The sequence below is a fragment of the Strix uralensis genome, chromosome 2 (genome assembly GCF_047716275.1).
Source record: "Strix uralensis isolate ZFMK-TIS-50842 chromosome 2, bStrUra1, whole genome shotgun sequence".
Classification (NCBI taxonomy): domain Eukaryota; kingdom Metazoa; phylum Chordata; class Aves; order Strigiformes; family Strigidae; genus Strix; species Strix uralensis.
In genome coordinates this window covers 45,964,314-46,070,358 of record NC_133973.1, presented here as the reverse complement: position 1 = coordinate 46,070,358, position 106,045 = coordinate 45,964,314, and the positions used below count along the sequence as shown (strand labels likewise).

General features: G+C 39.4%; 1 protein-coding gene across 6 annotated transcripts; it reads right to left on the bottom strand.

Annotated features, from left to right (window-relative positions):
• Window positions 1-24,149: 24,149 nt before the first annotated feature.
• TAB3 (TGF-beta activated kinase 1 (MAP3K7) binding protein 3) lies at window positions 24,150-71,609 on the bottom strand. Of its 6 annotated transcripts, none has more exons than XM_074858582.1 (8): window positions 71,381-71,605; window positions 43,645-43,833; window positions 40,120-41,254; window positions 39,802-39,975; window positions 36,422-36,582; window positions 33,140-33,233; window positions 31,502-31,585; window positions 24,150-28,763 (listed from the first exon to the last, which is right to left on the bottom strand). In XM_074858582.1, exons 2-8 carry the CDS (start codon window positions 43,744-43,746, stop codon window positions 28,615-28,617), a joined length of 1,899 nt encoding a protein of 632 aa, XP_074714683.1. In that variant the 5' UTR covers window positions 43,747-43,833; window positions 71,381-71,605; the 3' UTR covers window positions 24,150-28,614. The 6 variants fall into 6 exon arrangements, 5 of the variants coding, with proteins under 5 accessions (XP_074714683.1, XP_074714685.1, XP_074714684.1 ...); XM_074858584.1 differs by having other exon boundaries at window positions 39,802-39,879; XM_074858583.1 differs by having other exon boundaries at window positions 39,802-39,939; window positions 71,381-71,604.
• Between the last annotated feature and the right edge of the window lie 34,436 nt (window positions 71,610-106,045).

Here is a 106,045-nt window from a genome sequence, read left to right as displayed (position 1 = left end):
AAACGATCCGTGCATAGGCAGCAGACGAAGTCTTACTCTCTTACCCTCATGCACCACTGTCCTGGTTTCATCTGGGATAGAGTTAATTTTCTTCCTAGCAGTTGGTACAGTGCTGTGTTTTGGATTTAGGATGAGAATAATGTTGATAACACACTGATGTTTTAGTTGTTGCTGAGCAGTGCTTACACTAAGTCAAGGACTTTTCAGCCTCTCATGCTGCCCTGCCAGCGAGGAGGCTGGGGGTGCACAAGGAGCTGGGAGGGGGCACAGCCAGGACAGCTGACCCCAGCTGGCCCAGGGGATATCCCAAACCGTATGACATCATGCTGAACAACAAAACGGGGGAGTTGGCTGGAGGGTGGCAGCCCGCTGCTCGGGGAGTTGCTGGGCATCTGTCAGCAGGTGGTGAGCAACTGCATTGTGCATCACTTGTTTTGTATATTCTTTTATCATTATGATTATTTTCCTTTTTCTGTCCTATTAAACTGTCTTTATCTCAACCCACAAGTTTTACCTTTCTGCTGATTCTCTCCCACATCCCACTGAGGAGGAGAGTGAGCGAGTGGCTGTGTGATGTTTAGCTGCCTGCTGGGTTAAACCCCAACAGTCCTTTTTGGCGCCTAAGGTAGGGCACGAAGGATTGAGATAATGACAGATCTGACCAGAACGTGTTAAAACACATTTGTTATAAGCATTTATTATATTAGTTTAATGGTCTCTGGTCACAATGTTGACTTACTGGCTGTCAGAGTTGTGCTTGCAGAGTTGCGCTCTGTAACACCTTACTTGCTGTGTGTGTTCCCTGTTGTGCTGTTTATCACCTCTGGGGGCTGGGTTTAGGTTATCATTTTGCTCTACTGTGTAACACTGGCTTATGATATGATAAAATTGCTGGTTGTGAGATTAATCTGTACTCAGCATTGCCATCATCTCCATACTTTGGGAATAATCTCTTGGAAACTATTAGTAATTACAGTCTTTACCTTTTCTCCTCAGAGAGCCAATCTGTGGGGAACACAAGGGGGAACGCTTTCCCCTGCTCCTTCACCCACTCTTTAGCTGCCTGCCAGGTTAAACCACAACAATCACATACACATGTCACCCATTAAACCTGGACCATCTCTTTGGGCATTAGGACGTCCACTGAGATTACACTTTGTCCTTGTGTAGCTACTTGTCTACCAGACACTGAAAGAGTTTCTAACCCCATTGTCAGTAGGTGGGCAAACAATCACCAAGGACACTGGTCTTCTGTCAGTAACCTGTGGCTGAATCAGTCGGATAACAACCTGGCATTCTGGATCCCATTCAAACATTTTTTTTCCTTTATTTTTCTTCTCATTATTCACTGGCTGTTTTGTTGTGGGCACCCCCTATATGTTTAAATGACTCAAAGTAAGATTTGAATCCAACTAACCATTTCTTAACACTTGTGCTAGATGATTGCAGTATGACAAACATCACTCAATTATTCATTATCCTGCTGTATTTCAGTTTTAAAAATACCATGTTGGGTATCCTAATAGAGACAAAAAAGGGCAGGGTCTCTTAATCCTGGTTAATTATGGTTGTAATCATCCTATTTGTGATGTTTACAGTTGTACAGAAATTTAAGCCTAGCTCTTAACCCAGTCTTAACTCAAAACCAGTAAGCCTCCTGGGCTTCATTCCATCACCCCTGTGTGTGTGTGTACCTGGAAGTCCCCTGGGAGCACAGAGTCAGGCCTGGGAGGCAAAATCCTGCTTCCCCCCATGCGGTAGCACGGCCAGCCCCACATGCCAGCCCCACTAACTCCCTCCAACCGTGGGGCAGTAAAAAGATTGTCACCTCAGTTATTTATTACACCTAATGGTGTGGTGTTCTCCTTGCTTCCCCTGAAAACCAAGCACGCGAGCTGAAGCCGCACAGTTTCAGTGTCCCGGCAGAGATGACCGGCTATGAGTGCCCCTTGCTCATTGCATCGGCTGAAATCTGACCTTGCGAGAACGGCGGGAAGAGGCAGATGTCATGGGAAGGAGCTGGCAGGCAGGGTATGAACTGCCCCCACCGTCTCCTCGCCCGCAGGGGCTGCCTTCCCCACCCCTTTGTGTTTGGGCATCACAGTAATGAGACCATCAGCTTGCTCTAAACTCATGCCCAGCATGCAGCACAAGGTGGTATTTTGGGGGGACTTCAGAGACTTTGAGGATTGATTCTGGACCTTCAAAGACAGTGAGGCACCATGCTCCCAACAGGATTAAAAGTAATTCACCTGGCATCACACCAGGAGTCTGGGATACTTTTGCTCAGGGCTGTCACTCTCAAAAACAGGACCTAGACAGATCCATGTAGTTTGGTCGAACACAAAGTCTTTAACCAGATGGCAGTCAAGGGCAGCTACCACTCAGCCATGCACTTCATGTCATCTTTGCCCAGGTGACGTTTAGAAACCTGCTAGCATTGTTGACAAAAATAAAACAAATTAAAAAATCCAGAGTACTGTAATTGCATGTTTATCAAATTTATCAAGTAAATTGCGTAAAGGATGTTAACTTAAAACACTACAAAATTTTGAATTAAAATTTATTTCAGTATGCAAAAGGAGTCCACCAGGTTTTATAATTAAATCTTGGCAAAAGGATTTTAATGGAAAATACCAGTATGTAAATTGCATTAATTTGTGTAACACTACTCAACATGACTTTCTCTGCTGTTTTAGTGATGGAGTAGGAAGAAGAATAAAAATACCATGCCAAAACCTCTCTGCACAAGAGTGGATATTAGTCACTTCAAACTCTTTCCTGTTTAATAGAAAACATTACCTTAACTTTCAGAGGGGGGAAAGTAATATTCCCAGTGGTGAAAAACAGCTGGATATCATTAACAGCTTGAAAGTGGAGATGGTGCTTTCATCACTTCCACTCTCCCTTCCCTCCTTCCTCCCTTCTGCATCCTTCAGAGCCATAACTTCATTTTCCCTGTTCTCACTTAACAGGCTCAAAATTACAGCTTTGTGGCAAAATGGATTTTCTGAGGTTTTCTTCTGTATTTTGTCAAGCAAGGTGCTGGTGGGTAACATTCAACAAATTTTCTTTTCCTTTGGATTATGTTTCTTTCTGTTGTCTGAAACACCCGTGCAAAAACAAGATAGTGAGAGAAGACCTCCTACATCATGTGTGCTCAAACCCCCTTTCTCCTGGCTTTTCCACAAGTGGAGCTGTAACTTTTATATCAAAAGGACTTATATCTTCTATGAAGTTCCCTCCTTTTTCCATACACAGTACACGGCTCTGCAGCCCTCCGTGCATTGAGCTCCAGAGAGCCCCAAACTCCCCGTGATCTGCCCCAAAAGCCACAGCTGCAGAAAAGGGCAGACTGTGTGCTGGCCTGGCTCTGTGACATCGAGGCTATTAAAGCTGCATGATTTGCAAAATAATCTGACTTTTAAGGTAAACTATAAGAGACTGGTGGTGGCCAAGCACACTAACATTTCACAAAAGACTTGTTTTTCCACAAGTGCTCTGACTTTGACTCAGACTAAGTACCAATGATAACTCATTGCAGGTTTAGTCATCGGTCACATCCCTTTGCATAACGTGACAGAGGTTGTCTGTCACTGCTCTGGGAAGCTGCCACCTAGCCAAGGAGTTGCCATACATATTTATTAGGCTTAAAACCTTGCTGGTCTGTCACTAATGGGGCAAGCCAAAGGTGGCGAGCAGAGGTGATGGTGTCCTGGGCATTGCGCGCCCTAGTGACAGCTCCTCTCATGCTCACAGGGTCGCAGCTATAGTGTTGCACCTGGTTTCTTCACATACATCATTTATTTCTAGGCAAAGAGCCTAACTTAATGCAGGTAGCTCTGTGCTACCATCCATCCCATCTGTCCCCTGGAGGTGTGGGGGGAGAGGGAAGCTGCCCCCACCCAGCTGCAGCAGGGATTGTGGGGATGGCCAAGCTCCGGGGCTCCAGGCTACCTAGGGACACCGTGAGCTGCCCTCCAGCCCAGACCCTGCTCTTCTTTGCAGGCAGCTTTTTCATCCAATCCTAAGAATGTTCCAGAAAACTCCAGCAAATCCAAGGGGATGTTTTCCACCTCTTATCCCAAATCTGTTTGTCTTCCCTCCTGTGCTCTGTTGGTAGGAGGAAGGACAAATAGAAATGGTTTTCATGTGGTCTAGCATTTCTCCCTACTGTTTTTCTATGTTTGTCTTTGCAGATAAAGAAAGTTTGATGGTTTCTGAGAAATAAGAAAAAAAAAAAAAGTGCTCTGCCTTTTGCAGCAGCTGCTGTTTGTTGCTCTCCCCAGGAAAGAGATGTTGTCAGGCAAAGAGGGATTTATTTTGGGTAGTTTGGGTAGAAGATCAGATTTTGCAGGATTAGCTCCAGTTGGAGATAAAGTGCCATTACTGAAGATACATCTGGAAAAGGTCACAAAACTCACGCGAACAGAGGCGTTATCAGCCTGCTTCTTTTTTTTGCTCACATAGTCAGGATCCAGTATTATCTGGATATTACTGTATCCAGTATTATAGTAAAGATGAACTTTGCTGTTCTGCCATACTCCTTCACCCAAGGTACATGCTTTTTCCCTGATTCCTGCTCATCCATTTGGCAACATGAGACTCAGCTCTTTATTCATGAATTACAAAAAGCCCTGGTAGCGCTCCTAGATGGTCAATAAATGAGTTACAGCCCGTGGCATTTAATTATTTACAGCTATATCCAAAATGGATTTCAAAGATACAGCTGTGATTCTGGGGAGGAAGGTAAAGCTCTTAATTAGGAAATTACTCATCCCAGCAGGGTGGGGTGGAGTGGAGTGGAGTGGGTGTTTTTCACTACTACTAGCCTCTCTGTTGCTATTAGCCTTTTAACTGGCAAAGAAGGTCATGATATCTCATTGCTGCCCCAGGGACAGTATATTTACCAAATGGAGGTAGGCATATACTCTGAGGGGCATGGATGATATACTGGATTTATTCCCTTTCTCCAGGGGACTACAGCTGGTTTTCTGGTTATTGGTTCTTTGCTTTTCCACCTTCTCTCTCCCTAGGGATCACTTTTCCACCTAATGGGATTTCCATTGTTAACTTCAATTATTTTAACATAAGTTTCACAGTACTTAAGAGTTCTGGATTAAAATTATATTTGCAGGTATGGTTATATGTATACATATTTTAAAGCTTCTATTTTTACCTTTCCTCAAGCTCAAAGAGAAGATAAAAATATATTTTTCAAATCATGTAGCATTTGGGTTGTTGGAACTGGCAGCATATTTCTGTCTTCTGATTGGATTTTGGAAAACAGCTCTTGGATAGAAGGTCTGTTGCATCTACTAGAGCTTATCTTCTCTTTATTTCTATCTACCTTCAATTTTTCCTGTGATGCAATGTGAGTTCATCAGGATTATTCTACTTGAAGTTAATTATTTTTCTGTTACCTCCCTTTGTGAAGTGTTAAAAAGAAACTTGCGCTATAGTGCTTCGCACAGTCGTAATATGTCAAATACCTGATTTTTATTTTCCTGACTCCCTGTTTTTAATTAAATGGTATTTTCTGCTTTTTAGGACTTAATCTGTAACATGATGAATAATTTTCTTAATTGTAGTTTGATTTGTTTTTTTTTTTTTTCTGGTGGGAGCGCAGAACAATGAGTAAATTGGTTCATTATTAGACTGTAAGAAGATCACAGACTATTCTAAAATCAAAATGTGAGTAGGTGGATGAATATGTAAAATCCTTGTAACTGTTGTGCTTTCCAGACTGCATGGTGGGACTTGTATTATTTATATTGTATCACAGATCTATGAAATATTAACTGTGATGATCCATCAGCTCAAGATTCAGTTTTGAGACAGAGCTCTTGTTTCCTTGTGTGATCATTTTAGTTTCTAAGTAACCTTCATTCTGTTTCTGCTGTTCCTGATCAGGCTGATGAGCAGTGCTTGTGTAAAATACCCCAAAGGCAGTTAAAAGCCCAGAATTTAATTGCTGGTAAGAAACAATTTTTGATGAAAACATTGTTATTCCAAGCCATTAGTAATTTAAAATCAGCTAAGTGATGTTTACGTAGTTCCTCCAGGATAAATATTATGTAGCGGGCTGTTGACTGGGTCCCTAAATGTCTCTGGGGTCTGATCAGGTCTTGTCTGCACATTAATAACATTTTCAAACACTTAAACTTCATCAGAGAGAGCAGGAATAAGTGAAGAAGGTTTAGGGATGTGGGTGCATGCCTACATGTTGACTGGACCATGACTACAGCTAAAGAGTGGGTTTACTCCGGCGGTTACCAAGACTATGAATTGGGATCAAGAGAAGACAGGATGCTTTCTCATTTTCATCAGTAGAAGGAGCAGTTTGGCAGCACCCAAGGACATCTTTTTACCCTTTCCATAATTAAATAATAGACAATTAAATGCAAATAGTGGGAATAAAAGTGACTTGACTGTCCACCAGGGTTTTTAGTAGCTCAAAGGAAGCTGTTGCCAGAAAATGCTGTGCAGTGGCCCCTGGCACAAGACTTGCTGTGTGGCTTACCCAGCACAGGGGTCACGCCTGGGTGGGCGGGGACCTGGGGAGCTGCTGACCACGGCTGACACTGGCAGCACTTCCCTCCACCCGGCAACATCTTCCCAGCCATCCTACAGACTTCATTAAGCTGAGGGGAGCAGGTTGTGGGGGTGTCACTGGTGCGTGCCTGCCCTGTTCCACTATTTGCTTTACAAGTGTTGGTGGAGCAGAGTTGAGAACTGCTGGTGAGAGGATGATGACAATTTGATGACTATGAAATGAAGAAGCAGCAGTCAGTCCGTTGCTCTAGTCACCCTTTCTGCCTGACAAAGACCCCTCCTAACAGCAGTGCATGCATGATTCACCCTGTTCTTCCCCAAGCACAAGAGGCAAACAATTGCTACAAATTCTGCTCACATAGGTCAATACTTTTGATCTTATATTAATTGCACAGGGAAAATTTTTGACCCATCATAGAGCAGCATTTATTTCAGTGCTTGCTATGTACTTAGTAAATGCAATGAGGAAGGATTTGTACTTTGATTTTAAGAAAAGGAAAGCTATTGCCTTTAAATTCTGTAAGTTATGTCAATGCTTTCCGGACAATTTGTAAGCCCCTTTCACCCAGCACTGAAACTGTGTCTTTTCTGTGGAATGAAGCTGGAGTTTAAAGCAAATGAATCAATTTGCCACCACATCTCAATTTGAAATCGCATGGAGCGTATGGGAAATGCAGTACCTCTCATTTGAAATTGGATGGATCTTTGATACTATTTCATATAAACCTAAAAATGAATATGCGAAGTGGAAAAGACAGCCTATGCTCTGAGTGTGTTTTTTGTCTACTTAAGCTGATTTTTATATAAGTATTTAGAGGTGAAGTATAAAAATTAGAGCAGTTATCATAAGTCTTTATGAGTTGTGAACACATGGCACCTTGATTTTGCAACTAAACTATTGATGCGTGTTGCCATTTAATAGCTTAAGAGCCTCATAAAAAAATCAATAAAGGAATATTTTATTACTATTTATAATTAAAACATAATTTAGGATTAATAAATCATGTAAATCAAAGATATTTATTCATTATTTTTGTTGTATTTCCTCTTGTTCTCCCATCTTTTAGTTGAAGGACAAGAAGGGATTTTAGTTTCCACTGACAGTGCATTTCTTCTTTGTCTTTTCACAATAAGAAAATGCAAAAAAAAAAAAAAACAACAAAAAAACCCAACAAACCAAACCACAAACCACCCAGGACAAACTGCTGGATATAATAGCTCTGATCCAGAGAAATGTCTCCATTCAGAAAAGGTGTTTAACTGTATTTTAATGTTAACATCAGCTTCAAATAGAAAGAAGTAGGTGAGTGTTTCCAGAAAAGAAGTTAACTTTTTTTTTAACAGAAAAGAAACTTAACAATTTATATGCAGGGGTAGGAGGTCTGGGTTCCTTGATGAATGAGAACGATGAATATGCAGATCTAGTACAGCAGTCTTTTAAATTATTGTCCTTTTAGGAGACCCAGTAAAATAGAACAAATTTAAGTAGGGAAAATCTTGGTGTGTATCTTGCATTCCAGACTCACTGAAATATAGAGTGCCTGAAGCAAAGTGAAATCAGTAAATGTAAGGACAGGATAACAAAACTAGAGTAAGAATTTTTCAGGGAAAAAAAAAAGTTTGAAAAAGTAATAAATGATTCATTGCGTTAAATTCTAAAAAGACTTTAATCAATAACGGGAAATGTACCAAAAATTTCTGTAACTTGGTATTGATTTTTATGTTATATTTATCCTTTGAAAGGCAGTAGCAGGTCATTACTGAATTAGAAGAACCCTGAAAAGTTAAGGACTTTTACCACCCTCAAAAGCTACATATTTGTTACTCAAGGTCACAGCAACTGTTTATTTTTGGAAAACAATTAGTTCCACATAGTATGTAAGGAAGAACAGTTCTAGCTGCCAGACAACAACCATGAAGTTTCTATCACTGTCTGGGAGGGCTTATGGATAGTCCGTTATGTTTGAAAAGAAACGTGTGGGGTTTTTCTACCCTAACACCACCATTTATTAAGTTTTATTTTTTCAGCTTTTCAGTTACTCATTACCCAGCATTGCACTATTAGCTGATTTATGACCCTTATTATTACAATTTTATGTTAAACCCATGGCATTTACATGTTGGACTCCCCTATAAAGAAATTCTGGACTAACCAGAGATGCTGTAAAAGCTCATGTTCACTTCAGTGCTAGTTTTTGATTTCCCTCTCTGTTTCATAACTACACTTTTTCTTATACTCTTTTAATTATTATTCTATTGCTTCATGGGGAAGTAGGTATCTTGTTTGAATATTGAAGATACAGTAAGACATAAAGAACAAGGAAATCCCCAAATTAAACCTTGTATCTTGTTCTGCTTTACAACTTCATTTCAGTTTTTCCTTTAATAGCCTACCAACTCATGATAAACTGCTCCAGATAACCCTTCTTCCTCAAGAGAGATTAAATGCTTGTGTTGGGGGACAAAAAGAATTGTTTAGGGAATTTTAAATGTAAGCCTTTACATTTCATATTAAATTTACTAGAGTGAGATTAAGAGGAATGTGCTAGGAAGGGCTGCGCAGCATTGCAATGGGCCAAACCCCAAATACTGCTTGGGTGTCCCTGATAAGGTACCAGTAAATAGCTCCACCTGGATCCCATGAACAAGCAAGACTAAATTGGCTAAAGTAATTCTGTGTTATTTTGGGGAATTGTGAAGATTAGACCTAAAAAAACAAACCTGCCATCAGTGGTTTACTCCTTATTGGTTCTTCTTTTTTACCAGGTAAAAGATGATCTGAATGTTAAAAATAGCATGCTATCTATAATTTATTGAGTTGTTTTTATTTCAGGTTTTGGTGCCTCAGTTAATAGAAATTAAATATGCTCTAGAGGCTTTATTTGATGAAAAATAATTTCAGACTTCCCCTGCAGATAGGGAATTATGAAAAGGGCTTTCTGCTGAGTGTCTGCTTTAATAATTCTATAAACTGCAGTAAAAGAGAGTTACAGTGAACCTGAAACACAACCACAGCATCTTTTATACTCTTCCGGTGTCCGTATTTTACATAGAATCTACTTTCTCTCTGGGGAAAAAAAATATGCTGCATCTGCTCTTTTAATCAGGGGATTGTTTGCTGTATCTTACATGATTGACAGTTTTTGCTAGAAAAAATTGGGAAAATTTAATTTGTACAGTTTCATTTCTTATCAGCTTTGAAGGATGTGGTTATTTCTGTTGTTCTTTTCTAGAGATGATAGGTCTTCAGGTAGGGATCTTTAAACAGTAATTATTTCTGATAGATAGAAAGGAAAAATAAATGGACTGCTAAGTATCTGATATTTACCTTGATTATATTCAGCCTTGTTCTAAATGCTATGAGATAAAGTAACCTCAGTGTTTCGGCACCAAATTTTGCTGTTCATTCTCTGATTTGCCTAGACCTGTATCTACAGTACCTTTCTCAACATATACAGTCCTAACTGTCAAAACAAGTAGCAAATAGATTGAAAAGGATGCACTGAAATCTGTGAAAGACAACAGAATCACAGAATGGTTTGTGTTGAAGGGGACCTTAAAGATCATCTAGTTCCAACCTCCCTGCTGTGGGCAGGGACACCTTTCATTAGACCAGGTGTGGACAAAAAAAAATAAATGTTTTTTCTTCCTGAAAGGAGAATTGAGCACATGAACACCAAAGAGACTTTATCCATCAATACTCTTCACTGAGTTTCCTTTATTGCAAAGGTGTTTTAGTGTAGGAAATAAGAAATTGCACTAGTGTTAGAGCTGATTTATTCCATACTTTCCTGTGAAATAAAATTGGCTTCTATAAATAGGTAAAACTGTATATTCCAGTCTAATACCTTTTTATAGTATGTTGTAATATCTTTAAGTACTATAATTCAGATGTTTCAAGAATGCACATTGAATGCTGGACACCGTAGTTATTGCATTCTCATAATACTCCTGTAAAGTATGTTAAGAATTGTCATACATCCACATCGGTACTAGGTAGTTCTCCGTAAATGTTTTACTTGCATTATGTGTATCTATATTGTTTTAGGCAGGATTACAGGGATATGATAAATTCAGATATCTTCGGATGACTTATAAAAACAGTGAGAAAAGAGCGTTGAAAAATGAAGGATGTCTAAACCAGCCTGGTTTCCCTGCTAAGAGCTGCTGCCCAGTATTGGTTTTATTAGTGGGTCATCCTATATGAGCCAGCCCAGCTCTGCGAGGTGCTGAGTTTCCCAGCTGCCACCACAGTTGGCTGAGAAGATGAAAGATGACTGCACCTTACAGGATCAAACTCACAGATAAAAAGGAATAGTAGTGTTTGCTCTGAGGGTTATGATGGAATGATTATGTTCTGTGAACTATAGAAGTTTCAGTTAAACCGTAGCCAGGTTTCCCCCGTATTAATTCAGGGGAGTCTTCTCAAATACATTAGGCAACTCAAGCTCAATTCCTTCCTGCTGTGCCCAGGCACAGTTGTCAGAGCCCCGGCCAGCTGCAGGGCTATGTCTACATGAGCTGCAGGTGTAACTTCTCTTGTAGTGGCCGTGACCTTACAGGCAGAGGCTTCGGTATGTTGCTGAATTGAGGCTGGTAGCTCCTCACCCTGGGTCCTGGCACCAGGAATAGTCCAAGTACAAGGAGGTGCCCTGGAACTGCCTTCTCTTGGTGGCACCTTGAGCACAGGCCTTAGTTTTAGGTCGGGGGTTGGTATTTTTTTTCAATACAGGTCTTATTGCAGATCTTGTTTTCTCTTTAAATGGTTGTAGGGAAACATAGGCTATAACATTTGAGGCCCATTTTCATTATGAATTCATGATCTAGACTGCATAGTTTCATAAGCAGATGAGAGTGCTGTTTATTTTCCCAGATGATCTAATTCAGGGCAGTAACACAGAGGGCATGCCTGTGACAAACTGGATTTGGTAGACGTTTTGGAGGAAGGGAGCTCTTTTTTCCTTTGTATCTGGGTTTTGAAACCTTCTCTTTGTACCTTATCCTAAGAATTTTTACTGAGATCAATTTTGGCAAGAGGCTTTTTTTCAGTGTGAAAAATGCCATCGCAGGTTTGATACTTAAGTCACGATTTTTTTTGTGAGCATAAAACTCATGCACCGAACTGTAATAAAATAATAGTTCTGTTGCACCTGCTTTACACCGCTCAGTCCAAGCCGTGTCAGTTATTTTTAGCTAAGTTTTTGCGTATCCAATGGGGGGGAGATAACTCTAGTTGAATGGACTGAAGGCAAACATCTTTTACATTGATCTTCTGTATTTTTTAAGACTTTCCATTTTAATTTCATTAAAACTGATAAGGACCAGCTAATGCATATCGTATCTGTCCACAGGGAGGGTTTTATTTTCTTTTACCTTGGTACAACACTAATAATGCTATGTTTTGTTTGTTTCTAATTTTGATGTAGCAAAGGATGTTTTCCTTAATTTCCAAGGCTTTTGTTACCTATATTGAACCTTTTCTTTAATAAGTTAACACATGTAAATCATTAAGTAGTTAATTCATATTATACTGGCTTTCAGTAAAGTATTGCTTTACCAGGTGGGTGGTCAAACACTGGAACAGGCTTTCTACAGATGTGGTTGATGCCCCAAGCCTGTCAGTATTTAAGAGGCATTTGGACAATGTCCTTAACAATGTGCTTTAACTTTTGGTCAGCCCTGAAGTGGTCAGGCAGTTGGACTAGAAGATCCTTGTAGGTCACTTCCAGCTATTCTAGTCTATATTCTATAATCGGGAAAAGGAAGTGGCACCAGCTGTTCAGCACAGTGAGGGAGCCCCGGGCTGTGCTTCTGCACCCAGAGTGTAGGAAAAGGGCTCAGCTCAAACCCAGACAGCCTGCCTTTGCTCAAAAGGAGACTTTCCTGGGGACCTTGTTCACTCATGAGGCTCTAAATCTCGTGTTTACACAAATATTAAAATATACAAGTCAAGCTGTGGATTCTGCCTGGTAGCTTAGTATGTTACTGATGTCATCTTCCACCTTGTCTCCCCAGCAATACGTGAATAAGCCTAAATGCCTGTTGTCTGATCAGAAGGAAAGGAGAGGGGGTGGAAAAAAAAGCAAACCTGACCCTGATTCTCTTTGTTTCCTATTTGAAGTGAGCAGCGAGAGGGCTGAAAGGAAAGAGAAGCCCTAGGGAGACCTCGTGGTCAGGGTGATCAGGGAGAGGGAGGGTGCCTGGGTGAGCCAGGATGGGGTGACGGTGGCACGTCCCCACAGGGAACCGGCAGCAGCTCAGGAAGAAAGTGAAGCTTTCTGGGACTGACAAAATTGTGAGTCACAAACTAGTGATAACTGTGGTTTTAGGAATGTTGTTCTCAAGCCTAGGCTGACAGCTTTGTGGATGGTCTTAGGGTATGAATGCAGGAGAGAATACAGGACGTCACCTCCAGATCCATAAGGTTAGGAAAAACGGGGTTTTACTGAGTAGCAAAAGAGACTGTTACAGAGGAGATGTAGTGCTTGTTTCTGATTTTATGTTGGAATCTCTTCCACTGCTCAGGCAGTAGGGTAGAGTCTTACTATTGACTTTTTTTAATATTTTTCCAGCCATTTGAAACTGCACCATGTGATTTTTTTTTTCTTTTTTTTTTTTTTTCTCAAAGCTAGCCAAGTATAAACACACTGTGGCATGTAACAGCATAATTCCAGAATTTCACAGGGCAATATATCTGCTATTTTCATGAATCTCTTATGTCAGTTTTCACCTTTGTTTTAGGAGCAGAGCATCGCCTCCAAAAAGCCCATTTTGTCCTTGCTGGCTGGTGCAGCTGGAGACATGGGCTGGAGCTGCCCACTGCCTGCAGCGGCTCTTGCCAACAGAACTCCCATTTTTGGCTTTCTCCTTCCATGCTCCGAAGGGACGAGCTGAGCAGGTTTTGCTGGGCAGTGACAGCTCGGACCGCCGGGCTGGCGCCAGGGACAAGGAAGGGGCCAGAGCTGCAGATGCTGCTGCCGCACTGCTGCCCTTGGACCTGTTTAAAGCTTCACATGAAGGACAACGTGGCTCTGACGGGAGGCTGATGGCCTTGCCAGGAGTGCTGGGTTTGGGCGCCTGGGAGGGGGCTGAATGACTGCAGCAGTGAAAGGAAAATGAAAGCAACCGCTGTTACGGTGGAATAGGGATTTTTTGCTTTTAAACCAAAATACAGCTGTTGTATACAAACAATAAAAGAGGGGAACCTTCTTAACATCAGCTTGTCTAAAATAAGCCTTCCCACTACAAGCTCTGCTGTGATGTTTGTATGATGATGTGCTAACACCTGGATATTTTGCAACTAACATCTAAGTGTTGTGCACACTAATTATCTTTCTGAAATATAAATTTTTAAAATTGATTTATTTAGCAGGCATTATCTTCAGGACATTTTTGGTTCAGTAAAATAACACGTCCACAGAAATTTAATTTGGTGTGTTTCACTTCTCTTTATGCCTGCCTCATGTTGGTTCAACAGCTTTCTTCTGTTGTCTCTCCTATTTAGATTTAGTTTGGAGGGTTTTAAGAGATTAATCACAATGCAGTAAGTTATGTAGCTTTAAAATTTACCATACCAGCAACCTTAAAAAACAAACCAAATACAAATAATTATTAAGCATATTTATTATTTGTTTCATTCAAAAATAGAGAAATACATACAGATTAGTATATTGTCAGACGTACTAAGCTAGACCAAGGATTATCTGGCTATAATGCCATTTTTTACTATACCTGTTGGTACATTTCCTATTGTTTCCACACCATAATGTATTTCGTATTGTTTTAACACATTATTTCAATAGATGTAGGTGTACAGCTCCACTGGGACCAGTTACAAGCTATCAGTAAACTGGATTATCTGTTATATTTGTGTACACCCACATGTCTACATTACCAAGCAGCCTGCTTACAGGGAGGTAAACACCAGGTAAAATTATCCATATTTTCCTATCAGATGAAAATAAAACCAAACCAGATATGAGTACCCATCTTGTGGTTCATATGATACCTACCCTTTGTAGGTAGTTTTTCTTTGCTAAATTCAGTGATTTAACTGCAGTTGAACAGCTACACAGCAATTGCAGAACTCCATAAATTGGAAAGTGAGAAACAATAGCAAAACATTATGTGTGAGAAGTCTGTGCATCACACCAATATAATTTGAGACTAATTTGTATTGTTGCTTCCAAAGTCTGCCAGTGATAAAACTGATGGATGTGTAGCAGGTTGTAACTGCTCCCCTGTCCACAGAACTTGGGCTCTTGGCTCCTTCTCCTTCCCTTTCTCCTCCTCCTCCTGGAAGACACAGGCCACTGTTTCAGTGCTCAACTAATACAGTTGTTCTTTGTAGGGAAGGGCTGAAATCCTTGAAAAGGGTTTTGGGATTAACCTGTTAGAAATTCTGTACTACTGCAATATGAGAATAAATGTAACCTGACAACTAAGAGATATATTTTAAAGGAATATCTGGGGTTTTACCAGCCTGTTATCCCATGAAAACTGAAGGGTAAAACTAAGTGTTTTAGATTTAGTGCTACTAGTGCACCTTTCTGCAGTGTTCAGAATTAGTGCAGTGCATCAGGCCACCTTACCTTTTTTAAAACAATGAATCAAAAAAGGAGAAAAAAAAAGTAATGGGGTTTTAAGTGATGGTGTGACATTCAGGGCCTTAATCTAGATTATATCTCTTCCTACAGCATATGAAGAGTCTTAATCTGCTGCAGACTTTTAATTTCTGATTTTTCAAATGGTGGCAAACCAAAGATAATATACTACAATATATTAGACCAGGAAAGCACAGCCCTTCTCTTCCCACTGTGAGCTGAGTTTGTGTCCCGTGTCCAGTCTTAGCCATAAAATGTCTAAAATGCTTACAACTCAAAAACATTTCTCCTGCTTGAAGGTGATGGTTCAGTGTGTGTTTATTCTGTTGAGTGACATTTCACTGGGCCTTGTGTAGCTGGGACATTTCAGTGCATTATCTACTGACACTGTAATACTAGTCAAACTTCTTTTTATGTTTACAAAGTCTGAGTTTACTAAGTTAGAATAATTAGTTTGCACTACATGGCCTTTACATTTTTTTTTTTAAATCAGGTGGGTTTTTTAATTCCATTTCCCTAAACCCTGGCCAAAGTCACCAGAGGACATGGCTGCACTGCTGCTGATGCTGTTGGGCAGGAGCTTGGTGCCACAGCTGTGCAGCCAGCAGCAGCTGTGAGCAGAGCGCCAATTCCCTGACAAATGCAAGCAGCTCAGGAAGAAGATGAAGTCAGGTGTATTTCTGACAGGGACTTTTTTTGTGTCCTCAATGTACAATGTGTCTGCAGCAAAACAGAAGAGATAATGAAAAAAAATGGTCTTTATGCAACATTTATTTTAAATGGGAGGCAGTCAGACAACCAGGATGTAGACACTGGGTTTTTTTCCCTTGAACAGATAAAACCATGGAAGACACATCCCATACTGGTCTGACTGGCTCAGGGAGACCTTTGTGCTTTTCTGATTAACACAGGCAAGGCCCTTTACACAACCCATTGGCCCACTCAACTGATAGAACCATTTATCTACAACAAAGGCTGCCCTCTAGTCCCCTTGGCCTTGAGATAAGTTCATCTTCCTTTACAACAGCTGTGGTTACTCCCTATATTCTTCCCTGAGCTTCAAGAGCAGATTGTCCTTGCCCATCTCCTCTGAGCCTTCTTCCACTGTAGGGGTGTGTTGGCCAGTCACACAAACCTGGGAGAGTGGAGAGAAATGTTTCAGGAGCAGAGAGTCTTCATTCAACAGATAACAAGATTAGGAAATCATCAGATAATAATACTCTTTATCTGTCAAGCTGAAGTTAGCACTGAACTTGGTCTACAGTACAGACGCTTGGAACAGCCACACAACTGTACCAGACATGAAACAGGAGAAAATAAGGAATAAAGAAGCAAGTGGGGAAAAGAAAAAAAAAAAGGAAAATTAAACTTCAAGACAAGTGTAATACCAAGAACAAAAAGCAAGCCAAATATTTCTAGAAACTAATAACATTTCCTTAGTAGTAAATGCTATAATGCCAATTGAATGCTTTCATTTTTAAGGAGCAATGAGTGTCAATGAAAACAGCTTCCAGTCATGTCCCTATTGACTGCAGTTCATCTTTAATAGTGTAGCAGCACACTAGTATGAAGTGATTTTTTTTTAAACACACTGCTCTTTTCTACAATAGGATACATTCATAACTTTGTTCTTTTTATCAAGATGTATTTAACTAACAAACAGAAGGTAGAGGGGCGAAAAAAAAAAAGGAAAGAAAGAAACCTGAGAGACTGCTGAATAGCACATTAGCACAAAATATGGTTGCTATTTCTATCTTTGATGTTTATTCACACTCCCCCCACCACCACCTCCACGCTCTTGCTGTGAGGGTTTGTGGGAGAACATCAAATGAAAGCAAACATGATTTTGCAGCAGTCCTTGTGCTTTTGCATTAGGGGAGCCCCCTTGACAGCTGGGGTCTAGGAAACACACAGGGTAAGAGGCCAAAGCACACCTCTGACAGCCAGTGAGGGCAGCCCTGGCACATGCTGACTCTTTTGCTTCTCTTTCGCTCCCTCCTTGGTCTCCCAGAAGCAATGCAGTTCTCTCTTCTGAGACAGGTATTTCTTGGCTGGTAGAACTAGAGGACCAGCTTATCTATATTCTATCTGACCCATTTTCATTGACTTTGGGAAGAGCTAAAGGGCACTGGTGTCACTGTGACAATAAAGGACAACCACCAGTCACAAAACTTACCGTGGTAATAAGGAAAGCCCAGCTTTAGCTAGATCTCTGTATACTTCCTAAGATGCATGTTTTTCAATATAACTACTGAAAGATATGCTAATGTTCAATAATTTTGAAGTTTGCCAATACAAAAGTAATACAAGAAGAAAACAAATTAGTATACCTGGAGAAAACTAGAAAGCTCAAAACTGAATGGGGTTTAATGGGTTAAATCTTGTTTAGGCCTTCCAGATAAGCAGGTAAGAATCTGTTTGTAACTGCGGTCTCATGTAACTGTTGTGCATGATCAATATTACATATCTATACTGCTTTCAGGTTGAGAGTTCCTTCTCTCAAATTTCCCCATTCTCTTCTTTTGAGGTGTGTTTTCAACCATGAAGGATAACCTCTACCAATAAAAAGTTAATCACAGTGCCTTGAATACAGTGTTTCATTTAAATTACATAAAGGAAATAACATCCTTGCCATCATCTAACTCTTCTCACACCTGAATACTGAATATCATGACTAAAAATAGCAACTGAGTGTAGTTTCTCTCACATTCTGTTACTAAAAATCTTTATCTGTCAAAATATGCACGCTAAACCAGAGCCTCTCTTCTTCAGCAGGACCCACGCACACAGTGGTACAACTGAGCTCCAAAATACTCTCTTCTGGCCAGGCACGGAAAAAAGGCAAAAGTCAGCTATAAGGCATTGCACAGGCACTGTCAGATGTTCAGCTGTCGTTAACGATAACACACTGCCCTTGGGTCAGCATGGTTTCAAAACACGTAGTTTTGACTGGTTGCCTCAAAATCAGAAACAGAGAAGCAGAGGCTCTGAGAAGTGACCAAGATCATGAGAGGAACTGGTGTCTGAAGTGGTGTTGGGATTTCTGAATCCTAATGGAACAGCATGAGTAGTGTCTTCTTCCCATAAGAAATTGGCATGACATATTTAATAAACCTATTTAGATTACACACATGCTTATCTGTCACAGCAGGTCTTCTGCATCAGACCAGTGACCTGCAGGGTGCCAGCAAGGCCTTAACTTGCAACTGGCAAAGTCAGGTGTAAAAATGTTGCAGCTGAAGAATGGCATGACTTCATAAAGATCTGCATATCTGCAGAAGTGAGAAAAACCCAGACAAGGCAAAATTCTCTGGGGGAGAGTAAGTTATTCCTCTGGATAAGGAACAGGTCCCTCATTTGACAGGGCAGAGAATTTTTTTCAAAGCTGTTTCTCTTATAGAACAAATTTGATGTCAGCAGAATTTGTGAGCTGGAAAAAGAGCAAAGTGGTTATCTTTCACTTCGTTTTAAGGAACAGCTTTGAAAACTACTGAGAAACATTTACACACTCTGCATTTATTGCTGTAATAAACTTGCTTTCATTTTCAAAGCCAGGCATCACTGTGTGGGAATTTCACACACTTGGTGATTTTTATAGCTCATGAAAACATCTGTATTTCCCTCCTTGGTGGATAGATGACTCGTGTTGCAACCAGAATACACTTAAATAGCTTAGCCATATTTAGCATAAGATCCTGTTATTACTCTGTTGTCACTGGTATGATTATGGCTCTTTTCTGGGCTGTATGTGCTACAACTGCACCTTCTGAAGTGCATTGCTAGGGCTACATACTGCCAGCAGTGCGGAGCTGCCAAAGCCTGTAGCCTGCTGAAGGCAAGGCTGCAGCTGCCCCATGCCCCCAGGCGAAGGTGTGTTCCCCACAGGCACACGTACACCCACGGGTGCAATACACAAGTACAGGTACGTATTGCTGGGCACACGGATCCACACAGACAGACAGGCTCAGCATTTCATAGAATCAGAGAATCACAGAATCATTCAGGTTGGAAAAGACCCTTGGGATCATCGAGTCCAACCATCAGCCCTACTCTACAAAGTTCTCCCCTACACCATATCCCCCAACATCTCATCTAAACGACCCTTAAACACATCCAAGGATGGTGACTCCACCACCTCCCTGGGCAGCCTATTCCACTGTCTGACCATGAACACTGTCTAAACGTGAATACAAACAGCACCAGCGGTCTCACCTCACTCCCCTCTCCAGCGGATCAGGATAGAGGTCTGTCAGTGGCAGTACACACGTACGTGTCCAACGTAGATCCCCAGGGTCTCTCAAGAGGCTGCCCCAGCCCCTCGCCCTCCCCAGCCGCTGGCACCTGGCACATGAGAGCCGTTGGGCACACTTGTGTTTTCCTCCAAAGGCTGCTCAGTCTCCTTGCCCGAAATAGCGTATCCACATACCCCCATCTACAAGGACTGAAGGTGTACCACTTGAATCCTATTTTCCATAACCCCAGTAGTGTGGGCACCCTGACAATACAGTAAGCCAATTCCATGTGACTCTCAGTGAGGGAGAGTGTGTTTGAAGAGGGCACCAGGACATGGCAGCACTCTGAAATTAGTGACCTGGGTGACTGCAGGGAGTCTCAGCATTGCCATTGATCCAGATAGATCAGAAAGACAAGGAGAAGGAAAAATGGCTATTGCTTCTCAGTTCTATAGGTATCTACATATCTAGATAACACATAGTTGGGATTTGAAATAGTGAGCCTCTCACAAGAATAGAATTCCTACTAAGGATTTATTAGAAAAAATAGACACTATAAAGAATCACAAATGGTAGGGCTTTGCACCTAGTCCACTAAAGGAACCTAGGGGAAAAAGAGCCAGTCAAAAAATCACATTGATACATCTGATCTACTCTCTGCTTTTCTAAAAGATTAGACTGGGAGGGGGCAATCACTTGAAATTCTATATGAACAGTGGCTCTTGCACTGGGATACAAATTGCATCAGCCACTATTCCAGATGAAAACACACCTCAAAACCACGAAAATTATTTTTCATGACAGAATCTACATGTGCACAGCTGTTCAACTCTCAGAGTTGTCTTTAAAAGTTCATAGTTAATGCAGTTGGATTTTCTCACTTCTAAGAGTCTGCTTCATTTATAGAAGCGTTGCTGGAGAGAAGGTGATGCTCACAAGGTGAACATTTGCACCAAGAACTGTTACAGACCTGAAAGTAATTTGGAAAATATTTGCTATCTATCACATAACTTCAGTTAAGGAACCATCAAATACCTGGGGGACCTCCTTGGTCAAAGCAGGATATATTTAATCTTGGACTAGAACTGGATGGCAGTCAACCAGGAAAACATGATAGAACATTTAAAGGGCCTATGGTATCATGTTCAGTAAGTTTAATATTGCTGCAGTTGAAAATAAAAGGGATCTTGTTATCATGCTCTTGAAAAAATCTGTTTGATGGTACTCAGTTTTAATATCGTAATACAGGGACTACTAACTGAGAATGTTTTGCATGCAAATCACTTAGCTTTTTATTTAATCAATCATGTGATAAGGTCAACATACATATTTAAAAAATAAACTTATTTCAAATATCTCACTTCAGTTGTACAAAACAAGATATGCAAATTTTGTCTGGCACTTGCTGTTTTACCAGAGATTACAATTCTTACTAGCAGCATTGGCTTAAGTTTCTTAAAAGGGCTACAGGATCAAGTCATCCAGTCTGCTTCTCAGTTTTATTAAACTGTAATACTAAAGCCTGAAGTAAGTTTGAAAATGACTTTTTTTTTTTTTTTTAAGGTTTGCTTTATAAAGTATTTATCTAGTTCTTTCTATGTAGTACAACACTGACTTGAGGTATCAGTGTTGTGAAGAGTATGAATGCACATAAAGCTCGTTACCTACTCATTGTAGCTTTGAATTTTTCAGAGTTTGAAAAGATAATGATTAGCCACAGATTCATGGTCATATATCGCTATCAGTCAAAACAAGGAAAAAAAAAAAAAAAAAGAGAGAAGAATGTCCATTTGGCTTATGAACAATTGTTTGATGCAGGGGAAAAAAAAGTTAAAACCAGTTACCTGGAACAGCAACCAAGCCAATCCATTAGGCTTCAGTATCTGCGGTGATGAAAGATGACCAAGGCTTTTCACCACCACAGCTGCTGATCACGAAGAAATGCATATACAGAAATCTAATTACGGTAAATTATTCACAAATCATCATAGACACAAGTCATTCTCTGAAAAGTTTTCTCAGACCCTGCTTACTCTAAACCCACGTACCTGTCTGGAAAGCGTATCTATTATTCTCCCCCTCCTTGGGGAATGGGTCAGAGGGGTACTACATGTGGATCTAGACCTCGGGCAGAGTCACACTAGGCACTCGTCAGCGCACAGGGTACTCTGCAGAGACCCAGTTACATTGCCAACAGCAACTTCAGCTTTGCCAAGTCATTAGAGTTCATTGATAGGCTCAAAATTAGCAAAGAAAATTTCAGGTGAAATATAATGCTCAATGTCAGGAACTTGCAAGGCTGGTTCAGGATACTTGAGAACAAACCAGCAGGGAGCCCTTGAGAGCTTGTGATGAATATTCACTGAGCTTAGATATCACATCTTAGATTTGGGGCAGGGAAGCCCCAGCTTCGGCTGACCCAAATCCACCGCTCCCAGACAGCTCCTGAACTGCCTCTTCCATAAGGGCGGGGAGTATTTGGTCCTGGTTTCTTACTCTTTCCTAAGAGGCCAACCATCTTTCCTGCCGTGGGAACATCGACACGTCAGGTGACTGAGCTGAAGGCAGGCCCTGTGCATCGCCAGCAGGCGAGGGTACCACAGGGCACGCCGGACAGAGAGCTGGCTCGTCCCATGGCACGAGGGGACTACAACCAACTTGTTGCAACCCATGATGTCTCGCCGTCACACACCGGCTGCATGTCCCAGCACAGCACAGGGCCATAACGTACGGCTGTTAAATGCTTCCGAAAGACGCCACACTGCCCGTCTTTGTAACCAATGCCACAATTTGGTACCGACTGTTATACAACATATTGACTAGCTGTACCAGCTGGGAATCAGAATGTCACTTTCAAACCTACAATAACCTTCCTCACCTAGCAGATTTTTTCCTGAAATATTCCGTATTTTTCCTAAAAAGCAAAAAACACTCTCACATGCCTAGACATTTTCCTTTCCAAAAAAATGAAGCTTTTAATCAAAAAACCATTAGCACCCGTGCTGCCTTTCATTCAGAGATGTTTTGGTTTTGTTTCTAAAGCAATAACAGAACTGTATTTACCTTTTTTTTTTTTTTTTTACCCAAACCTATCAAGGAAGACTTACTTCAACAAGATCACTATGGTTTGGAAATAAAGGACAATTAGTCAAAATCTTCAAAACAGAACTTGTAAAATCAGCAAATATGTGCAAGGTTTTAAGTCTTACCTAACCAGAAAGAAATTATCTCCAGAGTGGAGTTTTTATGAATGTATTTTAATTATTTTTATTTTTTTAAAATCAATATGTTTACTAGAAATTGAATATTTTGTAAAATAAAGTGTGACTCCTGCAAGAGGCTTTTTATGGGTCTTTTACTGTCCGGTTTTTACTGTCAAACTAGAACATGTCACAATCACAGACCCTCTAGCTAAAAATTAACATAGCCCCTTCTCTTAACGATTTTACAAGGTTAACACAAAACATCAGGTAACCCATTTAATATATAATCATCTGAGTCCAGCTGTTGGGTGAAATTAGTTACCGAAGCCATCTCCTTCCAAAAAGTGTATTTAGAGAGGGTGCAATTACAGAATATACAGCACTTACCCAGCACTATGAATCATCTTGACTGATTAGAAGCATCAGCATTTAATTCCCGGAATACTTACCAGCTCACAAGACAAATCATCAGTCTAAGGTTTAAGACATGGTGTGGTACTGTCAAAACCAAGCAATTCTTCTGAATAAATCAACTAGTTTTAGGCAATTATTTCAGGCAGATCCTCCTCCTCCTGACTTCACAGGAAAAACAACAATAATAGTGGCCACTGCCAGCTGTCAGATCTAGTGTCTTTTGGCTTTGTGTGTTCGCCATTAGCATAATGTATTTTACAAGTACCTTACTTACCATTGTGAAACTTTTTAAAACTTTGAAACTTTTTTAAAAAAAAAAAAATCAAAAAAGTTTCAACTGCAATGATTTCTAAAGTGAAAGAATCAAATGCTTGATTAAAATATAAACCTATCCTGAAATTTATAAAAATTCAATTTAGCAAAAGGAATGCAAACTCTTACACGTTTGTTGACAAAAGTTCAAAACCAAAGTTGTGGTAGATTTGTTAGACCAGAATTTGTTCAATAACTGAAACTGTACATGAACAAAACACAGCTGTAGCACAGCTACAGAGCTTTCAAGTTTTAGATGATGGTGATCTGATACAATCAAGATAATTGAGAAGATATACTAATAAATTGCCTGTGTACTGATTTACTCATTTCAAATTCTCCCCCCTCTCCCAGAGCAGCACCTTTTTGTAAGGGGTTATAGCAGAAGATGGACTTTTGCAATTCAGATACTCAATACTATCGAGGATGAGCAGGAATGCCTGCAATCAAGGCAAACAAAAGGTGATCATCTGCTATAGTAGGGAAAGCTACTCCAACAACTTTCCATTCAAAAATAAAAGCGATGAGCTCAACTACACACTCTGAACATTCCATGTCCTGTTTCTACACCAGAAGCTGCACAGAATATCCATCACCTATATGGCACTCATGCTTATACAAGCTGTCCACATTCACAGGAACAGGATTTGGACCCCAGTTCAACATTCAGCAATTGCCTAATGAGAATCACCAGAAAGAAAACCCCAAAAGCCCGTGAATCAAATTTGCTATAGCTATGGGGTCAAGTGGAAGACCAGAAACAATCATGAAAGCAAAAAGGCTGTATTTTTTAAATGTTTCCTACTACATACAAGAACAAATGCAGGATGTGATGTTTGCTTAGTTTTATTAATTTATTCTTGCAGGAATCTGCAACTTGGAGTATGCACTTTCTGGAGGTACCATGCATGCATAGCCTCTGAATGCTTTTATACAATTTCATCTCTTAGTAATAAGGTCATTCACAGCATACACAAATCTAGAATGTAGACACCATATATACAGGATTAAACAAGATCGTGTCTTTTTTTTTAATGAAAAAAATTTAACAGGGTTTCACACAGCAGGAAATATGGATTAGATACACTGGTGCCACCATAAATAAATAAGTTTCAAGAACACAGTTTTTTAAAATCGGTTTCGAAGGTACTGAAAATCCAGGATTATAATATTGCATTAACTCCATTGATTTCTGATTATTCAAAACCAAGAAAAATATTTGCATTAATATTTATGGACAAAAAGAGCAATGAAAGCCCCAAACTGAAGAAATCTGGCAAAATTCAGTCATGTCTAGCTTCATATAATATTGACATTTTGAAACAAAACAAATGCAGCAGCACATAGAGACAGTACTGACTATGAGATGTGATATCTGTTCATGTCATCTTTATGGGATTTAGAACCACTGTAGTACAGAGCATGTAAATTCTGTGGTATGAAACAAGCTGATGAATTGTTTATTTCCAACTGTTCACTTCTTGTCAGGATAGTAATTTTCACATTCTAGGGTATACCACTGAATTTTAAAACAAAAACTATCACCCTGATGACAAGCTTGTTTTTAATACATGTAATATTCTCACATTCTTTTTTAAAACATTCTTTATTGTTTTAATTTTGTTTTGTCCCCATTTCAACTCAGGTATTTTTATTTCAGTTTCAAGGGGTTTTACAATCATTAAATGTAAAAGTATTGAGAGATTGAAATGAGAGATGTATAACTGGGATAGATAAAGTAACTGAAAGAAAAGGTTTGTTTTTTAAAAAAAGTGATTTAGTAGCATATCATAATCAGAAAGTACTGAGACCAGCTCTTTTAAGAATTATTACACCTTTTTACCACACCTCCCATTTTTCAAGGGAAACACACACATACCACAGACACACAGATACACAATTCAATCTGATCTAAGACTACATTTTACAAAGTACTTCCTTTTGCTTGACTTCCCACCCCTTTCCTCTTCACCCAAACAAGACTAATAATTACATCAAATTAGAAGTAGATCCAAAGTTCAGGATTTCTTTTGGTTTACTATATTCTGAATCATTTTCCACAAGCCCCACTCTAAATAAACTTTGAAAGAACTACAGTAGTATTCTATAATTAAAGGGAATTCATCTTAATAGCACAGTAAATATAAAATAAGCTTTATAAAATTTCAATGAACAGTGAAATAATTTTGAATATCTGAATGTCCAAGTCAGTTACAAACTCTACCAATCTAGTAGCGTGGTTGAGGGAAAGCTCAGTCATTAAGGAAAAAAAGAAAACACAAGTAGTGCATTAACTCAACACAATGGCATCAGCATCCCACCATTCACACACACACACACACACACACACTTTTTATACAATACAGTGCATTTTGTATGCCAGCTGACATTAGGGTTTTATGTGCATTCAATAAATATTACATAAACCAATCTTTTTGGCATAATCTACAATTCAGTTGGGGTGTGAATGGCATCACCTGCTTTCAGAAGGAAAATGGATCTTCCAATATTCAAAATACAATTTACATTCTAACAAACTAGAAATATTCAAGCACCATGTAAAGTCTTTGCTATTAATGTCCGAGTATGGGCATTTACAAGTAAAAGAATACAATAGAAGGTTTGGGGTTTTTTTTGTAGAAGCAACAAATAAGAGTAATTAAAAAACTGGAGTAAAATTATTGGTATGAAGGAATTTAACGGCAATTTAATGGCACTCACTCAGTCTTCCAAAAAGTATCTTGCTGTCATGGCAGCCTTCCTTCTCTTTCTCTGGTGAGGCTATGACTAAGATTAGCAAGTCTCCATTTATGGTTATTACAGTTCAGGGAATTATTGGACTGCATGCATTTCCCCCCCCTTCAAAGGCAGCATCTATTCTGTCTGAAAACGGCACAACTCTATTGATGCATGACACACCTACTTGCATTTGCTGACTGGCATTTCAGTTGCTATCATTTTGTAATTCCAGCAAAAACAAATGCTTCTAGAACTTCAACAGAAGTACAAATGAACAGAAAATTGAAATAATACAGAGGCAAAGGCATCATGATAGAAAAGTCATGAAGTTACTGGTATTGTTTTGAGGAGTTCATTATACAGGTGATAACAGCAACGGTACTGCTTATCCTAGGTATTATGCTCTGCTCATGTTTTCTGTTTATCTCAGTTTTGTCAAGACTGTCCACTTACATGAACAAAATTATTACCTGCCTTCTAACTTCATTTGACAGTAACTTTTTTTGCCTCTGCACATGTGATGAGCTCCCCACATAGTAAATGGGAAGGGAGGGAAGGGAGGGAAGGGAGGGAAGGGAGGGAAGGGAGGGAAGGGAGGGAAGGGAGGGAAACTAGCTCTGATGCTTTTGACTTTAATTTGCTCATCAGTGGTATACAATTGATTGCTGGAATTTCTTAGCTTATTTAAAATTATGCTGAAGATTTAATTAGTGCAAGAACATATTGAAAAATGCCAGATAAAATATTGGTTTCTCATCTAAGATCACAGTTTGGTTTTTACTGTTATCTTTATAAACTGCAGGGAGAGAAGACACCAGATTGAGCAATGCAGTCAAGATGAGTTTTTCTCCACCCACCCCTTACAAACGATGCTTGATTTTAAATAAGGATTCAGACACATGATTGTTCTACCACAGCTTAACATGTTATCACACATCAAGTGAATTGTGGTAATTGACCATATGGATGTGGCTGCCATCAGCTAAGAACAATGTAAAATGAAGTCGTTTAAATCTCTTCTGGTAAGGTTTAGCTAGCACATTTTGCCTCACCAAAGCCAATTACCATAACTCAGCTGATGTGCTTTGTTGCATCTCAATCTTGACAAAGTTATACCATAAAAACTCAAATGCACTGTACCAGCTTCTGACCAGTACACAAGAACATCCTACTCAGTCGCACAGTTGTGTAACATAATCATTCAGCTGCCCAAACCCAAGTTTGATTTCACAAGTATTGAGTGCTTTATTACAGCAACCTGAAGCATTCAAACAAATTGAACATCACCTTTATAATACAGTATATCATATGCATAAAAGTACCAGTATGATTTTCAGTTGCAAGTCTTGTGTTCTTCAACCTACGGCAAATATTTCCTGAACAAAATAAAAAGAACGCAGTGTGTAATTTTTCAAGATCTGGCATCTGCTATCTTATACAGGCTGGTTTATTAACAATGTGCAAATAAACCTTTACTGAAGAGCTGATTCATTATTTTTCAGCTAACTTTGAACTGGGGCACAAAGTACCTTCTGTGCTGTAAACATCATGAATTCTTCACAAATTGGAAGCTGAAAAGGCCTAAGGAACTGGGTACAAACTCTTCTCATACACAACCATGGCTGAGCTCTAGTTTTCAAACCAAATTTGGAGTAGTCCGTGTTTGGCATATGTCACTGTGCTGCCACACAGCACAGGCTTAGAAGATTGTTGTATATAAAAGCATACTTTTAGCTTTGAAACACGACGGCCTAATGAAAGCATGCAGCAGTATTTTCATCCGTAGTATGGTAGAATTCATTCTTAGTTTATTACCAGTGTTGACACAGCCAGGTGAGCACTGTACAAGCAAAAGGGATTGTAAAAAATTACCTCTGATTAAACTCTCTGTAACACTCATACGGCATCTCATTTAGTCACCTTAGGTTACTATTTCAAACAGCAATTTTTTGTAGACATAAGTTACCCTGAAAAAAAGCAGCAGTTACAAATACCCTTCTCCTTGTTTTTTATACATTGCAAAAATTTAGCATTGCATTTACCTGTCTTCTTTTTCAGTAGCTTACAATCTAGAAGCACAGGGATCCTTTGTTTTCCAGCTAGCTGTGGCCAGGTTAAGTCAGCTCTGGCTCTTCAGTTTTTCTGGTTAAGTGTAACATTTCACACCATTACTAAGAGTCCTACAATTTCTTTAAAAAAAACAGTTTGTTGGGGTTTTTTTTGAGCCACTAAGCAGTAAATATAACCACAGGACTAAATACCAGTAGTTATTTGCTTTCCTGTATACATTCTTCCCAAAATTAATCCTTTTACATTTTCAGGTTTCATTTTCTGCTTTGCTCAATGCAATGGGATAAGAAAGAATTTTACCCTTAATTTATTTATAGTGTAGCACAAGCAGAAACATCTGAACACATTACTCCCACCCCTTGCAATATGAAGATTGTTGACTGGCAAAGGCCGGGCAGATGGACTGAAAGGTTCCCCATGTTTCCTTCTCCTACAGCTGTTGGCTTGAGAGCCTGTTTTCAACCCAATGCAGCCCCTTCCTGATTTTCAGGTGTATCGTGGCATTTCACACTGCTCACAGCGATTTAGTGCTGGGTGATTTAGAAAGGTGCAGCTATCACAATTCCATGGAGCCCCTTCAAAGTCTTCATCTCTTGGCTGAGTCCGTGGAGTCTGTTTGGAGCTGTTTTGATGCTCTAAAAAAAGCAAAAGGAAAACATTTTTTCTTATTTTGGAAGAGAAGGATGATAGGCAAGATCATGCTACTGGTTTGTCACCTCATTTAACATTCTATCTAAAAATGAATGTGGAAACCTTCCCACTTCAGTAACATTAAAGGTCTTTTGTTAAAGCACTTCTAATTCAGCTTATGAAATCTGAGTATTTAAAGTATTTCACTTCACTGTAAAGAATCACTTACCATACTACATTAAAAACAAAAAGAGCAGTCACCACTGTTAGGTCACTGAATCGCTAAAGGTTTAATAGCTTAAAATGTACTGAAAAGTTTGTTACCGGCACTGCAACACCATCCTGTTAAGGAATGACTTCATAGGTTTATGTACAGCAGTCCATTACCAAATTCTAAATTCCAATAACCCTACTTTACCTGAAGTGAAAGACTACTTCTAACTTAGTTCCTTCAAACAGTCTGACAGATGATACATTTTCTGCATCTTCTTCTAGCATTTATCCAGGCTGAAGAAAATACAATACAAAAATAAAGTGGTAGGCCTGTTTCAAAACAAGATGATTGTTTTTCTTCCTCAGGGCTTTGCAGCAGGGGTGTGTGCATGTGAAACAGCACTGAAGTCTGTTTTCATTCACAAAATCAGCATGTATGCAAATCATACATTAGGTATTAACCCATGGAAAGAGTAGGTTTTCCTATGTCTCCTACCACCACCTCAACACTTCAGGTTATCTACTAAAAGTGACAATGTGGAAACACAGCATTTTACAAAATGTTAATATTTGAAGCATTAGCACACGTACCTAGAAGGTAAGGTTAAGATACCCATCTGCTAAACAAACATCTGCAGAACAGCTTAATTAAAAGAGAACTTACATTGTAAAAAAGGACTTCAATTTGTAATTCAAAGCGTACATGCTGATGTCATCTGTTAACAAATCTAGCAGATCATGGCTGATGACAAAACTTAGTGCAAACAGTCCTTAGGTTTGTCTTCAGAGACATACTTGAAGAAAATAAAAGTGATCTCCTTGCTTAGATGTAAACCCTCTCCAGTCCAGAAGTTGCACAGTCACATTAACAGTGCTTGGCCTCAACAAATTCCTTCTAAGCAAGCAAGTAGTGTGGGCACTAGACTGCATTCCTGTTTTCTAGCCAGGTGGCAGCACAGAGCAGATCCTTGTCTGCCCATACCTGTGTCCGTCTGCCCACACCTTCAACAGCTAAGAATTAAGGAAATTTTTAAAGAAAAAGGTATTTTGACGACTCCACGTTAAAAGTTAAGCTCAGAATACAGTACATCAGCCTTAAAACTGACCACTAATAAGTTGACAGACAAAACTGGGAAGCTGGTCATAAAAGTTGTACAAATCCTTACAAGACACTATCTTTTCAATTGCCAAATAAAATCACTTATTTCATGCAAGTTTTGCACATTTGTCATTTTGCTTTGAAATAATAAATCAAATAGGCTAGTGTAATTAAGAGAATCTCTTCAAGCATCATGAAGTAGCAGTGCCTTAAATCAACCACATGACCACTGCAATTTAACATGAATCCAGGCAGCTGTCTTCATGCCACTGCTCACCTGCTGCTACTGTCTTTCCTGAACACTACCACCTACACAGGGAACTCATACCAGTACTGATCTGTTGGTTTTTTTGAACAATGATCAGTAGTTCTGGGCCTTCTCTTTCTTTTAAATTTCAGAGAAAAGACCACTGTTTATCCTGTATCAGAGCACAGGATCACAGATTGGCTATTTCAGCAGAAAGACACAATGCATTTAAAAACTTCCACTAACATTTGAAACTATTCTTTTAACAGATTCCAAGAAGAAAAAAAAAAAAGGTCCAAAGATATCAGAGACAAAAGGTAGGATTCTGCTTCAAAACCACCACTGAATGCAGTGGAGTTCAGAGAGCAACTGAGATACATGGCGACTAGGTGTTTACTTAGGATGAATTGAGTCACTCTGGGATGTACTGACTGAATCTTCACTGGACAAAAAGTGAGACTAAATACATAGCTCCTGTGCTTACATAAAACTTACGTGTCCTAAGCTGGATATGAATCCTAGATACTATACAATTAACACAGAAAATCTTAGAAACTAGAAATGAACTTGTACAAGTGGGACACTTATCTCTTTAGACCTATGCGAGGAAATTCTGTTCTGTCTTGGTCCTTAAAATGTCTGAAGCTCTTGCTGTGCTAAAACTTCAGGGCTACTGTGAAATTCATACTCCGCACAAAAAATAGGTAAAGTGTGACCAGTCATGTTAAAATATAAATTTGAATTTATATTTTTAATTAAAAAAGCTGCTGTGACCAACTAAACTTGCAATAACAGATCCCAACTAAACTACAAAATCCTAACAACATGTAAGAAGAGAGCTAAGCAAACCTGACAGAGCTTTTAACCTAGAAGTATTTTTGAAAAACATAATTAGGAAGCTTATGTCAACACGTAAAAGTTTGTATACTTTCAACTCTTTTTCTAATAGTGAATAACAGTATTTACAAACAACATATTAATTTTTCAACAACGTGCCTGAGGAAAACAAGTTGTAGCCAGGATTATTACTCTCATATAAAAATGTTTTGGTTTGGCTTATATATAGAGAAAAGTTATAATAATTAGAATTGCGTCCTGTCATCACAGTGGTTTTTAAAAAAAAGGGGGGAAAAAAAAAGCTTTCTCAGTGCATCTTGGGTAATGGTGCTTGTTTGTTGACCTACCCTTTTTATATGGCTTTGGTGGCACAACAGGACCAGGCTCTATGTTATCATAGAAGTTACATGTGGCTTTCGGATCAAAGTTCCCTGTCAGAAAAGAAAAGTAAGAAAGTGTAACTCAAAGGTTATTTACATCCCTATGCCAGTGATATGAACATCTAGAGGCTTCAGGTTTTATACATCTTTTTATTATGACATTATATATTAGCTTTTTCCTGAGTAGTCTTTCATTACACATTTTCAGCTTTGTGTTGATCTGCAGCAGGCTAATCCCATATTGAAAAATCAACTCCAGCTCAACATTCTGTATTGCTTTAAAAATGTGAAAACAAACCTTTCTGTAGGACACATTCTTGGTAAAAAAGGAGGACTATGTATATTCTAATCTATTTGATTGTATTTATGTCAAGTTTTTGTTGCAGAAAGCGGGCTTTTAAAGACCTCGGTAGATTTCTGTTTGACAACTTCCTGGCTGCAACCTGTAGTTCTATTTTGTATTACTTGGTCAGAACCTTTGTCAGCAAAAAGTTAAAAATTTAAGAATCTTCACTAAGGAGTTGGGTTCTTTCTAATTTGCTCTTGACAAAGTAATTTTTAAGTTGCCACTTCCTTGGTAATGTAATTTAACTTGGCCAACAGAAATATTAGCAAGTCAAGTTTATCAGGCTGCAACTGAAAAAGATACCTTTTAGAGGTAAGTTGATATTGATAGTCAAAATTGAACTTCAAAGAGTGCAAGCATCCACATTTAAGCACATAATATATTAGAACCACAGAAGCACTTAGGTTGGAAAAGATCCTTAAGATCATCAAGTCCAACTGCCAAGTCCACCACTAAACCATGTCCTCTTTAAGTGCCACATCCACACATCCTTTAAATACCTCCAGGTATGGTGACTCAACCACTTCCCTGGGCAGCCTGTTCCAATGCTTGACAAGCCTTTCACTGAAGACATGCTCCTAATATCCAAACTAAACCTCCCCTGGAGCCACCTGAGGCCATTTCCTCTTGCCCTATTGCTTGTTACTTGGGAAAAGAGACTGACACCTACCTCGCTACAACCTCCTTTTCAGGTAGTCACAGACAGTGATAAGGTCTGAGCCTCCTTTTCTCCAGTTCCCTCAGCTGCTCCTCACAACACTTGTCCTCTAGACTCTTAACCAGCTTCGTTGCCCTTCTTTGGACACGCTCCGGCACCTCAATGTCTTTCTCGTAGTGCGGGGCCCAAAACTGAACATGGTATTTGAGGTGCGGCCTCACAAGTGCCAAGTACAGGGGGACGATCTCTTCCCTAGTCCGGTTGGCCACACTATTTCTGATACAAGCCAGGATGCTGTCGGCCTTCTTGGCCACCTGGGCACACTGCTGGCTCATACTCAGCTGGCTGTCGCCCAACACCCCCAGCTCCTTTTCCGCCAGGCAGCTTTTCAGCCACTCTTCCCCAAGCCTGTAGCGTTGAGTGGGGTTGTTGTGACCCAAGTGCAGGACCTGGCACTTCGCCTGGTTGAATCTCATACAGTTGCCCTCAGCCCATCGATTCAAGCCTGTCCAGATCTCTCTGTAGAGCCTTCCTACCCTCAACACTCCCACCCATATATAAATTGTTTGGGTTTTTTTTAAAAAAAAAATCAATTTTATACCTCTAGATTGAAGGAGATCAACTTCTTTCAGTGTACAGTCAACATTTATCTGGAGCTGTCTGTTCAGGCTTCTCAATCTGGTCATTTCCTCAGGCTAGAAAGAAACAACCCAAAACAGTAATTGTGGGAAAGTCAGCACCATATCTGATACAGAAATAACATTGCTATGTCTTTGTTAACAGCTTTATTAGAAACTGAGTATAGATAAGGCACTGAAAAAAACAGCCAAGATTCCACTGTCTGTCCCATTCCCCCTACCCGATTTATTCCCTCAAAAAACATTCTTCTATTTGAGGAGGAAAACAAACCAAACCAACAAAAATGAACAAGTTACTTAGTATTAAAATTAATTAGTACCAAGACATAGCTGAGCTCAAGCTTATAAAACCATACACCTTATAAACCTGTATAAAGTGGTGACTTCCTACATGAGTTTACATCAAGATGATTAGGAAAGAGAATACGAGCTGCAGCTCACATTAATTATTACATGATTATAACTAAATAAGGTCAGAAGTTTATTTTTTTGCAACACCCCAAGAAGCTCCAACATGCCAAACCTTCTAGCCCAGTATATTTAAATCCATATATTTCCATATCATTAAGAAACCCTAAGTTACTGAAATACAAAGCTTTCTCAATGCTAGCAGCAGTGATTATTAACACATATGTAGGAATAACAATCTTATCTTAGGATACATTCCAGCATCACAGAGTCACAAAATCACAGAATATCTGAGGTTGGAAGGGACCTCTGGAGGTCATCTGGTCCAACTCCTCTGCCCAGACAGCAGACAGCTTTTGAGTATCTCCACAGATGAAGGCTCCACAACCTCCCTGGGCAATCTGTGCCAGTGCTCAGTCAACCACACAACAAAAAAAGTGGTTCCTGATGTTCAGAGGGACACTCCTGTATTTCAGTTTGTGACCATTGCCTCTGGTCCTGTCACCAACCACCAGTGGAAAGAGCCTGGCTCCATCCTCTTTGTACCCTCCCTTCAGGTATTTATATACTTTGATAAGATCCCCCCCGAGCCCTCTCTTCTCCAGGCTGAACAATCCCAGCTCTCCCAGCCTGTCTTCACAGGAGAGATGCTTAATCACCTTTGGAGCCCTTCAGTCAACTCTCCAATATGACCACAGCTCTCTCTTGTACTGGAGAGCCCACTCCTGGACACCATACTTCAAGTGTGGCCTCACTACTGCCGAATAAAGGGCAAGGGTACCCTCTGTCTCCTTGCTGGCAACACTTGTAATGCAGCCCAGGATATCATTAGCCTTCTTTGCCACATTGCTAGCTCATTTTCAGCTTGGTCTCCACCAGCACCACCAGGGCCTTTTCTGCAAAACTGCTTTCGAGCTGGTGGGCCCCCAGCTTGTACTGGTGCATGGGGTTGTTCCTTTCTAGTGCAGGACTTAGTACTTCCCCTTGCTGAATGTCATGAGGTTCCTGCCAGCCCATTTCTCCAGCTTGTTGAGGCCCCTCCGAATGGGCACAACTCTCTGAGTTTGTATCCTCAGAAAACTTGCTGAGGGTACTCTGCCCCATCATCCAGATCATTAAGGGAGATATTTAAATGGGATCAGACCCAGTATTGACCCCTCTGTGGTACACCACTAGTCTCCAACCAGACTTTGTGCCACTGACTACCAAAATCTTGGCCTGGCTGTTCAGCCAGTTTTCAATCCACCTCACTGTCTGCTCATCCAGCCCATACTTCATCAGCTTCTCTATGAAGATTTTAGAGGAGACAACGTTGAAAGCCTTACTGAAGTCTAGGTAGACAATAACCACTGCTCTTCCCACATTTACCAGGACACTCTCTTCATCCTAGAAGTTTATCAAATTGGTCATGATTGACTTCCCCTTGGTGAATTCATGCTGACTATGGCTGATCACTTTCTTGTCCTTCATATGCCTAGAAATGGTTTCCAGGATTAGCTGCTCCATCACCTTCCCAAGGATCAAGGTGAGGCTGACCAGCTGTAGTTCCCTGGGTCCTCCTTCTTGAAGACTGGAGTACCACTTGCCCTCCTCTAGTCTTCAGGCACTTTTCCCAAACACCATAATCAATCACAGATTATCTCGAATGGCCTCGCAATGATATCTGCCAGCTCCCTCAGCACCCATGGGTGCATCCCATCCAGAACTATGAACTCATGTATGTCTGCTTTGCTGAAGTATTCCCTGACCTGATCCTCTTCCACCAAGGGTATACCGTCCTTGCTCCAGACTTTTCCTGAGGTCTCTGCGACTCAGGATTCCTGAAGGCCTGTAAAGACTGAAGCAAAGGTGGCATTCAGTATCGCAGCCTTTTCCATGTCCTATGTAACCAGGTTCCCCGTCTCATTGAGCAACAGGCCCACATTTTTGCTAGCCTTCCTTTTGTCACCTATGTACTAACAGAGACCCTTCTTTTTGTCTTTGACATCTCATGCCAGATTCAACTCCAATTGGGCTTTGGCTTTCCCAACCTCTCATCCTTGCATGCTCGGACAATGCCTCTGTATTCCTCCCAGGAACATACCTGCCACATGCAGGTGAGACATACAGCAGCCACACTAGTTAAGCAGCTAACAGCCCCTACTATGCCTCCCAGCCTACAATCACGTGCATTGTTTATGTCAACACAGTAAGTCTGAACTGATCTGGTTAACAACTGCACAAAGTGGAAGTTATTTTTCAGTCAGATGAATTCTCTTGTCAGAGCCATACAGACGTTTGGACTAGAGCCACTCGCAAGTGGAAGTCACACAGATAGGAAGAATCAACAAGGAAAAGAGGAGAGAGAGATGCCAACTATTTGAGCCAACACTGCCACTGGAAAGTTACTTGGCACATCCTGCATATACCAAATGGGAAATAGATTGTCTATGACATGCAGCTACTCAAACAACAAAATACCTCAATACAACAAAATACCTTTTTAAAAAAATGTGAAACTTTGCTTCATGAACACCAAGCTGCATATGGCTCAGGCCCTTTAAATGGACATACACTTTTATAGGTTGTTAGGAAAGTAACTGCCTATTCCGTTCTGTGATCCAAAAAAGCACATATACAGAAGTTTCAGAAATTCTGTTATGAACCCTAAGAAAGCTGGACACATATCTGTTTCTTAAATTATAAGAACTGACTTATGACAAGCCAAGAACTTAAAAAATAATCTCCAAAGATAGATGACTTTATACCCAAGAATATTTTTTGTATAATACTTTAGTTCATCAAAACATAAAAAAATAGATTTGTATCTTGAATTAAAATACTAACAAATTGCTTACTGTTGGAATTGCAGTTGTACAGCTAACTCTTCGAAGCCGCCTCTGCATTAGATCATGCTCCATACCATTGACTTCGGACTTCAGGCGTTCGAGCTCTTCTTTCTCAAGCTTCAGTTCCTTTGCTAATCTCTCCATCCTTGCTCGTTGATGTAACAGCAAGGCTAATGTTTTACATGGAAGAAATAGTTACTAACACACAAAAACCTGGAAAACAGAATTCTTAACTTATGCATAAGATTCATGAGTGACCTTTCTGGGAAAAAAAAAAGTGATCATAAACATGCAGCCAAATATCAGTGTGAAGATGCTTTCATGCCAAATGAACTACAATTTAGAACAAAGTTCTTCCGGAATAAACACACATTTTAGACATTTTAGAAGTTGATATTACCATTTTGGTCAAAGCTTCTTTTTTTGCATTTGTTCTTTCTCGTCTCAAAAATACAAAGGCACCTGTGCAAGGAGACAGCTTCTCAGGATGAAACAGCAACCTAGTTATATTAATACTGTACTGACAAAAAAAAAATAAATACCAGAGGTAAGATCAGAAGGGAACACACACTCCCTATCTGCTGCTCAACAGCAGGTGACATACTAGCCTTGAGACATTAGCCAAATGTCAGTCCTGAACTTGTTTTTTTCACTGCTATTACAGATTATAGTATAATAACTTTAAGTAGTCTTAGCTTTTCAGAGAGTACTGTAATTCTCAATACTCTAAGTTCCCCAGTGCTCAAAGGCAAAACTACAGAACTTCAATAAAACAGACTAGAGAAACCAGAAAATAAAAAGTAGGGAAAGCTCAGGTGCTTCAGAGTCTTTAATTCTACAATAGAGCTGATTTGCTGTCCTCTAACCTCTCTCTGCTGTTAATCATTCTTTCATATTTTTGTCATGCTACTAAAATTTAGGACTCTCAGTTAAAAGCTGATGTTGGGCTCCCAGCCAAAGAAAGAGTTTTCACTAGCTAGAAAATAATATTTAGTTTCTGCAAGAAGAGCGCTTCTCGGTATTTCATGATGATGCAAAACTGGCCAAGTTAACTAGTGTCATACTTAGCACTTTCTAATCTGGCTGGTTTTACCTGATTAAAGTCTACTAGGACAGAGAAAAATAAGAGAAACTTGCTGTGGGTATTCAGACAAGCACACTGTTCATATAACAATGTTCCAGCAAACTGTTCAAATGTATGAAGATATGTACAATCTACAAAATGCTATTTCATACAAAGCACCAGCTAGCACCTGCCCCTTTCTTCACCCCTACCCAACACAGGTGAAGAAAAACCACATAGTATCTCAAGAATATTTGCATCCTAGCTAAAAAAAAAGTTTGAAAAATAAGCAACAACATGACACAGCTTACTGGTGGAGGACAAAAATAAAAAACCGACAACAGTCAGGAGCATAAAAATGATGATGTTCTGTATCAGATGTCAGTATTCTGTGCAAAAAATGTAGCACTATACTTTGGATTTTGTATGGATCCACCTATTCACAGCTGAAGAATAAACACTGAAAATCCTACCCAAGAATAATATCAGATATTTTTATAATACAGGCACCAGTATTAGTGAACAAAACTGTTCTCTACTTTTTGAAGTAGCATAAGTCATCCAAGTAAGAGTTTAAGAGATCACAAAATTTAAAAAAAAAACAAAACCAAATACAAGTACTAGGCTGTATGATTTTCCACTTTTACTATCAAACCTTGTCGTTGTGAGTCCTCCAACTTAACATCTGATATGACTACATTACATAGCTTCACATTATACTCTAGTACAACTCATCAAACATGACTCACACTACAAAAAAAACAGTGGAAGTACAGACACCAGAATGGATTTTTGGTAATGCTCTTCACAATGGTTCATATTCAAAAGAAAATTAAATAAACTTGTTCCCTATACTAAGCTGTTAAATATACTCTTCTTTAGGACTCCTTTGTAGTAGTAAAAAAATGTAATGTTTATTCTTCTACAATTTATTTCTATCAAGAGTTCAGAGTGCAGCAATATCCAAGTCCCAGCTGTGGTAGGTATTGCCACAAAAGCAGATGCCCCAAAACCAACATACTAACTAGTTTTATTGGTTTTGTTTTCCAAATACACAAGTCTAGTCAAAGATAAAGGCAAAAACAGATTTTTACTTTTCAGAATATGTTTTTCTCAGTTATGTGAAGCTACTTACAAGTTTTCTCACATAACTGGCAATCTTTAATGAAGCTGTAATAGGAACGCTACCAAGCAAAGCCTATGGCCTAGGACTTACAGACCTACTAGTGTGGCTTCTCTAAATAACATTTCTAACTGCATCTACCGGGTACAGAACAGCTCTTTGCTCATGAGCTGGAATAGCTCAAAAGACACAAGGCAAAATAAGAAATGAAGAACTACAGGGCAGCATTATAACCACTATTTCAGCTCTCTAAAGTGAAAGGAAGGCTAGAAGGAGCAATGGAGGAATAGACTCTCTTTTCCAAACACAAATCCAAAACCAAAGCACATTCTTTAAGTCATTGCTGCTGATTATCATCCTGTTATTACCCCAAATGACTGGTTTGAATGCTTGCAGACTGATGCATTTGCTCAATTTCAAATGTTTCAAATCTATAAAGCTGATTACTCCGAGAAAATAAGTTTTCAGCTCAAGGTTAGATATCACCACTTTTTTTTTTTTTTTACTAAATTACTTAATTCTTCATCTGTACATAGTATTAAGGCTATGTTCTATCCCTATGCAGCAGGACACACATCCTAACATTTGTCTGCCAATCTCTTCCTCTTCTTTGAAAACTCTAAGTAGAAGAAGCGTACTTTTGAAAAATTTCTTCAAAATAATTATTCTAGTACCTTTCAAACAAAAATGATTTGTAATGACACCCGAAGTAATCTTAGCAGCAACCCTACCTCTCTCTCCTCTTTCACTTAATATTCTTCAATCTAAACCAAATAAATTGGGTTCAAACTCCCTGCAGAAGTTAGTGCTTCAGGCTTTATAAAGCATCCGAGTATGGAACAAATACAAAAAATAACAAAATCCACATGTAAATTTATGACACAGTTCTTCAACGCAGAATTTACAAACCCGACACACAGTATATGAACAAACCACTTACTCTTGTTAGCTGCAGTGTCTTCTTTTAAGAAATTCCCCTAACATCAAAAACATAGCAACTCCAAGAACCTCAGAAATTCTTTATGCATTAGACTGAAATTTGGCAAAATTTTTTAGAAATCAGAATAAACTCTCTCATTAGATGATTTTTGGTGCAATTTCTATTCTTCTCTGTACAGGTCCAAAAATTCTCACTTAGTAAGTAGCAAAATCAAGCTGAAAATGCATTTTACAATAATACAATTTGCAGGGTGAAACATTTACCTTGAGTGTAAGCATAGTCATCTGATCCAGAACTAGAACTTCTCTGATACTTATGGCTTCCTTTTTCTCCTCCAGATCCTGGGATTACAGAAATAGGCTGAATAGGTTCTGGTGCTGCAGAACGCTCTTCTTGGTCCACTAAATTTAAAAGATTCTCAGTCGGTGCTCGACCTACTGTGATTTTAAAAATAGTTGGGTTCGGCTGAGATACCATTACCCGAGGAGACTGTGTTGGTGCACCTGTAGGTCCAGTTGGTTGAGTGTAGGTAATATATACTGGATTAACACTAAATGGAGGTTTGGGTTGACCCGACATACCTCTTGATGGAGAGCTTGAAGGAGGAGTAGTGGCTGCATACAGCGGGTGCTGGTTTCGCTGAGATGGTTGATTACTTATTGGTGAAGGACTTCTGTTCATTGCAGTCCCAGGTCTCTGTGGTGGCTCAACTGTAATTTCTATTTTATTCATGGAACCTTTGGATAAACTAGGTCCAGCAAAAGGAGGAAGGTACGATACAGAGTGACCGCCTTGTTTTTGAAAAGTCTGCGATGCTTGCTGATATGGATGGGGTGGGACAGTTGAAGGACTAGGAGGCATGAAAACGTGTGAACTCTGATGGCCCAACTGAGGAGGTTGAACTTGGTGTTGAGGAGAGCCAAAGGGAGAGGGACACTGGGATGCCGGTGGTGATCGAAAAGCCGACTGAGGGATCTGGGGTTGTTTAGGAGAATACTGAGAAGGTTGGTAGTTCTGTTGATGTGGATACACAGGTAGAGGACGGGGAGTATAATGTGGAACTGGGCCCTGTGGCGATGAATGCCACTGTGTATTCTGAGGAGTCTGTCGTCCTGAAGAACTCTGAGATGTTTGTCGTATATAAATAGAGCCAGGAGTCCCATAAAGATTGCTTGGAATCTGTGGAAGAATTTGTAGAGCTCTGGGTACGCTCTGTCCAGAGGGGAGGTTTTGTGATACTGTAACAGTAATGGGATTTGTACTGTACCGAGGTATGTGCATATACGTGGGAGGAGGGCCTTGCATAGCAGACGTGTTCATTCCTGGTTGTATGGAAGATGGCTGTGGAGGTGGCTGTGGAGGAGGAGTAGCTGCATTTCTATTCTGGTCATTCATGAAAAATGGATTGTAACTAGGAGAAGCTGCCACAACAGCGGGAGCAGAATGTGGTTCTTGAACTAAGCATATCAGCTGTTTACCTGCTGTGCGTTGTGGATCAATATGTCCATCGCTTGAACTGTGTACCAGTGTACGACCACCATTAAGTTGAGCTCCATCCCCTGCATGATAGCTGGTATGAGGATGAATACCCAGATTAATGTGCAAAAGGCTATTTCTATTCATTCTGCTGTCATCGGGGCTATGGTACTCCATATATAAGTATTTGTTGCTCTCCTGTGCGAGGGCTCGACAACAGGCATCTAGGTTGTTGTTGTTCTAGGAGTAAGAATGGACACCTATTATTCTCAAATAGCAAAAGAAAAAAGCCACTGCTCAGCATTCAACAAGCATTCAACTGAAGCTGCAATCAAGCCTAGCTTGAACACAACTAGAGACACGAATTTTGAAATAAAGGTAATACCTACTAAGTCATAGTATGCAAATAATACATAGCTCACATTGCATCCAGCAAAATCCTACGGTAACACTAGGTACAGTACGACATATTAAAAAAAATCAAGTCCACTTTTGGGGAAAGCAATGGTTAGACCTCTTGGCATCTTCTGCAAGGAACAGGTATGTACGATCATCTACTTCTAATAACACAATCAAATTAAACTAGATCAAAATTGCAAACTCTGGAAAGTCAAAACAAAAATGCAGACAACATTTTAATGTGTACCCAAGTGTTTACTGTTTTCACCTTTATTTTACTGTTTACCTGAAAGTTTAAAAGCCCAACATTTTAAACCAGTTTCTCTCAGTAGAACAGAATTTAGTGCCTTAAAAATGAAGTCAGAATAAGTATTGCTTGAAAAAGTACTGGCAATTCCATAAAGCGCCTTACAATTCTGACATAATTTCAACTGCCTTTAAGAATTTCAGGTTCAAGGCTAAAAAAAGGTTTATGCATACATCAGTGAGAAACCAAATAACCCCTGTAAACATTTGATTTGTTCTGTGGTGCCAGCAGCTGAAACTATACAGACAATAAATTATAAAGCAAATCAAAAGTATAATGGGGAATTCCCTTTCCCTTCTTCCCCTCTTCACTCATTTCAGCTTAATCTAGTCTTGCTGAAAGAATGACACGAATTATAGCTTTTCCAAAAGAGTAAAATCACTAGAAAGCATTCCAGATTGTGGATTTATTTTTTTTTTTTCTCCCTAGTTTCTCATACAACAGCCTGTACCAGCTGTGGTTCAGTTTTATTTTAAACAGTAGTTAAAGAAAAAAATTTCACTTTAAGTTCAATTACATCTGGCCCTCAGCACCCTAAATTTGTTACATGTGATCCAAGACTGACACCTTTTGTGACATACAGCATCTACTACCAGAAAAGTATGTACATATTTATATATACACGCACACACCCCCGCCTTCCTTAGCGTGCTAAGATTACCATTCTAAGGAATATACATTAATAATGGTTTCATTTTTATTTTAAACACTATCACTATATAAAGTTTGTATACGTATTAATACTCATGTGACCTTCAATACAATTTTCAGCAGCGTATTCAGTGGTTGAAAAGTCACAGTTACACTTCTTTTCTAAAGGTCTGATACCTAATCAGTCTTAATCCTAAAGTGAAAATTACCTTCCCAAAATTACGTATGATTTTATTATCAAACACACATATTCAGCATCTTCTCAGATGAAGACTTACTACTGAACATGACACAAGACGGAAGAGTCCAACACTTAATTATGTATGGCTCTCACTCCATGGCTACTTCTCTCCGACTACTTCCCCTTCATGCCAAGCTCCCCTCCTGGACCCCAAAGGTCAATGGGAATATCCAGACTTATCACAGAAAAATTTAAAGCCAGAACATGTGGGAACCAGACTCTGTAATAATAACCAGCACCACAATGCCAAGACAGCAGTCTCAAAGAAGTTAACTGCTACTACCATCAGCCACTTGCCAGCTAAACAGGACTTCATAAAGAGAATCCTCAGGTCACTTCATCAGGGTGAAGGTAGAGAGAACATAGATAGGACAGGCCCTAATCTGATTTTCTCAGGGTATAGGATGCATTTGTCATTTCAAAGGACCCTAAATTTTTGCTAGGTCCAAAGCTCACATTGGTTTAAATCTAGATCATGTACTGCAAAAGGTTAATGGAAATGTGTGGTCACTTATTATCACTTCCAATTTGTGATTTTAGATGAAGGTGGAAGGAAGAAGTGGAAAAGAAAAAAAGAACTGCCACCTGACTTGGAAACAGAGAGTAAAAATAAACCTCTGGACAGCTGTGGCAAATAAAGATGCCATGAAGACAGAAAACCTTTAGATTCCTAGCTAAGGCCAGTTCCTTATCTTGGAAGTCATTGTTTGCTAAAATCTCCTCTAGTATATATATGTTATTTATGTAGTCATCATCAATAATCATCCCATTACCCACTCTCCTTATTCCCTGTATGCATACAGTCACAGATCACATAGACAAGAAAGACTAGTCAGTGGAAAAACCCCACAAACATAAGTAAAGAATGATAAAATCTTTGTACATAAAAGACAGGACAAAAATGCAAGTAGTAGCGTCTTCCACCCTTTCAAAACAAAACCAGAAGCATGAAAGTCTATGCTCCATGTATGCTACTAAAAAGAATTTTTACAGCACAAAAATACACAGACTCTTAAAAACTCTCTACCATACCTGAAGCATGCACTGAGATACCACCCCTTCAGGTATCTCAGGGAAACGTTGTCGGAGATCATGGAGTACCTGCACATCGAGCTGTTGACTGCCCTGCGCCATGCCAGATTGATGATGTTCCAGATTACCAGAAAATGGAAGTCAACAGGCCTTCCAATGATTATGGTCTTCTGAGGCTTCTGGCATTTTCTATAAGAAAGAAAACACAATCAATTATCTTTTAAGCCATCACAACTTTTCCTTCTTCCCCAGCTGCATAGGTAAAAGAATTACTGTACTCAATTTTCAGATCTCAATATCAAGAGAAACAGTAGCTTAAATGCAAGAGTGGGAATCATCATGTCTCAAATTCTAATATTAAAACACTTAACATACCACAGATATGTCTACATGACATTTCACTGGAATGTGCTAGTTCAGGTCTTTACACAGTCCCACTGTGGTACCATATAAGCATAACTTAAATTAATCTGACCTGCATAAAATGGAACTGTTACATATCTACTCCCAGCGGCATTCCGAACGGTTTGTAGAAAAGTCTGAAGTTATCACAAAGCATGCATGCCTTTGTTATTTACAACATACTAGAAATAACAGGATGGAAAACTAAGTAGCACAATTATCCAAAAATACTCCTCTAGTAATAGCGCTTAAACTCTTTCCTCTTTACATCACTACAAATCCAAGAAGTTGGAGGTTATTTTTGTGAAACACAAGAGTTAAACAGAATTGAAAAAGCCCTTCTTAGGATTATGATAAGCATCTATAAGATTTTTGTAAAGCACCTATTATATTCATACTAACATGATTAGTGACAGAAAACCCTCTTTCCATTTCAGGATTCTTGTGTTCAACAGTGAAAAGGTTCTATCTGAACTTCAATACCCAAGGACTACTAGAAGGCAAATACAGTCTGAGTCAACAATGCTTTTCTCGCTTGTGGCTTGTGATCACAGCAGTAAACGAAAGGTAGCTGAAGTCTAAGTAAAGATTCACACAGACTTTGCGTGAAGTTGGTGCATGATGTAGCCCCTGTAACACATCCATTACTGATAAGCTTCAAAAGCCTTTCCAACATTACCACTCACTTGAATTCTTAACTGCGGAGAACGTAGTGCAATGTTCAAAAACGGAAATGAAAGACAGATACCAACTGAATTGGTGTTCAAGTAATGTATTAGCTACTCAAAGTCCCAAGTTTAGCTCATGCTTATCTCAACCTCAGTGCAATTGTGGGTGGCACATAATATAGGTATTCCAGTCAGCTTTTCACTTGTTAGCTCAACTTCTAATAGCAGTCTAGAGCAGTACAACAGATCAGCACATATGTATACCTTTATGTACTACTAAACTCCAACAGTTTCCTGTATCTTTCTTAGGTAAGTCTTAATAGAACACATATCTTTAAAGACATATAAAGTGTCAAGTTCAGGATAAAAAAGCTTTGGTGGTTTGGAAGGTTTTTTGTATTATTTTGAATATTTAATAACCACACCCTTCTTTTTTCACCTCTTTCTAAGTAGTAGTAGTTCCTTTCTCTGAAAAGAGGCAAAACAACAATCACCACAAAACCAGAAGTCGGCTCCACTATCTGGCTACTTTGTATGTGGACTGTTCTTAACTGACGTTACCATTCATTAAATAACACATACGCTTACAGGAAGGGCTCGCTCTCTGTCACATCTGATATATTCTAGTATCCAGTATTGCATCTGTCACATCACACTCTTTCTGAAGATAAATGAGACAAATTTAAAGAACAGTAAGATAGGCGACTTAACCTGCTGTGATTTAAGAGAGATTACAATAAACTTACATTGCATAATCACAATGCAGTTCTGTCCACTGCAGTAATGCTGCAGACCCCTTTTATTTTAGAAGAAAATGGAGTTTCCACTGACTACAAGAGCCAGCTGAAACTTCCTATCTACATTTACAGTAGGGGATCTTTTAAAAAACTTATTTTTTGTAAACAACAAGCAAACATCATACTCTGAAAGGCAGACCACCACAAGAATTCTCAAAGAAAATCTGACAGCAATCAAGCTCTATGCAGTTCTAGACAGCTCTCCTTTTCCCAGGAGGCAGGGGATGAAGTGCAGTAACGGAGGAACATCCTACCAGAATAAACTGCCATTAAAACCCCTGTGGAATAACAATGACTATCTGAAAATCTGAAATAGAAGATAATAATTTTAAGAATTTCATTTGCATGAGCAGAAGCCTTTGCATCACTTCTCTCTTCAAATGGAAATTCAAATGTAACACAGGTGAGCAGACTGGAGAGCCATCATCAATACATACAATGTTTTTCTACAATGCTTTTCTAAATTAATAATCTCTTTTATGTTTTTCTAACACTTCCTGAATATGTGTGGTGAGTAGAGGTGTAACACTCAATAATTGGCAGTTATTGGGCAACTATGAATTTTATCACAGAGTTCTCTTATAAATACAAAAAATGGATAACAGAAATTTCCATTCTCATTTTGAAAAGTTGAAGCTTCTAGCCTTTACAGTTACACAGATAGTCTTGGAATGTCTATAAGAAACCTGAAATAATTGTCTTGAGAAGCACAAACACACAACCGTTCAGAACTCCTTGGATTCCATGGCTACACTACTGTGGAAATCTATTATCTTTCAGCTAATATCACAAAATTCACTACTGCTGTACCTAGAAGCCCAGCATTTTGCACGGCCTCCAGCTGCCTGCACATTTTCCACTCTAAGCAGGCACAAGCCAGCTGGAATACAATACTTGCTTCCCATGTAGCTCCACGACAACAGGCAGGTGGAACAGCAAGCTGTTCAGAGAGCCAAGAGCTTACAGCACAGACTACACAGCTACAATGCTTAGACAACAAGAACTCCTGCTGAGCCACAAGAGACTAGGAAATCAATCCCTTAAAGCTGCTTTCTTTCACAGCATGTACAGGCTAAGGGACATGCCAAGGTGCACGACAGTACCAGCCTTATAATTACTGAAAGTTCACAGAGCAGAACACACCAAAACCAACCCAGAGTCACAATGGAAGCAAACTGCTTCATCTGTAACTTTTACAAGTGCGTTGAGGATACTGAGACTCTAGTTGAAAAGTATTTCACGAGGATGGATAAATTAACATACACAGCAGTTCTAACGGCAAAAACAAAGGATATTGTTGCAGAATTGGTCCCGCTGTGTTAACACATAGACTTGACCTTGGGAGCCACTAGTGAATCTTGGGGATTATGCAAAGCATGACTCAAATCCTAAACAAACACACTAATCAGTTTTTCACACCTTTTACATGCCCAAATTATATGTACAAGAAAACAGTATCTTAATCTTCCTTCCTTAAGCCAAATTTGTACCTTGCAAGTTAAGAAAATAGTTAACAGTTCTATCAATCAACTGATGTCTATTTTCTGAAAGAATAAAAATGTAGAATTACTATAGTTTTGATACTTCCCACAGATGTGTTCAAATATATACCAAAGGTAATCTATTTCACTACTGTTATTTTTGAAGCACTAAATCACCTAAAATGAAGATGCATGAATCATCAGTAATGAGATCCAACTGAAACTAAAATAGGTCAATACATACTATCTGGGAGTTTATAAATTATGTACTGGTGTGCACTTACGCAATTACAATGTATGCCGCAGCTAAAATAATTCCTGAGTGAATTTCCAGAAAACAAGTTACCTGGAAGACAGTTTGTCAGGCCTCATCAATTTAATGTTAATTGTTGAGAGTATTATAATAACAATTGGGCCTTGAAGGATAAGAGGGAAAAACCAAGACAAAACACAACAATAAACAAATCAGTTTATAAAAGCAACAACTCAAGGGCATCCTGCTTCTGTACGTTTTACATAAATTCTTTTATCTTAAAAGATTAATTAAATCTTTAGATTACAAGGATGAGAAAACAAAGATGGATTTAAGTACAGTCAGGTAAAGAACCTCAAATTTTCCTCCAGATACTACACAAATGTAATTCTTAAATCTCATTGTCCTGACTTCTAATCAAATGCATACTGATGCCTAGAGATAAAAAGTGGATTTACTGAATCGCATTCATATGAATTCAACCCAATATTTATAAATTAACCTATTTTTTTCCTTCTTGTTCATCTCTGTTTGATCAAAGTGTTGAACATAAATTTTGGCCTTCAGATTCATAAATGCAGCAGAAATTTTTTTACTTAAGCACTCATAGGGCAATTCCTTTAAACACTTGCACTGGACTGACAGACTTTTAGCCAAGAGGTAGAAAATGATTCAGGGAAAACTTGCAAAGCTGGATGCTCTATTCTGTCTAAACATTGCAGGAACTGGAGTCTGAAGGTGCCATGAAATTTAGGTGGACAAAACAGCAAAACAGTATCAACTTCTTACTTATGGAATCTTTAGAACAGAAAGAACAAAACTAATATTAACAAAATCAGTAAGCTGAAAGAAAAATGAGCATACATAACATCTCCACAAAGCAAAAGTAACTTCAACTTTAGAGACAAACACATCTGCAGTAAATATGAAGGAGTAAATCCAATAACAGTTATACTGATACCAGTGCTACTCAGAACTTTATTCCTGTTCTGAGCCAAACAGAAGTGTAGTAGCAGTCTGAACACTCTCCTTGAATATGAATTTTCCTTATTTCTCTGATAGTGAATAGAGGGAGAACTGTGAAGAGTGAGGACAGGAACTGAGGAAGCAGAAAAAAAGATAGGAAATTTTAAAATTCAGTTTAATTACTCCAGATCAGTACAGAATTTTACTTTCACCAAAAATGGCTGAGTACAGAAAAATGAGATCATGTCCAAATGAAAGATATATTCTTTAAATGGAAGAACAATGATAAAAGCTTAACACTCACTTGTAATGACTTTACTAAAACACGCTATTTTATTTTCAAAGCTATGCTAGACTAACTGGCTGCACAGCATGAGTTCTGAATCTGAATGACGTTCTAAATATTTTGTTCTAAATTTATTTATTAAACGGAAAGAAGTTGTGAGTGCATCTTATGATTCATATGAGTTCTTGAGGTAATTTCAATCCATAAGGCATTTTTCTCAGTTTGGTCATGTTAGCTACACTTCTTGAAATTACTTTTTCAGTTTTGTTACTGCATTATTCCTACTTAGTTTCCTACTATTTATTTTGCTGAAGTTCTTAAGAGTAAGTTATTCCATCTTTTTGAAAAAAGGCTCTAGTCTGAAAAGCCTTTTAGAAGAACACAGACTATTCTCAAAGCACAAAAAGCCTAGCATTACTAAACTTGCTCTACAAAGTAGTATGAGTGAAATATACAGTAAACAGGGTACACAGGGTGCTTAGGAAGTAAAAAAAGTTTTATGTAGATTACAACTTCTTTTTTTACATATAATTGAAAAAAATTAGTTGCTTATTAATGACATACCTCATGACATTCACGTTTTATGACTACTTACTTCTAGATTCCTAAATTCAAGATGTTTTACAGTACAGAAATAATCCTACCAAAACGTCACCCACATACTGAATGACAGTGTTCTCCTTTACCAAGTACAGCACATAACAGATTCTCCAAATAAATTATTATTCTCCCAACTGTGAAAATTATTTCATTGTACTACTATAACACAAAAATTTAAGCTGCATTTAAAAGATTAGACTACTTACTAGAAGTATCTTTATTACAAGCTATGGCCCAAGAAAGATGGTAAAAACATTCCACCTCTCACAAAAGTAAAATATCACCTATTCTAGCTTCAGCACTCTAATTCAGCAACTAGTCCAAAGCATTTATTACTATTTGTGAATAAAAAAAATCTTGGGCAAGTTAAGTCCCTAGAAACTGTCTTACTAGGAAAGGATTTAAAAGTTTTTATATACATATACATGTATATAAACGGAAAATTATTAAATGAATTACTTATTTGTTACAGTTTCTTGAAAGAAGTTACCCAATAAGCAAAGACTGCTCAGGGGGTAGATGTCAATTTAGCTTCTAGAATAGATGTGGACAAACTTCAGCTGCCTCCAGAGTCATCTAGAGATTTGGCTACAGTCCTCCAAGATGTCAAGACTTGCTGCATATGGGGCAGCATGAAAAAGTAGTGAGATCAGTTGTAGTGAGTTACAACTCATACACAACTGAACAGCTTTCTCTACCTTTCTTTCCACTCCAGTCAACTCAGCTGAACTAACTTAACCTGCTAAAACAATTTAAAAAAAGTCATTTTTTACTAGTTTATTAAGCTCACCCTGCACAATGCATGGCCCACTGAATATCACACCACTGTGGAAAAGAAGAAAAAAGGGTCAAAAGGGGAAAGGGATACAGGACCAGGAACAACACTTCCATCTTTTCAGCACAGGTAAGCCAAGTGATCAGCTAAAGCCATAACAAAAATGCACCTTCACCTGAAGCAGACTTCGAACAAAAGAACCAAAGCTGTTCTTGTATGAACAGCACTAAATCAGGATGGGGATTTTGCCAAGTGCTGTCAGTACTCAAATTAGAGAACATGGTTATGGCACTGCAGGAAAGCTAGCAAGAGAACTGAAACTGTACTTCAAACTCCATGTCACTTCCCATGCAATACCATTCTCTACAAAAATTCTTTCTGAAAACTATGACGGACCAACTAATTATAAGCACCCAGCTCTTTATCACTGATATGATTATACCTCCTACATCTCCATTGACACATTGGTTACATGCTTCCAAAGGCTAGAATACCCTCCATACACTGCATGCCAATAGTAAAACATGAGAAGACAAGAAGGGAATTAGCTCAGCCAACAGATTTAGAAAGCACCTTATTAGATAGACAAGCTATTAATATATTTTGGTTTTTTACCTAACACTATGGTTTTAACAAATAAATAGGATTTTGGCCAAAGTCTACATTAATACATGATCACATCCCAATTCCACTCCTGTATTTCAATACTCAAGCAGACATTACGGTGTATAATTACTGTGGTGCTTCCTACAATGACTGCAAACACACAGCAGAAAAGCTGTCAAATAGCAACATTTTTGTAAATAAGCTTGTATAAACCCACAAAATTTGAAGATGATGATTCAAACTGAGTTGCTTCTCATGAAGGATTAACTAAGCAAAATCATGTTTTTTAACATCCCATCCCACACATACCTACTATTTAATAGGCATCTGCACCCAATTATAGCCTTGTAAACATGCCTGGCATGTGACCTGGCTGCAGATGCAATCATGTAATCTCACCTCTAATCCTTGAGCAGCCTCTGGAACCACTGCTGGCTTAAATTCAAAGCTGCTCACAGTCGAATATTAAATTGACTGTAAATGGTTTAAAATCATCACACTATACTGATACTGGGAATAATAAAGACAAAAAATTTGTACACTAAGTTTCCATTTATTTAACAATTCAAATAAACAAAAACAATTCATCCCACAAATGTCAGAACACTCATATCAATCCAGCTAAGACTCTGGATTGCTCTTGAAACAACGGCAGGCAAATAATTTCATGGTAATATGACATCTTTATAAAGATCTGCTAGCTGGAAGAACTAAAATCTCATAAAATACGAGAAACTAAACTGTTATAACAGTGCCAAGAAAGCAATTTTTCCTCACAACCATCTTCAGTCACTCACACACTCTGTTTAAATACGATGTATGACAAAAACCAAGGATTATACTTCCCTTCAATGGTCCATCTTAAATTATTTTTAGGATTACATATAGCTAAGGACAACTCTCCCACCTCACAAATCACAATGACCACTTGTTACAGAAGCTTTTTTATTTACAGGGTGATACATCCCACAGCTTTGGCACTGTTCTGCTTCACAGAGTAGGAAAGACACACACAGTAGAATTTGAAGACTTTTTGTCAGTTCACACAGACATACTGTAAGTTCAACAAAGCAAAAGAAAAGCAGTCAATATTTAAAGCTGAGTTCAGCATGCTGCTGTCACTGCTTTGAATGACTGGCTACGTCACTAAAAACATAACTTCATGTTTTGCCAAGCTGTCTTATGATGAACATTCATTCACTTCTATAAAAGATCAACAGATTCATAAAGCTCCTGGATGGTAGGAAGGCAATATGAAGCACAAGAAAGAGGTATACAGCAAAATAATATTAAAAATAAAGCTGACAAACTATCACTGCTGACCAATTGGTGTCTTATATTAAAGTTATACAAGCTTATCTGACAATTCTTGGTTTGATATCCCTGTCCATTTAGCCATACAATAGTTACACAAATGTGTCATCTGATGGCCTAAAACAGCTCAGAGTACTGAAACGGAATGTAATTCATTAAAGCCGGCATGATGAGAATACTATTATCTCACATTGATGAAACAGGAGTGTAAAGCAATGAAGACATTCCTTTTTTTTATTATTATCAGCTTAAACTTAAGCAATGATCAGTTTTATCCATGTTCAAAACTATTTCCACAGATTCTATAATTGAGGAATATTGTGATACAATGTGGTACATCTTCATCACACAAAAGCAATATGCAATTCTGAGGTAAGAGAAACCTGGATGGAGGAAATCCATTTTTGGCACAACAGTGACACTGCCTAAAAACAGGACTCAAGCATAATAAGGTTTTATCTCTGGGCAAGCATGTTAGTGATAGAGGTTGTTACTAAAATTCAAAACATCATAATCAACATTATTCCCTCTTAGGCATGTATTGTGTTGCTTTGCATGCTTTGGCACTTGCTTTACTTTTCTTCCTTTCATTACAGTCTGTCACCCTTGTGAGCCATCAACATCTAAATGTACTAGTGTTACCTTTTTACTGTTTTTCCTCTTCCATCTATGATAGAAGACATGAAAAAAATGTCATGGGAACAATATAAACAGTTTAGTGTTTACACAGATTAAAAAAAAAACCTCAGGCACTGAGACACCAAGTTGCCAGGCAGAAGTTATAAGTATTGCTCTACAAAGATCTAACATTTTCAAAACAAGTCACACATTATTCTATGGCCTTGGTCATGATTAAGTTTCTGTCCTTTAAGGTAGGACTAGTACTTGACAATAAGACACATTATTTATTCCACTGCTTTTGAAGCTAAAGAAAAGGAGTGGAAACCATCTCTACCCTACATACAAGCCACATCTCCACAAAGTAGAATTTACTTTTAATAGCTGCATAGCACATTACACCAGGAGATATTAAAAACTGAATGATAATGAGAAGACTACTTAACTGGAACAATGATTCTCATTTTAGCAAGTAACTAAGAGGTTCTTGGCCAGTAATTCCTCTATCAAGTAGACCACAGAACCATAGAAAGGTCTGGGTTGGAAGGGACCTTAAAGATCATCTAGTTCCAACCCCCCTGCCAAGGTCAAGGACACCTTCCATACATCAGATTGCTTAAAGCCCCATCCAACCTGGCCTTGAACACTTCTAATGATGGGGCATCCACTTCTCTGAGTAGCCTGTTTCAGTGTCTCACCACTCTCACCATAAGAATTTTCTTCCTTATGTCCAATCTAAACCTACCATCTTTCAGTTTAAAACCACTGCCCCTCGTCCTGTCACTACAGGCCTTGGTAAAAAGTCTCCCTCCATCTTTTTTATAAGCCTCTTTTATATGTTGAAAGGTCACATCAGATACTAGTAAATACTTCATTAGGAATTTATTATGGTTCTCTCACTCCAAGGAGCAACTAGAAGCAGCTCTTGCTATGTAACAAAGTTACAAGAGAAGTAAGTTTTTAAGGCAGTGAGATAGTTCAGGAATGATGTTACTATGCAACAAGTAACTTCCAGAAGAGTTCTGCAGAATACTATGTGCAACTAAAAGTTGTAAACACAAGTGAGTTTGTATGCTTCACAGATAATCCTATGACTATCACAAGTGTCATGTTAGTACCAAAGGCTGTGAGGATGATGAACTGACTTTCTTACTAGAACATATGATCTACGATTATTGACTGAATGTTTGTGAAATATATAGGCTGTGTCTGGAAAAAAACCTGCAGTGAACCAGCACACTGTCAGATTTCCTAATTCATAAACTCTTAAGTGTTGGCCCTGCTAAAAGCAATTTTATAATGATGCAAAATTCTTTTGGCCATTATATCCTATTTTGGGAATCAAAACAAGCCAGAGGATACAAGAAAACATGAAACTGAGTATATGCTATAAAGCATGGGAAAAGGTCTACTGCATATCCACGGATCATAAACTTCAGCTTTTTTTTTGCCTTTTTTTTTTTAAAAAAAAAGTACAGTCTGCTACTCATATTTTCAGGTTTAACAATTAGTAGATGCTTAGGTTTATACTAGAGGGAAACTAAGCTAACAAACTGTTGTTTAATACACAAATTGTGCCAGAAAGTGAGCTTCCTCTCAGCAGTGTGAGATTAGCATTTCTTGAAGAAGAAATGTCTCTTGAGTATTGCTCTGGATGGAGAGTTATCTGCAGGTCACCAGTTTGAATCTCAACCAGCTCAACAGGAATTTAATGCTGTTCCAGCCTAAGAGATGTTTGATAGCTCCTACACAAGGTAAGTGATTCTCAGCATTAGTTCCTGCTCCTACATCACAAATTCACTGCTATGCTTTCAATTTGCTTGTAAGACATTCAGAACAGGCTTTGTTGCAAAATATATTTCCACTGGTCAAAATACAATGAGTCCTTCCACAACAGACTTCCACAAAATGAAACTGTACGTATGTACTTTTGCAGGAGTTCAAAGCAGTAAGTATTCACTAAAGGCAGAAGTTTCAAAAAGTCTGAAGACAACAGTAATGATTTAAAAAGAAAGATGAACCAAACTATCATTTGGTTTACCCACATAGAACTTGTGAGTATAGTTAACTCTGAAATTTCACAAAGCAACTGTTACACATTCAAATGGCTATTCACATCATTAGCCTAAATGTCTCCCTCACTTTTCTTCACCTTCTCACTTTGATTTGGGCTTCTCCCTATCAAAAATGTTTGCTTTAAATAAATTAATTGCTATCAATACATCTGAAAGAACTATTGTCCATTTGCAGAGTAAAAGCAACATAATCACATTAGTCATCTGAGCCTGATGGTATTTCTATAAAAGGCACACTACTGTACTTCATGTATTCAAAGCTATACCATTTGAATTTTTAACCAGTTATTTGATTTACTTGGGTGGTTCAGCAAACAATTTCACAGCAAAGTTGGTTGTCCTCTCAGAGTCAGCTGAAGCTGTGCAAGAACTACAAAATTTAAATTCACTCCTTTTACTCAACCATGCTATGAATTAGCAACAGGATGAGTGATTTATGACAATATAAACTTTAAAAATTAAATTTTATTGTTTATGCTACCAAAGAAACTTAACTATTTGAATTAAGCCATTCTTAAGGTAGAAAGAGGAGAAAAAAGTTCTGAATCAACTGTTCAAACATCAGGTTTCCTGCTTCTGAAATATCTCTGACAGACTTTTGTGATGGCTAACAGTAATAGTGTTGTAAACAACAGTTAAAAATAACCAGACTAGCACAATTTCTCTGTTAAGTCTCTGGTGAGTTTTTATATGACAAACTTTGAACACACTCTGTATTGAATATACTGACTGCATCAAAGATTTCTGTTTTGTTGATAACTGCATATATGGAAGAGCAGTACAGGGTAGGATGCAGACAATTTCTGTAACATGCCCCATCTTAAACTTTCACATTTTTCTGCATTAATGAGAAACTGATTGTAAAGCATATTTATACATGTAAAGAGGTATTCATTTTCCTGTAGATAAAAGGAGATACCTACTAGCATTAGTCTCAATTTAAATGACCTGTGTAAGTTTATTAGCAGCCCATATAACGGACAACAATGCAAAAAGCAACATCTGTTGCAAAGACTGCCTGCATACTATAGCCACTACAACTCTTACACCCAAGATGACCAGTTGAGAAAGGAAAGAAAATGGTATTGGGAAGCATGAACACATACGCAACAGTATTTCTGGCCTGACCACTACTAGCCTCTCTACACTTTGGCCACCTTAGACTAGAAGAAAAAACCTGAATTAGAAAGAAGTGGAGTTGAGCAAGGGGATGAGACCTCATTTCAGGACCCCCAGCAAACACATAATGATGGAGGATATGACTCTACACAGAAGAAACAGAGGAGGGAAGTGGACAGGCACATATACACAGGAACAAAAAATAAGACAGAACTAAGGAGAGAGCAGAAACAGAAAAAACAAGGAACAGACAGGAGTCAATACAGAACAATGCAGAAGATTATTGACAGTACAGAGAAATACGAACCACATACTCCCTACACACCAGAAAACATCAACTTCCACTTTCGACGTTCGGAATTAAGCTTTGGTGGCCTGACTGCATACATTTCTTTGACATGACTAATTGCTATAAAATATGGTGGACAGGCATGCCTGTCATTTCTATCATTCCAGAAGAATTTTTTAAGATAAGGAACCATAACATGAATCTTGCCTGTTTTGTACTATCTTCTGACAAGTCTTTGCATGAATACCCACCCGTAAGAGTGTCAAAAAAAGGGGTCATGTTAAGAGGTTACACATAACATTACATTAATCCGTATATGTTTAGTCCAATATAATATACTAACACATTGAGGTTATCTATAATCATACATGTACATCTGTAGATGCTTGTGTTCCATAGTAGAGGAATTGCTGTACCCAATTTCCTAGTAAAACAGAAAAGATACCTTAAAACAAAAACATCACCTGCCAACAACATATATATATATACATGTGTGTATGTAGCTATATATATATGCATATATACAGATGTCATAAACCCTAGATTGAGCTTTTAGGGTTTTTTGGGGGGGTTTTTTGGTGGTTTGTTTTGGTTTTGGTTTTTTTTCTCTTTTGCTTTCAGGGGCAGGGAAGGAAGAGTGCCTTAAAATTAGATTTTTGTTTCTGCAACATAACTTGTTTTCTTTTAAGTCCACATTCATTTTCTATTAACATTACTTTAAAATGCAAAATTTTATCTCGGCTTAGCCCCAAACTGACTTTCAGGGGAGATGTGCCTTAGATACTATACAATGCAGACATTTTAAAACATTTTCATTCTGCACCAGCTTTGTTATTCTCTATAAAGAATACTAATAGGATACAAAAGGAGTCTGGTGGAAGGAGAGCTGTGAGTTTCCCTCTTTTCATAAGCAAGGTCTATGTTATAACTGTTGCAGTGAGAAACCTTGGTAGTATAAGGGAACATTTAAACAACCGACACTCAGATAAAGCTGTAGCTGCCCTGACTGTGGAACTGCTTCAGTGGAAAATCTCCCTGAGGAAGTCTAGATATTTCAGACCCACTTGTTCCATAATCCTAGGCCAGAAAGAAGACAAGAAAAAACAGATAATCAAAAGACCACAATATGAATACAATTCTTCATCCTAAAATGCACTGATGCATTCCTGCCAAAATTCTTGTAGCTTCAATGGACTTGAACAGTATCCAATAGCTTTACTTGATAAAAGCTTTAGAGTGTCCTCTTCCTTACAGAGAGCCTGGCACCAGATCAGGTGTTTTAACACCAGAGAGGGCAGGCTGAGAAACTACAGATGGCAGCAGAAAAAGGGCAGCCACCAACACTGAACTTTTCCACAAGCGATATTAATGTCTGCTTCATATTGGCAATTAACTTTGGTGCTCTTCTGTATGCTCTAGGGAGAGGACAGGATTGGAAACCGATTTTTCTAACAATTTACCATTAAATTAGAAGTTTTATGAACCACAATCACTCATAGGTCACTCATAGCTATATAACAGCACAAACTGATTGTAAAGACCACGCTTTAGCTCTCTCTCAAAGGCTTTCAGTCATGACTTTGGTAGGTTAAGGAAAACTGTTTGCAGTCCTGACACCATGGTTACTCAGTGACATTGTCTGCAAAGGCAGGTTGTCAGTATTCAGGTCATCAGGCATAACATTTGTTTATTTTTGTTGGTCAGGTACCAGGTCAGAAAATTTCAGATCCAAGTGATGAGATTAATGCAATTCCTGGCTGGCACATGCATGACGTTTTACACATGGCTAAGTATAAAAAGACCGATTTTGTGATGATGGAGCTAAATCCCTCTTTCACAGAGCCTGTGATCACAAGTCATAGCAGAAACATGTTAAACAACTCTGTGGCTTTACAAAATTAGGCTTAGAGTATGAAAATCAAAGGGAAAAAGGTCCTTTACTCGTAGTCAGTCTTTCTACAGTTGACACTGCATGGCTGATGATAAAGTTATGAGCAAATTTCACTTTCATCAGGTACTGCTACAGGAAAAAAAAAACAGATATAAATCTGAATATGAGACAAGATGAATGAAGCACACTTTCTGAAACTTTCAGGAATAAGTAGTATTTGGCTTTTCAAAGCGTTTCACCCAAAAGTCTGTATTCACAATTTCAGTTTTTAATATACCTTATTTTTATTCTATACAACAAATATTCCTCCAAATGTAAGTTAAACATGGATGTTAAACCACTTAAAGCAATCAGCATCTCTAAAGCCAGATCATTTCCACACTGATCTACTCTACTGTACTCCATTAAGGTTGGTAGGATAACCTGCGCTGATTTCTCTTCCCTTTTAGGAAGCTATCCTCATAATCCTGCTTTAGAAGAAGAAAAAAAAAAAAAAAACAGGCTTGAAGACAACTTCAACTTAAAATAGTAACTCATTCTACTCTTAAAGAGGTTTGGATTATTTCACTTCTCTAAAACAAGAAAATGCTGTCCAGCAGCTCAAGGTAGGTGCATCCTCCAAAAACACTGTCCTTTTTTGTTTTAACAGACCTCTCTGTTCTTATGGGATATACGGAGTCTTGTGGATAACTTGATAAAGCAGTAGCAAAAGAACTGTTTGAAACATTATTTACACTACACTCAAATTGCCCTAGTATTTGTGCTGTGCTCAGTGCTGTTCACCCTCACAACAGAGAAGTGCAACAGATATCATCCAATAGTTTGAGTGGTTGCAGATGCAAGCTGCAAGAATGTAAAAATCTTTCTTTCACCTGATATGGTACAGTGGGTTCTTTGTTTAGATGGTTCTGCAAAGGAGGAGATGCAGTATTAAGTTAGTTCTTTAACCAATCTCCCAATTTCTTTACTGTTAAGAAGTGGCAACGTCCATATGTTTTGTAGAGATTAACAATATGGAGCATGCCCAGCTCTTCATTTAGACATGAAGAATTTCAACCTGAAACACATGTCTTTTGGTCTAACCCCCTGGAGTCTTAGAAGAGCATCATTTGCTGAAAACACAGAGGGAAAAAATCAAGGTCATGTATCTTCCCGCAAATCAAATGCAGTCTTGTATACAATAGGAGTTTAGACAGCAGAAAAATCTGAAGTTTAAAATAATTTGCAGTCATCCCCCCGCCAGTCAAACACACTGCCACCAGAGCATTCCCCTGAAGCCAGTAACTGACAGATAGTGTCTGCCCTAGACACAAGCAGCACAAAGTGACAGATTTGTACATTTCAGAACAAAAAAGTAGTTGAAAGCAAAAATATGTTAAAGTAACGTTGTAATCTGATGCCTTGATTCTGAAATCACAGCACAAAGTATCCTTGTATCCTTGGCTAAACCAAACAGCCCAATGAATTCTTCAGAATTCTCCCAAGCATAAACACAAATCACAGCTCTAAGCATTTGCATGACCTGGACTCAAGTGTAGGCTTTGGGTTTTCTCTGGTTTTAGAAGAGACAGAGGAGAAAGAAGAGGCTGAAAATCTCTGACATTCATAGTGCCGCTTAAGCAAAAGCCTTATTCAGAAGGGTCTCTATTTTAGTTCTCTGTGTCATTCTTCCCCTACAGGTTGGAAAGCAATGCTACACCTTCTGGACAACTAAACAGTATTACTTTATTTTGAAACAGAACTCAAGCCTATCTGAAAATTAGATCTAAACGTACTTCTAAAATGCTATGGATAAGCACATTTTAAGAATAATTCTGCTAAATAAAACTGTATATTTAAAACTTGGTTTTCAATACCTGAATGGCCAGATAAGCTGAGCAATACTATAGCACACCTGTTAAGTTCAACTATATATCATATGCAGATTCTCTGTTCCTTCCAATTGCTGGAGAAATATGCCAATTAAGTATTCAGATACCTCTGTAAGATGCCTGCTCCTTTGATTCAGCATCAGATTTAAAAAACAAAGATAACTTATCTTTTTAAAAACCCTTTTAATACAGAAGTCATTGATTCTTACCTTAATTACTATTTCACATCACCAGTTTTCCATTATTGTAACCCAACTTCAGTACTGTTTAAGGTCTGGGTTTTTTCTTGACTAAAAAAGAGTGGAATCTTTTTAAAAACAAAATTTACCTGAGAACCACAATCAAAAGAATAGTTACCAGATTTGCATAATAGTATAGTATTTTAGCAAACTTCTACCAGGAAGGATTACTAGGCTCCATTCAGGGTATACACAAGACCTGGGATACTTGAAGCCCACTAATTCTCCATTATTGTATAAACAGTTTAACCTATGGAGTTACTCTTAATTCAACTACCTTATTATAATTTTGCCTAATTTTCAAGTCAATTAAAAATAAATTTCACACAAATTTGAACACTTGTAACAGAAAATGTGCGTTCGATTCTCTGCACATACTTGCTCAAATACAGGATCTGTATTACTTTGATAATGCGTCAGGTTTCCACACCCAACCATTCACTTTGATCAGAAGAGCAACTTTCTATGTATTCGAAAAGTAAATTAACTGGACACAGACAAAATACTCTTCTAATGAGACACTGCCTTTAGAATAAACAAATTTCCAAGTATGTGTAAGAGTAAAGACATTCTTTATGTAGTTATACACGCTCAATTCAACTGAACTGATTCCAGAACAAACAGAAACTTCACATAAAGAAAAACAAGCATCCATTTAAGCTACAAGTTCAAACACTGTAGTACTGACTGCCTACTTACTTACATCATGTACACCAAACTTGTCCATAATTGAACACCATCATCAAAGAACCATAAACAGCATGCTTAAATTGTATGCAGGGTGAGAATTAATAATTTATTACAAAAAGCAACTTTTAAAATTCAAATGATCACTGTCAAATAAGAGCCAAAGAATTAAAGGAAAACTCATTACCAGAATTCAAAATGACATGTTCCCAATTTACACAATTGTTCATACTGCTTTTACCTAAATAAAATTGAACTTTCAGATGTATTTTACATTTTAAGTCAGGTTTTAAATTACTAGTGTAAACCAAATATGCCTCTTCAGAGAAAACTATATAATAGAATAGATGTAACCTAGGCTAGTCTGGGTGTCAGTAGAAAGACTTAACTTACTAGCAAATCCTGTAATGTTAGAACTTCTGATTAAGGTGCTATTGAACGCTATTTCCAGAAAAAAAAAGGAAGAAGAAAAAATCCTTAAACATCAGAAATGCAAAATAATTAACAGAAAAAAAAATTACAAATGTAACTACAGCCAAATATCAAGCTTCTTACAATTTTTTTTAACAGGGAGCATAGGGCTGCAGTCTACTTCCCTTCCATGTAGAGAGACAGAAATACGCAGTTATAAGGGAAAAGAAATACTGAACACCCCAAACCATCTATTTTTTCTCCAGCATATGGTGTCACAACTGAAACACCAAATAAACAATGGCAATCCCAGAAAAGGAGGGGGGGGGTTGCTATTGTTGAACTCTGAAAAGCATTAAAAATTGAAACAAGTGAGCATGAGATACAAAACCCCTTTAACTTCAGGAAATAAGTTTTGGAAGAAAAAAATCCCTTTGTCCAGGGAAGTCTTTATTGGCATAAAATGTTTAGCTACAGCACAAACTCTGGGTGTTTCCACAAGAGAAAATTATCACATAGGAAGTCTCATCTCACTGTTTCATAACCACTTTAAACCAGCAAAAATACAGTAATTCTGAAAAAGAATTTGCTTCTCTTTTCCTTAGAATGCTTGCTCCTCCCAATGCACTAGCACAAATGTTTAGGGACCAAATAGCAAACTGAACATTATTAAAGCTGAGCTTTGGTTTACAAACCCTAAATACTAGCTCCCTGATTCACCTCAAAACCCCATGAAACCTTGTGCTAAAATCGAATACAAAACATTGAGACAGAAGCGGCCAGCCAGGGCTGAGAGAGAGAAGTGTTAGATCCCAATGTCATGATGAGATCCCACCAGGAAGACCTCAAAAGCAGGCTCTCCCTTTAGGTAAGACAGAAAAGACTATTAGAATTTAGACTATCCCATTACGAAAGCAGCCCAAGCCATATATCTTTGATTCCATTTAGCAGATTTCCTCCTGGGACACACAGGCACCTCATAGTTGCAACCAACTATGCAACCAATAGTTCTGGTTGCAACCAACGTATCCGGTTGGTCATACTTCACTTAGTGTTTTAGACACTGAAGAAAAACAGGTAATGCTTCTAGTCTTATTTTCAAGGTTAAATGATAGAACAGTCACTATTCCTGTGAAATCCAAATGACTGACATCCAAGCAAGCAGGAACCTAAACCTTAGTGAATAGTTGATTGTTCCCAACTTCCCTGAAAACCTGCCTTTCAGAGTCTTCATTTTCTTTTTTATTTGGAAGAATCGTTAGAGAGTTCTTAGCCTTGATCACAGGAAAAACAAGGCTATCAGTCCAGATTAGTTTTGGATGAATTTCAGGGATTAGCAAACAAGAATCACAGAACTGAGAAAATAAGCCAAACGCAGTGCAAACTACACAAAGTGCCTATATTGTGCTTGAAAAATCTTAGTATGTTAATGAGATGCACAGAAGTGATGAGTTTAATCTAGCATCATGAAAGAACTAAAACATCTAAAAAGTTTGCAATCCTCAGAGATCCCTCCTGAAAAGTTATTCAGCAGAAAGTTTTACAATTCCATTAATATATTCAGAAGTTACTCATCTTTGACTATTTGTAACTTATTCCATAAAACGAACACAACTTACATGTACTCAAATATATGCATAACAATCCATTATAATTCAATCTTGAGGTTTACACCTTAGTAAATGTATTTAATGTTTAAGCGTTCTTTTTTTCATAGCTAGTGATGTAATTAACCATTAAAGGAACTCTAGTTAAATACTGTTTAATACAATTGCAATACAACTGTTTTACTGCTTTTTAAGAATGCATTCCTGAAATAACCATCACAATACTTCCTGAATATTGAAAAAAATCAAGAAATTTTTTTGTAGAGTACCTGTCTACTGCATAGTCTTCTAGTAGCATTCTGTCAGGCTGTACACACTACCAGGTAACCAAGCAACAAAGATGCTCATACTACATAACATGGGATCATAGCTACTCACGAACAAATAACCAGAAACATCAAGTTTTTCTGATTGCTTGACATTTCTTATAGTTTAATAAAAATTAAGATAATTTGCAATTAAGTAACGTGTTTTCATAACTCACAAATTCTACTATACACAGAAATAACTTGCCCTACAAGTTTAAGCATACTATACACTTGCTGGGAAAACAAAACAAGCCAAATAAAACTTCCCAAAAACCAACTGCAGTAAAAAAAAAAAAAAAAAAAGACTCGGGGAAAGCAAACACTAGAAAGGTCTAAGCAAGTCTAACTGCATTCCCCCTAAGCATGTAGATTTTTAATTTTCTGAACAGACTAAATAGCTTGTACCATAAATAGCTTCATTTAAAAATGAGTGCCACATAAGCATGCAGCAGTCATCTTAACCATTTTTACTGATGGCAATACAACCAACAGTGGCAAAAAAATATATAAACATGCTCAGTTCAGAAAGTAGTGTTTAGGAACTTATTCAAAATATCAGTAACCTTTACTATAAACTACTGCTAACAAAGCTTGAACTCAAATACTCTGTGAATGGACAAGTGGATACAATTGACCAATAACTATGTTCAGGCAAATTTTAGCCCCAAAGCAGAAATACGCTGCTGTCATGAGAGCACAACTCTTACCGTAAGACACATCTGTATTGCCTAGATTCTGTGTTCTATCCCATAATAAAAACATAAGAACAACAGATACTGAATGTCATAATCACTTTTTCCCTCCTGAATCAAAGACTATAAATCAAAGAAAAATACTTAAACCTTTTCCTTTTCTTTTCCTCTTCTTCTTGTACTCTGAGTACTTATGAAAACCTTACCTTTTGGACCTCTCAAAAAACAAAAGACATTAAGATAATTCTTTAGACTTCTTTGAAGAAAGATGGACTAAATGATCTATGATGCAGATTTGAACGGGAATCAATGAGGGGGGAAAAAAAAACAGAAAAAGACTGGGGGGTTGCTGTTTGGTTTTGCGTGGTTTTTTTAAACTGAATTCACAGAAGAATAGAGTCAAACTTCTTTTGATCTTTTCCTGCCAGTTCCCTAACACCAATGCCTCTTCATTCAGTGTTTAGAGAGATCAATTCCGTGAACAGCAGTCCCCACAGGGACTGCTTCCATGGGTCCAGAACTGGCAATTAAAAGTTTCCTCCACCTCCCCCAACCACCAGAAGAGTAACCAGAATTTTTTCTTTGAGAAGATACAGATTCCTTAAAGTGTGTGAGAAGGAGCTCTTCCCTCATCTTTTCTGTTGTTCCTAGGAGGGGAATCCTCCATCAGACTGAAGACACCTGTCCACTAATGCTGTGTTTTGACCTCTCACTAATGGATGAGAACAAACTGCACTAGGACTTCTGAAAATGAAAAGCCCAAAACTGAAACTGGTACAGATCAGAACCAAACAACACAAGCCTCGTGCCCTGATCACATCTTGAGTAACATACGTTCTTAGGAGACCTGTCATGTGTTTTTGTTACAACTTTTACAGAAAGTGGTCTCAGTTAGGGAAAAGCAGTTTTCAAGTGACCGTGAGTTTCTCCAGAAATAGAAGTACTGTTTGTCACAGTACCAGCGATGTCTGTGTTGTTGGTACTAAGCCTCGCTGAGTAACAAGAGGAAAGATCAGTGAAGATCCCTCAATGTCAGCATCACTACAGGAAGATGTCATCCAGTTAATGGTACTAAAACCATCAAGGCCTGCCACACAGAGTTGCTGAGAGCAAGTTTCTTTCCTGTCTCTGGAAGACTTACAAGTTGTCCTCTACAGAAGCCACTAATTCATCTCCCTCTCACAGACCCCCTCCTCCTAGATGAGGGGACTCTATTTCCGTACTTTGTGACTTTTGGACTCTTTTCTATCTTTTTAAAAAAAATAAAATACAGCAGAATATAATTTCTAATGACAGATCAAAAGAGACGATCTTACTTAGGTCTCTCTTAGGCCTAAGGCTACCTTCAGCCTCATTTACTTCAACTCCCAAATCTAGAAAAGGATTGGCAGGTAGAACATTTACTTGACTTGAAACTTTCTTTAAAGCAAAAGAAGAATTTAGTGTATCTAGAGAAAGGGCTTCAAAAGCAAAGAGGCAGATTTCATTTAAGAAGGTCTACATCCTGCATTTATGAACTCAATTCCGCTTCAACGGATATGGTAGAAACTGTTTTCCCCTTTTGTCCCCTTTTCCTTTAAATTGGTTATTCCAAGAAAACAATAGTAAAAGAATATGTCTGTTACAGAAAGTGCTAATAAGCTCAAATCAACACAGAAGGAAGCTGGATGCGAACAGGGACTTACCTCACTGTCACTACCTGCTACTGAGACCTGTACACATTGAAGGCTAACGTCTTCAGTATAGAAAGCACAAAACTGCATACATCATCTTGAACAATTATTCAAAAAGCTCGTAAGTTCACAACACATGAAGCATTTTCAGACCAACAGTGAGATCTGTTTTGAAATACCTGTATAAAACACTGATGTTTATGAAGAAGGAACAGCAAGCAAAGTTTTCTAACCACATTTTTATGATGCTGTCCTCACACCAGGAAATGAAGTAGAGACCCAGGCTAAAATAACTATTGCCCTGTGCTGTACATTTCAAACTTATGAATGACTTGCAAAACCCATGCTAATCTACAAAAGCACTGACAAAAATGTCTCTTCTAAAATATAATTTCATGTAAGTGCTCTGAATTCAGTTACAGCACTTAGCAATTCCAAGATTACTGAAGCCACATCTGTACACTTCCAGATCACCTAGCAGCTAAAACTTGATTTGTACCAGGAAAGGACACATAGTGGCATTTCAATAGAATTACCCACAAAATACTAAAAAGTTTTTAACACCTTCAAGTCAGCAGTGGGAAGAAAGATGGTATTTGATGTAGAAATGCTTGCTAGTAGAAATTTATCTTATTAACACCTTTTGAGCAAATATGAAGCAACAGAGTGAAATTGTACCAAATTAACACTGCCTTATCTGGACATATCATTTGTGATCTGACATTACATCAAGATAATCTTAAGAATTTCAGGAAAGAAAGGCAGATACATTTCAACAGTAATGCTCCACAAAAGACCTAGTGCCTGACTTACTACTTCTGCAAGCTGATCTTCAAGAGCATCAACATGAAAGACAAATTTTACATTCCTTTCGTAACTTGCACAACACCCAGGTAAAAGAAAAAAAAATTAAAAATCATAACCAACAAAAAACCCACGCACTCTACTTGCTCTGAACTATTATTGATCCCCCACTCAATGTCAAAAAACAAAGAAGAAAACAAATCCATAACTCTTTCAAGTCCTAGGAATAAATGTCCACAGCTTGAGTAAAGTCAAAGTATACGAACTCCTCACAGAACAAAAAGAATTATGCTTGACAATTTATACCAATGTGGTAAACGCTATGACATACGTAGAACAAAACAAGACTTTCACCAGCTATTTTCAATAGTTGTGACGTTCTAAACTGCTACAAATTGTTCAAACAGATGAGACTTGAGGACAAATTACCTTAGAACATAACCAAGGAAGGGAACAAAGAAAGCTTAAAGCTGCAACGAGATTAAAATACTAGCACCGCTGTGGATCTTGTTACCAAATCTGACAAAACAGTCAATACTGAAGATATTTTAGAAAAGTATCCAATTTTTTTTCTGCCACAACATCCAAAGACAAGTATTGATAGTATTAGAATTTTTTTCTAAAAGTATCCCTAGAGCGACCATAATTTCACAGAAATTGATCCACTTTTCAAATTAATACACACTTTAGAGGATATACAATTTCATTTGAAAGCAAGTATTTCATTAAAGCATATTGCGTGTGGAACATGACTGATTGAACATAACCTACTGAAAGATGTTTTTAAGAAAACATTCTTAATTATCCACCAGCAAACCCACATGCAGGTAGGAAAACACCTATACTTAAGGTGTGACAGTCAGGTTACTGAAAACTACTATAACAGAATAACCTTTATCTCAATTCTGTAGCTTTGCTGTTTGCTTACAAAGCCATTCTCCTTTATACAACCCTCTGAAGAGAGCAAAAGGAGAAGTAATTTTCCTTACAATAGAACTAGGTTAGGACAAAACCTGGTAATACACTGAAGACACTTTTAAAATACCACTACTTTAAATTCAGGCCCTGAATAAAATAAAGCCCATCTGGAATTCAAGAACTAATGCTTCTTAAGAACACAAAGCTGTATATAACCTTAACAGAGATAACATTTTTCACTTTTATACTACAGTGCTATGCTGGCTATTATGAAACAGTACTTGAAGAGGGAGAAACGTTCAATGTAGCAATCAATGGAGTGTAAGATATTGAAATGTTAGTTCCACTCTGACATTAAACTGAGACACACACAGAGTGTGATCTACCTAGTATAATTAATCTTCAAAAAAGAGAAAAGGAACAAGAAAAAACTCGAACAGAAGAACTCACTGCCCATCTTGATCTGTATGGTTTATTAGCAACATCGTAACTTTGTCTTGCCTTCTTATTGGATTTTGCCACATGTATTTCAGCTTCTCATGTCAATAAAAAAAGGCTTCAGTGATGTTTCTTCTGGTAGTTGTGCACATGAGTCTCCCGGATACTAATACCACAGTGCCACCTTTTAAGCACTAACTGACGCAGCACAGAAGGCGCTGACCAACTATCCACCTCATACAGAGTAAGAGATACTCAGAATCGATACTCAGTGCCACAGAACCATCTACACTGTCAGGTCAAACTTACATCATTTGACTGAAGCTGGAGAGACAAATTTGCATAGCATTACTACCATATTCACAATTTGAAAGCCTTTCGAAGGACAACTCTGGTACTTTAAGGCTTGGCAGAGTACAAGAACCTATTCTAGAAGTCTTTTCAACCAACACCTTCAACATTTGCATACATGAGTCTAAACAAGTATTTCAAAACTCTCATCTTCCCATTTAGAAAGAATGCTTCACACATGCGAATTGGCACCATGACATCACTACACATTCTATCTCAAGAAAACGAATCAGATAATATTGCCCTTTTGACAATATTTTAGTCTGTTATGCCCATAGAGAAATAACAGTCTACAGAAAATTTCCTTTACGGACATAATGGAAAGGATAGATCCAACTTGTAAAAAAAAAGACAAATAATACCACAAAAGTTTGGCAGGGGTTTGAAAGTATCCTGATATTAGTTTACTGCACTAGGCAGCACCACCACCAATTTCCAGTTTAGCTTTATTTTTCTGTTTGAGTAAAGGCAGTAACAGGGACAGGAAAAAATACTGCAAAACCACAAGTCACAGATATTTCTACCTTGTAACGTGAACACTTGCAGTCGGTAGTCCAATAGGTGCTTATGAAAAAGTTTGAGGCTTTGTATAAACTCTCTCTTAGTTTCACTCTCCATTTGTTACCTGACTTTTAAATGTACCATGTAACAAAAATAACTTTCACTGCAAATACCTTTATTTACATTTATGTATGCATAAATTTAGGTACATACACACTTAGTTCAGCTCACGGCAGTGGAAAGAGCATCATACAGAGACTCCTAGAGCAACATGTGTCATACCATAGTTGAGCTGGATGACTAAACATACATTATAGACTTGATGTTATCCAAAATTTACTAGATTTGACCATTTACTCAATGTTTGGATCATCACTAAAATATCTTTGGTGTCAAGGAGTAAATCAAAGGCTCTTGCTTGTATTGTTAGTGATTTTACTAAAACACTGCTGCTGTAGAAGATTTGAACTATCATCCCACCTGAAGATACAGCTCTTTGAAAAATAATAAAACATCTTCTTAAGTTTTATATTTATTATGCACTGCAGTACATAAAGAAACATGTAACTCTGATCCTAACCAAGAATACTTTTGCAGGTCATTCTTTAAGACTACTTATGCTATTTAAAAATACATACAAAATGAATCATCACAGGTTTAGAGTCAGGAGAAAGCATCTACAGACCAGTGCAACAAAAAACTTAACTTCATTTAAGCACTACATAATTTCTGAGAGGGAATAGAAGAAGACAAGCTATTATCGGATCACCTTAAGAATCGTATTAATATATTCTCTTGGATGACTTCAAAGGAATCCTTTACCATGAGGATTACTGTTTACCATTACTCCTCTGAAAATCAATGTACAGACATCAGCATGGACATCTCGCCAAAGCCGGCTGGAAAATACGACACATTTTCACAACACCTATTCAACTTATCTTGTCTTCCTCAAGATGACAACTAATGGAAGGAAAAAGGAACCTCGATGAAATCCAGGAAAGAACAAGAAAGAATGGAGACAGATCTCACAATACCTTCTTTACATTTATCTGCAATCACTTATAGTAAAGGTTATGACCCAAGCCAGATAAAAATACATTATAAAAGTATAGTTTCATAATAAGCATCCATCACACTTAATCCAAGTCACTGTACCTAAATCAAAAGGTTTAAGATTAAAGGCAGACTTAAATGCTGATTTTATTATCCTTTACTAATATGTGTAAAACTTGATACATAATTTATGGATGAACTGAGACAGTCTATATATACATTAATACAGGCTGTTACAGCATTCTTCAGATTGCTCCTATCAACTGACACCATTCACAAGACAGGACAAAGGGCAGGCTTTAACAAATGTTGTGAAATACTTTATTTTTAAGAATCCTGTTCCTCTCTCACTACTAAGAGGAAATGAATTTAACATTTCTTCTTTTTACATGAAATATGTTAACTGAAAATCTGCTTGAAAAGGGGCAGAAAAAAGCATTGTTCTTCTCACAGATCTGGAAAACAAAATTAAAGCTATCAGAACAGACACTGACCTTTGACCATGCAGACTTTACCTGTAAGTTTTTAGAGTTCTTTTATACTAAGGCGTCTGAAAACAGAACTGGTCAAACGGACCTGTCACAGAACATAAGCCTATAAACAATTACTACTCAATTTTCTAACAGTGAACACCAGCACTAAAAATAACAGATGCCTATCAATACCTCAGCGGGATGGGTTGGCCTATCCACTCTCAGTATTTATTTAGAATGGAAGAAGGGAAAAGAAAAGCTACTGTACATGGAGCTGAAATATCTTGAAATGTAGTTATTATAAAAGCAATTATAAAAGCATTACTAATAGCTATCTTTTTAGCTAATTACTTTATTTAGCTAATATCTACTGTATTCATCAGCTATAAAGATATTAATAGACTACAAATAGCATCTTCAAATTAGTTACCACTGAAACCTTCAAAGACAGTTTTATGCATATTTACCCGAACATAGCATCTTGCTTTAAGTTTTTCCATTAGCTTCCAGCGTGGCATACCTGACCCATTCCATTTTTTTCAGTGACAGAGATTCTCTACCAAACTCCAAAGTATAGTTACTCTCAAGCCATCTAAGCAACTGCCTTTCCTCTCCTTGTTTCCTCCTTGCTTAAACAAGGGAAAGAACAGCCAATATCACATTACAAGTCATGTTTGAACAAGGGGAAAACACACCAACTGCATAGTCGAACGCCAACACTGGAACTGTATCAAGCCATAAATAAGAGTAGCATCCTTTCACTATATCCACCTATATTAAAAAAAACCAAACTAACAGAAAACCCACGCTATTCTTTCCAACAGCCAGTACAAACAACCGATAAAGTCTCAAGTCTGACCTGAAGACAAGACTCTGGACAGAGCATAACTAAGGCCTTGCTACCCTTGGGGGCCTTCTATCTCCAGAGCCAAGCCACAACAGCAGCAGCATCATACTGCAGTCAACACGCCGAAGAGACTGTGGCAGCTCTCCTACCTGTGAATTTGTTTGCTGTTTAAAATTTTTTTAGACAGCAAGAGCAGCATCTGTGGCCCAGCAGACACCACAGCACCTGCTAAGCGGATCCTGGGGCAGGATCCCCGGGCAGTCAACCTGCCACCCTCTCCAAAGGGCTCCAAAAACAAAGACCAAAGTTTTCTCTGCTCGGTGCGGGGGAGTGCGGCAGCAAAACAAGAGCCAGCATCAACACGAGCAACCTCCCATCACCACACCCCAGCCCCCGCACACCCCAGCGGACACCCCCACCCCGGGGCAGCCCGGCTCCCCCGGGACCGCCGACGTGCTCCCACTCGGCCTCCCCCATGGCCGGGGAGAGGCGGGGGGGGGGGGTGTCTAGGGGTCACCCCACCACCCTGTGTACAGGGGGGCAGCACGGAGGTCTCATCCCCCACTCCGTCCTGAGCCTCCCTCCCTGACCGGGCAGCCCCGGCAGCGGGGCAGCCCGGCCCGCCCACAAATTCAGTTCCCACACACCTCCCCCTCGCCCGCCCCCCCCACCCCCCCGTCCCGTCCCGTCCCGTCCCGTCCGCGGGGCCTGCCCCCTCACCGTGCTGCGATGGGGACTCGGCTCCGGCGGCGGCTGCATGCCCGCCCGCCCGGCCCCTCGGCTCTGCCCCGGGGCCTCCGAGACGGCGGCCGCTGGCGGAGGGGGGGTGTGGGGGGGCACCCCGCGCGGGCCCCCCCGCGCCTCCTGGGCGCGAGCCGGCGGGGGGGGGGCGGGAGAGGCGCGTGTCCCCCGCCGGTGAGGGCGCGCGGAGCAGGGGGTGGGGGAGGGGGGGCTCCGGGCGGCACCGGGTCTCCGCGAGAGGGGGAGGGGGAGAGGGGGGAGGGGGCCCCCGAGCGCGGCGCACGGCCGGAAAGCGCTTCCGGGATCGGCGGGGCTGCGCCGCACGCTCGGGGCGGGGCGCTGAGGCCGCCGGGCGCGCGGCGAGGGGCGGGGCCCGGCCTGCGCCGAGCGGGCTCCGGCACGGCGCGGCCCGCGCGCCCGCGGCCTCCGCTCTCGCGAGACCGGGTGGGGGGGGCGGTTTGAACGCGCGCGGTAACAAGCGGCCGCGGGGGGAGGCGGGGGCCGGCGGGCGCGCGGCGGAGTCCGTGCTCGTCCCCCCTCCCCCCGCCGTCGTACCGCGAGTTCTCCCCGCAGGTCGGTCCAATAAAGGTTCCCCGGCGCCGGTTCCGGTTCGCTGGCAGCCGCCTGGCCCGGCCCGGACCGGCCCGGACCGGCCCGGCCCCCGGGCGCTGGGGCTCCGTGAGGGCGCTGCGGGCCGCGCACTGCGCCCGGCCGGCACGGCGGAGGGGAGAGCTGTGCGCGGCAGCGCCCACGCGAGGGGGGACCGCGGCTGGGCCGCCGTGGCGCTGCGCAGGCCGGCGCGGCGCGGGGGGCGGCGGCCCGCGGCTGGCCCGGGCAGGGCGAGCGTTGGGCTGCCGGGAGGGCGGCGGGGGCCGCGGGCCCAGGGGCAGCGGGTGGGAGCCGGCACCCCTGTGTAAGGGCTTCCCCTTGGCCAGAGCCTCTTCCCGAGCGTGGTCAGGCGGTTATCGGAACTTCTGGGCTTTATTTTCTGAATATTGACAGCGACAGTAAGGTGTGTGGACATGAAGCAGGGCATAGCTATTGGCATAAAAATGCCTGTGTGCTGTGCTGTGTTCCTACCCGAAGCTCTCATCATGCTGTGCCACTCCGAGTAATGTTTTTGCGTCCCTCTGCTTGCAGGACAGACTTCAGGCAGTTGTGATGATACAGGTTGATCCAACATGGGCTTTTCATTAACGTCAACAGAGGCTGAAATCTTCCTGTTGAGGCCAGAGCCTTGCAGATGGTTTAGTGGGCGTACGTTGATTTTTCATCCTCAGGCTGGGCCTTAGTTTAAGATTGCGTTCTGCTTGTGCACCTGTGTAAGCTGGTCTAAAGGGTCTCCTCCAAATGATAAAGACCATGATTTCTCACTTCTTTTTGTGTTCCAATATTTTTCTTTGTTTAGCTAGCATCTGTCTTTCATAGATCTTTTTTTTTCTTCTTAGCGCTGTTCATCAGAGCCACAGAAATACTGTTGCAAAGAAATTAATCAGAGCAGGTGCTAAGTTCCTGAAACCACCTTCTGTCTCTCTCTGGTTCAGAGATCTGGGAAGTGCAGGGTGAAGGGGTGAAAGGAGGGGCCATCTATCTTGTATTGCCATTACTGACTCTCCGTGTCCTCTGCTGTATGGGGAGGCCTTGGCTCCCGTGTCAGAGATTGCGTGAAGTTAATTAAGGAATTCCTGTATTCTAATCCCTACATCAGAAACAAGCCAAGCCTGACTGGCATTTCTGGAGAGGCAAGATGTAAAAGCAGAAGTAAACAGGAACTTGGTGCAACAATTCTGTTATCTAACAGAGACTGATTCTTATCCTATGATTGGAATTAATATCAAGATGCTGAAGTGCACATTCCTCAGCAAAAATCCATCGTTTCCAAATATAAATGCGTGCTTTTGGACCCCATGAGTAGTTCTGGTAGCTCTATGTAGTCTCACTTTCTTAAAATGTGAGAAATGGCCCTTTGTGTAGCTGTTGATCCTTACGCACGTGAGTCTCTGTGCCCTGGGTTACATGTACTGCCCCTGACTTGTTCAGCATTTTTTTGCTGTCCAGCTACTGTCTTAATTCATCCTGTCATTTGTTGCTTCCAGATCTTTCAAATCAACATCCAAGTCAAACCTTTACTGCTTCTCACTGTCTCTCTGTAAACTCCCTGTACTGCAGCTCCAGCATGTCTTGACGAACCAGCATAGCATCATGTAAGCGAGCTCCATGGCTCCATTTCAGTTCAGCAGCAACCAATCCTTTATTTTTATTTGGAAATGGTTCTTTTCCGCTGCAATCCTCTGCAATAGACTGTAATGGAAGGCTATCATCTAGCAATTGCTTGATTTATCTGCACCCATCCCACTTTCAAAGCAGGAGAGTTGCAACAGAAATTGCAGAGACTTTGTGTTTTTCATCTGCTCTTAGCTAGTCATAGATTTGAGAGCAGGACTGCGCTACTGGCAAATGAATCTCTCTTGAAGCTTCATGATTAATCATAGCAGAGCCAGTCCTCTGCTTAAGAATTTGGAAGAAAACCCCTTATGGGTATTAGGTGCCTGATTACCCCAGAAATCAAAGATTGTATGTTTTGACTTTGCTGAACACATCTCTGAAAGGAGTTCATTTTATTGCTGATCCAGTTCTTCTGTCTCCTCTTATCCATGTGACAACTACAACAATTGATTATATGGAAAAGTAATATTAGGAAAGTATTTAATGTATTTTTAGCTGCTTCTAATGGGATTTAGCAGCTGGAAACAAGGAGAGCTGGCACTAACTAATCAGGGCAGTTCTTAGACAGCTGTGTGAGAACCAGTGTATTAGACAGGGGTCTGAAATACATCACCATTTTTCTCTGTATTTTAAAAAATGCAATATATGCAATGAAAAATTTGAAAACTAGACCTCAATACTTGCAGCTCAGACAGTAACTCGAAGTAGAATGGAATTCATTGTTAAATCCAGTTCTGTAATAACTTCTAGATGAAAATGCCCCTGGGTTTTGTGTGACTTTTTAAATTTAATGCTTATGGCAGATATTACTGCCCATCTTTGAAAGGCCTCAGGTTGGGATTTAAATTCCACGCTACATTCATTTTTAAGCAGAACAAAAATGTAGTTACTTCTGCTCCCCTTTTCTCTTTATGAACAGCAATCTAATTTTCCTGTTTTGGAAGAAAGCAATTTTCTGCATGTTTGTGCCCAAGAATTGCAGCCAGAAAAGTATCTTGATAAAATGGGCCTCTAGGATTCCATATGTTTTCTGTCTGAATGGTTCCTATACTGAGTTAGTTCCATTTACAAATCAAAAGTGTAATTTTTCAGTGTAAGCACTGTAAACTGAGTCTTGAATCTAAAAAGTCAAACCGAGTTCTTTCTGCCTGTTACACTGTGGTCAGTAATGTGTGTTTTGTCACTGAAATATACCCAGCGGTTCTATTTGATGATGCATAAAGTAGAATACAGCATGAATCCATTTGTCATAGTTTTAGTTACAAGAAGAAGTAACATTTTTTTGGTCTTTGTGTACTTGAAGTAACTAACATCATTATAAAAAAAGCCAGGAATGTGTGTCTAGAGTAAGGAGGTGCCATTTTTTCATACCATTCTCCATACAGAAGGTACTTATCTTGGAATGAAGTCTAAGCAGAGTAATCTATAGGACTGTGGTAACAGCTGTGTTAGTGTCAGATCCTGCTGACTCCTGTGATAGTTTACTTGTATACAAGAAGCTGCAGACTTCAGGGTCTAAGCAGAGTTATTTAGGTGGAAGCCTGTAGAACCAGAGCTCACAGTGAAGGATATCCTTTCTATAACAATTTTAATTCTGCCTACAGAATTAAACAGAATCTTTTAGTCCTGACATGTCAGTTTAAACTTCTCAATCCATCTAGCTGTTCTTTAATAAATCCTGTGTGTTTGGTTTATAAGACCACCTCACTTCTGTCTTTCATTACATTTTAAGGAAAGTATCCTTGGCCTTTCCTCATTTTAAGGTGAATTCTATGCCCTAAAAACAATTTCTAGAGCACAATTCATCTACTAGATTCCAAATTTAGTCAAAACTTTTTGGACATATGCATCACTTCTTGTACTTTTCCTTTTGCAGCAAAGCTGTTTTGACTCTACTAGGTACCCTCGTTATCTTTTCCATTTCAGAGTGATGTCAGCCATGTGACTGTGAGAAAACAGAATAAAATGTTTATTGTTTTAATAGGGATCATGGATCAAGAAGCTGAGTTCAAAATGAAGATATCTTGGAACTTAAAGGGTAAACACAGCAATACTAAAATTGAGAAGTCAAAATAAACCTCTGAGAAAATGGAAAAAATTCCTAAGAACACTCAAAAAATGTTATTACTTTGTCTTGAGGTGTAATCTTTTCTGCCTTATGAAGTGCAGATCTAAGCAACAGTTAGTTACACCCTCTGAAGGGCTACCTAACGCAGTTTGGGGAAGCTGTTGGTGTATGACTAAGCATGCATGTATGTCCAGTAAATGAGGACATTATCCCTCACTATTATGTTTTCTGTGTCTGGTGTTGTCCACTTCAGACATACAACACTGGGATCACATCTGTGCATACACCAGAATGTTTTCGAGGCGTGCCGTTGTATTCTCAAGTTCTGTGAGTGAGTCTAGCAAGTGGGGACAAAACTCTGCTGCTGTTTGGGGAATGGTCTTTTGGCACAGAGTACAACGCAGACACTGGGAAGAGCAGTAGAGCTAGTGCCAGCATGCACCTTTCAGTTGGCTTTCACTCTCCCCAAAGAAGAGCTATACAGCAGTCTCCATTTTTCTCTTTGCAATTTCCATAATTGAGTTTGCTGCTTTGCAGATTTCTCGCCTGTGACTTAGAAGAACTAGATTCTACACAAATACAGGTTCTTCATAAGCATGCTTAAAAACAAAGTGTTGCTTTGCAGAGTCTCCTTAACTGCTGCAGTCCTTGTCACTAGAGCTACTTGGTGCTGAAAGACTGATGAACCAAATCAGTAATAACTTATAAAGTAAGTGTCGTGGCATAAGTGTTTTCTGAATGTTTCAATGGGATATGTAGTGTGAGAGAAGTGAAAAGACATGCTTGCATGTATGCCTTTATGAGCATGCATTTTTGTTGTTAGGGGTCAAAGGCTAATTCAAAGAAGATTTGTGATATATTTTTTTTCTAAATCCACATGAAGACTGTCCTTTGGATGATATATAGAATTGATTCCTTTGGGGGTATTTTTCATTACAGTTACCTTTGGTGCCCTGGTCAATTCCAGTTTCTAAATACCTGGAGTTCCCCTGTGGTAGCAGGAATTTAAATGAATTATGTCATTTGCTCCTTCTGTGCCAGTGCTATTGTGTGGGACTACTGTATTCTATAAAATTAGTTGTCCTTTCTTATCTTAGGTGTGGCTGTACTTCCGCAGTGGACACAATGACTGTGGTGTAAGACCATTTACAAGCTACATGTGCTATATAGATTTACCTAGACTGGTTATTAGTAAAATTGCTGGTAATAGATTTTGAAATTCTTAGGAATTAAGAGTTACATTTGTAAATTGTCATGCTAGAAGATCACATGTGCTTTTCTTAATTTTGCATGATTTGGTGGTTTGCAGTCCATTCAAGATGAGAGTAACATTTTTGCCACAATTCCTATAATCGGATCTAGTAGTATCAGGGTGGTATTTCCAGTTCCCAGATTTTTCACTGAGGTGTGACATTTGAAAGGGAGATAGTACTTTGGTACAGTGGCCCAGTTATTGCTCAGTGCCAGCTTATCCTGTGAACAGGAATATGGACAGATAGCAGATTACCACATCGCATCAGATATGGTTGCTCATAAGAGCAGTCAGAATGATTGGGTCAGAAAAACCCAATCTGTAGAAATGAAATACCTGTCCTTATGGGAATGCATGAGAGTTTTGTGCAACATACAGAAAGCACTACTGCCTGAAGATCAAATGTTTCTTATATTCTTTTTTGCTTTCCTACTCATATTTGTCGGGCAAAAGAGACATAAAGGGTGTTAGAGCTGTGTGGGTTGTTGAGGGAAGGAACAGTGTGTTTTGACTCTGGTGGAAATACTTCCTTTTGATATCTGTTGTTATATTCCCGGAAAGATACACAAGTATAATAGAAAATTATTTTCGAGCCATACTCTGTAATACTACAGCAAGTTGAAACTGTGCTTCAGGATACGGATAAAAACCAAATACTTACGTGAGGTTTGGGGGGTTTCCTACTCATTAACTAAAATACAGTAGATCTCATTATGTGATTGTTTTGATTGTATTTTACAGCCTGCTATGGAATATTTAATTCAGCCCATCTAAAATGTTTTGGGCAGCAGTAAGGCTGCTTTAGTAGTGCTTAAGATGTGTGGAAAACAGTTAGCATTCAATCTGTTGAGTTAGCACTTACAGTGTCTTTACTCAGTAAATGATGGGGCATAACCAAACCAAGTTTAACCTAGCTAGAATGCAATTTAACAGTCCTAAAAACATAACATTGTAGGCTTTAGTGAGGTTTCATAAACTTCATATATATATATATATGCAGGGTTTTCTGCCGGTTTGTACAGTCAGTGATGAAGTGTGTGCTGCTGAGTCTGTGTTACTCCTATTGCTGTTCCTAGCTAGATAAAAATTAATGTGAGCGTGCCCAACTACACTACAAACCAACTCTTGTTGTGGAGACATCTGCACAGGGGCTGCAGTGGTGTTATAGTACATAGACTGGGTTAGTAGCCAGAGATTAACATAATTTATGAGCTGCATGTATTGCTAGGTAGTCATGGAGGATTTTGTCTCCAGTCACTGGACAAAACGTATAACTTCTGGGACCTTGAAAAGGAAGCTTTAAGGTAGGCCCTATAATTAAATAGTTAAAAATGTCTTGATCATTGATTTCCATTGATTATCTTGCTAGTACTGCATAACACCTTACAGCCAGACTAGTTCTGTAAGTCAGCAGCACCACTTGTAGAGGAAGGGTGGGGTTCTTGAAGAGCGCTGGTAATTCAGGGAGAGTTGAGGCTAAGACTTTTTTTAGTCCCAGCTTGTGCTCCAACACTTTATCAAAATAGTTCCCTCAATTCTTGAGAAGCTAACACTTAACTCTGAAGACATCTGTGACTGCGTTCCCTGTTCCAAACTCCCACCTCAGGACAATAGTCAGTAAAGTACTGAACTCACAGCAGCCTGTGACATCTGTGAAAATTGTAGAGGTCTAATGATAATCTAAGGTCAGAGCAGAGCACGAGACAGTGTTGGTGGTTCTCAAGGACTGTGCACAATATGACCTCTGCTTGTAATACCATGTCCTTCTGCAGCCTTGGTGCTACGGACTATTGTATGCAGCGACGAGATTCTGCAGAGTCACTTACAAATGTGTCTCATGTAGAGCTGGGGGCACATAGCTTCTACTTGTCAAAATCATAACAGGTCATATGTGGTGCTCAAATTGTTAGTAAACTTGCTTGCTGAGTTGCATTAGTTTCCAAGCGGGACTTCTTTCACCTCCAGCTAGCTGAAAAGCATTGTCCCTTCTTTCTGCCTGATGCTGTGGTCACTAGTAGCACGTGCTTCCAACACTTCCAATGTGGTTTACCCCAACTGAAGTGAAAAGTGATGACAGCTGATGCAAAAACAATTGTCACTTCTCCTTACATTTGTCTCTCTGCTGAGGTCCTTTTGCTAACTGCTGCATATTCCTTGGTAATAACTTCAAAGCAATTAATGAATCAAGCCACAAGCATCAAGTATTTATGATTATGATGATTATGATTCTGTTTTGATCCACAGACCACTGGTTGGGAAAAGCTAGTTACAGGACCTAATATAAAGCATATGAAAACTGGAAACAAGCACTGCTGTCACCAGGCAGAATTAGATGAATGTTGAGTAAGGCTCTTCTTAGGAAGTTCCAAATGGTCTGTGGAAGTCTTTTCACTGAGACACTTGTAATAAAGATTCAACACCTTCCACTCTCTTGAAAACTAAACACTCCTCAAACTTAGTCCACTGTTTTTCTCCTTCATGAAAAGAGGTAGATTCTCTAAAGACAAAGAACTTACTGGTTTTGTATGGAAGACTTGAAATGTATAGAATTGGGCAACTATTCTAAAATGCATAGCTTAGGTATGTTTGTTCTGTACTGTTCAAGGCTGTCACAGTCCAGCCTTGTTTTTTTTCTCTACACAGGTAAGCAGAGCATGGAAACAAGTTCCGATTAACCTTCTGTGACAAGTTCTGATTAACCTTCTGTCAGGTATTGTAGGAGTAAGAGCAAGCAAAAGAAAGGAAAGAGAATTGTAGCAATTCTCCTGAGTTGTATGACCAGGCAAAATTAGGGTGGGATGGTCTCCTTCAGGCCAATAGTTTGAGACTAGGCAAGTTCACAGGGGGGAAGGAGGAAAAAAAAAAAAAAAAAAAAAAAAAAAATGAATGCTGAGTATCAGAGAAATATAACTCAGGGAGCTAATACCTTTTAAATAACCCTTTAATCTGACATGCAGCTTTCCACTAGAGAAATGGAAGGTCCTTTCCAAGCGATGTATTCTCCTTTGTGTCAAAGTATGTGCCAACACAATAGTAAACACAGTGAATGCAAGTTAAAAAGAATGAGAATGTTCATTATTACATTGAAATTAATGGAGAAGAGAAAGTGAATACTTGGTATTTCAGAGAAATAATATCAGGGAACTAGGTGAAACAGTAAACAAATTAGAGTATTTCATTTGTCATTAATGATAGTGTCACTATAAGGAATCATATTTTTCAACCTCTCCCTAGAATTTTTTTCTTCACACACATATTCAATCATATGTAAAGTGAGGTAGCTACTCATTTCCAAACACAGATAGCTGTGTATTTTTAATTTATGTTACCACAAGGGAGCTACACAATCCTTCATTGCAATGAAACACCAGAGCATGTTCTCGACGGGTTACATTTTTCACATTAGACAGTGGCTGATAGCAGTACTATTGAAGACTGTACTTTAAATGGTCTGGAGTTACTTTTTTGTCTACCTTGTCCCCAAGAAAATGTTTTGTTTCAGAGTCTACGTATGCCTTTGAAAATATACCTTCAGCAATGTAATAGCTGGAATGACATTATTCATCCTTAGAAACGAGGACCCCACTCCAAAACTGTCACCTTAAGTTATCAGGCTATATTGCATCTGGTTTCAAGTGAAAGCCATTCAGTTTTACAGTGATTAGAAAGTATGGTGAAGTTTAAAGAAACAGCTGCTTTTTAAAATTACTTTTCAAGCCTCACTTACAGAGGGTCTGCTACTTGTTAACATTCAAGTCAAGGCAAAATTATTTGCGCTTACTTTGGCACAGAAGTTAATCCTTATGCATCGTTTGCATGGGAAGGCAGCCAGATTCAAAGCGTAGACAAAACTCCACTAGTATCCCCAGAGTGGAGGGTTTGCAGGACTCCTGGCCCTGTGCCTTTCTTAGCAATGCCATAAATCTTCTGGGACCCATCAGCATAGGGAAGGCTGAGGCTGATTTTTACTTCTTCTATTTCCTATCTCATTGCAGTCTTTCAGCCAGAAGATGTGTCTGCCAAGGTGTACACAGAGGGAGCTGGTGCAGTTCCAGGAGCAAGTTTGTGCTATTGAATTCTGTCAGCCCTGCAGCTTCACTCAGACAGAAATGTTACTGATGTCAATAAGCTTGCAAGGACTTGCAAAAGCTATGTGATTTGTTGTTTGGTTTGGTTTTGTTTAAGGATGAGGCAGATCTTAGTACAATAATCAAATGGGACCAGCATTGGTTATTTTTATTTTTCAAGTAACTATAGAGAAAATAGTGTACATGAATGAACTCTTAAACCCATCACAGCTCATTTTACTTTTACATTTTTAAGGAGCACACTTAAAGCCAAAATAGCTGGAAGATTTCCCCCTGAGTTGGTGTACCTAGGCTCAGACCCTTAATATCTGAGAAGAGAATCAAGAAGAAAACATACCCAGTTGAAAGAGAATTAAACATGCATATCTTTTTTCCTATAGTGTTTTTTTTTTTTTTTCCTGGGCTTTTTGTTTCATGAGTTACGACAATGTGCAGATTTTCAGTGCTGTGTGATTTTCAGTTGTTAATGACAGGATCCCCAGACATCAGTGAAACCTGCCCTGTCAATGTATATTTCCATTTCAGTCCTCTCAGTTGTCAATGTAAGCTGAGATTCTTATCTAGATTTTACTGTGACAGGCTAATACCCCTGAAGCCAACTGACCACCCAGAATTTCCTACCAGAGCAATACACTCTTTAAAGATTGTTAATAGACAAAACAGCAGTTGCTTTTCAGGTCAAAGTTACCAGAGGCTAAATTGTTTGAAGTTTGATTCCACGTAGCCTATGAACAGGAAAAGTCTATAAATAGGTCTGTTTAGATCACTGTCCTTTTGCCATCATGCATGAAGTACAATAACCTGGAGTCCTAACTGAAATGAAGGCTTTGTCAGGTCAGTTTAGGTAAGTGTTTACAGGATGAGCTTTGTAATTAGAATTGAAATGGTAGTTCCAGTCTAATATCTTCTCCTTATGGATGTAACTTTCTCCAAACTCTTGTGTTTTGCCTGTATTATGTCTTCATCTGTCTCATCTTTGACCATTTATGTTTTCTATGTTACACTACTGCCAAGGTATAGAAATCCCCGCTCCTGTGCACACTGTTGTTCTTGTGCAGTTCTTGCAGGTTTCTGTGAGACCAGAGCATCTTGCTAAGTTTTGTTAGATCCCAATTCTGTTTGTTCTGCAACCATTTCTAAGATAAATATAATGGTTTACTAATGTTGATGTCTACCAGCTGTGGAAGTGTCCTTACACTGTCATGTGATTACGTGTAAGCACTTATTAGGTTGCACCGTGTCTCATAATTTGTCATGGTGAAGAGTAGGGTCAAAGTGTGTGTAGGAGACACTCTGGGCTGGAATAATAGCATTTCATAACTATTGAACACTGGCAGAAACAACTGCACAGGATGTTGGGGTTTTTTTTAAATAGTGTGAAAAGTACCTGTTTCAGTTACATCTCTGCATCTTCAGTGACACCAGAACATTCGTAATACATGTCGCCAAGTCCTTAATTTGGCCTAGAAATTGTGAGGCAGTTTAAATTTTTTCTTACATGTGATTTTGCCAGTATAATTAAAATATAGTTATATTGATACATTTGCTCTCTAAGATAGAAAACACCTTTGTTTTGCTCTCCAAGTGTTCATTCAAAACAGACAATTTAGCTCATATACTGTGATTGCTTCCTGAACAATAAACAGCAGAAACATAGTTCCTAACAGATCTCCTATTCGTTCATCCTCCCCAAAGTATTTTAAGTAGATAATTAACACAGGGTAATTAGAAGCATCTTAGTGTGTGTAATTGTGCAACCTATAATTTTTCATAGTAATGTGATTCATTTTATCTGAAGTTGTTCAACACATATCTTTGTAACAATTTAATTTGCATGCCTAGTTGGTACCGCCTTCCCTCAGTTGCCTTCATTTAGTGAGATGCTCAATTAGTCACAAGGCTAAACAGACAGATTCAGGCAGATTTGCAGCTTTATGTGAGTACCCTTTGCTCACTGAAATCCTTTATAGGACTTAGAAGACATACTGTCCTTAGGGCTAAACCTCCAGCCCGGCAACACAGCCCTCAATTTATAGATAAGGGAGCAATTCCATGGCAATTCCATAGCAAAAGAAAGCGAGCATCTGTGAAGACAGAGGGATCTGTTAGCCATGTATATCTTTTTCCACAGCTTTACAGAAAGCACAGAATATTAACACTTCTGTTCTCCTCATCATGGTCTTTTGTATGTCCCTGAAAAAAACCTGCTGCTCACTACCCTTAGGAAGCCATGGTAGTTTTAGTACCGAGGTGTTGCCTGAATCTAAAACAGAGTGCAGGTTTGGCTCAGCAGAATTGACTTATAAGTAATGAGCAGCCACTGTATTCTAATGTGTTACATGAAAAAAAATGCAGTTTGATAATTTTTATTTAAAAAAGAAGGTTTCTAAGTAAGCTATTTAGAGATTAGCACCCATTTTCTGATAAAATTTTAAGGTGAACACAGACAAAAAGTAGTTCATATGTTAACATATTTACATCGTTGCTGTCTTAATGTTTTAATGGAAATATTCTTAGTAAAAACATATTTCTTAACTGTACATCAGCTTGATTAACAATTCTAATTCAAGTCATGTAAGACAATGGGCCATACTCTGTATTTAGCCTGGCATGAGGCTCCAGCAGAGAATAAGGTGGGCAAAAGTAATTTCATGCTGTGTCTGCCCTGTCTGAATTCTGGGCTTAATTGGGTCGGCTTGCTCCAGGCCACAGAGCTTAAGGATTTAAAGTCATAACTGTATAAAATTCAGGGTCCGTGTAAGAAAAAATAAAACTCAGCAGAGCTTGTCACTAATGTAAAATGCTTTTGTGATGGGGTCAAAAATCAATTTTGGTTATATTTTTGATAACACATTGAGGTGAACTGTATTGCCCAGAAGAGGAGAAAAGACCATTCATGCATGGGAAAGCAAAATTGTTTCAGCCATGACTCTCCAAAAATACTCTGTGCCAGCTCCTGGCATGTGAGAGGATTCCGCATGCCTTTGATACTCACATTTCAGTAAACCTTATTCTTCCTGGCTTTACTCATTTTTTCTGCCTTAGGATAGATCATAGTAGATAAATGTTGTGCCATTTTTTTGTCCAGTGGTCATTTCTCTCTGCTTTAGGAAATATGTGAATTTGATTTTCTCTTCTGTTAGATTGTGTAGTGAAGCAATTGGATCATTCTTAATTATAATTACATCTTTTCTAAGTTTCTCTGTCACATTACTTCCTACAGACATGTGTTTCTTTCCACGTTCTTTCTAATCCACCATATCTGAATGACCAAAATCTTGAAGTATCAGCCAAGGAGGTGTTGAGGAGGGTTGAGAGGAACAGTAGCCAAGAAATTAGCCAGGCTTCCAGTGAAAAGGGAGAGGCTGAAACACCAGACTCCAATATATTGTGAGAGAGAGATATCTCTTGGAGATTTTAAATGTTTGTAAGGAGGAAAGATTGGGTTTTGTTTGTCATCTCCAAGAGTCTCTTGGCAAATAGATTTCCTTCTTTTTATTCCTAACTGCTTATGACTATTCTGACACAGAGAAAGACTGGAGGCATAATTAAAAATAAAAGATAAGGTTCTTTTTTATAGTGCATTTTGTCCACAAGAAAGGGATCATGAACTCTAAGGCCTAAGGCTGCCTGTAACGAGTTTTACAAGAATTTTGGGACATGGACAAGAAGCAGGATCCGTACATGGTTTCTTTGGCTTTCTCTTCCTTTCAGGAAGGGATGTGTGAAATTCTCAGCTGAGAGAGATCTAACAAAAGGGGAGCACCATTAGCAAAAAGATAAATGCAAATAGCTGAAAAGTGCATTTTCCCAACCCAGGTTGTGCGACTTTGCTAAATGAGAGGACTGGGTTTGTATGAGGTCTATGATGTAGAGAGAATTTAATGGAACTTTTTTACTGTCACGTTCTGATAATACTTCTGATAGAGTCCAAAACCAACTTCAGAACAAGTTTTGGTGCAACGTTACCCCCAGCAAAATAAACCAAGCTCCCACCACAACACATCTGAATGGCATTGTGACTTGCACATGCATGGCTGTCAGCAGATTTGAGTCAAATTTCCTTCTCAGTTACCCAGCTGAACTGCAGAGATTCATAGCCTCTTTGTTATACATACTCTGGACCTTTTTGTGTAAGCAGCCTCTCCTAGTACCAGAAGTATGCAGTATGGTTGCCTCTTGCTGTGGGGAGACTTTAGGTTGTAGGTGTGTGGTAGTTTTTAGTGACTGAATCTGCAGCGATCAGCTGACTCCAATTCTTTCATTGATATCGCAGTCACAGTGCATGGCATCACATCCACATGACAAATCTGGAACAGAGCTGGCCTCCCTACTATCATTAACTTTGGTTCATCACGATGCTTCAGCAAACTGCCAAGCTCTCCAGTAGTAATGAGATAAATATAACCAACTGAAGTAACGACATGAGTGTAAGCAGCAACTTTATCTTGCCATTTCAACTTTATGCTTGGGAAAAGGAATGACTGTTCTGAACAACTATCACAGCAGTTGCTGGTATTAGTGTGAGCTGTTGATGTTGACAGGGTTTCCAGAGGAGACTTACAATGTCCCAGTGGATTCATTTTTTATATACGTCAGCTTGTAAATGGTTGGAACTTCCTTTTGGCATTACAAAGGGATCAGCAGTAAAGAAGCTACATAAGCCAAATTCTCTCTTGCTGCAATTGCTGCAATTGACTTTTTGGATAATATGGCCCAAAATATGCATTTAATCCTTTCAATGCTAGGGTTTTTTTAATTTATATTAGTGAAACAGCTTTCTCTGGTTTGCCCTGGATTTATATTGATGTAAATATACAAAGGTACAGAATCATGTTCCTGAAAGTGACCATCAAAGTACTCAGTGCTGCAGAAGAAGGGCTAAATACTTATCTACACTGTTGTAAATCCAAAATAATACTAACAAATCAAAATAGTTTAGTTTCACAGGAAAATGTGATACCTAATATGGAATGTACATAGCCTTCAGCACCCACTGTGATAAATCTCTGCTAGCAAACAGTCCACCTGTATTGATTAACACTAAAGTAAAAAATCGATGCAGTATACCAGGAGTGGGGAACAACCAAAAAAACCCTAGTTCTAGCAAAATAATACAGGGAACACTCCTGCTAATCAAAGACAAGTGACCTAGGGTAGGTTCCAGTCTATCCTGCCATTGTACACCCTAAGCAACTCTACTGACTTCACTAGCGTAACTGAGAGCAAAGTATGCCCACTATATCTTTAAGAGACCAGCAGCCTTAGGATAGCAAATCAGCCTTAATGCGTGTTAGTAGCACATCTGCAGCCTATATGTCAAATGAATCTGACTTTTTAACATACTTCCTCTGAGAGCGCAGTTGCAGATAGTATCAGTGTGTCTGTGTTTCTCATTATTCATTCAAGGATGGCACCTTCTATGTTATGCTTGCTACCATTGTGCATTAATCTACTTTGCAGTTTTATGTCAAATACCTTTTTGAAATCCAAGTAGATTATGTCCTTTAATCACTTTGCCCAGTCTGTGTTCCTTGTGATCTCATCTCTTATTAATATCTTTAGGATCTTGCCTACCACCAAGGTCAAACTGGTCTATAATTTCCTAGCTCCACCCCGGGCCTTTTAAAGAGGGTTATGTTTGTGTAACTGTGATCCTTTAGTAGCTGCCTCCTTTTCAGAAGGTTATGAAGAATCTTTCACCTAGTTTCTATGGTTTTGAATTCTAAAATTTTCTAGAAATCCTGAAAATGCTGCTTTGTTTAGTTGCTCTAGTTTGGCCCAGTGTGTTACACTGTACATCTGGAATCCTGGCTGCTAGAATGTTTCCATGTCTGGTGTCATCTCATCTTCTTCCTACACAGAAAGTAGCTCACTTAATTTTTCATTTATCTCCTGATAGCATAAGGTTTCTAATCTTAAAGCCTTCATCTTTTTTTTACTTTTGTGAATATAGTGAATCTTTTGCCATTGCAGTGTGGGCAGCATACAGGATTGCTTGGGCTATACAAATATTCTTGATCAGATTCTACTTTCACATGTGGAAATCCAAAATAATTCATAGGAAAGCAGTAAAAACTTTTGCTAATCTACTGAGATCGGAATCATACCTATGTCTGGTCCTCATTGCATCCTGTCTTCTCTGTATATATCTATTGGGTTAGAAAGAAGTTCCTTAGTGGCAGGAACATTTTATTTTGTAACCTTAAACACCTTCAAGCACAAGCAAAATTAAAGAAAAATAACAGCACAGTGAAGAATGATATAGGGATTACAGGCTAAAGTTGATTGTGATGAAGAAAAATCATCAGATAAATAATGTTTTAGTACATTCCGTAGATATAGACTTAGGCCAGATTGAAGTAATTATATTTGCATGGATGAAAATGAACTGTAGAAAGGTAATTAAATATATAGCGTCCTCACCAGTGGCTTCAACAGAAATGCAAATAAGCAAAACGATGTATCAGCAGCAAAGACCATACCTGTCATAATTAGAATGGATGCTTTTGGTTAGGCTTGACTACATTAATGAGTCACAGAAAGAAATTTTGATTTTGTATTGTCAAGTGTATGTGTGACATGAGAGTAAACAGGAGATTTCACTGGAATTTCTAGTTAGGAGTCTTCCAAGAGAACTGAAAGTACATTAAAAAGAAAGCATAGGAATTTTTCCCTCTTGCCGTTTGAAATTTTTCTACCCTAATAATTTATGACAGTGGTATGACTAGATATATTTTTACTTGTTTTTGATTTGGATTCTCTATCTGAGAGAGATTGTTGATTCATTTTATATGCAAAGCAGTGCAGATAAGGGCATAGAACATGCCACTTACGTGGTGTCAGCATTCTCAGCATGTAGCATAGCTTCAAAGGCATGTCACAAATTAAGATCATGTTTAACGTACTGTTGTCTTTGCTGATGCTTATGAAATTTGCCACTAGTGTTACAGCTTTTTTTTTTTTTGTTTTTAAACACCAGCCTCTTCATGAGGGAGTATACATACGTGACTTGGTCAAGGGTACAGCATAATGGGCTTTTGAAAAACTGGGGTTTTACCAGCAGTAATTAGCAGTATGGCATGGGAGGGGGCATGAGTAGTGTTATCCGTCCTTCCATTGAAGGGAAAGGTTTGAGCGGGAGTGGGTACCTCCAGTGGATCAGCATTGGTGCATGGCTGTCACAGACAGGAGTTTGACTTCTGCACACGTGATTGTTTTGAAGGAGCAAGGACTTCAAAGCTGGAGCAGAATCCATCTGACAAAGTGTGGCAAGAGTGTTTTCAACAGGCTTCAAACCTAGTGAGGGCAGCTTGAAACTGGATGAGCTGGGGAAAGTCTATCATAACCTATAGAGAAGTGAAGGCACAGGGAGCAGTGGGGCAGTGACAGCACCATGGGGAGGCTCTTGTACTTCTCTGTGAACGCAGCATGACAGGGTCCATTTCAAGTGCCTGTACACAAACACATGCTTGCAGGGGAAACAAAGAGGAGAAATTAGAAGTCCGTGCACAGCTGCAGAGCTGTGCCTTCCTTGGGACATACATGGTGAGATAGTTACATGACTGGAGTGCTGCATAGGTGGATATAGGCTCTTCAGGAAAGACAAGCCAGGAAGGCAGGGAGGAAGGCTTGTGCTCTGTGCAAATGCGTGGTGGGGTGATGAGCCAGTTGAGAGCTTGTGGATAGTGATCAGAGGATGTTTTCACCATGAGGGTGGTCAAACACTGGAACAGGTGACCAGAGGGGTGGTGGGGTCTCCATCCCAGGAGGTACTCAAAACTCCATTGGGCACAACAACCTCTTTGGACCTGCTTCAAGCAGGGGCTTGCACCAGATGACCTTCAGAGAGCCTGTCCAATGTAAGTTATTCAATGATTAAGTAGACAGCAAACATACAGCGTTTAACTTCATAGTACCCCTATGTTTAAATTGATTTCGGAGAGCCCGCACACTTAATCATAGAATCATAGAATGGTTTGGGTTGGAAGGGCCTTAGAGACCACCTAGTTCCAACCCCCCTGCCATGGGCAGGGACACCTTCCACTAGACCAGGTTGCTCAAAGCCCCGTCCAACCTGGCCTTGAACACTTCCAGGGTGGGGGCAGCCACAGCTTCTATGGGCAACCTGTTCCAGTGTTTCACCACCCTCACAGTAAAGAATTTCTTCCTAATATCTAATCTAAATCTGCCCTCTTTCCAAGGTTACCCTTTGTCCTATCACTACACCCCCTGATAGAAAGTCCCTCCCCATCTTTCCTGTAGTCCCCTTTAAGTACTGGAAGGCCGCTATAAGGTCTCCCCAGAACCCTTTCTTCTCTGGGCTGACCTTCTCTCAGCCTGTGCTCATAGGGGAGGTGCTCCAGTTTAAGCTGAAGTATGAGCAAGAAGTGTGCCAAAGCTGAAACCTAAAAACCCTATCTATTTTATATTTCCTGTTAAATAAAAGAGTAGCTATAATTTTTTGTCTTTCCTTTGCACAAATGCAAGTGACCATCTGACAGAAAGGGCAGAAATACTAATATTCGCTTGACAGGCAGAAAGAAGAGGGTAAATTCATCATCTTGGCTAAAACAATCCATTCCTGGAGCTGTTCTTAACATCGCATCCAGCAGAGGGCAGGAGAAACTGCAGAACAGTCTGCGGACACCGGTTTGTTATTTTTGATTTTATACAAAGAGAAACCTACGAAAGAAAAAAAGCAGCCTGGATTTTACAAACACTTCTAGACAGGACAGGTAAAAGACAGATTAATGCCTAATTTTAATAATCTTGAAGTGGTCTAGCACATCTCTGAGCACAACAATTTTCAACAAACCCGTGTAACACACATTACCTATTGGCAAGTACAGGTGTTCTGAATATCATAGAGCATTAGCAGTGAGGATATGAGGCTTTGTTAATATAATGCTAATTATGGCAAGAATATGATTATTCATTATAATGACACTGAACAAGATATTGTGGTAGGAAGAAAACAGACTGCTTAGGAAATTAACGTTTGGCAGCATGGATTTTTTTGATGAACACTTTCAAATAGCAAGAAAAATATTTTGAAGTTTGCAACAGGGTTATAGAGGTTTCTAATGATATTTTATTCAAATAACACCTCATTGAAAATACAAGGATTATTCCCTAGTTTAAAACAATACAGGCATATCCAACACTACTACTTTCTGCATATTCAGAAATTGTATGCACAATAATAAATGAATGGCATTCAGAAACAATAAAAAGCTAGAATTAACATGGGGTACAGAGAAGTTTATCAGCATAACAATCTCTATAAATGTCTACTGTATCATATAGAAGGATTAAAATTAGTGACAACAGTTTTAACAGTTTTTATCTGTAGATGACACCTTGAATTAAGTTAGGAGTAGAAAGTGAGTATAGATAAATGATGCATTTTTATTGCTATTATTAGAGTCATTAACAGTATTTTGAAGTGCCTGATATAATTATCAGAACGTAAATAAATCCATTAAGGTTACTCTGAAATAAACACTGAAAGTATTATTGTGGGTAAAATTTTGTTACCATGCCAAGGAAAGACCCTTGCAGTGAGGGGTTTTAAAGGGATGGAAATGGCACAGTCCACCTGCTGTACTTCTGTGGACTTGCACAGTAATTTGAACAGCTACTTTATCCAGTTGGAGGAAATTCATGCAAATTCTCACCCAAATCTCATCTACTTTGCCATCTGAAGTGTTTATGGTTTATAATACATACAGGCAGAGTCCTGGTAATGACATAGAAGCCTTTTCAGGCAGCTCTAAAGACATGGAAACCAGTCAGTTGACATCATTCAAGCAAGAAGCCTACTCTTCACTTCTTCCCTTGACTAAAACACAAATCAGGGCACAAGGAGAAAAGAAACAACAGACCCTTCCTCTGAGGTGAAAAGGATCATTTGCAGAGGGTTTCCAATCCATACTCCTTCAGGAGTATACAGCTCACTCATGGCTTAGCTGACCTTGCCTCTTGTGAATACCACATCCATCATCGTGAAGCCCGAATGCTCTTTGTGTAGGATCAGGCAGGTGAATTCACCCTTCCATCAAAGGCAGTGCCACGGCGATCTCCCAGTCTAAGAAAAATGCTGAGTATTGTGACAAGAGACAAGGATTTAGATGAAAAAATCACTAGGTATCACAGGGTTTCTGAATTTTGCTTTTTCTTGAATTTTGGGTTTTTTTTAATATATATTAAGAATATGTACTGCCTGGAGTGGAGGCAGAATTGAAGTGTGTCTAAACCCAATTTAGCAGAAACTGGGTTTCCACAAGAAATGCTATTCGTTCCTAGAGAAGCTGTCCAGATCTTCTGAAGTTTAGAAGGAGGGGGGATTGCTGTGTGCAGGATTCTGCTTTTGGCAAAAAGCAGGAGCTGGTGGTTCGCTGTTTCTTCTGATTCCTGAATTTGGTGAGAACTAGTTGTCAAGTGACCTTGTCACTCATAAAAGCAAGATCCAGTTTGAAGGTGCTGCCAATAAACAGTTAATTCAGTTTGGCTGAAGTCTTTTCCTCTCACACAGTGGTACATCACAGTTCTTTCCCTTCATTTTCGGCCCTGAGTAAGTGAATACATCAGTTTTCACTCTCTGTAATTTATATAATTACCTTTGTCATTTGCATAAGATTTAAGCAGATAAAAGGATTGCAGAGAGGAGAGGGATTTTTTTTTTTTCTTAAGTAAAAAAGTAAAATATTTTGGTAAAAGAAAACAACAAACATTTGTCACACTTGAGGGCAGCTGCTACAGTACTTGTCACTGGGTACTTGCAAGCAGACCTAGCATGCCGGATGTCTTCAGTTTTGTCACAAGTGGCAGAAACAGGAGAATGTAGAATTATTTTTTCCCCTGAAGACAGAGAACACAAATAAGTATGAAGCTGATTATGCTTTATTTTTTTCTCAAGAGGGGTCTGAAAGATAAACAGAAAGCAGGCTTTGGGAGGAAGCTTTTGCTCCATAATTACAGATGATGAGACTCGAGTGGTAGATATTGGTAAAGCGTCTGTTTTAGAAATGTTTTATGGTAGAGTACCGCCTCTTGCATTGGATGCTGATTTTGCATACTTTTAGTCCATCTAAAACAAGTTTTATATCATTTTAGCTATTATTAAAACCAAAATAGCTATACTAGGTAGCCTTCAGTGTGAATACTGTTATAAATGAATAGTGGTCATTAGATTAGCATATACCATTCCCTCAGGGAAGAATATTGCTAATTCAGCACAGCTAAACTAATATGATTTTCCTGTATTGAAAAAAACCTTTGAGAAACTTCGAGGAGGTCCCTGAGGAAGCAGTATTTTCAGTCCTTTTACAGTCCCTATCAGGGACCACTGTTTTACTGCCAGTACTCACCAAGTGTTTTGCCTAAATTTCCTCAACTTACCATGAAACCTGTTGGCTTCACTGACCCAAGTACTCCTGGTGAAGAATCCAGTATGCAATTTGCTTTATCCAGGTCTTAGTCATGATAAAGCTGATTGTGAAACCGTAAACATTTGTGCTGCCCCTCGAGACTCACAGACATGGATTATGCAGCTTTTTATATATTCTCCAAGTGAAGTTCTTCTATTACATTGTCTCCCTCTAGTGACTGCTCCCGTCTCTTATCTCAGGTTTAGCATGAAATTTTCAGGGATTGGGCATCTATTTATGTTTTGTATTGCCATCGAACCCAAAGCCTGAATTTGCAGATACATCAGTATATTGGCATTTCAGAGACAATCATTTAGTCTGTGATAATCACAAATTTTGTTTAAAAATGCAAGTTTGGCATTTAATTATGCTTTTTTATTTCTTAACAAATAGCAAAGTTGATGCAATAGAAGATAAGTATGCCATATATATTTCAGTGTGGCTTGAGCCAAGATAAGTAAACAGCTGTGAATTACATTACCGCTAGCTGAGATTCACAGTTGAGAAAGATTTGTTTAGCAGATTGTAGGATAGAAAGTATAATGGCTAGGAAAAATAATCTTCCACTCTGTTGCTCAGTCTGGCAATATCAAAACCAATATAATATAAAGTGTAGGTCATATACAACCTGAAGAATGTTAAAACTGATGCATCACAGTTGAGATTTTTGCAGATGTAATCACTTAATCACTTTCTTTCTGTAAGCTAAATGAGCATGCCTTTGATTCAAACAGGTGGAAGCAGGAAAGCAGAGCACTGCTTTGATGGTAACAGACACACTGGAGATTTGTTTCAAAGACGGGAGACAGCACTCTGTGTCAGGGCTAAGTTTAGACATTGGAAATACTTGTTTGTTCTCTAGCGTCCACCATGGTAGTTGTATGTATCCAGTTAACGGGAACTTAGTGGAAAGTACCCTGTTTGTACCGATTTGGGGCATCACCTGATATGGAATCAGTGTGCAGGTTGCTCTTAAAATAATACAGACTGAAGGCAGAATAATGACATGGTATTTGGCTTACATGGATGTAATTGTATGAAAGCGAGGAATTGTGAATGAAAACAAGGAAATGAAAGGGGAGCAGTCCCTCAGGCAAGCTCCTGTGTTAAAAAGATAACTCTGAGGGTGCTCCCGCCTTGTGGCAGAAGCTGGGGCAGAGGAGAAGACAGAGAGCTGTAACCTCAATAGGAAGGTATAGACTGTGTTGGTAACTCACTGTGCATTTCCCCCTTTTTGACCTGTGCTCGGCACTCAAAACCTGTGTAGCTCTGATGAGCAGAAATGATGTGCAGTGTTCCTAAGCTGACCTTTTGGAGTTCAAGTGTGTGCAAAAACAAAATAGAAAATGAAGAGCAAGGCAGGAAGTGCTGGGTTACCCAGTCATGTATTGTTCTGATCTCCACGGAGAGATTACTTCCGTGTATTAGAAAAATGAGAAAAGTAAATGTCAGATTTTGGGAAATAATATCCTCATCCTGTCTTTAGAAAGTTCATTTTAGTGAAAGGAGTCATGAACTGAAAGGTGTTAGAACTGGTGGGCAGTAAGTTGTCTGAGGTCTCACTGACCACATCCTCCTCTTGGCTGCAGTGAGACCTCAGCGCTGGCTGTGTTCTGGGTGTGTGCTGCAGATGTGAAAACAGAGTTTAGATAGCTGCCTTAGCTCCTTTTACAGCTTTAATATGACATTTAAAGAAACCATTTGTTAGACTGGTGTTTGTGGTACTTATTTTGCAATACATGTCAATAGAGCAATGCAGTGTCACATACATCTTCCTTCTGCCACGTAAGTGCTTCTGACAGAACATGTTCAAAACTGGTGGCATGCAGTGGCATTTTTCAGACACTTTCAATAAAGATGTGTAAAACTATTCTTGCATTTTTTCTTTCAGAAGATTAAGAAAAAAACCTTAACACAGGACAGCATTTTTTCTGCAAGCTTCTGATCTGTGTATGTTAGCAGCTGAAACTAAACACAACTGACTTTTCTAGCATATATCCAAATCTGAGCATTTGAAGGTGGAGTAGTACTTTTGGACCAGTTTCTGATCTTATTTGTGGGAATTCTGTTCTGAAAAACGTCTCACTAAATTAACAGGGATTAAGGCTGAGGCGGGTTGCTACACAGACTCTGAGCTGTAGGATAACTGTGTTTGGCCATCTGCTGAACCCCATATCATGGGTGGAGGTCCAGACAGGGTGCACTCTAATTCTCTCCCTGGCCACATATCTGTGTGTTTGTTTCTCAGGTTCCCCAGTGCAAGTATACCAGCTGTGAATAGCAAGAAATAATAATTTGCTGTCTCAGAGCAGTTTCACACAGACAGTACTTTGCCAAAAGGTAGCATTGCCACAGTTTTACAAATGAGAAACCAGTTAGGACAGAGTCAGGCCAGTGAGAACACAGTCTGGGTTTCCTGAGCCAAACAATAGAATCACTCTCCAGTCCTAATGCACTATGTTTTTCTATGAAAAGATGCTGGCAATGCATTTTGTGCTACACAGGGTCTGATGTGTGCCTGTGAAAAGCTTCACTTGGGTCATCTATAATTTAAGCAGTCTCTTGACAGAAGCCAGAGTGCCAGACTCTGAAAAGCTATTTAAGCTAGTGCTATCCATCTGCCTCGTCCTGCTTGACCACATCAGTATGCTGGATTGGCTTCTGGAGCAAGAATTTTTCCTTTTATCGGGAATCACAGGAGAAGTTGCAGAGCTCATTCCATCTTCCCTGACACCTTGAGGCTCAATTTGCAGGTCTGTGCTGTAGCACAGTTTCCCACCAACTAAACCAGCAGACAAGGCAAGGCCTAATCCCTCTGCAAGCGTTTATATGGTCTACGTGTTCCCCAGCCTCTCTTCTGTGTTAATTTTCCTGTCAGGTTTAAATGGTGTTTCTGACTCTATTTGAAACATAGTTTCTCTTCAGTAAAAGAAAATCTGGTAATTGCAGCACCAAATTGAGACTCAGGAGTCCTCATTTATGTTTCTGCAATTGCCATTGGGGATGCTGGATGATCTTGGACTGCTATTTCACCTCCCTGTGCTGCCACTTCTCCTTTTGTTGAAAAAGGGGACAATGATACTGACCTTAGTTATGAAGGACTTCGATCTGGAAATGTTAAAAGCTGTAAAAGAATGAGACATTCTGATTTAATCAAGAAAGCATTTTACCTTGGCATACCAAGGTCTTAAGGCTCACTGTGTCCTAATTTGCAGCTGGCAACCTGAATGGCTGATCTAGGCTCTTCGGAGCTCATTGTTAATTACGAGGCAGATTAGGGCTTCTGCTGAGGGAGGTTGTCACTTGAGATACACAGAGACTTAATTCTGCATAAGCAAACCTCTGTCTTTACTAGCACAGGAATCTTCCTCGTTTTTAGGGAGAAATGAAAATCCTTAATCTTTTCTCTGTAATAATCAGAATAATGGCGGCTTTTCCCTTCCTAAGAGCATCTGCACCGATGATTAGTACTTCATCTCCCAGAGCCCATCTGTTCAGCTAGAATGGGAATCATGAAGCTGGTTCCCAGCATCCCCAACAAGTGCTTGCAGAATACCATCTTCAAAAGCACGTGTGACTCTTTTCAGCTCCCACCCACCTGCAGAGAATCCAGGTCGCTCCATTTGCCAGCAGGTCTGATTTAAAGAAGTGCTTGTCGAGAACTGACTCAGGAGGGCACCTTGCCAAAACTGGAACAAATACCTTATTGGCAGAGATCAGTAGGAATTCAGAGGTAGAGAAGATGGTGATGGCAATAAGTAAAATTGCTCAGCATGTTCAAGCCCCCTTCTTTCAAGGGCCCCCTCTTTGTTGGGCGCTTTGTCCCTGTCTTTTCCCTGGCCTTCTGCAGGTCTGGGTCTTCATCACTTGTGCTTCCAATGAGTGACCTCTTCTTTCTCCTTAATCCCCAAATGGCAGCAGAGGCACCAAGGGCACCACTCGGCAGCTGGAGGGAGGATGAGTACTGGAGCATTTCTTGTGTCTCTCTGACTTGGGGCAGTCAGAGGAACAACTGAGCAGTAAACTGGCTTAGTCCCAGTTGCTCAGTGGGAAAGCATGGTCAGTTCCTCGCCGAGGACACTGAGTATGTATGTAAGCAGCGAGGCTGCGAGGTGCTAAAGTTCATTTATAATGTTTGGAAAGTTCCCTGTTAATCCCTAATGAGTCTTTACCAACTATAAACAACCTCTGCTTTTTTAATGCTCATCGGTTATGGCACTGGAGTGGATAGATTTTCCTGGCAGTGATCAGGACACGCTGCTGACACCAGCATGATCCTCTCTGTCATACTTCATTTTTTCACTACCAACACTTTCCCTTAATTCCCTGAAACAGCTGGATCACTGTGATTTAAACTTAAAATCAACAAAAGACAACTCAAAGCAAACCTCCAGCCTGGAAGATTTTGGTGCAAATGTTAAAGATTACTAAATCATGACCATCTGAAAACAAGACATTTAAGTCTGGCAACATTAGGTACAGGAAGAACTACCAGGCACAACTATGACATTGGGTTTCAGTGCCCAATTCATACTTAAAAATGGCAATTGATATGAACTTGTACTAAAAAAGAAATCAAATGCCCTATTCATTACAGCACTAGGGAAAACAGCTGGGGCAGAAAGAAATGGGCAAGACAAAAGGAGGATGTTAAGCCTGACAGCTCAGTACTATTTCTCAGTTTTAGGATGCCCGCTGGGTGATCTCTTCACAGAGAAGAATTTCCTTCAAAAAAGTGTATTAAAAATGGAGGAGAAATGGGGTTGGCCATTTTGTACCAGGGAGTGTGGTCCTGAATATATTCAGCCAGGTGCAGATAACTGATTAGAAAGACCTCTGGCCAAAACATTGTTGTCGTCTGAGCACAAGGAGAATAAATTAAGCTTCCTTAGGAAACTACAGTAAATATGAAATCATGCATAGATTAATGCGCTAATAATTTGTGCATCTGCCCTTTACCTGTGAGTCCATTTCTCTGGGATTAACTCTAATTTCCAAGGATGCAGAACATTGGAACAGTCTCTCTTCATTACTGATTTTACTTTTTTTTTCTCTTTCTCTCATACCAACCCCTCCCCACATTTAAAAAGGCACTGTTCAGTTTGTCACTATTCAAATGTTTAAAATTCAATGCTTTTCCGTGCACAGGGTTTGAAGTATAACTCAATACCACAAAACCCAGGGATATTTGTACTTTCTCCCTGTAATATATAGTATTTATTTCCAGTTCTAAAAATGTCAGATCTCAAAGACCTCAAAGTCAGCACATTCTCATGTGAAAAAAACCTGTTTCTGTTTCCTTCTAGTTCCCAGTAGCCCCTTAAGGCTTGCTGTGGCGCAGACCCCCTGGGCCATGTTACAATGTCAGAAATCAGCCAACATTGGGCTATTGTCTTGGCTACAAGTGCAGTGAGCTGGGACGACCTGACCCTTTCTAGTCCTTTATACATGTGCAGTGAGTTGGGATGATTAGGCGCTCCCTGACTTTACCCAAACTCCTGCTGCCTAACAGTGAGTTGGGGCAATTAGGCACTCCCTGACTGTACCTGAAACTCCTGTTGTCTGGGAACTATGCCTGAAACTCCTGCTGCCTGGGTTGTAGCCTGCTCTGGAAGGTGCCAGAATTACCTGACAAGAACTGTGACCAAAATGAAAAAAAATACTGACCAAAGTCAATCATCTTGCGATCCTATAAATAATGATCCTAAGTCAGGCCCTTTGAGCTCTCTGGGATCACAGCAGGCTGTGACCCAGTATCTCTCTCTGAGTTGGGATGCCTCTCAGAGCAGATTTTGTGAGAATTTTGAAGAACAGATTTCGCAAAGGCTTCCAAGATCGTCCACTGGTAGATGCCAACAAAGGAAAAGGGTTCAAAATCATCTGCTGACAAATACTGACAAAGGAGAATAGTGAGTAATTAACTACAATTAGATTTCACAAGTTTCAATTATCATTTGGTACCAATAATTTACTATCATAGGTTAACCTCTGTACCTCTGTGTGCCTGTGTGTTCGTGTGTGTATTTGATTTAGGAAACTTTATACTGTTGGTTATAGCAAATTTTATTAAACCATTCTGATACTTGGCTGATCATTAAGTATTGTTAAAAATCATACGACCTAATCTTGTGATTTACCGTAATAGTGCTAATAGATCTTAGATTGCTGCTACCTCAAAGTTGTGTCAGATCCATAATCACTCATTCCCTGACAAATTAATGTAATAACTCAACAGGACGTTTTCCTTACCCTTTATATCAATTCCATTAGACATGAGCCGTTGACCAAGTCTGGGACTAGGACTGGATCTAGCCGCACCTAGACTCCTCTCTGAGAAGGAATCTAGAAAGCAAGGGGGTCCAGTCTGAACCTCGTGACTCAACGGGAGGGTGTCCTTACCCTTTGTATCCCTTCCACTAGGCATAAACCATTGACCAAGTCTGGGACTAAGATTGGATCTAGCCGCACCTAGACTCCTCTCTGAGAAAGAATCTAGAAAGCAAGGGGGTCCAGTCTGAACCTCGTGACTCAACAGGAGGGTCTCCTTACCCTTTATATCCCTTCCACTAGGCATAAACCATTGACCAAGTCTGGGACTAAGATTGGATCTAGCCGCACCTAGACTCCTCTCTGAGAAGGAATCTAGAAAGCAAGGGGGTCCAGTCTGAACCTCGTGACTCAACAGGAGGGTCTCCTTACCCTTTGTATCCCTTCCACTAGGCATAAACCATTGACCAAGTCTGGGACTAAGATTGGATCTAGCCACACCTAGACTCCTCTCTGAGAAGGAATCTAGAAAGCAAGGGGGTCCAGTCTGAACCTCGTGACTCAACGGGAGGGTCTCCTTACCCTTTGTATCCCTTCCACTAGGCATAAACCATTGACCAAGTCTGGGACTAAGATTGGATCTAGCCGCACCTAGACTCCTCTCTGAGAAGGAGTCTAGAAAGCAAGGGGGTCCAATCTGAACCTGGTGACTCAATGGGAGGGTTTTCCTTACCTTTTTACATCTTCGGTCTCTGTATAAATCGTTTTCAATTGATCCTAACTTGATTTTCTTTTGTATAATTCTCCCATCTAGTAAGTAATTGAGTGAACCTTGCCATTGAACTTTGTTAAGTTGCACTTTTATAAATTCACATAAATTTATAACTTTTTGCTAATACCTTTGACAGTGATTCTTTAAGTGATCTAAAACATTCATCCGTGACAAGGCTAGATTCAAAAAGTAAAAGGGTGGTTAGGAGTATGCCCTGCATATCCAGTGTCAGGGGGTGTGGCAGGTGCACCTGCCCAATGAAAATAGGGTTTCTTGGCTGCTGAAGCGTAGCAGCTCCTGACTGCCTTTGCTCTCAGGGCTTCATGGTAATTGGGGCCTTTGGCCAATGGGAGCCGCTATTGACTACAGGTCAGATTTGGTCTGGGTATAAATGGAGTCCCCTGGAGCTGCACACTGTGGTCGAGGACTCTCCCCTTGGGTCGGGACGCCACCCAAGGAAACTCCTTGAGGTGACTTGGGTCAGGACGCTGCCCTGAGAAGGTCCTCGAGGTTGAGAGGCCTCATTTGTTAGGTGAATGGTAGAGCATTTTGGGTTGTCATTAAACCCTAGAGAGTGGTGCTTTATTCTGCATTTTAGGTTGTCATTAAACCCTAAGGAATTGTTCTTTGTTATGCGTTTTGGGTTGTCTTTAAACCCTAGGGAGTTGTTCTGTTCTCCTCTCACAGACATTCGAACCTGTAATTTGCAGAGGACTAGTTAATTGTGTGACAATAAATTCTTAATTTTTGGTGGTTGCTTGTTTATTTGAGAGCCTCCGTAACAGAGGGACGTTGCTGCCTGTGCACACTGCCCTCCCCAAACTCTTTGCTCCTGGTCAGGCATCTATGAACAGCAGGGCAGAGCTGGCACCATGGGTTTGCAAGTGGGCTGAGGTAAGATTGCTCTTCAACATGAGTCTGTCCCAGTGCCACTCACAAAAGTATAGTAAAGCACCAGTGGATTTTTTGCTTTCCATCACTGAAATTTCCTTTGTTGAAGACTCTCTTTTGGCATTTTGTATGGTTGGGACAGCATGACCCGGGACAAATAAAATAATTTGCCTTCTAGGCAGAGAGATAAAAAATTGCTTCAATAATCATTTTAAGACATTCTTAGCTCCATGCATTTTTATTTGGTACATGACTTCCAGGGCGATAGTACCCAAAACATCTGAAACAGATACAGAATCGTGGCAGTGTGATGTAGCAAGGCACTTTGATGCTACATGGCACTTGGCTAGCACTGAGATGAGAACATTATATGAGTACTTGGAAAGAGTACATAAAAGTTTTATCGGCACTAATTTGAGATGACCTGCAAGCTGTGTTTCTCTTGCTCTTCCATACCAAGTTAGCTCCAATAAAATCTTTATACCCTCCTATCCCCTCAAGCCTCGGATACATATTTTCAGTTAAAGGTGAGGATCTAAGTGTCAGTAGTATAGAAGGAGCAAGGGTCACGTTGCTAAGTATTCCTAAGATGCTGATTTATTCTTTCCTTCTGTCCATATTCCTTCCCTGCTTTTAGCCTGGCCAATGTTTACCCTACAGAGATTTCCTCTGTAGTAAGTATCAGTGAGACTGGGCTTCACATCTCTGACCTGCAATTCCTTTGCTGCACCAACAGGTTATATTACATTTGTTCTTACTGTTTTGAGCAGCAAAAATGTAGTAAAGAGCATATGTTTGAATAAGCATAGCTTTGCACAGGATGTGTCAAAAGGCAAGATCATACAGTTTAGCTTCTGCAAGGAAATATTTTTGGGAAATCAGATCCAGAAGAGACCACCATCACCCTGCAAACTGTTCCACGAGCTGCTAATTGAGCAATGTGAATGGGTTTTGCATTATACTATAAATGTCTGGGCACTGCAAGGCACAAAATATTTCCCAGCACTTCTGATAGTTAGAAGCAAAATATAACCAAAGCAGGTGTAATGTGTCTCAGAAAAAGAGCAGGGTCTCACACTAGGTCCCTGCCGTTGCAAGAGATGAGTTAGATGACATTGGAAACCCACAGAGGTGGGCAACTCCCCATGCTACAAAGAAAGAAAAAAAACTTATAAAAGCTTTTTCAGATAATTTTTTGTATTAATATTGCTTCTATTTTTCCTACATCTAACCTGATCCATTACCTGCATTTGATCTAATCCCTCAGGAAAGCTTTGGCCAGTTAGTGGCTGATCCTGTTAATGTAGTAACCAGCAGGGGACACCTCAGAGCTGGCATAACCCAGCAGGGCTGCATGGGCAGCTGAAAAGCAACACTGCTTAGACAAAGCATTGCCTTCAGGCTTTCTTAATTTCAGTCAGTGCTTTAAATTGTCCTCCTTTTTACTTATGATAACTTTGATAAATAGGGTTTCAATAGGAATTGCTTCTACTGACCTAAATTGATTGACATGCAGTTTATGCTATGTTTAGTGCAAAATAATTATTTGGCTCATAATTAAATACAAGGTTATGATAAAGAGTGTTCAGGTCAGTCAGGAGGGGTTATAACACAAAAGTTGTGAGGGAGGCAAGATTTTCCTTATGCTCTGTTTATTTAGTCCTTGAGGCCAATGCTTAAAGTCATATTTTCATGCCTTCATAGTAGTCAAATGCTGGTGAAACAAAGTAGGCAAATGTTCATGTTTTCACAGTGTACACATATGTAATCAATTTGATGTTCTCTCCTGAGCCGAGAGTGCAGAGCTGTATGCATTTATCTGCAGAGGAAGTGATTTCAATGAACATAAATATACTTATATCATGTAAATGACAAATTATCACAAGTTTTATTTAGGACTCATCCTTTGATTTTCCTTCGGCTTTTCAGTTAAAACAAGAAAAGTGGAAACTACAAAAATAAAGCAATGTGAGTTAATTCAAATTAGACAAAGGACACATTATAGTTCACAATGCATGTATGGAGTTTTTTCTATCTCAGAGTTTTGAACAAGGGTTTATCACAAACCAGTCGAGCTCTCTAAGACATTTTCAATTCCTTCAGACCTGTGCAAGAAATGGGTGTTGCTGGACCTCCCTGGGGGAAACTCTCAGTATGAAACCTCTAAGTTAGTCTAAAAGGAGGGTTTGGAGGTTTTGCTCCTCTCTCTTGAACCAACCACCAGATTGCTCTTTCAGGGGATATATTCTGCTGCCTGGCAAACAACTGTATTGCTGGTCATATTCTCTCTGCACTCACGATATTATCATTACCTGGGCATAAGCCCAGGAACTGAGTCATTGCCTGTAGAAGCTAATGGGAACCCCCTGGCCAGCTCCACCAGCTTCTCATCAGGCCCTCATGGCTCTGCAGCACCACAACCATAGTCAGACCTCTTAAGGGCAGGACTTAGTTTCACTTTTGTTTCAGCAATGAAGATGATAATCGTTTCTAAATTTTTTTCTCGTATTAAGTGTATCACCCTCAGACAGCTAAATAAACATCAGCATGGCCTCATGTCATCCCATTTCCATAACATACACAGAGGTTGTAATTGAATTTATTATTCAGATGTATTCAACTATTGAAAGCAAGTTAATTGGCATAGTGTATTCCTTGGGGATTTTTCAACATTGTAAAGTCACAATGTATTGAATGACAAAAATAACAGCATTTGGCACATTTTTCCAATCTGAAACTTGATTTAGATTTGATGGGTCACAACAACGGAGGACAAGTCAAGTAAACAGGGCCTAAATCTGCAAAATTTGTAACTGCAAAGTAATTTTATTCACAGATTAGCCCACCAATGTCAATAGTTCTGCTGCTTGGAAAGCTGTGTCTGTCACAACAGCCACCTGTGAGTTCAGTGCTGTATGTCCCTGTAGGGATGAGATGTGTGATGTCAGTCCTGTGGTGCCCTCTGAGGCTACAGGGAGCTGCAATGGGGTTCACGTGGTTTTGTGACTGGTGAAATACATAGAAAGAGAAACTTCAGCCTTTCAATTCACAAAGAATCAAGCCAACTTCTTACCTCACCGTGAAGAGTCCAGCTGGAAAAGAATGGGTAACCAAGGCAACTTTCTCGGTTTTAGAAAAAAACTAATGCAGAATCTTTTGTCCTGTTATTCTACTGTTGCATACCAAGAATCAGACGAAATCTAAGTGACTGTATTCCCTCCTCAAGTCTCCTTCCTTCTTAATCTCAAAACGCTGCTTCTCTGAGTAGATCAACTGCAGAGCTGACATGCAGAAAATGATGGATGCCTCACCCATGCTTTTACCTCCTCCAATACTGCATCTGTTCAGCAGGAGTCTCCATTTGGTGTGTCCATTGGAAAAAGAAACCATTATTTTAGTGCTTTAAGTATCAAATAGATTTGATATGCAATTCACATATTTTTATGTTATACTTCCTGTGATTAGTGTGTCATCACATACCTGCAAAAAGGGAGTCAGCAAAGTAACATTCAGATTGATATGTATGAGTGTTAGGTGGATGACAACATTTAAATGCCTAATGCTGAGCCACCATTTCTGCTTGCTGTGGTCACATACAGTACCCTTACCAGAAAACCAGGGTCAAGTGAAATTATACTGAACCCTACCAAAACTGCTGTCATTTTCAAGTGGCAAGATCTTTGGCTGATTTGTGCCAGTGCCCTCTCATGAAGGGGATCACTCAGCTGGATGCAGAACAAGTCAAACAGTACTAAAAATCATTTAAAATTATAAATCTTGCACAGAAGAGCCCTTACAGTCATTTGGAAGTGGGACTTACTTGACACATGATTGCATTTCAGATTAAAATGGTTTCTTTCTAAATAAAGATTTTCTCCTCATATTAGGTTAATATAACTGGGTTGTGTTTGTACAAGGATCTATAATGTTTGGGTTTTTTCCTACCAAACTGCTGCTATAGCTTCTGTTGTCAGTTTGATTAGCTTGTCTGCTTGTTTGAAGTAATGTCAAAGATTTTTAATCTTAAACATCATTGTAAATAGCCTAAGAAATGTTGATAGCAATGTGAACATAAAAATGTAGACTCCTTTTTTCTCTAGATCTTTTCCACATTCTTTGCCTGCTTTTTTAAAATACTTTTCCCCCCAAATTTAAATAAATGCCAAGCATCTAATATTGCACTTCCATTCATCTTTCAACATACATTTTTCAGCACTCCATCATCTACCCCCATGTTGCTCAGCTGTTGGCTCCATTTTTCTCTTCCATCTGAGAGTGCTCCATGCTGTTCTTGTGTTCAATCTTTGGGCATTCAGACTGCCCACAAACACAGTCTTCTGCAGAGCAAGGTTGGGGCTGGTCTCTGCTGTGACAAAGGTTAGATTTCAGTGGGGCAGAAGTATTCCCTGTTCCCTGCTCATTTGCTTTTCTAGGGTACAGAATAGGCCAAAATTAAGAGCATACATAGGCATTTTGTTGAATCTGGGGCACAGAAATCAATGGAGGTTTTGTGAGAAACTGAGTATCATACACATTTTTTTCAGTGCTGGCTCTGTAATGTTTCTGAAAAAAACTGACATAGTCCCCACAATCTCCATAGCCTGATAAACTAAACAGGGACTGTCTACATGTGATCTCCTCCTCTAAGAGGAATGTGGTTGTTTCGTTTTAAAAAACAAGTTTTTTGCGGTTTATTCCTCAATCTGTTTCCTGTCAGCCAGGGTATTGTACTAAACCCCATCACAACAGTATCTGAGCCTGAGGGCTGCAGTCAGCAAGTTCGGCTTGGGGGATGCTCTATGGTGGGGAGGGAGGATGCAGATGGACTGCTTTGGGAAGGACTGTGTTTTCTCTCTACTCTGTTTTAGCTGGTCAGTACTATGAGTGTCACTGCTGCAGTGGGAGATGTCAATAAGGATGAGATTTAGGAAGCATATTCCAGCCCAGCCCTGCTCAGCCCCCACCTCCTGCCCCATCCTGTGCTGCAGCTGCTGGAGGAAGGAGACTTTGCTGTCGATACTCACAAGCTCCATCCTGGGTTTATTGATCTGGGCTTATCTGGGAATTAACCATCTCCATTAGGTATTCACTGTTAGCACGGGGGTTGCTGTGATATTTTAGACAAAGCCCTCTTTTGAGATTTACTGCTTGGATTCTGCTCATCTGAGGTCCCTTTGATGCAGGGAGAAAAAACGGCAGCTTTCCAAACTTCTTAATGACAACAGTGTTAGCTGGTTGCAGGTATTCATGTGACAGGCCTGTAGGCTGTCAGTGTGTGCACAGATAGGTAAAGTCCGCAGAACTGCCTCAGTAGGAGGCCTGGCAGCCCAGTTTAGCAGGACCAAAACATTTCTCTATGATTTTCAGTAAACACAATGAAACAATTTGAAAGTGTTGTGGTTTTTTTCCTAAGCAGTAATTTTGAAAGTATTCACCACCTCAGGAAATAGAAAAGCTGTGTTTTAATTCAAGAATCACGGGAGAGAATAAAATAAAATAAAATTTTAAAAAAGTAAAAAATGAAATTAAAAAAAGAAATTAAATAAGCCTGGGACAATGAGTTTGTGATATGTCACTGAGTGAGCTAGTGACAGGCCCTCTAAGGAGAGAGCAGCCTTTTAATCAAGAGGAGTCTGAGGTGCTGTGGA

Excerpts from the sequence above, each read along its gene's own strand:
- TAB3 (XM_074858579.1), bottom strand. The coding sequence starts at position 43,746 with ATGGCGCAGGGCAGTCAACAGCTCGATGTGCAGGTACTCCATGATCTC. Across the intron at positions 41,255-43,644 it reads TATCTCAGTGCATGCTTCAG|AACAACAACAACCTAGATGC; the intron begins GTATGGTAGAGA and ends TCTTACTCCTAG. Across the intron at positions 36,583-39,801 it reads TGACTATGCTTACACTCAAG|CCTTGCTGTTACATCAACGA; the intron begins GTAAATGTTTCA and ends GTAAAACATTAG.